The sequence below is a fragment of the Tursiops truncatus genome, chromosome 5 (genome assembly GCF_011762595.2).
Source record: "Tursiops truncatus isolate mTurTru1 chromosome 5, mTurTru1.mat.Y, whole genome shotgun sequence".
Taxonomy (NCBI): Eukaryota; Metazoa; Chordata; class Mammalia; order Artiodactyla; family Delphinidae; genus Tursiops; species Tursiops truncatus.
This window is the reverse complement of record NC_047038.1, coordinates 69,621,323-69,765,501: the sequence shown is the minus strand read 5'-3', so window position 1 is coordinate 69,765,501 and position 144,179 is coordinate 69,621,323. Positions and strand designations below refer to the sequence as shown.

General features: G+C 37.8%; 2 protein-coding genes across 2 annotated transcripts; one reads left to right on the top strand and one right to left on the bottom strand.

Annotated features, from left to right (window-relative positions):
• Positions 1-32,301: 32,301 nt before the first annotated feature.
• On the bottom strand, positions 32,302-36,308 carry GABRB1 (gamma-aminobutyric acid type A receptor subunit beta1). Its single transcript, XM_073805220.1, has 4 exons — positions 36,169-36,308; positions 35,914-36,005; positions 35,424-35,491; positions 32,302-34,926 (listed from the first exon to the last, which is right to left on the bottom strand). The coding sequence occupies exons 1-4, from the start codon at positions 36,246-36,248 to the stop codon at positions 34,891-34,893; spliced, it is 276 nt and encodes a 91-aa protein (XP_073661321.1). The 5' UTR covers positions 36,249-36,308; the 3' UTR covers positions 32,302-34,890.
• Positions 36,309-70,988: 34,680 nt separating this feature from the next.
• Positions 70,989-136,889, top strand: GABRA4 (gamma-aminobutyric acid type A receptor subunit alpha4). Its single transcript, XM_004319715.3, has 9 exons — positions 70,989-71,137; positions 71,551-71,669; positions 86,272-86,339; positions 87,305-87,525; positions 87,696-87,778; positions 90,442-90,585; positions 92,247-92,399; positions 99,809-100,068; positions 134,473-136,889. The coding sequence occupies exons 1-9, from the start codon at positions 71,052-71,054 to the stop codon at positions 135,004-135,006; spliced, it is 1,668 nt and encodes a 555-aa protein (XP_004319763.1). The 5' UTR covers positions 70,989-71,051; the 3' UTR covers positions 135,007-136,889.
• The last annotated feature ends 7,290 nt before the right edge of the window (positions 136,890-144,179 follow it).

Sequence of the window (144,179 nt, the reverse complement as noted above, 5' to 3'; positions counted from 1 at the left end):
GAAAATGATATTTGAGCAGAAACCTGAAGGAAAGGAGAGAGAAAATCATTCAGGAATCTGGGTACACACATTCCTGACAGAGAAAACTAGTACAAAGGCCTTGTGAAGGGAGTGCATGGAATGTCTGAGGAACAGGAAGGAAGCAGGTATGACTGGGGCCACAGGAGTACCGAGGAGAGTGGGAGAAGGTGAGATCAGAAAAGTAGCTAAGGCCAGAATGATTCTGTTGGCTAAATTAAAGTTTGGAATTTTATTTTGAGTGAAAAGGGAAACCATTGAAATGTGGAAACAAAAGAGGAACATGACCTGACTTGGGGTTTAAGAGGACCTCTCTGGCTGCTTTGTTGAGTATTAGGGATTGTGGAGGTTTGGTACAGAAGCAGAGAAATTAGTCCAAAAGTTTTTGCCATAATCCAGGACTCACAATAACAGTAGATGTGAGAAGTGTTCAGACTCTGAACATAGCAGGCAGGCAGAGCATTTAGGACTTGCTGAATGATCTGATATGGGGTATGGAAGAAAGGATGATCCCATGCAATGGATGATCTGAGCAACTAGAAGAATGGCATTGTTTCTTTCTGAGATTACATATATATATATATATATATATATATATATATATATATATATATGGGAGTAAAAGTCTAGGTCACAATGGGGGTTGGGAGTCTGGATTTGTTTTTGGACATGTTAAATTTGAGATGCACACAGACTTCTACATGGAGATATCAAGTGGTAGTTGGGTCATGAGTCTGGAATTCATGCTTGAGATCTCTGATTTTGAGAGTCCTTAGAGTGAAGTTGTTATTTAACGCCATTAGACTAGGTGAAGTCACTCAAGGAGTAGGTTGAAGGAGCAAAGATCTGAAAAGTGGCCCCTGAGATAATCCAAAGTTTAAAAGTTGGGAGATAATGAATAACAGCAAAGGGAACTGGGAAGGAGTGGTTGACAACGTAGGGAGAAACCTAGATTAATTGGTATCCTGGAAGGCAAATGGACAAAATATTTCAAGAAGAAAGGAAAATGCAATATTCTTGCTAAGATGACTGGGAATTGACCATTAGGTACAGAAACATGGAAGTTTTGTTGATCCAGATATGAATTGCCTTGGTGGAGTTAGTCATTTCAGTGGGTTCAAAAGGAAATATGTGGAGAGAAATTGAAGGTACTGGGTATAGACAATATATTTAAGAATTTTTGTTGTAAAGAGAGAGAGAGGTGGGACCATATTAAAGATAAAATTTACCATGGAAAATAGGAAAAGGGAAGTTTTGTTTTTTTTTTTCCTGAATGGGGAAATGGAAAATTCTAAAGAGGTGGCAATGTGAAGGATTATGATGGGCAGGCTTGGAAAGAAGACATTTCTAGTCAGAAGAGCATATTTAAAGCACAGAAGTATTTTAGGAACAGCACCGATAGACGCGGCTGGACAGTGTGGTTCCTGGGGGTATAAACTGGAGTGAAGAAAAAAATACAACCAGAAAAGTAGGTGAGGGTCAAGTTGTAGAAACGATTGCATATTGGCTGAGGAAGTTAAATTTAAGTGATGTAAAAAGAATCTGCAGAGGTTTTTCAACAGGTATGTGTTTTTAATGGTAACTCTGGAAGACTGTTTGGATTGGAGTGTACATTGGGGGATTGAATAGAATGGGTGAAATAATTAGAAAATAATTTCATTTTTGAAGAGGAGGAACGGAGGCCTCAATTAGGAGGTAGAAATAGGACAGATCTGAGAAACATTTTGAAAATAGATAATCAGGGATTAAGGGGAAAAGGAGTTGGATGACAACACCAAGGTTTCTGGAGGGTTTAGGAAGACTGATAATGCTTTTACCAAGAGGAAAATATGGGTTTGGGAAGAGTGGAGTTCTATTTCATGCCTGGTTTCCTGGTTCAAAGCTGATCTAAATTAATCCTACATAGGGAGATTCTATGCATAAAAATAGGGATGGGAGGAAAGAAGGCAAAACTTAGAGAACAGATTAGATTGGAACAAAAATCCAGAGTGATAAAAAGGCAAACTTGGAGAAATCTTCGTTTTTTGTAGAAAGCCAGGGCTCACCATCTCTCCCTGTTGTTCATTGTTTCACCTTCCCAAATTCAGGGCTTCTTTGTTCTGGGAACCTGAGCAATGGCTCTCAGAGCCTTGACAGCTGATCCATACATCTTAGAGCTGATTTATTAAATTGGGTGACTCAAAATAGAAGGCACTTTGTTGAGCTACAAGCCTCTAACACAGAGTAGAGATACACGACTAACAAATAATTGGGAACCTATTGTGTCTCCCTTTCCCACCAAAAACCTTTTTTAAGGTAACTACATGTTATTTAACGAATAACTTTTTCAATGTCGATTTTTACTAAGGTTAACCTGGTTTTTCAAAGCTTAAATAATTCTGAGATCCCAGATTAATCAATGGTTTCATTCTTTTGCATATTTCAGATGGGGCCATCCTCTCCTCGCTCATTTCTAGCCTAGAGATAACAAAGCAGAAGAACCATCTGTCTGCAGGAGTTACTCAGTGTTTGGCTAAGCAGAAGCCTGGCAAACTTTGATTGCACCCAACAATTTTGAGTTCTCATATCAAGAGGAATTTAAAACAAGGGAATCTCAAGACACTGCCATTCACCACACACTGGGATTCTATTCTGAAATATCCAAAGGGTTTATTTTTCTCTTGTCTTAAAGTTCTTTACACAATACTTTCTTTATCTTCCTTCATGTTTTTATGATGTCAGTTTGTGAATGGAACTATCATTGTGAGTGACGAGCTGCCCGGTTATCCTGGGAGAACTGAGAAATTGCATAGCTTCAACAAGGAGGCAGTTTTCCAAGTTTTGCTAAAGGGAAAAAAAAAAATCACACGTCTGCATGAAATAGTGCCCATTTGAGTGCAAGGGAAAAAAAAAAAAACCTTCATTATGCAAGAGATGAAACATTGTTTTTATTAAGAAGGGTTGTTATTGGTTTGAGGCAGCACTGCATGCTGGTGTGTGGGTTTTAATGTGCCATTTTTCTTTCTAACATCTACTGCCATTTAAAATGTCACCAGTTTTTCCCGGTGGTGAGGTAAAACCATGGGAACGGCATTCAAACCCCTTCACAGAGTACAGGCCAATTTTAACAAATTCATAATTAAAACCCAGCCAAATCTCCTCTTGCACTGCCAAAGTCCTTCCTGTGTATTTCCCAATTAAATATCCTTTCTGGGAGGAAGCAAGCTTCTGGAGATGCCAAAACTGAATCACTAACGTCTTTATAGAAATGAGACCTTTCTGTTCTCATACCATTTTCAAATACCCTAATCCCAGTGGCCTTCACAAACATTTTGAAAGATAAAGCACCCATTATTTCATTCAGTAGATATTTACTAAACACCTACTACATACCAAACACTGTTCTAGACTCTGGGGATGCATCTGTGAGCAAAAAAAGAAATGTCTTTGCAGTCACGGTGCTGCCATTCTAGCAGGGGAAGCAAACTATAAGTGAATAAGTAAGTAGGTACATACTCTAATAGTAGGTTGATAAATGCTATGAAGAAAAGTAAGGAAGAGGAAGAGAAGAGAGAGTGACAAGGCTTGCTGTTTTAGTTAGAAGACACAGAAAGGCTTCCTTGAACTAGGAACATTTAAATGGAGAACTAAATGAGGGCATAACATTCCAGGAAAGGAAAAAGCAAATGCAGAGGCCAGAGGCAGACCCACCTTCAAGCTAATGAGCTGAAGTTTTAAGATCCCTCATTTGATCAGATCCTGCCAAGGCCCTGGGAAGCACCCTAGCCTAGTGTTCCACAGGGTCATATATTCCTTATGAGATTTGCACAGTATGGAATGTTGACCACATTGGTTATGTTCACTGCCTCTTTTTATTTTTATTTTTATTTTTTGCGGTACGCGGGCCTCTCACCGCTGTTGCCTCTCCCGTTGCCGAGCACAGGCTCCGGACGCGCAGGCTCAGCGGCCATGGCTCACGGGCCCAGCCGCTCCGCGGCATGTGGGATCTTCCCGGACCGGGGCACGAACCCGTGTCCCCTGCATCGGCAGGCGGACTCTCAACCACTGCGCCACCAGGGAAGCCCTCACTGTCTCTTTTGCTTCCTACCCCTCCTTCCACCATTCTTCCCTCCTTTCCGTCAGGTAGTGTTGGAGTAGCTAGTAGCATTGTTGGGATCACGAGGAGACTAATTTAATTCGGTTTTAGTGAGTTCATGTGGTTTGCAGTCACTTTTGATTTAAGCTATTGCTAGCTTCCCACTGTAGGAATCCAAGTATACGTCTACATCCATTGTACTGAGGTGTAGCAGCCAGTTACTTAACAAAAATACTGTTAGGATGTTTGTCAGATTATCCAAATTTGTACATTGCAGTGATTTATTTTTCATTCTAAATATTCATTTTTATATCTGATTGTTGTATTTTCTTACCTGAAAAGCATCCCGCAAATTGTATGTGTCAGGCTCGCAGAACCTGTTAGACCCTGAATGGGAAGTGTGCTTGGCATGTTCAACACCCATATGGATGGAGGTCAACAGGGCTTGAGAAAAGTGAGTAATGGGGAAATAGATGAGAGACGAGACAGGTTGCCAGGGAAATTCCTTTTAGGGTCTTAGACACTAGTATAAAATCTCTGGGTTTTGGTTTAAGTAAGAGAGGGACCCATTAGAGGGTTTTAAATAGGGAAGTGATATTGTTTAGATTCCACATGTAAGTGATATCATACAGTATTTGTCTTTCTCTGTCTGACTTATTTCACCTAGCATAATGCCCACGAAGTGCATCCATGTTGCTGCAAAAGGCAAAATTTCTTTCTTTTTTATAATAAAACAAAAAAGAAGCAGACACAGATATAGAGAACAAGCGAGTGGTTACCAGTGGGGAGAGGGAAGGGGGGGTGCAATATAGGGGAAGGGGAAAAAAAGGGTTACCATGGAATTATATGAAATCATGTTGTGTGAAATTTTTGAAATTTGTAAAGCACTATAGGATTAAAAGAATGTTTCATTCAATTACAAAAAAGGTTTCCCAAAAAAATAGAGAAGGGATATAATATGAGTGGTGTTTTGGAAAGAGCCCTCTGATTCCGTATAGAGAATGGATTTGAGGATGGCAAGATTGGCAGCTGGGAGACCAGTTAGGAGGCTTTGCAATGATTCAGGAAAGAGATGATTTGACTTGGATGTGGGTGGTAGTCATGAATGTGGTGGGAGTGGTCAAATCTGGGACACATATGAGGGTATACCTGACAGAATTTGTTGACGGGTGGGATGTGAAGTGTGAGAGAGTCATAGATGACTCCAAGATTTTTGGCCTAGTTCACTGAGCCAATGGCGGCGCCATATTGTTGAAATCAAAAACACTGAGGGAAGAACAGGTTTGGAGTAAACTCAAGATTTTGTGTGTATAAAAATGGAAATGTTCTCCATACATCCAGTTGGAGATACTGATTTCATAAATTTCAGTCATCAGTGTACTACTGTTGGTATTTGAAGACATGGGCTGGATAAGACTACCAGTAGGTGAGGAAACCGAGACAGAAAGAGTTGAAGAGATATGGTCAAAGACTCATTGTTTTTCTTTTTTTTTTTTTTTTGCGGTATGCGGGCCTCTCACTGTTGTGGCCTCTCCCGTTGCGGAGCACAGGCTCCGGACGCGCAGGCTCAGCGGCCATGGCTCACGGGCCCAGCCACTCCGCGGCATGTGGGATCTTCCCGGACTGGGGCACGAACCCGTGTCCCCTGCATCGGCAAGCGGACTCTCAACCACTGCGCCACCAGGGAAGCCCAAGACTCATTGTTTACTACGAGAACACCAAGTCTCTTGACTTCACAGGGTTCCTTCCATACACAATTTCTATGAGAGTTAAAAAGATAATAAGGAAATCTCCTTAATGTTATGGAAACAGAAAATTCTGCTTTAGAGGAAGAAAAGTAAAATATTATAATCTTCCTAGGATATACTTAACTATTTAAATCAAGTCATGTCACATAACTAATTTAAAATAAATTGTCTCATCTGTTTCAATGAGTTTTCGCAAACTGGCATTTAAAATATACATACCATCAAAGAACATTCTAGGTAGGCCAAATTTCCAAAGAAAGTCATAGTATTTTTCTTGTGGAAACAGGTTTCCAATGTGCCAGCAAAAACACCAAGCAATAAATTAATCTCTGGCTTGTCAGAAAAAGACATTGCTTCAAGCTTGACCTGAAGGAGTCACTGGAAATCTGATGGGAATAGCTCAGAATTGGAAATATCCTTTTGAGAAAATGACCCTGTCTGGTTTGTGCTCTGTTCTTAGTGGAATTTGGTATAAATGGCTTACAAGTGCCTGTTAATGTGATGCAGTTCAAATGCTATCAGCTGTGTCACATCAGATTGGAGCAGACTCGCCAGGACTTCGAGACCCAATAAGGTGCAAATGGCATACATGAAAAAACCTCATAATTCTAAATAATGCAGTAAGGTCTCCAAGGAGAAGATAAATATGACTCTGATCTACCCTGGCAGCATCATATCTGTCACTATTACAGAACGCAGAATTCAACTTGCGAATGAAAAATAAGAATGGCTATTACCATTTGAGAGTTGAGAGGGGATACACTGAAACCAGTTGCATGTGACAAATTCTGCTGAGGGAAAACAGCACACATTACACAATGAATCAAAAGAAAGTATTCGCAACATAGCCACAGAGTGATGAGCATTTGGGGGAGACACCATGGGTTGATAAATTTGATTCTAAGAAGACCACCTCCCCAGAGGAATTACTCTGAAGATGAGACATTTTCCTGCACTGAGTTAAATGCTTTCTATGTAGCTCCTGCATGAGTAAAGAAAAGGCATTTTGGATTGGCCTTGCTCAAGACATGACTCATTTCTTTTAGTTCAGTTTATTCCTCAAAACTCTGTTTGAGCAACTGCAGATAATCCAACCGGCTAGTAACAGAAAAGCAAGTTATTTTCTTGGAAGGCTCTACTAAGAAAGCCTAACTGCTTCCAAATTCCAGCCTGTTCCCTTTTCCCTCACCGTTTGAGTCTAGCAAGCAAAACGTAACAATTTTAGTCAACTCTTTATCTTGCCTGCACGACTCCTCAAACCTTTGACTGAATTATTTTCATAGAAGAGACTGATAATCCAACAACAAAGCTCTATACACGTACTTCATTTGTGTTAGTTTCCTTAGAATGAATGGTATAGGGAAAAATAAGGAAAAAGTCATTTTTTTCAGAATCAAGTTTTACCCTGGGAAAGTTGACAATTCAATTACAGATATACAGATTTCCAACCCAAAGGGAAATTCAAATCACATGTCAAAGCCTTTGGAAAAATAGGCACCTATAAAGCATTATTACATTACTAGCAAAACATTTTTTAATAAATGGATTTGATAGCCATTTTTTAGTAATCCTGTGTTTCATAATGTTGGGATAGAAGATTAAATATGTTTATTGTAGATTCACCATGGGGCATTAATTCTTCAATTGAAACCATAAAATCCTGGAATTGGATATTTACTTTTAACAGTAAAATGAATACTTAAGGTGAATAATAGTACGATTTATCCAACCAACTATGAATAATGTAATGACGAACAAATGGGGCAACAGTGAGGGCCAACGCTGTACGTTCATTTTAAAGTGACATCTTTCTTGTGCAGCTTACAGGACTTACTCTAAGCCGTTTCCATATTGGAAATTAATTGAAGCTGCTGAATCCACTAACACCAGCCTGGCAGTCTGGCCCCTGTAGAGATGAGTGTCAAGGCGGGAAATTCTGAGGGGTCACAATCATGCCACTGGCTTCAGGAGACACGTAAAAGTTAAAAGAAGAAATGCTTTCTACCAAACTGCAAACTCACTTTATAATTCTTTACTTGTATTTACTATAACTGAAAATGACATATGGAAGTTAATTCCACTGAGAGAAAAACACACAATCCTCACCAATGTAAATGCAGAAAAGTTCAAAGGGTTGACTTCATTCTGTAGTTATAAGGCAAATCCCTGGAAGCTGAGATATTTCTGTGGGTTTTTTTCCTTTCACTCATGGATGACAAAACAACAGTTTACTTGCTCTGAGATTCAGCATGTGATGATGACATTACACTCAGAGCCTGGTGGGCCTGTATTTATATACAGCTCCCTTATTTTCTGTGTAATGTTGTATTTGGTTTACAGATTGTCACCTATGTAGAATATATGTTTACCATTGGAGGTCATATTTCTTTCTTTTTTTTTAACATCTTTATTGAGGTATAATTGCTTTACATTGTTGTGTTAGTTGCTGATTCCTATTTGGGGTAGTCCTAAACCTTCCATAATGTAGAGAACTTTTTCTAAGACCAAATTAGCTCATAGTACTCTTCCTCAATTTTGCTTAGCATAAATATTAAAGTGGTATTTGGGCCAACTGAACTGACACTTTTCTCCAAGATAAATTAAACTCAGCTTCAAAACTGAATATTGCAATCTTCTCATTGAATACAAGTTAATTAATTAATCAATTAATAAGATGGATCTCAGCATTGGTCTTTAGAAGACACCACCATTTTATTTATTTTCTAACTAGAAAATGTGCCATTTATTACTATGCTTTGTTTCCTGCTTTAAATACAGTTTTCTGTTTCAAAAAAATTATCCAAGTTCCTTAGTGAATAAAAATGTATATTCACTGGGGTAGATTAAAAATGACAATTACAGATTCTTCATAAAAGTAGAAGAGATTTCAAAGATAATCTAATAGAGTTGTTTTCAAGCCATTGGAATGAAAGCTTAGGAGAAATTGCAATATACAATAAGTATGGAACTGCCTGATTGAAGTAGCATCCACCATTAGCTTCCTTGGCCATGCATGGCCCTCACGGCATATCCGTGAAAATCCAAGGGACATAGTTTGAACATTCCTAGGTCATCTAACCTTCTACTGGACATGTGAATCATCTCCCAGCGCGGATGCATGAATATCTAACATTTTGAAAGTCCCTCTAGTGGCGTATCTCACAAGGTCTACCTTGTCAAAGGCTTTCTACATTTCAAATTACTTCTACCGGTGGTTCCTTGTCTACAAGGCATCTGTTTATTTTTTAAAAGATCTGTTTATATCTGAGAGAATTAGTTTAGTCAGGTGTGATTTCCACTGGTGGAAACCATATAGACTTTTCCCCAACCGATTATTTGCTTATTTGTTCAATGACCTGCTTCTATGTACAGGTCAGTGATTAATAAGAGCTTCCTGAGTGATGATGGACCTTTCTGCACGGAAATGAACATTTTGTTCTCTAAATGGAAACTCTAGGTCCTATCAGCAACTCACGTCTCATGAATCCTTGGCCTTCTTTAACCTCACAGGCTATGTAAAACTATGTCCTAAATGAGTTACCTGCCTGACCTGTGCAGCTTTTTCAGGTGGTAGTTTTCACTATAGCCTATTTTCACGGAACATCTGTGCTGTGCATTGTGTGGGTTCCAGACTCCTGTCTCTTGCTCAGATTTTTGCCCTTGATCATTATTTCATCACTTTCCCACCATAGCTAGTCATTCTCATCAGGAAGCTAATACTTCTGTCCTTGGTATTCTGTATATGATCTCCAGCAGGTGACACACTTGTATAGAAAAGCCGTGCATAGCAGTCATAGTGATTGTACTTGCTGGGTGAGACCATTGCCAAATTGCTGACCTTATTTGCACAAAGGGTACACACTCCTCTCAGGAGTGGTCTCAAACTCACAGCTTATCACAAGAGATGAGGAGAAAATGTGGATTGATTCTGGAAAGTGCATTATGATGTAGTTCGCCAGGCTGGGTGTGTGAGATGGTGACGGATTACCTAACTAAGGTTATTGTGTATTGGACTTCAGTTGTACTGGATGTGCACTGTATATGCTACATTCTCAGAAAAAAAATTCCAGTTGTGTTAATATGCAAAATATGCACATCTTTAGTCTAAGCATTAAATGTGCTAGAATCGTCCTATCCAGGCTCTTTCCTTATGGTTTCAAATTTATGTGAGATGTTCATATTTAATCCTCTGTTTTGCATCTAACCTCAACACTCTGGAGAAATTATTTTAAATGATAATAATCATCATCTTAATAATAATGCAATGGACCGCATGGTATTAAAAAAGCTCACAAATGTCTGCTTTTTAATAGAAAAATCTATGGGCTAGAATCATTAAGGAATCATATCTTTTCTTTCCAGATTGAACACTCATTAGAGACACACTGAGAGAGATCTAGGTTCCTCAGTTCATTTTGTCTCTCTCTTATTGTGACTGGCGATGTAAAAGTAGAACAAACGACTATATTTGCGACCACGCCTTATGGTCTTATGAACCATTTCTCAGTCTCTATCTCTCTCTCCCTTTTTCTCCTTTCCCTAGTTCATTTCAGCCAGTTCGGAGTTGGTAAAGACCCCATCAGGATACCAGTACAAATCCTTTTCTTTCCTTTCAGTCCTTCTATGAATTATTTTAAGCAGCAACCTTCCCTCTTATAAGTTTATACCCAGGCTTGAGTCATCTGGGCACCGATCCCAACTAGTTTGTCCATTTTGAATATGAGTTCCTCTGGGTTTCTTTCTCACCATGTTTGACTTGGCTGATCAAAGTGAAGGGAAAGGGATTGGCTGGCATGTCTATCTTCATATGTCACCAGAAACTCCACCCTTCTTCATCCAGTCCCCTGACATGTTAGGGTCTCAGGAGTCCTTGCACAAACCCAGATGTGAAAAGTTGGGAAATACAGTATCTATTAGTACAACCGAACTCAAGTGAAGAAAAAACACTGATTTTGAAGAAATGTTTTCTAAGCTGAGTTAGACAGGGTGACTTCCCAAAAGAACATAATGAAAATAATGGATTTTAAATTTTCTTCACCAAAGAAAAAGGAGGCAGATTTTAACCATTCTCAGAGAGAATGGCTCTTCCTATGTTTCTATGGCTTTGTTTACAATCAATTTAAGCTCTATTTTTCAATAACGGTAGGAAGTAGTGGAATAGAAAATGCCACCATTGTTTCCCAGACTGGGTCATATACAGAATAAGAATTGGGATCTAGATGTATCCACAGGGCATAATCAATGCCATCCGCCTGGAAGATACTTAATACGTGTTCATCCATGATTTGAATTCCTTGGCCTAGGATTCACCAGCATTAGAAATTCCACTATTAAAAACCCATTCTTGGACTTCAGCCCTTGCATTTGTCAGAGCCAAATGCCCTTAAGCAGACTCAGAGAATAAGCTTTCTCAGTGGATTGAATATGGTTATAAATGAGTTTCATAACCAATCTTGAAGGCAGGCTTTTTTTTTTTCTTTAATAGAGGGCTAGGTATAAAAACATAAAAACTCTGAGTGTCCACAGAAGGATGAGAAGGGCAAAGCTTAGATCAGAGAAAGTAGGAATAAAAAGAGAATTGTGCTCAAGGGTCTCTTGATCTCTAGCTGGTAATTTTTCTCACTTGTGACGAACGGTATCTGTTTGGGTGCTAACAATGATTCCAGCTCTGCCACCTTGAGAATCTCACCTTCCACCCCACATCTCTGCCTCTGTGTGGTGTGTGTGTTGGGGGGGGGGGTGCTATTTAACTTAAGATCAGCAAAAAAAATAAGTCATTCCATTTTGGGAATGTAATTAGCATTCCAAACAACATTTAGACAAAGCGCATGCCTATGTAAGTGGTGTCTGCTTGGTTATCACTTGAGCGCCTTCTACACCAAAACAGGTCATTAAAAGCCCACTACTGAACTCCTTCAATCTCAACTCAATAGATAACTGCATTACTGGAGAACATTTAATTCCAACCCATAATTAAGTTTGGCAGCCTGAAATTATTTGAGGTTAACCTTTCTTCCCTGAACATTTTGAAATTCTTCCAAAACGTCTCTGTTCCAGATTCTATGCTCCATATTCATCTATATTACCTTTCTTCCCACAAACAAATCACTTTGTTAAGCAGACACAGGAAGTATCAATGTCTCATTTCCCCTGGTTGATGGGTGGGAATGTTGGTTTGGAAGATGCACGTTTATGAAATTTAGAAACCAAACATATATGAGCTCATCTTACTTACCCCACCCTTCACTTCAGAAATGAGGAATCTAGAAGGTTGACCCTGTAACAATTCAGGGTCTACAATTATGAATAAAGTATATTTCTTCTATTATAGTTACTGATTAAAAAAAACTTAAATCACCTTTTTATTACTATATACAACATGTGATGTAAATTTTAGAAATTTCATCCATAAACTTAATGATACAAATGAAACTCCTCCTGAACTGCCTTTTAGACCTCAAACCTACCAGGCAGGCATTATCTATTGATTCTCATCAAGTCCTTCAGTCCAACACCCACTGCTATTCAAGAAGGTAAAGCAAACAACATTATGCCTAATCATTACATGAAAAAAGAAGTGCATCTGAGAGAGTTCAACTGATTTTCTCAAGATCACGTGGTAAGGCACAAGACAGCAAGAAACAGAAGCCAGTCTCCAGACCCTGATCAACTGCTCTTTCCTCTGAAGTACCTAGACTCTTACTTTCACACCTATGTTCCGCAGGTCTCCCCTGCCTTGTCTTTTGAGTTTTCAAGATGTAGGACTGCCTGTAACTGTTACAGAGTATCATAACCAGTTCACCCAAGAGACATTTATATGCATGTATGACAGGACAAAAAATTGGTAAGTGAAAGGTCAATTTTATTTTCTCCAAAATATGGAGGAAAGAATTTTTTATTATTTCAGTATCCTATTACCATAGGCCATGGGCTTGTTTTTCCATCAATCTTAGATTACTCTGCTAAAATAATTACTCAGGGATAGAAAAAGTATGTGAAATGTGATACTGGTAGTCAGAATGTTTGGAGTAAGAGAGAAGACCAACACACATGAAACAATCAGTGAAGGGTATGAGACTAAATTGCATAGAACCTCTGAGGGAAATTCACTTCAGGGCAGCCTTTTTGGTTGTGTTCTGACTCTAGGGCTGTGAGAGAGATACTGTGAGGCTCAGCCCAGATCTCACATCCCTTTCAGGACTGAAACACTCATTCCTCCAGCTGCCAGGAGTGGTGGCTGACGTCTCTCAGCTGAGCCTCTCTCCAGCAACATCCCAGCTGGAGACTGTCCCCACTCACGGTCAGTCACACCTCTTTTTCAGGGACAGCCCATATCATATGGCTGGTTGATGTTGGAGTGAGTGGATGGGGGTGCGGTATGAAGACCCAGACCACATACCTCAATTCTAGATCATTCTGAAGGGTCATTCTAGCTCCCAAGTTCTCCTTGGGGTTAGTTATGCACTTGTAGCATCCACATCGTAATTCAACTTCACTAAGGTTTCGCCTCTCCCTTTGATCAGTGAATGCTGCTGCCCTCACTCCCCAACAGGAGTTGTTCCTGACAGCATTCTCTAATACATCCCTTTAAACAGAAATTTCTATACCTTGTTTCAGAAGTACCCAACCTGCACCAGGGTCACATCCCACTCTTCCCTTTTCTCTCATTCCATATTCAAATTTCTTCTCTGATTTCCACTGGAGTTAACTGCACCCACTAAACTCACCCTGGTCCCAAATTTCTCTCTCCCCCTCCTCTTCTGCCTTCTCTGGACATCTCAGTTTAGTCCACATAGGAAAGTGTTCTGTCTAGCTTTCTCATTTACCTCCCTGGATTTATCTTAACATTATGAATCTTCCTGTCAACATGCCTATCCCCTAATGGATGACCCAAAATGTTTTATCCTAAACACTGCAAAATAGAGTCTGTCTTGCTAGGGGCCTCAATGCTCAGGAACAAAGGTGGCACAGGGCTGCTGCTTTCTGTTTCCACCAGGATAGCTGGTTTCAATCACATAGTATTTAAGTTCACTGAATGTTTTGGAAGCTAATCCACAAAGGATAGATACGTTGACAGGAAGATTCATAATGCTACAATAAAGTCAGGGAGGAAAATGAAAGAACTGAGCAGAAAGTTAGAAAGCATGGTATACACAGAAGGATCAGCAGAGCCAGAAAGAGGCCAGGAACAGGACATGTGTCTTTGATGAATTCAAAGCATTGGTTCAGAATTTGTAGGCTTCACCGTCTCTGGTACTTAAAAGGCCACAGCACAAACTGGGTCTTAAGGCACACTGTGGCAATAGAAGCTCTGAGCTTCTGAGACTGTATGCAAAACAGTTTTAAATTGATGGTCCATATGGTTTTAATTAATTGCACATATGCTACAGGGTTTGAATTGCTAGATGGCCCCTCTCCCCACCCCTTCAGCCCCATATCTGAATAGGCACATCCGTATCCACCCATGAGTTTGCAGCCTCCGTGGGAGGTCAGGTAGGAAATTGGGGAAGAAACAATGATCATGCCTGACTACCACACTCTTGTCTTTCTGTGCCCTCAGTTCCAGTCTTCCCATATTCCTTCCCCATAGTGGCATGGCCTCCATATTGTTTCTGTGAAAAGAAGGGGACTCAGGTTTATTCAGCACACACTAGATACCAGGTTTTCTTCTTCCTTTATGGTGGTTTTAATGACATTTTGTATACAGCTAGATGTCAGCTGGCATCCTTTGAGACTGGAATAAATTAACCCAAGCCCTTTATCCTTGTACTATTAAAAGTCCAATGTTTTCACTGGGATTTTTGTACACGTCCAGATACATCTTCACAGTCACCTCTGGCTCAGATTTCCAGTTTCTCTGAACTCTTATTATCATTCTGGTCTTAAGTATATGACTGTTTTCTTCCCTGTACTTCATGCTGACCCAGATATGGAACTCAGCACCCTCCAACAAAGTATTTCTACGAATAATAGACTTTTAAAAAAAGTGGAGAAACAATGACATTTTCTATCACAATAATAAAAAATAACATAATATTGAATAATAAAATCTCTGTTTTTGAGTCCCTCAGCCACTCAAAAAATCTCTTTTTGAGTCCCTCAGCCCTCTCAGAATTATTGGCTGAGAACTTCAGTTTTGTCTAGTTTTTCAACATTTTTGGTTCCAGTATTTCTCTTCATCCTGACCCTCCATTTTCTGTTCTGTCCTCAACTCCTCTTGTATTATTTATTACTCAGAGAATTTTAGCTCCTTTCCCCTTCTTAAATCTAGACATATATTATTTCCTAAAAGTCATTAACATTTCCCCTAAACAAAGAGCCAGTTATTCTGGGTCTCACCATTCAGCACCACAGAGTAATTGGTAGAGCCTTTGAAATCCCAGTCTCCTCTTTCTTCCCCTACTCCCCGCCATTCTCAGCAAGTGGAAAGGGCAGCCCAAAGACTTATTTCCTGCCAACATAAACTATGCCTCCCTACTTGAGAAAGAAGAAGTCTTGGTGAGTGTGAATGGCTTTTCTTTTTCTTACCGCAACATCAGAGACGAAGATATTAACAGAGAGAGCATTCACAAAGACAGAGCCAGAATCCAGGGCGGGCCAAGTAATGACCCATCCCTTTTCCACCATGCTGCTTTTCCAGAACAGATGGTGGCCAGAGGAGTCTCTATTAACTATTAAATTAAGGAAAAATAGGGGGAAAGAGGGTAGAAGGGAAGAAAAGATAGAAGCAGAAAGAGGAATTATTAATGATATTGAAATTGAGTTTGTCATGGAAGTGTTTATTTCTTTCCGTATTGTGAGAAGCAAAGAATGTGAAGAGTCAGGAAATAGAACGGCACATTGTTGTTAATTTGTTCCTGAAAGTAAAGGAGGCAATTTGGGGAAAAATGGTCTTTCTCGGGCTTCCCTGGGCCGCAGTGGTTAAGAATACACATGCCAATGCAGGGGACACAGGTTCGAGTCCTGGTCCGGGAAGATCCCACATGCCACGGAGCAACTAAGCCCGTGCGACACAACTACTGAGCCTGCGCTCTAGAGCCCACAAGCCACAACTACTGAAGCCCGTGCGCCTAGAGCCCGTGCTCCGCAACAAGAGAAGCCACCGCAATGAGAAGCCCGCACACCGCAACGAAGAGTAGCCCCCGCTCGCCGGAACTAGAGAAAAGCCCGTGTGGAGCAACGAAGACCCAACGCAGCCAAACATAAATAATTAAGTGATTTAAAAAAAAATTGTCTTTCTCCCAGTGCTGAATGTTTACCTATAGCAAGGCATTTCCAAAGCAACTGTCCAACAATGATGATAGGCACGTATCTCTAGACTCTTCTTGAATTTAAATTTCATCAAAATTATTCCTTGCTTCCCTGAACTGTTTGCATTGGCCTTTACTTTTCCCTTTGTATCTGGAATTTCCAAAATAAATAAACAAACAAACAAACACCTTCTTGGGGACTTCTAATCAGCGTCTCTTAAAACTACATGTGTTTACTGGCTGACATGAATCTCTCTTTTCTACTAACCCTCCAGTAAAATCAGAAGTTAAAGGTTACAAAATAATGTACTGGTCTTGTAATTTTGATTATGAAAGACATTCTGAAATTGTATATTTTCAGACCTCAGTAAAACCCCCAACACGTGATGCCTGAAACGGTAACTTTTCTTAAAGCCCACTTTGTGCTGCACCCATCCCCCTACATCAAGAACTTAGTATTATCCTCGAACTAAAAAGGGGAAAAGGGGGGGAGGGACAAATTAGGAGTTTGGGATTCATATATACACACTATTATATATAAAATACGTAACCAACAAGGACCTACTGTATAGCACAGGGAATTATACTCAATATCTTGTAATAAACTTAAAGAATCTGAAAAAAATAGATATATATGTATGTGTAACTGAATCACTTTGCTGTACCCCTGAAACTAACACAACATTGTAAATCAACTATACTTCAATTTAAAAAACAAAATAATTAAGTTTTAAATAAAGAAGATAGAAAATATTTACCTTGTTAAGCACTTAAAGAAAAAGGTAATTAAGTTCTGGCTTGACCTGACCTGTGTGTGCCTGAACCCGTGTGGGACCCAATCTTCAGTGACAGCACAGGCACAGTTAACTGTGTCCTTGCTAAACTCCCCACTTAGACATAAGAGCACAGGTTATTCTTTAGCTATGAGGGATGAACAAATACAGCAAGATCTACATTGGTGATAAGAGTACTATGCCTTATATAGTACAAAAAAAAAAAAAAGTAAACCTGAAAGCCTGTAATGGCTTTAGCAGAATTTAAACAGCCTAACTTTGCATTTTTGAAATACAGAAAAACAGTTTATTTCAAGCAAGTTGTTTCTCCCTAAACTATGTTCCATGAATGTCTTCTACTTTATAAATACACTGTCCTTCGGCAGTAAATCCTTTGCTTTTTATTTCTGTAGAAGCAAGCCAAGTGTTTGCTATATTGCCATCATTTCAACCAAGCCAGAAGAAACAGAGATTTAAAATTTTTCTAATACATGTCATTAATTTTTTAAATAAAAATATTTAAAATGTATATTTCTCCAGGAGACAGAAAAATGAAAAATCTCTCCTGTAAGCTATGCGGTAATAATAACTTGCTATTTTAACATCAAGATGCCAGCTGCATTTCATAATGTAATTTCCCAGTTCTGAAAGGACAGTGATGAAATGATCTGACCTTTACATATTCCTGTTTGATTTCTCTCTCAGTGTGCAGTCAGAAAAATAAGATGAGCTAAATATACCTGAGCCTTTTCTGTCTTTTCTACCCAGAAATGGGTTGTCTAATTAGCTTCCCTACTCTCCCCACCAAGAAACAACTGGCATGCTTCCCCCTTCTGTGGTTGATCCCTGCCCCCATTGGAGAGTCGTGAAGTGGAGGGCAATTCTTTCTTTCCACCGGCAGGAAAGCTTGTAAATTGAAAAATAACAGATTTTAGATTTTCTGAGTCTTCATCTTGGACTCAAACAAACAAATCACCCCTGCAAGCAAGCCTGACAGGAAAAATGCTGTGTTGCCTGTTTTATGGACAATAACAAGAATGGCAATAGAGAGAGAAACAAGAACCTGGGCTCCCACCAACCAACCCTCTCCTTTGGTGAGAGTCATTTTTTTTTAAGTCTTCCATCATGAGAAGATTAAGAGGTAAGGTTTTGTCCAGGGAAGTAATCCCGCTGAATTGGAGCAAGAATACCTACTAGCCAGCATGCTTATGCTTATTTTGAGGCCTGAAATTCAAAACTTGATTATTTTAGGTGGGATTCTGCCTGATCCTTCACTTAGAGAAGTACAATATCTGTTTATTAACGGCACAATTCATAATTCAGCATTTCAGAGTGAACTCTGAAATGGAAAGAAATGACTGTTGGATAAAATGATAAGAAGAGTGTGATTTTGTGATTTATAATAAGAAATCTATGTTTGGTCTTCTGCTCCCTACCCACCTGAGCTTTTGGTAAACATCTTGTAAAATTCCTTCAAATTACTAAGGGCTGAGAGCAAGAAAGGTATGTTTTGTTATGTTAATGAGGTGACGTTTGGAAAGCGCCAGATGAGGGAGGTTAATTCAAAACAGCCAACTGAGTGATTAGAGGATTGCAACTACTAGTCCCGTCCCCTGACCTCCAGGGATAGACAGGGGCTGGAGATTGAGTTCAATCTACAATGGCCAATGATTTAATCAATCATGCCTATGTAATGAAGCTTCCATAAAGACCCAAAAGGACAGGGGTTCAAAGCTTCCCAGTTGGTGAACACTTGGAAATTGAGGAGAGGAGTGGACCTGGAGAGGGCGTGGAAACTGTGCCCTTTCTCCATACCTTTGCCCCATGCATCTCTCCCATCTGGCTGTTCCTGAGTTATGTCATTTTATAATAAATGGTGCTCCCGTAAGTAAAATGTTTCTCTGAGTTCTGTGAGCTGCTCTAGCAAAAAATAATCAAACCCAACATGGAGATTGTGGGAATCTCTGATTTATAGCCAGTTGGTCATAAGTACAGGTAACAACCTGTTCCTGCAACTGCTGTCTGAAGTAGGGGAGGGGACAGTCTTGTAGGACTGAACCCTTAACCTGTGGAATCCGATACTATCCCTGGGTAGATAGTGCCAGAACTGAGTTGTTCTGTAGGACACCCAGCTGAAAGTGGGTGAAAATTGCTTGTTGTATGTGGGGAGCCTCTCAGCGCCCCCCTCCCCGACACACACACACAATGGAATTGGATCCCAGGACCCAAAAGAGGGGGTTAGATGTCTGGCTCTTAAGTCAAATAGGCTTGAGCTCTAAACACAACCCTATCACAAATCAGCTTTCCTGGTCTCTGTTCTTTATCTGTGAAATAGGGATAGTATATATTCCTATCTCAGGTGGCTCTTGTAAAAACTGATGTCAAGTATTTATTGTGGCACCCAATACATGGTACATTTCATTATATTTTAATAACGATTTCTATTCTTGACATTAAGGGTTGCCTTTTTTCCTGTACTAAGTACAGAGGTATACACAGACTTGAATTGAATGCATTATATTTATTTTTTAATTAATTAATTAATTAATTTTTGGCTGCATTGGGTCTTCGCTGTTACGCACGGGCTTTCTCTAGTTATGGCGAGCAGGGGCTACTCTTTGTTGCGGTGCGTGGGCTTCTCACTGCGGTGGCTTCTCTTGTCGCAGAGCACAGGCTCTAGGCACGCGGGCTTCAGTAGTTGTGGCACGGGCACTCAGTTTCTCTGTGGCATGTGGGATCTTCCCAGACCAGGGCTTGAACCTGTGTCCCCTGCATTGGCAGGCGGATTCTTAACCACCACGCCACAAGGGAAGTCCCTGAATGCATTATATTTAAATTCAATTCAACATGATTTTACTCCACCTGTCCTGTGCAAAAGGCACTTTTCAGGCACAGTCTTCAGGAAGTTCTTGAACACCCTTGGCATTTGAGGATTTAACGTCTTCTGAATCTCCTCTTCATTAACCACCATGAAGGTTAGTGACATGGCAACTTTTTCTGAGATATAAGTTTGAGTACTGTGCATTGTAAGGTCAATAAGTTATCTGCTCCAGAAAGAGCCACTGAATTAATGACAGCCCAGTCAAGTGCCCTGTCACTGCCTCTACGTGTGCGGTTGCAGTCTTCTTCTTGAGTTATACATACTCTAAAGGTGATCAAAATGTGAGGATTTTTGACGATCTTACAATAGATTGTTTGTAAACATCAAGTAAAAATCTTAGAAGTTCAAATTCCTCAACTGTGAAGGGTCTTAGAGAAGTGTTCTTTCTCTTGTCACCCTCTTGCCTTTGGATAGAAGAGCCATATAAGCCAACTAGGACAGATATAATTATCTTTTTTTATTCCGAAGCTTTCTAACGATGGACACTTCCCAGATACTCTTCGTAGCTGCTTCCCGCATCTTCTCACTCATTACAGTCAAGATGTTCTTCCTTATGTCCAATCTAAACTTTGCTTCTTTCCTCAAGTTAGTTCTCTCAGAGGGGCATAAAATCCATTCTCTCTTCCTATTTTCGATAAGTACCTAACACAGCGATTTAAGTAACATCTTGCATGCAAATAGGTCCAAGGTCATTTAAATAGGTGAATGGATCAAACATTTTTATAATCCTGAAAATATGACTCAAGCTACTCCTTAATCTTTACAAAGTTTAACTCTGGCCTAAATAATATTAATTGCTAATGCATTTCACCCTAGGACCTATTTTGCTAAGTATTGATAATGTTTCCTAATCTTTGAAACATATGTTTAAATGTTACCAGAAATAATGATGTTTTATGATCTAACTGATTTATGGCCTAACTACCACACGTAGACGCTAAAGCCAATCTACCTGGGTGCAAATCACAGCTCTGTCACTTATTAGTTGTGTAACTTTGGGCAAGTTTCTTAACTTTTCTATGCCTCAGTTTCCTTAGCTATAAAATAGAGATAATAATGATGCGTACTTCATATGGCTGCATTATGAATTAAGTGGGTTAATATTTTTAAAGTACTTAGAATTGTACCTGCTTTGTAGAAGTACACAATAAGTATTATTATTATTACTACAACTCCAAGATGATTTTCTAGGCCTTACGACTCATATCTGATTAGTCAGTAATCTTATCTCTACAAACTTTTTTTTTTTTTGCAGTACGCGGGCCTCTCACCGCTGTGGCCTCTCCCGCTGCGGAGCACAGGCTCTGGACGCGCAGGCTCAGCGGCCATGGCTCACGGGCCCAGCCACTCCACGGCATGTGGGATCTTCCTGGACCAGGGCACAAACCCGTGTCCCCTGCATCGGCAGGCGGACTCTCAACCACTGTGCCACCAGGGAAGCCCTCTACAAACTTCTTAGTCCTATTTTCTCTGCCTGGCATATCCATCACCTTCCTACCTAGATTACTCTCCTCTTGAACATCTCAGCTTGGTTGTACTTTCTCTGTCATGTTATGAGTTGAGATCTCATTTCTAGGGCCCTTTTTTTAGTGTTACTTGTGGTCAATTATGACCTCATGAAAATAGTTACCTTTTAATAACTTATCTTCTCAATGAGAGTCTTGGCTGTTCCTTGAAGGAATAAAGTAAATCCTACAATAGTTAATAATGCTTCCCAATTCCTAACAAGTCCCTTTGCTCTTATAAAACTATTGGTAAGTAAAGGTGAGCTGATACGTGATGTTTTTATTTGTTTGTTTATCTCAAACTTTAATATAAAAATTCTTACTAGGTTATCTCATCCACTCTACCTAATTCCACTGTTGATATTCATATAAAGCGCTCATAACAGTGCCTGGTACACAGTATGTGCTCAATAAAGAATAATAAGGAGAGGGTTTCCCTGGTGGCACAGTGGTTGAGAGTCCACCTGCCGATGCAGGGGACGCGGGTTCGTGCCCGGGTCCGGGAGGATCCCACATGTCGCGTAGCGGCTACGCTCGTGAGCCATGGCCCCTGAGCCTGCGCGACCGGAGCCTGTGAGAGGACGCAACAGGAGAGGCCACAACAGTGAGAGGCCTGCATACCAAAAAAAAAAAAAAAAAAAAAGAGGAGGAGGAAAAGAAGAAGAAGCAGGTTATAAATAACTTATATTTTCCCCAATCAGACAACACACTATCTCATTAAGCCTTCAATGACCTAAGAAGAAAATATAATTTATTCCCATTTTAAAGATGAAGAATTTCAGGCTTTAAGTGGCATAGGGTGATCATAAATCCTGACTTTCCCAGGACAGTGTTGGTTTACACTTCTTGACCCTGGTAATATTAATGGTGTTCCCTTTCATTCTCAAAATTCATGTTTGGACAGTAAATTATATGATTACTCTAAAGTTAACTAATGCCAAGGTAACAGAGCCTGTAAGTGGAGGGGTTATAATCAAAACTAGAAGTCATCTCCAGAGCCCTAATTCCTTGGCTAAGCCCATGGAAAACCACATATCCCATGTCTTTCACATACCAGGGAGTAGCACAAAATGTGAAATTTAAGAGAGGTATGGGGGACCATACACAGATTGAAACTTTAAAGTTTGAGATGTCTCAGAGTGACACCCAAGAGAAGATAATCGGGAGGAAAGGTGTGGGAAACTCTTTCCATTTTTTTCTATCAGATGTCACAGAAGAGTTTCACAATTAGAAGTAGTACTGTGAATTTCAACTGCCTGATGAAAATCCCAGTATTGAACAAAAATATTATCATATTTGATTATGCAAGATGTGAATTCATGTTATTCCTGATGTCCTGGCATTAAAGAGGGAGAAATTCATGACAAGCCTGGGAGATAATAGTAAAATAATTTTAAAAATAGCAGCATTTAACATTCATATAGTAATTTACAGTTTATACATCACATGTACAGACCGTATATTTGGTTATGATTTATCTCTTTTGATTCTCACCGCTCCTTGAAATAAGTAGAGCAGAAATTATTACTTCCATTTTACATGGAACTGAGAATCAAAGGCCTTAAGTAAGTCACGAGATTCATACTTGAGAGTATAAATTAGGATACAACATCATCCTGACATTTTAAAGTGATTTAAAATTATTCAAATATAACTCGACAGAAGAACATTCAAGGGGAATGTACTTAAGGAGAAAAACCAAAATTATATACAGCAGATGGGGAGTGTCTGGACTTAAAAAATTGCCAGTGTGCTTCCCACTAGACACTGATTTTATTTTATTTTTTATTTTTTTTAATTAATTTTTATTGGAGTATAGTTGCTTTACAATGTTGTGTTAGTTTCTACTGTACAGCAAAATGAATCCGCTGTGCATATACATCTATCCTCTCTTTTTTGGACTTCCTTCCCATTTAGGTCACCACAATGCATTAAGTAGAGTTCCCTGTGCTGTACAGTATGTTCTCATTAGTTATCTATTTCATACATAGTATCAATAGTGTATATGTGTCAATCCCAATCTCCCAATTCCTCCCACCCCACCCCCTTTCCCCCCTTGGTATCCATACATTTGTTCTCTACCAGACACTGATTTTAACTATAAGATTCATCAGGTTATTCAAACTACAAGATGTTATTGCCACCTGGCCCAGTCAGCATGGACACTATGCCTCCAGAGAATGGAGGTGAATTTGCTGATTTCACATTTTGGTCTACAAAGTATTGGGTATTGCTGTCAGATCAAGCAAAATGCTTTTCAAGTGCAAAGGATCGGTGTGGACAGAACAAATGCTGTCTCAGCACATCTCAGCCATTGTTTCGAGCTGTTTCATATTGGCTCCTGAAATCAGGAAAGTGCTGATTCTGGGGAAAGTATGAAATAAATCCTGTTTCCTCCCTTTCCTCCTTTCCTTTTCTAGTCTCTGTCTCTCTCTCTCTTTTTTTTTTTTAACTACACAAGATGTATTTATTATTATTTTTTTTGAGTCTCTGTCTCTTAAGCAAACCTGTTCTCTCATTCAACCATTCATTCACACACTGGTATTAATACAAGAAATAAAGACTAGCATTATTAGTGCCTCTCTCAGGTGTTATTTGCACTTCAGCAGGAAGAAAAGCAGAAGATATCAAAATCTGATGATTGCAGGACTTCCCTGGCGGTGCAGTGGTTAAGAAACCACCTGCCAATGCAGGGGAAACGGGTTCGGTCCCTGGTCCGGGAAGATCCCACATGCCGTGGATCAACTAAACCCGTGTGCCACAACTACGGAGCCTGAGCTCAAGACCCCTCGAGCTGCAACTATTGAGTCCACACGCTGCAACTACTGAAGCCCACACGCCTAGAGCCCATGCTCCACAAGAGAAGCCGCCATACCGCAACGGAGAGTAGCGCCCACTCGCTGCAACTAGAGAAAGCCCACGCAGCAACGAAGACCCAACGCAGCCAAAAAAAAAAAAAAAAAAATCTGATGATGGCATTTCAAGCAGGTAGCTTCTGAAATCACCTTCTGTAGGTGCTCCCTGCCTACAGTACTGAAAGGGTCCCACATTTCCACTCAAAAACAAACCTCCACTCAGTGAGACTGAATAGTATTGAAAAATAATAATGGCATTTGCTTTGTTTGAGTTTGGGCTCACATATCTCTGCCCATTTTGCAGAACCAAAAGTGCAAATCCTTTAAAATGTGTGAAAGCTGAATGGTAACTAGGCAAAAACATAATTCACCAAGATATGTTTATGTCCGTTGACTGTGATTTTGAACACAGTAGGGCATATGTCATCTGTAATCTGTCATGTGTCATGCTGAAAGTCATTCCCTTCCACAGTTGCAGAAAACCAGGTTATAAAGTCCCCTTCACACTTCATGACAACACAGCTTGCGGAGGTGTCTCCCAAAATGGGGTTGACATAGATATAGGAGATAGGCACCCATAACCCACCCAAAACGGGATACAATTTTTCAGTTATGTGAGTACCTTCTACTCCAAATTTTTCATCCTGTCCTCGTCCTCCCATTTCCAACTTCAAAACTTCTAAAAATCAGTTCCTGCCACATTTAGCCAAAAGGTTGCAACTGACTAACATTAACCTTCATACTGAATCTTCTTCGTCTCTTCTCATCAACCTCAACTCCGCAGTCGGTTTGAACCGGGATTTTCGTGCTCTAGGTTGTTCCTTTGGGATGTGCTGAATTGTGTGTGTGTGTGTGTGTGTGTGTGTGTGTGTGTGTGTGTTGGGAGGGGGGACAAACAGAGAGGTGGTGATGTCAGTGGAAAGAATCTCTTATCTCCGTTTAATGTGGTAGTTGATTTAACACATTTACTGGTTATGACAAATTACTGTGTGGGTGTGGAAGTTTCAGACAAAAGTTGATGTTTCAAAGCAAACATCCATGTTTAGGTAAGGATACAGTTACAGCAGAAATGACTAGATAGATAGATAGATGTAGATAGATATAATAGATATTATATACATATATAGTAAATATATATATTTCTGGATTAGATATATTATTTACTTTATATTTTCAAATTTGATAAACTTCCTTGGTTGTCTTTTAAAATCTAACTTACCTCATTCAAAATCACTCCAAATGGCTGAGGCCTTTTCATATGCTTCCCTTTATGTTTGATTTTCCTTCTTTTTAAATGTCATTCACTTTGTAGTCATCACTCCAGGTATTCTTTAGTAATTTCTTAAATGTTTCCAGAAATATTGAAAGTCCAGGTACCAGCATACAGATGACATTTTGAAAAATGAAAATAATTCACTAATTTTTAAAGATGATGAAAGTTATGCGTGTATACATATATATGCATGTATATATGTACGTTGATATTTGTCATGAAATGATTTTGTGTCTGTAAAACTGGCTGTGCCATGTGATAAAGTTGTTTCTATGGAAACGGCTCATGATTCATGATCAACATAAAAGAAAACTACATATGAAGGTATAAGGTAGATCTGACAGAGAAACTATTAATTTCTGAATTAGAAAATTTAAATGCCATTATTACTAACACTTTTTATGGCTAGAAAATTTCTTTTATAATCCTAATAAATGTTATTAAGTCCCTATAATATGCTAGGAGCTACATAGAGAGCATAAGGAATATAATCCTAAACTTCCTGTAGCTTTCATAGTGCTGGTGGTGAGGGGGTGGAAGACAAGGTTAATAAAAACCTTATACGAACTGAAAGAAGATCATTATGTTATATTGGGTCTTTTGTCTTTTCAGAGTCTTGATTTGTTTATATGCCCCACACATTCTTCCTCCAGCAGATTCCTCTTCCATGTGGTTACAGCAAATCTCTGTAGAAGAAAGATGACTTCGTGTGGGTGTTGAAGTAGATCTAGATGCATCTGGGTGGGAAAGAGATTGCAGGTGGGAGGAGGGAGAAATGATGGCCTCTGACATGAGAAAATGTTCTAGGCACAGGTAGGATTTCAAATAAATGTCATTGACCTGTCTCTATGGAAACCACAAAGCAGTTTCTCTTGACTAAAGAATTGTATATCATTGTCTTGAAAATAATAGATCAGAAGAAAAAAAACCTCCCGTGAGTCACAGAGGGCTAGAGTAGGCAGGGACCCTGAGCTTTCAACAAATCTATTCCTCCGCCTTCAGGAAGGATCCCAAATAAACTTTCTCATTCAAACAGGATTCACTCCTAGCAACTTCCCTGATTAATCCATTCAGCAACCAGAAAGAGACATCTGGCCTCTAACTTTCCTACTGCGTCCAGAGGACCTTAACCCACACTCTTTTTCTGCTGTGGTAGGGACTGCTAACAGCTACCTTCTGTTTGAACCCTCTTTTGTTTGAATCTACTTCTCTAGCTGCTTCTCTGCTTTCTTTCCCTAAACTTGATGACACACTCTATGAATATGCCTTTGCTAAAATAGGTATCCACTTTCCAGGAGACCATCTGTGGGGATAGGGCTCTGTTGAAATCTTGTTTAAAATCATCCCCACCAAGCCATTCAAATGTTTCAGCTCTTCTGCAAAGCTCCTGGGGGTCACTTTTGAATTTTCCTGGCAGTTAAGTTTCATTTCTGTTGGTCCCACCTGTGCTGTCTATTATACACCCCATCTCATTTCATTGCCAAATACACCTTCTACAAGAACACACACTGCTTTTAATGTGATTTCCCATGGAAACACGGTGTTCCAGAAGGACTCTGAACCATTTTAGGGATGTGATGGAGAAGAGAGCAGATGCTGTGTAAGTGGGTTCCACACACATCTTTTCTTCCCATCTATATGGTTTTATAAAAGCAACTGAAACAGTGTACAAAAGTCACTTCTCTGGGTGAATTTGAAAAGTAGGTTCTCAATCTTGTCAGGGTCTAGGTCCTCCTAGATAAAGAACAATGTTGCTACAGGTTAAAGTTGACTGCACTTCATTCTCTGTCTTTGGTCAGCACCCTTTCTCCATATCTCTAACTGGTTCATTTCAGCCACCACATTTATGCACCCAGGATTTCTCCCTGTAGAACCTGCTTTATATGTGAACAGAATTAGAAGGGTCACGAAGAAATTAATCTTTTTCAGGATAGGTCCAACCTCCAATATTCTACCACAATGTTCCCACAAGTACCTTGCAACAACATGCTCTGAATTTTTTTTTTTTTTAATTCTGAAAACATATCTACTTCAACGGTGAACAAGGTGGTTGGTGCTTCTTTTCCTGTTTCCCTCCCTGGGCAGATGGTGCCGTTATGTGCCCATCACTCAATATGGAACCCATAGGGCAACCTAGGCTCACTGCCTCTCTAACTTCCAACATCTAACCAGTCATGAAATCCTTCTGATTTGCCTCTGTTTGAATTTCTCTTTCTTCCCCTCTTCTTTTCTATTCTTAAGGGCACTGTTCTCCTTGAGGCATTTATCATCTCTCATCTGGACTCCGAAATACCCTGTAATGCTTCTTAACTAGGAAAGTTGGCCCCAGTTGTAGCCGTCTCTACTTCATCCTCCACGCAGCTATCAGAATGATCTATCTGAAATGCAAAACGTAGCACCTGTTAAAACCTGTAGCAGGTTTCCTGTATTTCAGGATTAGGATTCATTTCCTTAGCATACACATTCCAGCATCATTTCTTCTTTCTGTCTCTCTGTCTCTGTTTCTGTCTCTGTCTGTGTGTGTATGTGTGTGTGTGTGTGTGTGTGTGTGTGTGTGTCCTTTTAAAGTGAAAAATTTTAATGTTTAAGATTTTTAAAAAAATCAAACAATTCAAAAGGGCATATTAAGAACAGTAAGTATCCCTCTAAGTCTTACTCCTATAGTCCTGGTTCCACTTCCAAGAGACAACCACTGTTACTCATTTCTTGTATATTCTTCCAGAAGTGGTCTGTGCATATACAAAAAAATATGTATGTTTCTAGATAGGCTTCTTTTTAGACAAGTGAGAACATTCAATAACTCCGTCCTACATCTTGCTGTTAACATCCTGTCTTACTTCTTGACAATCTTCCCTGTGCCCTTTAAGTTCTCCCAATAGTGAATGACTTATAATTCCTAGAACACTCCATACTGTTTTCAGGCATACTTGCCAATGCTGATGCCTTTCCTTTTGCTTGGAAGTTTCTTCTTCTCATTTGCAGCCTACACATGGTGCTCACTACTATTCCTCTTTAGGAATTAACCTTTCACCGTGCCTTAGAAACTGCTCCTCTATGCTCCCATAGGACGCTGGGCATACATGTCTCTATCATAGCCACTACCACATTGTTTTAAATAACTTGGTCTCTGCATTCTCCTCTATGCTGTAAAATATTGGGCTGGCCAAAAAGTTCGCTCGGGTTCCCCCACAACATCTTACACCAAAAGCCAAACGAACTTTTTGGCCAACCCAATATCTGACAGTATGACACACGTCTTAGTCATTTTCCCATCCCTAGCACCCAGTTCAGGGCACGATAAAAGACTAAGTGTTCAGTAAGTACATGTTGAACCAAAACATCCCATGATCAAGGTAACTATGGATGTTTCAAAAATCTTCCAAAAGGGGGAAAAAAATCTTTACTTCAAGAATAGAGATTTTAAATACTTTTTTAAAAAAGACTATAAACCCCACAAGGACAGACACCCTATCTGCTTTATTCAGTAGAGTGGTTGAAAGCTCCTTGGAAAATGCCTTTAATCTTAAATATACAATACGATGACAGTTTTATTGGGGCTGTAAGAGGGAAAACACATTAGGCACTTAATGGAGTGGTAGAAGAAAAAAACTATTAGCGGAAAAACAATGAGGGCTATGAGGATTCTAAGAAGGGGATACTGGGCTCACTAAAGAAAACCCATTTATCTTTCATTCTTCTTATGACCAGCCTTTTTTTACTAAGTTATCACCACTAATGCGAATTAATTTTAAACCGTTTCTTGAGCATTTCTGTCAAGGGCTAAGTAATAGATTGTTATGTGCTACGACTATAACTTCCTTCAACAATCATCAGTCAAGAGATTTCATGAAATGCATGATCTTCTGAAAACAGAAGCATTCGAAAATGCAGAAGCTCAATCCTGGTATTACAAGAAATAGGATTCACTCTGCTGAAAAAGCTCATGGGGAAACTGTATTAACATTTAATCAACAGTAAGCATATACCATTCATCTTCCTATTATCCTCAAGTGTGATAATGTCATTTGAGTTATTGAAACTCAAATCATTTGGAAATACTTAATACCATTTTTTTCTTTTGGAATATTTTACCTTCCCTATAAGGCAAGATTTGATTCATGTGTGTTTTGAGGGGACCATCAAGACTTTGGGGGCCTGCCATGACAAAAAGCACCAAACATTTACAGAATTGATACTAAGTGACGGTCAGCGGAGATGAGCACTGTGCCTTCACCCCTTGCTCCCAGACCACCTGATGGAAAGATTTTAGGTGGGTTGGGCAAATCTTTGGGATACCCAGATCTTGAAAAATAAAGGTTTCCTTCTGTTTCACATTGTGTTGAAACATTTATTAGTTTGGCAATAGTTGAGCAATGTTCCCTGTTTGAATACAATGGACAGTACCAGATGGAAATACTTCAAATATGGTCCTGGCTCCAACGCTTAATACGATATAAACCAGGCATCATTCGTCTCATTTTAAAGACCATGGATTCAACATTTCTTGTTGCTGTCTTTGGGAATGTGTTTAGGAAAAAATGGATGATAATGCTATGACCAATTAAAATGGTAATCCAAGGGGCCCCAGACTGCACACAATCATTACTGCAACGTTCCCAGGAGATTACCAGAGTTTGCACTCAGCTGGAATTTAATAAATGCTTGTTGACTGACACACCTAAAAGGAGAACAAAATGGAATAAGATGGAATCTAACAGGAGAATATGATGAAGACGAAGAATCTTGATTTTAACAGAGTCTAAAATCTTTAATAGCCTAAGTTTATATGGTAGATATTTGAACTAGAAAGAGGTTTAGCAATTGCATCAATTACCTTCATTTTACAGAAGAGAACCCTGAGGCCTGGAGAAGTCAAGTGACTCACTTAAGGTCTCAAAGCTAAATGCCAGGAATATTTTTTTACTTGCCTCATAGATAGGAGTCAGACTCTTGCAGGCAGCCTGCCTGGGTTCAAATCCTTCTTCTGCTCTTTACTAGATCTATAACTTCTGAGCAAGTTATTTAACCTCTCTTAACATGTTTCTCCCTCTCTCCACCTCAGTTTCTCCATCTGTAATGGGGGATGATAATTCTATAGCCTTAAATGAGCTACTAATATAAAGCATTTGATAGCCATACCTTATACATAGGACATGTTCAATAAATGCTACTGTTTTCATTGTACTACACACTGTAATACCTAGTCTGGTCACGTAATCCTAAGAACACAGTCTTTCAAATGTGACTGCAAACTTTAAAAAACCTGGATAGGCTTGCTTTGATGTGGCTTGGAGTACAAAAAGATCTTTCTGTTATTTCCAAACAGAAAGGCAAAGGAGAAGCTCTCTTAGCTTCTCCAGATGGTACAATGTTGTAACCCAGCACCTAAAAGTGAGACCTGGTTGATTACTCATATAAGAGAAAAACGTATTTATATCTTTAACTGCTGATATCTGTTCATGCCTTTAAATGGTACTGACTTATTTGCTCTATTTGCAAAGGAATTCTGTTATAGCCTCAGGGAATTTACTGACAGCAGCAAGAGTATGTTTAGGATCTTTTACAAAGCTATTGCAAGCTCCTAGTGGGGTGAAAGCCAGTTTGCAATGTTCTTTATTCTGAAGAAGAAAAGTCATTGTAAAGCAGCAGGATAGTGTTGTCCGAATTACTGGGCTTGGCAACATTTTCATAGCCATCATTAAAGGCTGGTGGACTCATAAGTATTGGCACAGTTAGGAGGACTGCTTATTAGTTTAAGTCAAGCCCTATCAGCCTTGTCATCAACTGTTACACTCAATTTTCCCCTCTGAGCACAGCTACCTGTTTAACTACCTGGGAGTTAACTTGAAACTTAGTTTGAAAAATATCATCTTTAGAGAAATTTAAGAGGAAAAAAGGTTCATTTCTTAATAATGCTAGCCCTTAGAATAATGTACTACAATCTTGCTTCTCAAAGTGCTGTCCATATACCAGCAATCGGCATCACCTGGGAGTTGTTAAAAATGTAGGCTATCAGACCCCATCCCAAACCTCTGAATAAAAAACTGCATTTTAACATGTTGAGATCCCAGAGTGATTCAGATACACATTAAAGAATGGGAAACACTGGCTTAGAGAAAGTGGTGACAGGTAGTTATTGTTCGGTGTCACCAAGAGGATGATAATTAGACATAACTGAAGCATATACCAGAAACCTCTGGAATCAAATACTAAAATAACAGTGGGATTTAACAAGAGTGGACATTTCGTAAATAAAATTTCTTTTTCTTTTGCGTATTATTTAGAAAATTGGCTCATTTTAGTTTTTATTTTTTGGGGGGTGGGTGTTTTTATTGTTAATTTTAATGCCTATAAGAACATTCACTATGGCATCCATGTATGCATAAAGGAAGGAAACAATGAATACACAGTAGCTATCCATTCCTGGGAACAGCTTGGGTTGAGACCTACTTTGAGTTAGGACTCAATAGATTTCAAGTTTTCTGGGGGTGGCCACTCAGACCATCACGTCCTTAGATCAGAGGCAGAGAGCTCTGTGGCTGGAGCTCCTCCCTGATGACCAGGAGCTGCCTCTTTAATAAGACAGAAAGGCTAGTCATTGGACTCTGAAATACAAGGGTTCAACCTTTTGTTTTCAGGTAGTTAATATCTTGTTCCCCCAATCCACTACTCTGAGAGAAGACTTACTTACTATTATCTGTGTTTTATTGGGCTTATAGTAGCAGGTGTTAGTGGTTATTTTAAGGCAATTTCTGGGGGCTACTGTCTCCTTTTGTTCCAACTGCCTCTTATTCCTCTTCAGTCATCCGTGTGTGTGTGTGTGTGTGTGTGTGTGTGTGTGTGTGTGTGTGTGTAGGTATACAGCTTGGCAGAAATTGTTAAGAGAGAAGGTTTGAGGAATTTAATTTTAAATACATGGAAATCACAGTCATTTTTTTAAGATGATAGAAGATAATAGTATGTAGTCACTATCATAGGCACAATACATCCCATGATGCCAAAAGAAAAATCCTTCCTAATTTAATGAACAATATTATTGCCTGAAAAGAAAACTCTTGCTCTCAAGTATGGTTTTTTTCCCTGTGTCAGAATTATTCTTCAGCAGTTTTCCATTCAATGCTCAAAACCAACAATTATTGATTATAGAGATTCTATAAAAACTCTCTCTCTCTCTTTCAAATTTGGGAAAAATATTTTAAATCCTGAAGGACATGAATCAGAAAATACTCTTGATGTGACATTAGTCTTTAATAAAACAGACAATGTTAGAAACCAATCTGGAATTATATTTCACTTAGCGTAGCATAGGAAAAGAACAAAAATTAACAGTCTAGTTTTCAAACCCATTAATGTAATGTACAATTATGTGATTTTCCCACATGTGGAAATGAGTGGATAATAATGGTAATGAATAAAAATATAAAAATGAGCATTGTTTTAGCAATGGATTTTAATCTGAATTTTCTTTAAAACTATTTTATTATATTTGATGTTCATTTTTATTTGTTGTTAATTTTGTTGAAAATTTCCTATTAAATAATCTCAGAAGTTACTGCCTATCAGGGTTCTGAAACATGCTTAATATAAAAGCAATAAGTCTTATTTCTCATTGACATTTCAACTCTACTTTATGATCTAAAAATCAAAGCATACCATAGACAGTGCTCTTAACCAGGGCTTACTATCCAGATTTTGCTTATATAGAACCCTCAATCCTAAAATTCCTCTTTGTTTCCAATTTTTTTGGAGTTATTTCCAATCTATGTATTCCCATGCTTTGTTATAGATGATAGAAGAAAAAATAAACCTTGGGTCTTGTTGGTAGATTTCATTAAAAAGAGAAGCAAGGAAGAATAAGTAAATCAAGGTTTATTATTTTCCTATGTTCAGTGGTTTCTATTTTCCCATCATGTCTCTAACACTATTGTGGAAAGGTAATGGGTAATTTAGTAGAATATATTTTTTAAAGGTTTATCTGTTGGCTGAATATTTTAAAAACTCAAGTACATATACACACGGTACAGTGAGTAAATAGGTTATATTATTCCATCATCAAGAGCTATTTCCAGTGGTACAGCAATTAAATTAATAATTTTTTTTTCTGAGCTTCTGTATGAATTCAGTTGAACAACTGATTATACAGAGCTTTTTTGTTATGGTGGTTGTTTTAGTTAAACAGCAACTTCCCTATTCGATTCAGTTTTGGTTTTGTCTTTGGTTTTAAACTGAAAAGTTGTTTGTAAATATAGTCAACAGAATTATACATTTTAAAAATTCTGAAAAGCGTAGTACTCTAAAAGCAGACCACTGGCAAAGGCACTGTTTGCCTTTTGAGTCTTCTGAATCTTCTCCTATTTTATAAATTATCTGTGTGGGTACTTACAAGGTGCCAAAATAAATGACTGAAAAGGAAATTATTATCATCATTTATCTACATGATACAAACAACTTAAACTAATTCATTGCCTAATTTATCCAGTCGCAATGGCGTGGATTGGGTATGATTTGTATATGTGCCCATGTTATTACATTCCCCAGTGTTTGTCAATAGTTCATCTTGGGTGCTTTGTGGTAGTGACATGTATGTGACAGAATATTATAAATGAGTCTATTAAAAATCTTTTCCAAGTCAGAGAATATTCATTGTGCATTGATATTTCAAAATTGTTTTTCTAATACAGCCATCAGAGATATTAATTTAAAATAATATTTAAAATAAGCTATTTAAAGCAGGGGAAAGTGCAACTTTAAAATACAGAAATGTAATAGTCACACTTTTTATTCTAATCCCACTCAATATATTTTAAATATACGTATTTTTCCCTGACATACCTTAAAAAAAAAAAGAAAAATTCTTAAGCCTTAGCGTGTTAAAATAAAATGACTCACTAATAATGAAATGAAATGACAATTCAATAGCCTTTACAAATATAGAGTGATAAAACCCCCAGAGGCTTTAGTCTTTAAATTATTCAGCATGTCTAAATTTCTGCTGCCACAATATTTTTTTTCGCAAGTGGAATAAAAATGGCATTTTGCTCAGGTAGATCTAGCTGTTCCCTGGGTGGTTGGTTCTAGAAAAGCGACAGGCTTTTCCCCCTGCCTTACAAGAAGCAACAGTTGGAAACTCTAACTAGAAAACTGCTACCCCACAGTGGTTGGAAAGCGCCAACAGAGATAGTGACAGCTATGATTTCAATCCATTTTGCAACAGCTTCAGAAAGGCAGGAGGAAAAATGAAATAAAAGAATGTTAACTCTTAGCAATGAAAAGATTGCGCTCTGCTCCCTATGTTGCTATCGCCCTCTCCTCCCCCCTCCCTTTTCTAGTCTCTTTGATCATCAGGCTTTTTCGGCATGCTTGGGTTTATAAGGCAAAGCAAAGCAATAACTCCATCCATTCGGTTTGAACTTAAACTCGCAAGATGCAGCAAGACAAATTCATCAACCCTCACGTGGGAACAATACAAGCCTCTCCCCAGAATCTGGCTTGAGCACTTTGACACCGTTGTCTCAGCCTGTTGCTCCTGCCACTCGGTGTGCTAGAGCCTGGAAAGAGGGAGGGAACACTATGAAACCTCATCTGTGTGCTTGGGTGCTTTGTGGCGGGCCGTGGGTGGGTCCGCTTCACCGGCTGCCGGGACCGTGCCTGCGGAGTAGGCGGCCGCGGACCACCGTGCGGGGACCCTCTCGTGCAGGCTGCCCGGCCACCGGCAGGTGGTGCCCTACGCCTCTCAACACCGAAGGAAACCCAGCGAAAGTACCGCTGACTCCGCCCCACCGGCTCTGCCGGCGCCACAGTCACCGTCCTTCCCCAAATAGTGCGGAGCACGTTTCCTCCGGAACACCGCAGTAGCCCGTGTGTGTGTGTCGAAAATACAAACCAGGGCCAGCAGGGTGTGTGTGTGCCAGAGTGGGGAGCGGGCGCGGAGCGGGATCCATGGGCCGGGGCGAGGTGACCGCCAACGAAACGCAGAGGGCACGGGGACCGGTCCGTTTCGCATCTGCGTAAGCCCGGCTGCCGGGCCAGTAGCGAGGCCACTCACCATGTTCACTTCGGAGACCATGTCTATGCTGGCGACATCGATCCTCATCCCGACGTCCACGGGGGGCCCTACCGGGGAGGTGGGACACATTACGGGCATAATCTCAGAGTGGCCACAGGCTGGGGAGGGTCGGGGGGCTTCCCTGCGCTATCTACATTCTGAATGGGCTCCGCTACCCCCAGCCCTCCACCCCCTTGCCGGGGACAGCCTGGGAAAACAGGTGTGGGCACACGAATGATGCAGTGACTATGCAGAGGGTGTGTCGGGCCGGGGGAAGGTCGGCTCTGCCTGGGGTTCATCCACCTGCGACTGGGGCTCCGGCGTGGTGTGTGTGTGTGTGTGTGTGTGTGTGTGTGGCCAGAGCGTAGGGCGTAAGGCACGCTTACCAAAATGACATGTTTCTTCTTCTTCTTTTTTTTTGACATTTGTCTTTGACAAGAAAGGAGAACTAGATATGGGTTACAGGTTGAAAAAAAAGATGAAACATTACCTCCAAAGTCCGGCCGCAAGCGAATGTCATAACCTTTGAGCAATCTATCCACTGTCTCTTTCACGTATGACATGTTGCTGGGCTCATTGGCGCTGAAGGGAAGAAGTAGGGACCGGATTCAGAATGAGCACAAACTGCGAGCAGACATAAAAATAGACAGGCACACCTACCCCCCAAATAACGAGCTACATGATCCAGCAAGCATGTAAAAAGAAAAACACCAAGAAAAAAAGACATTCAACAACAGCAGCTCACCTGTGTGCACAACAGACCATGGCAATCATCACAGGGAAAGAGAGAAGCCCCAAACTCTCTCGGTTTTGTACTGTCCACATTACTAACTCTGATTAAAGAATTGTCTTTTCTGCGAAGATTCAAGGAATGCAACTTAGTCGGCGGCCGGGCAGTAATTCCCGAATGGACCTGCGCATGCGCAGAGGGTGCTCACTACCAAAAGACACCTTGTGCCTTGCAAACAATATTCCTAGTGGAACAGGCAACAGATTTCAATCCCTTTAAAGTTCCTGTTTGTGGTGCTCCGCGTCCTCCGTGTAGTAAAAGATACCCTGCTGTTTCCTTGCTCGTGCTTGTGTATACGGATCTTTCTTTGTGCACTGGAGGTTTCTACGTTCATTTCCTTTCTGCCTTCCACCTAATTTTTTTACTCAGTTTCCAGGGATATGGCTTAGGCTGCCTGTGATTGGCATATTTCGTTGACAGTCACGGTGGTCTTAGAACCGGGAGTCTAGAGGCGAGGCGGTTCTCTCTGGTTGCCTGTGTGTGTGTGTGTGTGTGTGTGTGAGAGAGAGAGAGAGAGAGAGAGAGAGAGATGGGTGAGGGGCAAAGTGAGTGGAGAGGGAGAGCCACAGAAGAAGGAAACTCAGGATGTATTTGAAGAGTCCAGGAATCAGGTCCGCTTGAGAGGAGTCTTAGCACGTCTGGCTTACTGCCGTCCTTCTCTATGGGAGGAGGAAGAGAAGAGGGTCGACTTTTGTGCTCGCTCCCCCGCTCTCCCACTTTTCTTCCCTCCGCCTTTCTTGTCTCACCAAGCGAGAGAGGTGGGGTGAAAGCAAGCCAGAGGCAGCATCTCGGGCAGGCAATCCTTTTCCTAGAGCCATTCGCCTCAAGTCCCACTTTTCTTCTAGGTTCTAGTGAGGAAAACCTCTTTTTTAATTGCCAGCGTGTTAGCATGTATTAATAACCCAAAACAGGACCCTGAAACACCCAAGCCTCTGTTTGCTCTTAGATTGGGGTTCTGTAGGAGAAAGAGTTGTTTGAATTAAATTAAATTCAGTCAATGCAATTCGATAGAAGCCATTGAGCACATGTGAGGTGGGAGGCCCTTTGCCAGGGGGTTGTTCATCTCTTTAATAGTATATATTAACTCTTGTCTATGTTCTGGGTATTTTGGGACTCAGGGATGACTTAAAAAGGGTTCCTGACCTAGAGAAATTCACAGACTGATAGGGGGGATGGACATAAACATAAGTAAATTCAATATTTCTCTATATAGTTTATATAGTGGCAGGTTGTTACTTCTACCGGAGAGAGGCAGATATGGTTTCTGGAGGAGAAAGGTTTTTGCCAGAGCAGGGAGGGAGGGGAACTCCAGAAGGAGGGAACAGCATGTGCCAAATGACTTGAAAGAGACTGACAAACTATGAGACTTCAAAGCCTATGGTCTGCTTAGATAGCTGAACCCTGAAATACTTGAGCAGAATATAAAAGGAGGGAGGTAGTGACGGAGGGTGGTGAGTGTGCAAAGGGAAGCTGAGGCCAGACTACAAGGAAAGTTACATACTCCACTATGCAAATTTAAGCTTCTGGGAATCACTGACAGTTTTAAGTAGGGTCAGGGTCAGATTTAGGTTTTAAAATGCTCTGATAGAATAATCATGATAAAAAGGATTAACATTCATCAGCTGTGGACTATTTGCTGGTTATCATGCACATTACATAGATGATCTCATTTAAACCTTGTAGCAATCCAAATATGGTAGATATTATTATGATTATTTATTATTATTATTTTATAGATGATGATACTGAGAACAAATCAAGGTAATGTAATTCATTTAATACCAAACAGCTAATAAATGGTGGAATCAACATTTCAACCCAGAATCTATCAACCTATCTGCTCTATGCTATTAAGCATAGACCCCAAGAGGAGGAACCAGAGAGAGTGAAAAGAACAAGGAAGAAGAAGGGATATCACAATACCCTAAGCAAAAGGAACTAAAGTCAGATAATGTATAGCATAGAGAGGAGGTGATAGACTAGTGCAAGATTTCAGAAATGTAATGGAGACATAAAATAGTTGGAAATATCAGGACTTGGAGACTTTTGAAAGGTGCCTAAAGAATTGTACATATGTTTACACATGTGTAGACCTTGACATTCTACATATACATCAATTTCATTTTCTCATTTGAGCCTCATGACAACCTTAAACACTATGGCCATGTCTTCTGGGACCGATGTTAATCATGTTTCTTAATTTTTTTTTATGTTTTCTAGGTGGTCATAAACCCCAATAATTCATTTTTAATAACTACCAGGATTTTATTTAGCAGTGTTTGCCAAAGGGTCAAGATTTTATTCTAGAATTAAGGAAGACTATTGGTGACTTTGCATACTTGAATTCTAATGTTTAGCATGCCCCAGTTGGGATCAGTTTCACTGAATTTCGCATTTAAATTATGCCTTCCACTTATATAGAAGGATACTACAAGAAGTCATAAAATACTCATGATCACATCTGTTATTGGGATACTATTGAGGATGGAGCCCACTGTACCACTCAGTATCATATGTGTGAAGACCTCTGGGAGAAAATTTTTCCCAGACCCTAGTACTCTGAAAAGTGTTTTGTTTCCTGAATCCTAAAATTCACTCACTTCCCTGTTTGCTTTGGTCACTGGGAATCTTAGAATTATTGGTACAATTCAGCTTTAATCATTATGTAAGATCTTAATGACCTGCATATTGATATATTATATTTCTCCCTGATGCCTTAGAATTCTAAATTTAATTTTCCTTTGTCACTAATTGAAAAACAGATATGTTGCACAAATATATATAGTGTGTAAGCTGCCTTGAATAATTTTCAGGACCAAATGGGAAAGAATAAATTCAAAATAATACCGAGAAATAACTAAAAAAATTTTTTAAATTTTAAACATCACAGATCCAGAAATAGTGCAGGATTTGCTATGGCTTGAAAAAGCCAGCACTTATTTCCTCTTATGAAGTTCCACTTATGAAGTTGCTTGTTTTATCCCCAAACCAATCCTCTTAAATAAGACCTTCACCCCTTCAAGAATCAATTCAATTTCCTTTTTTTTTTTTTCTGTGAAAGCTGCTCCTGAGAGCCATTGGTCATCCTATTATCCTCTCCTGCTAACTCTTACTGAAACAAAAAATTATCATCCAGCTAGGATGGAAGTGTCTCAAGATCAAGAAACATTACACATGTTACGAATATTCTTAGTGAATATGCTTACTGATAAGAATTTAGAGTAAGCAGCTTGGAATTGCTACTTTGAATTGGGATCAAACTTGAAAATGCTGGTTTCACTTAGTCTCGCTTGTTTATTTATTCTCGTAAATACTGAGTCCAGACAAATTATGTACAGGCTAAAGCTGGTTTTGATAAGCTGTATCAGAAATACTGTGTAGCTTTAATGTAGATGGCACACTTTAAGGGGAGGATTAATAGAAATTTTGTTAAAAATGATATAATAAACATTTTTATTTATTGTTTAAGAATATAACTAAAGTTTACCTTCATTCAGTCTTGCTTCAATCAAATTTATTGAGCATCTATTTTGTGCTCAACAAGTATGAGACTCTGCAGTCATAATTAATCTATTATTACCTGTCCTACAGTTGGCTTAAAATCTTATGTAAATGGATATATCAGGCTGGATATATGTGGAATGAAGGTGATAGTAATTGTTTGGAAATACTACAAAGCAGCTTCCTTCCCATGAGTGAGGATGAAATAAATGCCCACCCTAGCTATCTTCCATTCCCCAGAAATTGACTTCGGTATACAAAAATTAAGTATGTAATAAAATTAATGTTTCAAATTAGTGGATAAATGATAGTCTTTCCAATAAATATTAGCAAAATTATATCTTTGGAAAATAATAAATAGAAGAACTTTCTAACACTTTTGAGTTAAAGACTTAAAGGTACAAAATTAAACCATAGTCTTCCCTGGGTGGCGCAGTGGTTGAGAGTCCGCCTGCCGATGCAGGGGACGCGGGTTCATGCCCCGGTCTGGGAAGATCCCACATGCCGCGGAGCGGCTGGGCCCGTGAGCCATGGCCGCTGGGCCTGCGCGTCCGGAGCCTGTGCTCCGCGACGGGAGAGGCCACAGCAGTGAGAGGCCCGCGTACAGCAAAAAAAAAAAAAAAAAAAAAAAATTAAACCATAAAAATAAAAGATAGGTACCTATAATCTAACCATTCAGCATTTAATAAATGATTATTGAACATCTTTTCTCTTGGATGTATGCTTACAAAAGGAGAAAAATTAAGAGAAAATGTTGATAGAGGTGAATATATAATTTTAAAGTTATTTTTAAAACATATACTTGAAAAGTAAAGTAATTAATCATAATACTTGAGGTACTTCCATTAAAGTAGGAATAATTAACACTATAATAGAGGTATGATATTGCAATGAGACAATAAACTTTTTTAAAAAAATAGAAAAGGAAAAAGTTAAACTTTCCTTATTTCCACATGGTGAGTTTGTCTAGAGAGAAAATCCGATAAAGTCTCCAAATGTATAAGAATATAGTAAGAGAGTTAAACTAACCTTCTGACATCAAAATCAAATAACGTTTAAATACACGTTAGTAGTATTTTCATACACAGCAGTTACCAAAAAAAAAAAAAAACCCATAATAGGAAAACGTATTCTATTACAGTAATAAAAAAAATTCTAATGTATCTAGGAATAACTGAAAAAAGTGTAAGAGCTTTATAGAGAATCTGTATAACATTATTGAAGGACATAAAATAAGACTTAGATAAGTGAAAAATGTGTGGCTGGGAAGATTCAATATGATAAAGCCATCCAAAAAAAAAAAAGACAATAAAATCTGCAAGAAAAAAAGAGGGAGTATACGGGGGCACTTGTCTTTGAGATATCAAGACTTATTGAGCTATTGAAATTGAAAGAGTTTGTGTTTAGTTTGGGATTCATGTAGAGATAGTAAAAAACAAAATAGCACAACCAAATAAAGAGCATAAAAATATTCCTCTATTTTAGGAAAACTGGGAAAGAATGAGCTATTCAATAAATGCTATGGTGACAATTTATTGTCTATAAAAGGGAAAAAAGTAGGTTTTTACCTAATTTCATGCATGAAAATGTATTACAGGTGGATACATAATTCAAACATAAATCAAAACTTCAAAACTTTAGGAAACCTGTATAGGAAATATATTTATGATTTTGGTGTAGAGAAAGATTTAAAGATAAACGAAAGTATAAACTATGAAGGGAAAAGTTAATAGCGATAATCACATAAAAATGTAACCTTTAAATCAAAGACCCTATTAATATAGTGAAAAGTCAAGTCACACACTGAAAGAAGGTGTTTTCAGCAAATTTAACTGCCTAAAGATTAGTATGAAGAATTTATCAAAAAGGAAAAATCTCCCACAAGTAAATAAAAGAGAAAGAAAATAAAGACAAATAGCCACTCTAAATGAGGAATTGCAAATTGAAACAATGATATGCCATTTCAAAAGTATCAGATATGAACAATTTAAGAATGTCAAATATTGGTTAAAGATGCTCATATACTTTCAGGAGGCATATAAATGGATCTGAATACTTTGTAAAGCAATCTGTGCATATCTGATAAAGTCAAAGACGCACATGCCATTTGACCCAGAATTTCTACCACTAGGAACACACCATAAAGATATGCTCATGCAGTCTAAGAATGCTGATCGCAGCGTTGCTTTTAATAGTGTAAAACTGGCAACGACCTAAATATTTATTTATCGGTTGGGAATAAATAAATAAGCTATAGTTAACATAATGGAATGCAACACTCAAAATATATAAATATCTATATGCTTTTACACAGATAAATCTCAATATAAAACATTATGCAAAAACAAAACAATAAAAAGAGCTAGTATGGAATGAAATGAGTGTGATAACATTAAGTAAAGTTTAAAATATTTAAGTGCAAAAATCAGCATATATATTATTTTATGTGTATAGATACAGATTTGAGATAGGTAGATAATAGATAGATAGAAAAATAGACAGAGTTCTATTGTAAAAATAGACAACAATGATAGGAAGGGTACTAGGTTTTAGGATATAAAACATACTTCAACTGAATCTATAATACTTTATCCAAGAAAAAAAACATGGTATGTTTTGATTAATGGGTGTTATTATTCTACTCTCTCTACATTTCTAGGTATTTGAAATATTTTATAAAAGCTAATTAAAACTAATAAGTGACAAACTTGGAAGATATATTTATAATTTATATTTTTTAAAATATTGATACACATCAATAAGAGAAAGAAATAAACCTAATAAGTAAATGTGCAAATGATTGTAACAGGCATCTCACAAAAGAAAGTTTCCAAAAGTTATATTAAAAATTTTCAACCTCAGTAGTAATCAAATTAATACAATATTTTAAAAAATATGAAGTACCAGTTTTATTCACTAGTTTGTTATTTTAAAAGGATTTAAACTCAAGCATCATGAATGCTGTAGAGAAATATAATTTCATACACTTTGGAGGCAGGATAAATTACCACAATCTATCTTAAGGATAGTTTGTAATACTAACAGTCATACAATATGCAATTTTCTGAATCTGTGGAATTTGTATTCTGTTTAATTGATCAGGGTTTCTGATTTAACCTAATATTATATATATATATATATATAGTATCTTATATGAATGATATATGTATCATATATAATATATAAACTTAGTTATATATATATCACATTCAATTATATATAATAATTAATAATATATGTATACACTGTGAAATGCTTACCACAACCAAATTAACATATCCATCACCTCACATAGTTACTTTTGTGTGTATGTGTGTAAATTCCTCTAAATGAGGAATTGCAAATTAAAACAATGATATGCCATTTCAAACGTATCAGATATGAACAACTTAAGAATGTCAACTATTGGTTAGAGATGCTCATATACTTTCAGGAGGCATATAAATGGATCTGAATACTTTGTAAAGCACTGAAGATCACTTAAGAACACTTAAGATCTACTCTCTTAGCAGATTTCAAATATACAATACAATAATTATTAACTATAATCACCATGATATACATTAGATTCCCAGATCTTGCTCATCTTACAACTGGTGAAAGGGTACAAACTTTCATTCACTATATATTTTTATTACAATCACTATTAGTAAGGTTTGAATTTTGGTAAGGTAGCCACACTATTTTTGAAATACATATCCTTTGTTATGCTTTCACACTTTATTTTGTAGATTAAGTACTGTATTAATTTATTAAGAGTATAAAACCTGTGTAACTTTGTTATTACAGTAACTCTACTAATTAACTTTAGTATTTTTATCTGTGCTAATGGAAATAGTTTCATTTCATTTTTTTTTGCATATGTATTTATTCTCTAAAAGTTTATTATTTTCTTATAAAAAGGTCTTCTGTTTCAGGCTATATTAATAGCCAGTTATTTAACAGACCTTTAGCTGATAATATGAAAAATGTCTTTTTTTTTACTTTGTATTTTTCACCCTTCTTATTCATACATATATCATAATGTGGACTTCTGAGATTAAAATTGATATCATGTAATACAGCCAGGTACATTTTTATCTCTTTTTCATTTTACTTTTAATCATCATGCTATAACAATTTTAAAATTATTTTATCGAAAATAAATTCATATTTTATTCTTTTCTTATATTTATACTTCTTTTTAATTTCTTCTCAAATTACTATTTTCAATATTTCTACTATTTCCAATATTTCTTCTATTTCCAGTATTTTGAGTGACTACAAGGGTATTCTCTTCTTGTTTTAAACAGAATTCCTCCCAAATAAATATTAGATTTCTTGTTTAAAAATATACAATCTGGGGCTTCCCTGGTGGCGCAGTGGTTGAGAGTCCGCCTGCCGATGCAGGGGATGCGGGTTTGTGCCCCGGTCCGGGAAGATCCCACATGCCTCGGAGCGGCTGGGCCCGTGAGCCATGGCCGCTGAGCCTGCGCGTCCGGAGCCTGTGCTCCGCAACGGGAGAGGCCACAACAGTGAGAGGCCCGCGTACCGCAAAACAAAACAAAACAAAACAAAAAAAAGAATCTGTGCTTCCCTGGTGGCGCAGTGGTTGAGAGTCCGCCTGCCTATGCAGGGGACACGGGTTCGTGCCCCGGTTCGGGAGGATCCCACGTGCCGCGGAGCGGCTGGGCCCGTGAGTCATGGCTGCTGAGCCTGCACGTCCGGAGCCTGTGCTCCGCAACGGGAGAGACCGCGGCAGTGAGAGGCCCCCGTACCGCAAAAAAAGAAAAAAAAGAAAGAAAAAATATACAATCTTACTAATAAAGTTGTTCCAAGTTATTGCTTTTATTAAAAATACTAATTTTATATGTTTTAGTAAGAAGAGTTAACATTTCTATAGGCTTATTACTTACCAATCCTATTTTAAACACGACATTTTTAGTGTTTATAATACCTTATAAGGTAGTGATACTATAATTAGTTCTGTTTTACAGATGAAGTCACTGAGACACAGAAAGTTCATTAATACATCCAAGATCAAACAATGAAATGTTAAAGACAGAATTCAAATTTATGTAGTCTAAAGACAATCTATACTCTTTACCAGTACACTATTAATTATAAAAAATATTACCACTATAAAATACTTTTTTAACCTCTATTGATATAATTACATGATTTTTGCAAATTCTCGTATGTAATTAAGTGCATTTAGGGTTTATCCTATGACATGAGTGATTTACATTTTTAGAACAAGCCAGAATTAGGGATATTTTTTTCTTTAAGCACAACAGACCTATGCTCCCCAAGTGGAATGTTGTAAAGAGTCACTCTAAAAACTGGAAGTGCTTGGCATGTTGTGACATCTGGCTGACCAATGTGGACCTCTGGGTAGAAGAAAATCAAACAGAATGACTATTCAGGTTGCTACCAAGGAGATACTGCTTTAGACAGTCATTTAAAATGTTGCCATTCATAACTCTGTTAATATGTAGAGATTCTGTCGTTTTTTTTTAGTAGGAACTATTTATACTTTTCATCTTACTTATTTCATAGACTAAATTTTTAGTACCTGGAATTAACTGAAGGACAAAAGCCAGGCTATTACCCAGGTGAACAGTTTTCTATCTAAACATATAGCCTTAGGGCTCATTCATTTACTCAAAAATATTTTTAGAATTATAAAACAAGGGCTTCCCTGGTGGCGCAGTGGTTAAGAATCCGCCTGCCAATGCAGGGGACATGGGTTCGATTCCTGGTCCAGGAAGATCCCACATGCTGCAGATCAACTAAGCCCGTGCGCCACAACTACTGAACCTGCACTCTAGAGCCCGCGAGCCACAACTACTGAGCCCGTACGCCACAGCTACTGAAGCCCCCATGCCTACAGCCGGTGATCCACAACAAGAGAAGCCACCACAATGAGAAGCTTTTGCACCGTAATGAAGAGCAACCCCTGCTCACTGCAACTAGAGAAAGCCCATGTGCAGCAACGAAGACCCAACATAGCCAAAAATAAATAAGATTAAAAAAAATTATAAAACAATAAAAGATAAAAACTAACAAGGTAAACAAGGCTTCCCATGTGAATTACTATAAATGAGAAAAGAGCATTCCATACTACCCTGTAGTGTTAGAGAATTGAAACTTTCTGCTAGACCTTGAATTCACTGAGTTAAGCGCTTGGGAGAAGTTGGGGCAGGTGGAAAACACAAGCAAAGGCTTCAGGTTACACAGTTTATGGCAAGAAAGGAACTGGTGGTATTTCGGGGAAAACTGAACATTGTGGTGAGATGAGTGGAGTAACGGGAGGAAGAATGAAGGGAGGAAGGGGAGGAAGAACAGGAATGAGACCAGAAAAGGAAAGGAGATATAGTTGGGAAATAAAACTGTATTTTTCTGATCCGTATTAAATACACTCACCATTACTAAATGGAGATCAAAACATTACTAACATATTTTTATTTTGTTGTTATCAAAATTCTTCCAATTATTTTAAGAGGAATTTGAAGGAAAATTGGGAAAACCTAGACATTTGGACTGATCTTAGAATGATACAGAGACAGTGTAATTTGTTAATTAAAGAATTAATCATTTTCTGAGTGAAGAAGCCAAATTTACAAAACCACTCTCCCTCTTGGAGATAAAATCTAAATCATCCAACATTTTAAGCAACAAAATGTTTTCTTCAGTCAAAAGTCACTTGTACTCTCTGCTAAAGCTGAATAAATATGGGGTGGAATATCTGGAAGTTGCAGGGCTCCTTCACTTCCTATAATCAGAAATGTATTAACCATAGACATGGAATGGTTCTAATGTGGGTTTAAGAAATGAAATACTATTTAATATGGACCCTCACATATAACTGTGGCTAGATAATCAAAGGTCAGCCGATCTTTAAGGAAAGCAACATCATGAAGTAAAAGGAATAAATTCCACAAGCAGAAAACTAAATCCTAATGGAAAGTAAAACTACTTTAAAGTAAATATAATAGCTTGAAAAAGATTTAAGTATAGACAGAATACCCAATAAAATGAATAAACTGTTAGGCAAAAACAAAGGTCCATAATAACAACAAAAATAAAAAACTGGGGCTCTAGGCATTTGAAATGTAATTGCAAATTTTAAAAGAAAATTTGATAGACGAATGACACAACTGAAGATTTTATTAGTGAGTCAGATAATAGAATCAAGTAATTATCAAGATTGCATTGCAAAAAGACAAAGAGTCATTGAAAAGAGATTCAGAAGTTACATAAGGAAAGAACAGAGGGAAAGAAGAACAAATAGTAAAAGAAATAACAATGTCCCAGAAGTGACAAAAGTTACTAGTTTTATAATTGAACAAGCTCATTAAATGTTAAACAGCATTAATCAGTATATTCTGGTATATTTTCAGAGCATCTTGGATAAATTCAAGATTGTCTTAAGAAAAACCATATTATTTTCATGGAAAAGAAAATAATTTGTCATTCTTATCAGCATATTTAGTACCAGAAATTCTTTATTTAACAAGAGAAAAACAAAGTTTATTAACCTGTACATCTGAAATTATTATCAACAAATTTAGTACCAGAAATCAATGAAGCAATGTTTTTAAAATTCTGAGTGAAAATGATTTTCAAGTGCTAATTCTGTACTCTCACAAACTAGCATTCAGTTGTGTTGACAATATAAAGCCATTTTTAGACATAAAAGGACTGAGAAAAGTTTGCCCCCTACAGATCCTTTTGGCAAGCATTACCTAAGGAATACTACAGCAAAACAAAACATCAATACAAAAAAGAGGAAATTAAGACAAAATTAAGTGATATGCAAATAAACCAATAAACTAAGTTATTCCTTAATTTTTCAGTTAAATGCAGTGAAATTGAAAGCAATTGTTAAGCAATTATTCTGAAGCTATAGGCAAAAAGTACAGAAATTAAACATTTATGAGTTAGAGGAGGTGCCATGACGTTGACTGGTTGTGATGAAATAAGAAGGAACAGATATTTTGAATAAGCCATACTTCTTTTAAAAATTATGAATTGGGCTTCCCGTGTGGTGCAGTGGTTGGGAGTCTGCCTGCCGGTGCAGGGGACACGGGTTTGTGCCACGGTCGGGGGGGATCCCGCATGCCGCGGAGCGGCTGGGCCCGTGAGCCATGGCCGCTGGGCCTGCGCGTCCGGAGCCTGTGCTGCACGGCGGGAGAGGCTGCGGCAGTGGGAGGCCCGCATACCGCAAAAAAAAAAAAAAAAAAAAATTATGAATTAAAACAAGCTACAATTTATTTAACGCTTACTACATGTTTATCACTGCTGTAAGTCTTTTATTAAGTCATTTATACCTAACATCTTTAAACTCTAGCAACATTGTCTTCATTTCAGATTTCTTTAAAGGAAGAACAGATGCGAAAAGCAACTTGCTGTTCGTCACACAGCTTAGGTATGACAGAGCCAGGGTTCAAGCTCACAAAGTCAAAATCTAAAGCCAGTATTATCAACTACTATGCTACAGTGCTTCTGATGGAGAAAAGGTGGAGCATAGACAGTGAAATATCCAAAAGTTGGTGAACAGATAATGAAGAATTTCCCCAGAAGACAAGCAGTAACTAAGGTAGTAGTTGAGTAATAATGAGGGTAGGACATCTGAGATAAGACCGCATATGACTGAATATCTACGCACCTGCAGAGAAGCTAAAAATACAACCATACTGTGGGCTGCCATGAATGCCTTCCACTTCCAAGTTCATCATGATATCTGCTATCACTAGTGGTTTCAGCATTTCCTGTGTGTCCACATGACCCAGTATTGTGGCTGGGATTTCTGTGTTCATCACTATGATATCCATTCTTACAATAAAGCCACTCAATCAAAGCTCTATGAGGAAAAGAAGCTTTTTCTTTAATTCACCAATGCATATCCCTTATCTAGAATTTTGTCTGACACAAAGTATGTATACAATAAATATTTGCTGAATGAATGGATAAATAAATTCAACAATATTTATCTAATGTCTAATATGATCCAAGTACTATTCTAGATACTGAGTATACAGCTCTGAACAAAACAGATAAAAATACACCCTTGCCATCATGGAGTTTATATTCTGGTGAGGGAAATGGACCATAAGCAAATATGTAAAGTACACTGTATATTTAGACAGTTACAGGAGAAAAAAGTTGTAAACCAGGGAATGAAAACCTGAGAAGGGATGTGTTTGCTGAAATGTTAGAAATGGTCGGCAGGCAGACCGCATTGAAAAGATGACATTTGAGTAAAGAGCTACAGATAGAGACAGAGCGAGCCATGTAGATCTAGTGAGGACAACCCTTTCCAACAGAGAACAGAAAGTGTAAAGATCCTGAAGTGGAAGTGTGTCTGGTGTGTTTCAGGAGGCCAGTGTTGCTAGAGCACAGTGAGAGGCAGGAAAAGCAACCGGAGGTGGGTTAGTTACAGGATATATTCTGAGTAAGATGGAAAGCCTGTGGAAGAATATGATGTGGGGAATAACACAGTCCGACTTGCTTTTTAACAAAATCACTCTAGCTACTCTGGAATACAGGCTTCTGGAGAGTAGAGGGGGAAGGAGTTATATCACTAATCCAGGTGAAAAAATTATGATAGGGGTGGTGGTGATGAGAAGTGGTTATATTCTAGATACATTTTGAAGCTAGTGTTAACAGAACTTGCTGACTGGATATGGTGTGTGAGGGAAAGAGAGGAATTAAGGATGACTCCAAAGTCTCTGAGCTGAGCGGATAGAAGAGTTCTCATTGTCCGAGACAGGGACTGTGTTGAAGGACAGTTTGGGAATGGGGGTTTGTGTCCTAAGTCAGTTTGGGACAGGCTAACTTTCATCTATTTGGATGACTTCATGTCAAGGAAGAAGTCTTGGCTGGATGTGTAAAGTTGAAAGCCATCAACATGTAGACAATATTTGTTATGGACTTAATTGTGTGCTCCCCCAACATTTTTATGTTGTGGCCCTACCCTCAATGGGACTGTATTTGGAGATAGGCCCAGTACTTTAAGGAGTAAATCAACGTTAAATGAGTTTATAAAAGTGGGGCCCTAACCTTATAGGACTGGTGTCCTTATAAGAAGAGGAAGAGACACCAGGAGTTCACACACAAAGGCCAGGTGAGGACACAGTAAGGAGTCAGCCATCTGGAAGCCAAGGAGAGGGGCTTCAGGAGAAACTAAACTTGCAAACACCTTGATCTGGAACTTCCAGGTCCATAACCATGAAAAAATAAATTTCTGTTGTTTAAGTCACCCAGTCTGTGATATTTTGTTACGGCAATCTTAGCAAACTAAGATGACATTTAATGCCGTGGATTGCATAATTTCACCAACATTGTGAGTATAGTAGAAAAGGAAGAAATTCAAGGTCCCCTGGGGCTTTTCAATCTTTTGAGTTTGAGGTAGATGGAAAGGAACTAGAAAAAGAGACTAAGAAGGAACAGCAGGTAGGAAGAAAACCAGAAGAATTTGGTGTCCTGAGAGCCAAGGTAGGAAAGTATGTCAAGGAAAAAGAAATGATTAACAGTATCAGTTACTGCTAACCAACATGAGGCCACAACCAATCTTTCATTAGTCAGATGAGAAATGCATTTTTTTCCCAAAATTAGTGAATTTTGAGGTCTGTTTCAAATTATTTTGATTCAATCTAATTAATATTTTAAAGCTAAACCAATATCAGAATGGAAAGTCTTAAAATTTTCTTTTCAGAGAAAATAAATTTTCCTTTTTAAAAGTTAGTGATGTGTATAAATTTTATAAATTGACAGTAAAGAGCCAAAAGATGAAGAAAATTCATATTCTAAAATTGTAAATATCCAGTATTAGCACATTATCTTGTTGTGGCATTTGTTTCATTGCTAAAAGCTAGAAACAATAAAAATTCAATAATTGGGCTTCCCTGGTGGCACAGTGGTTGAGAGTCCGCCTGCCGATGCAGGAGACACGGGTTCGTGCCCCGGTCTGGGAGGATCCCACATACCGCAGAGCGGCTGGGCCCGTGAGCCGTGGCCGCTGGGCCTGCGCGTCCGGAGCCTGTGCTCCGCAACGGGAGAGGCCACAACAGTGAGAGGCCCGCGTACGGCAAAAAAAAAAAAAAAAAAAAATTCAATAATTGATTACATGAAAAGTGGTTCTTTGTTAAAGAGGAAAAGCCAACTTATATTTATAACAGGAAAAATAAAGGTATGGGTAAAAAATAGGGAAAGTGGTAAGAGATTCCATTTTGAAAAAGTCAATAATTAAAATCTGAACTTAACAACAAATTAATTACTTCAGTTCTGAGAGAGAATAAGTAGTTATTCCAACCTTATTTTAGCCTCTCATTAGCAATCTATGATGAATATACACAGGGCCCTAAAGCAGTGTTAATATAGCAGTGTGCAAACGTTTGATTTAGAGTTTAGTCAGGTGCTATGCATGAAATAATCACAAAGGTATTAAGTCATCAAGACGTTAAGTATCTTGCCAATATTCCACAGAGTTAATAGCCAAACAGAAGTCAGTGTGTATGTGTGTGCACGTGTGTGTGTCTGTGTAAGGAATACATTATTAGATTTTAAAGTTTTTTATTTTTGCTATTTATAGATACTCTTTCCTATTTTATTTATTCATATTCCTTTTTGCTTCCAGTTGTCTCTTATTTATTTCTTTGTATTTAGCCCTTATGTGGTTTCCTACAGTGGTTTTCAAAGTACAATTCTCCTAAAAGGCTATCTCATATCTCCTCAATATTTCCCTGAAGTAATACTGTATGCAGTATTCACTTAAGAAAATGTTCATTTTTTATTTTCCCAAGAGTTTGAGTAAATGCATGAATAATGCAACCATCAGCAAAGCATCATACTTATGAAAGTATTATGGAAGGTGTGCATAATATTAAGTAGTTGCCAGAGTCATGAAACTTTTCTCTGACAGTTATGTCATATTTAGAGCATGATGTCAAACACTCCTTTAGACTCGTTGGATGCTAACACCAGCAGGGAGTTTAACAATCCGACCCAAAACTCTGTTTTTAAGGTGAGAAATAGTAAGATATATAGCAACTATATGATATGCAGAAGGCATCTAGTAACTTACAGACCTAGAATTCCATTCCAGGTCATTTAACTCCAATCATCACTCTTTCCAAACATCTCATTATCCTTTCTTCAGTTAAAAAATAGTACTAATTTTGGTGCTACTCAAACTGCTTTTAAAACAGTCTATGCTGTTTACTAAGAATTAAATTTTCTAATAATAGCAAGTTGGATATTTTAGCACCTAGTTTAAAAACTGATTCTACTCTCACATCATATCGACCAAGGAACATCATTTTGTTCATTAAATTGTCTGCATAATAGAAATTTTGTCACCTAGGGGATGGTAAAGAACATTTCTGGATTTGATTTTCCTTTTTTTAAGAAAATTGTTAAGCAATTTTATAATTCACTATGTGTCATTATGTCATTTTAACGATCAATTCAAATGATCGTGGTTTTCCAAAAATTGCTATTAAGTCATTATTAAAAGAGCTTGAACATTTGTAATGATGTAGAAAAAATAATAGAGATAATAGGCTTGGCTTTTCACTCAATACCCAATAATATGAATTTTTATAGGGCAAAATATGAAGCATTTTAAAAGAATCTTGGCTTTTTCAGCCTGGTTCATATTTTATGGAAGGCAACATGCTACATTTGGGGACATAGGGAATCACAACCCTATCTTTTGCCTATATTATTTATATTGTTTTTTCCTTCATTGAACTCCTCCTCCATTACCATGTACTTGATATTTAATTAATGATGAACAGTTCCCATTTTCTGTATAAACAGCAGCAAGACTTTTACATGCTGGATTCTATCACTGCAGTGCTTTTCTGCCCATCTCATCCTGGAGAATAGCAAGATGTAATTCTCCCTAGTACTCCTCCAGCTGCTGTAGTATTTGGTTAAAACCTCTATTTGAATATTTTTGCCATAGCTCTATAGTTAGCTGGATATATTTTTTCCCTGCTAGGTTGTGTCCTCTAGGAAAAATATTGTGATAGTATATAGCAAGAAATCCTGGTATTGATACATTGTAGGAGATCAAAAATATGTCAAATAAATGAAGAATGGAATGAATGAAAAAGATAAGGGCCATATGAATGAATAGAAAAATCTTAATGAATTGTCTTGTTAATCAGAGAGAGTAAACATATTGCAAAACTAACCGATGCCTATTCCTGGCTTGTATAGTACACTGATAAACAGCAGACAAATCTCCACAAATTAAAGCAGACAATTAATGGCAGCACTTTCTAACTAATGCTCTGAAACCGTTTGTTGTTGTTTTTCGTAACTCAGGAGTGACTGTGACATGTCCCAAGCAATACAATGTCATGAAGAATGTTATGGGTTACTTTTTGGCCAAGATGATTAAATATCTAGTGTGCTTTCCTTTCTTTTCCTCTTCCTCCCGCTTCAAAGAAGCTAGAAAAACAGAAGTCTAAGATAGAGGAGCCACAGGATGGAAGAGGCTCAGATCCCTGAGTCAGTACCTGGAGGAAATCTACTCAGAATTTAAATGAGTAAACAACATTGGACCTTACATGAGGGAGAAGTAAACTTTTAGCTTATTATGCTGTGTATTGTTTGTTATAGAAGCTAGGGTTAATTACCATGACAATGTATAAAAATGAGTAATCTCAAAAACATAATGTTAGTATAAAAAGCGAATTGCAGGGGCTTCCCTGGTGGCGCAGTGGTTGAGAGTCTGCCTGCCGATGCAGGGGACACGGGTTTGTGCTCCCGTCTGGGAAGATCCCACATGCCGCGGAGCGGCTGGGCCCGTGAGCCATGGCTGCTGGGCCTGTGTGTCCGAAGCCTGTGCTCTGCCACAGGAGAGGCCGCAACAGTGAGAGGTCCGCGTACCGCAAAAAAAAAAAAAAAAAAAGCAAATTGCATACTATATATATAAAAATATTAAAAGCATGATAAATAATGTTATTTTGTATACATATGCAATAGTAATACACAAGTATGCATGGAAAGAGAACTACATTTAAGATGGAAGAACAGTTGTAGTGGCGTACTCAGGAAGTTTCAACTGTTTCTGTAATGTTTTGATTTTATCAAACAAGATCTGAATCAATTTTGACAAAATGTTAGAATTTAATAGAGCTGAGTGTGAAGCGGTGGATGTTTGTTATATGATTTTTTGATGATTTTTTTCCTGTATTTTGAAATATCCAAAAATCAACTTTTAATGATTGGGAGGAGTTCAGAGAGAAGTCTATAAATCATGAAGAGTTGGGGAGAAAATTTGTACATATTCATCAAGCATATAAAATTAGATGTAAGCACAAATCATAAAACTTGAAAAAAAGGATGTCTTTTCTCTTAATGGAGAAATATATTTTACTTAGAAAGTATAAACGTATGAGCTGTCCCAGAGTTGGAACAGTTTAAAGATACAAAGTGAAGCAGGGATTAATCCAATTCAGAAATCCCAGCACAAGTTGGAACATACTCACCACAGAGAAGAGGTATGCATGCCCCAAACAGATCTCCCTGGGAACAGCCTGGCCCTGGCGTCTGGGACATCTCTGCTTTCCAGTCAAGCATGATCATTTGGCCCCATCTACGACCTACTCTCACCATTCCTGCACCTAGTTTTTAGCCCCAGGCAAGCTGCACACAATGCAGATGTCCTTGGCTCAGCCCCACATCCGTCTTGCTGCCAGTTTTCTTAGTATTTGCTGCCCAGGCAGTTCACAGCTGGGCTGAGTGCCTATTGCAGCCCCCTCAGTCCAGGGCAGGACCACAGTTGCAGGCTTGGTGTGTGTCTGCACAAACAAGCAAGAAAAGAGGACCTCGATCACATCTCTGGGTTTATTCCTGCAGCAGCAATGGATAAAGCTGTGTTGGTTCACAAACTGGCCCCCTTACAAGGAGGGCAAGGAGAGGCTCAAGAAAAAGGCAGAGTGCTCCAGATTGGTAGGTGGCAGTGCTAATAAGCGAGGGAACTTACATGCGAGGCTCGTCTTGGGTGCTGCAAGATGAGTAGATCTCTGCACATGACCCCCAGAATCTTAAAACTTTATACAGAGGTCTTAACAGGGTTCAGTCACGTATTCCATCCAAATGGTCTCAACAACCCCTTACTCTCTCAAGCCTATGTCACTGAAACAGCTCCCAGTGTGTCCACAGTGGGCAGAATGTACATTTCAAGGACAGGGAAGGGGGGAGAAGCCCGGGTCAACTAGCAGTCCTGTCCTCTCCATGACCTCCTCCAACAAACTGGAAAGTCTTTGAAGTTTGCCCAAGCCTCCTGCATCTTCTTTTGGAAGCTTTCCCCACTCTTACATTTCCTTTCATTTTTTTAGGTGCCTCAGCCACCTTTGAACTCCATTCACCACTGAAACTGCAATTTGTCTAAAGCCCTCATTTTCACTTTGACTAAAACTTATTCACACCAATATGTTAACTTCCTAATGTTTTACCACTTTTAAACTTTTGACCTCTAGCTGTAGAAAGACTTTCTCTCCATCAGTGGCAATGAGTTAAAAAAAAAAAGTGTCAGTTTCAAAAATTGAATATGTTAGTTATTAATATAAAAATTGAATATGTTAGTTATTAATTAGCTGACACTTTGTTAGTGCTCACTGTTCCAGGCACTCTTTGAAATGTTTTAACATGTATTAACACATATTTAATCCTTGTTAGCAATTCTATAAAATGGCACTGTCGTTATCCTTATCTTGCAAATGATGAGTACAGAAGCCCAGAGTAGTGAAGCAACGTTCCCAAGGTCAAACAGTTAAGCAATGGAGGAGCCAGGATTAGAAAAGATCAGATATTAATATTCCAGCTTTGGGGAAGAAGAAACAGGAACTTTGCTACATAAAAATATAACATGGTGATGCATGATAATTTCACCACAATAAATGGTGTGAGGGAAATAAGCCAATATTTCAATTGATTAGTTAACTTATACTAACAAAATAATTTCTTCATTGCTTATCACATTTCCTTCGTTAGTATGCAAAACAATGATTGCTGTGTAATCATTAAAGGAACACTGGAGCAGGAGACAGGGAATTGATCTAGATAATTTTAGAAGTTCTTTCTGCTCTAATAGTCTGTGAAAGGGTCCTGTTAGTTTTTTGGCTATGTTTTATTATAGTTTGTTGCTCTGGTAACATAATCAGCTGATCACATGTTACACATTTTAAAAAAAAGAAAGCCTTTGCCCCTAATGTCTACTGTTCAGTGTCTTAGTTTTGAGCCCTATTATTCAGCTGATTGTGAGCTGACTCATGAGTCTAGATACCTGTTGAACAGTCATTCCACTTCAGACAGGGACTCCAGTGCTGATTCAGCTCTGGAAATGTTAGTGTGTATTCAGATGAGAGGCATCTGGGGTCCAGTGGAAAGGGCTAAGAATAGCCCACTTGGCAGCAGTGAGGTGGCAAAGCTTAGAAGACACTGGGAAGTGGAAACAGGCTTGGGACAGAGATGGAAAGAAAAACCCAGATAGCAGGAGGAGGACATGGACATCAGGAAGTGTAAACAACAAATTGGTCTCAGTGAAGACTAATAACAAGCATCGTAGTGAAACCTAACATCAAGAAGAGTGTGTTCACACAAACGATCAGGGCACGTCCTTGTGAGGCTGAAAGAGAAGCAGCATCAAATGTCCAAGTTGACATGCTGAGAGTTGTACCAGGGAAATCTATAAATAGGGGAACTCCAGCCCAGGAATCTGGAAATTATGCATGGGGGGATTCTACTCCCTGGACAAGCAGAATAAGAACAGGACTCAGGTTCAAGTCTATGCTACTAGTGAGAGATTGAGGCTCAGAGAATAAGGCAGAACTTGGGAGTAAGTTCAGAATCATATAAACTGCGTGGTAAGTTGAAGCCTGGTCCCAGAGTGTTCTGATGGAGCTCCTTACATGAACCTTGCCTCAGATATTCTTTCAAAGGAGAGATTTTCAACCTCATCAGTACTTTCAGACCTAAGCACTCCTTTTTCTTCTAGTTCCTCATGTGAGAGCCCAGCAAGAGTTTATTTTTGTTGCAGCCATTATGTCAGAGGAAGGAATGTGAACCTGATGCTTGCAAGGTTTATGGAAGAGAAATGCCAATGCACTTCCTGCTATATTGCCTTGCTACTTATGAAAGGGAGGTTGAGACAGAGTGTACCACTCATTGAGAAAGCTTCCTTGAGTATGCACCAAATCTCAGACTAAAAATTTGGAACCGAACAGCCACATTTATCCAGAGGTAAGCAGAAGCCTGGTTAAAGTGTCAGCAGTAGCAGCCACATAATTCTTGGTTTACCTGCAAGGGCTTGGGCAGCCCATCCAAATGTCTTGTTTTGAGAGCTACTAGGCAAATTATTTTTTAAAGAAGGTTTTAAAGGACACACATCTATTTTTTTAAAAATATACTGAATTTGGATTAAACCTACAGTATCTTAACAACTTCGGTTTTACTTTCTTTCTGGTCCATCCTGGAGACCACCCATCTTCTCTTATATCAACCTGTCTCTGTCAATACATGATGTTTTTAATTCACTTGTTCTTATCCAGCGGACCAACCCTGAAACCCTCTAACTTAAATCACCTCAACTAATTAACTTCCATTTCTACAGTCAAATTACAGAGCACAATTAGTGACAAGCCATAATTATGTGGATTGGTATGCTTACTGACATATGACCTCTGACATAATCTGGACCATCAGGGCCACTCATCTTATATGTCTCTTGTTAATCTTAGTAGATGGTGTTGATTAATAGTGTTGAGTACATTAGCTTTAGGTGTTATTCCTTAAAATTATATAAATAAACCATAGAGTAAGTACATTATATTAATGGTATTTTTTAAATTCCAGCTGTAAGGAAAAATATTTTATTTTTTCCCAAATGATAGTCCATATCAGAAGTTTAAAAGTTTCCATTCTTTTCGTTCTAACATAAGCTTTCTACTCACCTCTTTGTACAATCTCATCTACTCACATGGCTACAATCTCATCTACTCACATGGCTTTATTTACCACTTAAAATCTCCAACGTATATTTTAGGCTCAGAACACTGTTTTGAACTTAAGTGACGATTGGATCCCCTTGGATGTCTTGTAGTTGTTATCTCCAGTTTCCTGCCCTCCCACCTCCCGTGTTCTGTATTAAGCAGCACACCCCAGCATTAACCAAGACAAGAATCTGGGAGTCATTTCTTGTCACCAACAAATGCTAACTGTGCCTATCCTGCCACCTAATATTTCTCTAATCTTTCCACTTATTTCCAGCCTCAATTCCCATTCCACTGTTCTAGTTCAGAAAACAAGCCTCATCTATAATATTGCAAGCACCCCCTAATTGGCCTCCTTGCCTCTAGAGCTTCCTTGCTCCACACCATTCTTCACCCAGGCTAACTCTCCTCACCTCCCATCACCATAGTCACAACCAGAATGACCTTTTCAAAACGCAAATTTGATTATATCAATCCCGAGATAAATTCCTTTAATGCTTTCCCAATGCTGTTAGGATATGAATACCTTAGGACAGCTTAAGTCTTTCCATGACCTGGATCCTGCCCATCTCTCTGGCTTCTTGTTCCATCTCCCTCAATTTTTCTCCTTTCTCTAGAAGGAGTTTCTTGTTATCTATTCGTTATTAACTTCTAGCGTAACTTCACAACGGTCAAAGAGTACAGTTGGTATGATTTCGGTCCCTTGACATTTGTTTTGATTTGCTTTAAACCCCAGCATGTGGTCACTTGGGGCAATGTCCCATGTCATTTGAAAAGAATACATACTTTGCAGTTGTTAGGTGGAGCAGTTTATAAGGTCCAGTTTGTTAACTGTGCTGTTAAAATCATCTATATGTTTACTACGTATGTTGTCTGTTTGTTCCATTATTTTTCAAGAGAAGTATGTTAAAAACTCCCACTATAATTGGATCTTAGTTTTGTCAATCCTATAGTGTTTTTTAAGGCTATAAATTGAAGTGCAAACAAATTCAGAATTATTATATCATTCTGGTGTATATATGTCTTTTTCAATATGAAGCATCCACCTTTTTCTCTAATGATCCTTGGAGATTGTTTCCTTTATCTGATACTATGACATGTGAAAATATGGGGGTATACTTTACCTAAAAATTATTTGTGTTCTTTTTAAAAAAATTTTTTTTAATTAATTAATTTTATTTATTTATTTTTGGCTGTGTTGGGTCTTCATTGCCGTGCACAGGCCTTCTCTAGCTGCGGTGAGCAGGGGCTACTCTTCATTGTGGTGCACGGGCTTCTCATTGCACTGTCTCCTCTTGTTGCAGAGCACAGGCTATAGGCATGCGGACTTCAGTAGTTGTGGCGTGTGGGCTCAGTAGTTGTGGCTTGCGGGCTCTAGAGCGCAGGCTCAGTAGTTGTGGCACACGGGCTTAGTTGCTCCACGGCATGTGGGATCTTCCTGGACCAGGGCTCAAACCCACGTCCCCTGCACTGGCAGGTGGATTCTTAACCACTGCGCCACCAGGGGAGCCCTGTGTTCTTACTTTTAAAGTTAGTCTTTTTTAAGTGACATACACTTAAGCTTTATTTTTGCTATTCAGTCTGGCAACCTTTGTCTTTTAATTGCAATATTTACTTTTAAATTTAATGTAAATATTGGAATATTGGGTTTAAATCCATCATCTTACTATCTTTTCTATTTGTCCCGCTTATTCTATGTTTCTGCTTGGATTCACATATTGCAATATTTTGTGTTACAAGCAAAGTCAAATATGTTGAAAACAGCATGTTAATTATAGAACCTTATGCAAAACACAGATATAATACTTTTCAATGCTTAGCCTTTACAATGCCTTATTTTAGAAGCAGTTTGCCTACAGGACACATTCTTTATCATAATTAAAGTCATTGTAATCAAAACCAAGTGAAGCAATTTGATTTTGGAGTGATTTTGTATTCACGATGTAAGACAAAGTATAGAGGTGGTAGATGTACCAGACCCATAAAAGTACAGAGTTCTATCTTTATGATTATTACAAGGTAATTTTTATACATTTTTACTGCAACCTTTGTGGGGTTATACACTCTGGAATAATGAAATAAATTATACTATGTTAAATATCTTTTCCAAGAGCCAGACTCTTTCAGTATAATATAATGAGGGGGCTGTTTGTGAGGGTTAGCAAGCCTTATGAAATTTCTGGAAGCCAATCCTAACCCAAAATCAAAATGTATTGTCATTATTTGATATGGAAGGGAATAGCAATAACACACCTTTTATTATAATTTTGTTGTAAACAACTCAGCTGAAATGATTCCATTTCAAAGAAAAATAGTTTGATTGTAGCAAGCAAGGAGAAAACAAAAAGAAATCATTGCTTCTTCATTAGATGACTTGAAAAAACGTATCAACATTTCCCCAAATCAGATACTTAAAAGTTTCAAACAAATTTTTTAAAAAAGAGCAAGAAGAAAGGAAAGAAGAGAATCTTTATACTCTTAGAAAGGGCTAAAATGCTGAGAGTTGGCTGTAAATAAGTTGAGTAGAGGGCAAATTAAATGAAGACATTGCTTAACTGAGCTCCATATGCTGCAGCTCGCCTACCTTAAGATTTAGGTAAGGAGATTTGATAGGCATCTCAGAGTCATTGGTTCCTAATTTTAGAGAATTTGCAGAGGGAGAAGCAATGTTCTCTGTGACAGAAAAAAAAAAGGCATTTTTAGTCCTTGTATCTTCAGAAAGCCTTTTAAAAAGCTGACTGTAAGTTAAGATAGATCACTGATAGTCTCTACTTTATGAGTACTGAATGTTTGCACTGCTTCACTGCTTTCACTTGAATTCCTCTTTCTTTTAGTATCAAAGGGTTCCTTTCCAGAGACTGTGCTCAAATCACATTGGCTATGTTTTCAGCATTCACCAGATTCAAAATTTTACTGGATGGTTATTCTTCACCAAGAACCACTTTTTTTTTTTTCTTTTAATCAGTTGGGGAGAGTTTCTGGCTGTGGGACATTAACCTCTGGAACCAAGAAGCCAGGTGGTGTTTGGCCTCAGCCCAGGACTGCCCTTGGCTTGGACTAGCCAAGGGACTGGCTCTACCTGCTTCCTGGCCTCTCAGCATCCACTATTTATATTTATGCCTTAGCAGAAATTACAAATAACTACATGCCAGACTCCGTGGGAAATGCAAAATTATGGAAACTATAAATGTTAAGCCTGAAAATGCCAAAACCTTTTTTTCCCTGGAAGTATAATTTCTAAAGCTGAAAAAAACTGGATGATATGGCATCAAATACATATTCACAGAAGAAAACTAGTTCTGGATTTTAAGCAGCATATCTTATTAAACACACATTCCAGGGCTTCCCTGGTGGCGCAGTGGTTGAGAGTTCGCCTGCCGATGCAGGGGACGCGGGTTCGTGCCCCGGTCCGGGAAGATCCCACATGCCGCGGAGCGGCTGCGCCCGTGAGCCATGGCTGCTGAGCCTGCGCGTCCGGAGCCTGTGCTCCGCAACGGGAGAGGCCACAACAGTGAGAGGCAAAAAACAAAAACAAAAACAAACACATTCCAAGAGACTGTGTCATCTATTTTTATAGTGGTATCACATGGTTTTGATTAAAAAACAAGGTATGCTTGGAGCATCTCAAAAACCTCCTACTCAGCCCTAAATTATATACCCCTAAATAGTCAAAGATGCCAGAAATTATGAGCTCATTGTGCTCATAATCTTGACATGCATACCTTACTATTTTCTTAGGGTAAATTCCCAGAACTATTGGCACAAAATCAAGCACTTTAAAAAATTTAAATATACAGTTGACCCTTGAACAACGGGATTGGGTGGAGAGGTTTAGGGGCATGGACTCCCCCCACGCAGTGGAAAATTTATTTATCACTTTATAGTCAGCCCTCGTATATGACAGTTCCATAACTGCAGGTTCAACCAAAGGCGGATCTTGTAGTACTACAGAACGTATTTACTGAAAAAAACCCTGCATATAAGTGGATCTGTTCAGTTCACACTATGTTGTTCAAGGTTCAACTGAATTATCATATTGTCCTATAACATAATTAATGTTTTCCTAAATTGCCTATAAATATGTGTAGTCTAGGTCATGGGCCAAGTACAGAATTCAGATCCCTAAAGGGGCATTTAATTTTTAAAGTCCAGTTCTCTAGAACTAAGAATTCTCCTAACAGAAGTCAGGGATTAAACCAGTAGAATAAAAAACTCACTGATGAGTGTCAGATGATAGGGGTTCAAATACTTATTCTAGTAGTTATTAGTTGTAGAAACTTGGGAAAGTCAAATATTCTCTCTGAGCCTCAGTCTCATACTTAAAATTTTGTGGCACAACTAGGTGATTTTCTGGTTCTAGTTTGGCTTTGTGATTCCGTGATGAAAGTGGGAAATTTAAAATGTCAACGTGGGCATTTACAGTCTCCAAAATCTCCCTCTGTCCTTGTTGCAACTGTATGGTAAGCCTGAAATGTGAGAGGTTTCCATTGGTTTAAATTTGCTAAAGAACAATGAACTTCTTGGACTCATTCCTTACATAAATACATATTAAATGCTCAGAACTTGGGTCTTACAATGATAAGTAGGGTACCATACCCTCTCTTGAGAAACTCAAGCAGTCATGAATAAAAACCATTATGCAAATGATTAGCAGATGAGCAACAGTCTGTAGGGATGGATAAGTGAATCTTCAGCTAGGATGGCACAGGTAGACTTCGCAAGTTAGGTGGCATTTAAGTTAAAATTTTAAAGATATATAAGTATTTACCAGGCAGATAAAATGGAAAAGGGTATTTCTTTGGCAAATGGCATGTGAAGATACATGGATGACCAAAATATTTAGTAAATCTGGAAAAATAATTCCATCTAATTTATCACTAAAAGAAAAAAAATTGTATTGTCTTTTTCTGTTGCAAAACAAATATGTGATTTGGAGATCTTATGCTACTCATAAATCATATTTGTCAAACGTTCAACTTTTGTCCATTGTAGATTGTTTCCAATAAATAACTTTTTATGGTATATTTTTTTTATTGTAAGGAAAGTTCCAAATCCTTCTTTGGCCTTTATCCTCGTGGATTTTTAATACTTATCAATAACACTGAGGTTCTCCCTATTCTTAAGTACTATATTCAGTTCCTCTAACTTTCTTTTAAAATTATGGTTAATGCCACTCCATGCAGTAGCCACCAGATGGTAATGAAGAGCAGTGTAGCTTCGTAGTCTTCTGAGGACCAAATATATTACCACTGTGTCATGTTACGTGTTCCTGTGCTTGTTTGGAAAATTTAGTTCCAAATGCTGTGTTGGTTTGATGGTCAGCCAGTATATACCTGTGATACTTCGATTATTTACTTTGTGTGAACCTGATTTGTGTGTTAGATTCCGTATTGAGGATTTAAAAAAATACTGAAAAAGACATACAACTACCTGACATTATGTTTTTCTTCAAAAGTTTTTGTTATTTAAACAATTTGAAAGGGCAAAATATTTGTGTCTATAATGATTAGTGAAAATAAATACATCTTTAGGCTAATTTAATTTTTCTTCTGGTTAGGAATATATTTGAAGTAGGAGTCTCTTCATATCACAAGTAAAAAAATGATAAAAATAATGCGAATAGATACAATAAAATTGCATAAAATACACAATGTATTCCACACCTTTACTACCTGGGCTTATTTAATTGCCAAATATTTTCACTACATACTGTTTTTCTTAAAGTTTGCAAAGCAAATAGAGATATTTCTTCAAAGGCTTAAGCCCTTTTCTCCTTAAAGAAAGTTAAAAAGCGTTTTATTTGAATAATTGTACTGTACATATCTTTTTTTGCTAGTGTTATATATTCTCCGAAATTTCTATAATGAACATATATTATTTGGCTGATTAAAAAATCAAAACACAACATTGTAAATCAACTATACTCCAATAAAAATTTTTTAAAAATCAAAGAGACAAAATTAAAATATAGTGATCCATTTAGAACCTCAATTATGGCTCATGTATGTTTAACATTTATACATGCTCACATATCATAAGTGAGTCCTTACCTGTGTCACAAAAAGCTGCCTATCCTAAGAACAACAATGGCAATAAGTTATTACAAGATAACATTCAGGATTCTATAATAATTTCATACCACTTATTTGGGGAAGGATTTAATTGCATTTGAAAGGTAAGAAAATAATTGCTTGTTGAATGGACACAGCATTAATTTTTTCTCATACCCAAAAGATTGAATAAACATTTAGTCTTATATCCCCATACCACTTGTGTCATATTAGGACTCTGCAGATAAACAGAACCAATAGGGATTGAGAGAGAGAGAGAGAGAGAGAGAGAGAGGGAGATTTTAAGAAATTGGCTCACACAATAATGGAGGCTGGCAAATTCAAAATCTATAGAATAGGTTGGCAAGCTGGCAACCCAGAGAAGAGTTACAGGTTAAATCTGAAGTTCTGCTGGTAGAATTCCCTCTTCCTCTGGGTAGGTCAGTCTTTTTCCTTAAGGCCTTCAACTGATTGGATGAGGCCCACCCACATTAGGGAAAGTAATCTTTACTTAAAGACTTCTGATTTAAATGTTAACTTCATCTAACAAGTACTTTAACAGAAACATATAGAATAATTTTTGACCACATATCTAGACACCATAGCCAAGCCAAGTTAACACATGAAATTAACATTCACACCACTCCTATAAAATGCTATTCAATTTTTCTATGAAATATTTCAGGCACAGAGAAAAGTATATGTGATAACTAGCCTTCAAAGATAGCCACCCAATGAACCATGCCTCCCATGTGTATCCTCTTTTTATGGATGTGGTTTGGTCCTATAATTTGATTTGACCAATAGAATGCAATAGTGGTGACACTCTAACTTCTAAGGCTTGTTCTTAAGAAGTTTTGCAGCTAAGTCTGACTATCCTGAGACCAACCTGTTGTGAGGAAATCCAAGCTAACTAAGTAAGGAGGCAAAAGACAGAGATTGAGAGAGATCTAGTCAACCCTCCAACTGTTCCAGATATCCTAGCTGTTGTGTCAGTCACGTGAAGCATTAAGCTATCTTCATAGACAGCGTTGTCAAACCTTCAGAGGACCACAGTCCCAGTTGCCATCTAACTGCAACAGGGTGAGGCATCTCCATGGAGAACCACCAGATGATCCTGGTCAAACCATGAACACTGAGAGATCATCATAAATTGTTGTTTCAAGCCAGCGAGTTTTGTAATGGTTTATTATACAGCAATAGATGGTCAGAACAATACCAAAAAGTAATATAATGAAGACTCAAGTCCTTACAACCAGATTTATCAATATTTAACATTTTGCCGAATTTGCCTCATTAGATAAATAATTGAAGTAGCCAATGTTCCTCTTCCTATTCTATTCCTTTCTTCAGATAGCCATTATCTCTAATTTGGTGTTTATTTTTTCATGCAGGTTTATCACTACGTGTATACCCACAAATAATGTAAAACATTATTTTTCATGTTTTAAATGTTGTATAAATGATAATTTATTGAAGGTATTATTCTGCCACTTGTTTATTTTGCTTACATTATATTCTTGGCATATATCTATATTGATATATACCTGATTTCCTTAATTTTAATTGCTTTATAGTGCTTCATTTACACCACAGTATAATGTATCCATTTCCCTGTTAAAGGATATTTAATCTGTGGCTATTTCCCCACTATTACAAACAATATACTATTGTGTAGGTCCCTTGTTGTGAATATGTATGAGAGCTTCTATGGGCTATAAAAGAGGCGTGGGATGGCCTCATCATAGGTTATGATCATGTTCAACTTATGTACACGTATTGTCAAACAGCTTTCCAAATTGGTTGTAATCCCGTATTACTCTTGAAACAAGACAATGCAGACAGAGAAAGACAGATACTGTATGATCTCATTTATATGTAGAATTTAAAAATTGAACTCATAGAAACAGAGTAGATTGGTGGTTGTCAGGGGCTGGGGGTGAGGGAAATGGGGAGGTGTTGATCAAAGGGATTTCAAACTTTCCATTAAAAGAAGAATAATTTTTAAGGATCTAAAGTATAGCATGAAGACTATAATTAACAGTACCATACTGTACACATGAAATTTGCTGAGAGTAGTTCTTAAATGCTCTCACCACACACACACACACACACACACACACACACGCAAGGTAACTCTGTGAGGTGATGGATGTGTTAACTAACATTATTGTGGTAATCATTTTACAATATACACATATATCAAAATAAAACAACGAAAATAAATTTTATCAAGTGGTTCTTCAAGGAAATGGAATAAAATCTTGACCCTTCCATTTTCTGGTCATGTAACCACGAGAAAATTATTTAACATTTTTAAGTCTCAGTTTCCTTATCTATAAAATGAGCGAAATAATACCTAACTGTAAACATATTTTTCTGAAGATTTAAATGAGATTAACTATTAATAAAGGATAATTGCTATTATTATAATAAAGATTATTATTATCATCATTATCACTATTGACATAAAAAATCACATATGTCTCTGTGGCTTAATGAATTAAAAAAAATCATTACATGCACATTACTTTCATTTCGTTTACTATATATAGTTGAAGGCAGATCACCACTGTTATGTGCTGAATTGTGTTCCCGCCAAATTCATACATTGAAGTCTTAGTCCCAATGCCTCAGAATGTGACTCTACTTGGAAATAGACATTTTAAAAAGGTAATTCAGTTAGAATGAGGTCTTTAGGGTGGACCTGAAAGGTAATTCAGTTAAAATGAGGTCTTTAGGGTGGACCTTGTAAGGTCTGGTGTCCTTACAAGAAGAGGAAATTTGGACTCAGATGCACACACATACAGAGAAAAGTCCATGTGACACAGTGAGAAGACGACCACCAATAAGCTGCAGAGAGAGGCCTCAGAAGAAATAACCAAGCTGACATCTAGATCTCAGACTTCTAGCCTCCAGAATCGAGAGAAAGTTAACTTCTGTTAATTTAGTTTAAAAAAAAAAAAGAAAAGAAAAATAATCAAGACAATATACTTATCATACGATAGGCACTTGGCAGCAAGTGTAACGATATGTTTAATTTTGAGCCCTATTGGTTATGCATAAATTGACCTTGCTAATCATTACTATTAGATGCTGAAAAAAAAACTGTCACTCAGTATTTTTTTTCAGAAACTTTGAAAATACACACATGTACATGAATGCAATAAAGGGAATCTTCCTTCTAATACTTAGTACTTTGTATAAAGTTTATAGAATATTCACACACAAAAAACAATCTTGGCTTTTTGGAGTCTGGTATAAAATAGTACCTCTGTAATTACTCTGAGAACTCGCTCCAGAATTCAAGGTCTAACAAATAAAAGAATGCTTCATGCATCATTAGTTATTTGCAAATAAGCCTAAAAGTATTTATTAAATTCATTACTTGGATTCCAAGCCCTTAAAATATATTCTTTCTGCTTATTATAAACTATTGGACTTTGAAATGATGCAAAAGCTGATATTGGAGAGCTAGTATTTCGTATTATAGTTTAAATTAATGTGGGATCTTGGAGACTCTTAAGTGGGGATCTACTTTCTTCAATGTCCAACTTGGTCATGGACAATCACAAAAATATTCAATTAATAATTTAAAATATTTACTATAATAGCTGACTTTCCAATTTCATGTATAGAAATTATTTGGATAAGATACACATATTGCTTAAATGTTATTTTCTTTCAAGTAATCACATTGGAACAACTAAATCTGTATTCACTATATGGCCAAGAAAAATAAACACTTATTCTGAAAGTAGTAATCAATTATGAAATATTTATTCAAATAGATTCTGTTAAGGTACCCCAGCTTATGTCATTTTTAATGTAGTAACCATTAAAATAATAGACACAGTATTGGGATGTCTTAATAATAGAGATAAAAATCTACAACTAGACAATAATAACGATTAGCAAACAGGTAAATTTTCGTAGAAGTGTTGTTTTAATACAAATGAGGAAAGGCATGATTAGAGAGCATCAAATCAATTCTTCTCACCTATCCTAAATATATAGGACAGACAAATGCATTAATGCAAAGATAATCAATAGCTTCTATAGTCTCAGAATTGAACTATTTCAACTAGATATATATCCACAAGTCTTCAGAATTTAAAGCAGTAATTCACATCATTACCCTCTTCCAATAGTTCAAATTGGTTCAATCTTTTACCAAAAATAATTATAGAAAGAGAAACAGGTTGAAATCTTACAAATTATTCATTTTATTACCACCCCAAATTTTTGTGTACCAATCTAGTTGCCATTTAATAAATTGATAAAAATCAGGCTGAGTACTTTCAAAGGAGACTCAAGATCTACATAATAGTCTATAGAAACTGGCAATGGATAACTTTATCAAATGGGATAGAGATGTTTGCCACATATTAGTTACAAATGTTTGTTTGCCTGTTTGGTTGACTGTTCTATTATATATGTCATCTTTTACATTAAAACATTAGTCCATACTATGGGTGTTCATAGCCTCTGAGAATCTGATAACAGTTTTGAAGAGTCACACAGAAAAAATGCACATGCTTACATGAATACAAAGTTTTGTATTAATTTTCAGGACATTTCATAGGCATTGTGGACGAAGTGTCCATCCTAAGACTTTAGCAGTAAGGTGATCTGTATTACTTGCATCCCACCATATCAAATGTAGACCTTCATGATACATTTATAATATGTTGCTGACTTAACATAATAATGTTTAGGGGTAGTGCACTTGAATATAGCAATCAAAGACTTATGTCAACTTTAAAGAAGGAAGTTATAGGTACAATTTTAATACCTTCATACTTCTACACAGCTATATAGAGGAAAAGTTCACTCACAATCTAGGCCATAATGGATAGGAGTTTATATGGAAAATAATAGAATATTTAATGATATTTGTAGGTGAAAGTAAATTGTAATTTTTTTGAATACTGTATCTATTTTAAAACTCATAGAGACAAGACATATATATATATGTATATATATATATATTTTAAAGGTTTTAGACAGTAAAACCCAACATACAACTTTAATAATACAAAGGTAGCATAAATGAAAGGCTATGTTATAAAATAAAATGAGATCTAAATGTCTCTACTGTTATCTTCAGCTGATCTTAAGTACTATATACCAGTTAAAAAATATATAATTGGAAATAGGTATATAAAAGGAGGAACCTTCTTTTTATCCCTTTGAAGGTTTTAGTTTCACATACTTAAAATTGGAATTTTAAAGATAATTTGTCTTTAACTATGTGGAACTTTTTTTCCTAAGGCCATTGTTTTCTATTCTATATATATATATATATATATATATATATATATATATATATTTAAGTGGAATTGTAAGGAAAAGTAGAAAATAGTGAATTAGGTTTTAGAAAGTATAGGAAAGCACTAAGATTGGAGAAATAATATAGTATGATATAATAATACTATAATGTATTAGCAGCTTTTATGTGGATAATCTGAGGAGACAAATGCTTTCACGGCATATTTGGGGAATACACTAGTATTTCCATTTTTCCTCCAAGAGAGTGAGCTTGAATTTCATCTAAATTAATTAAGATGGATCTGGAAACAAGCAATTCATTAATTCGTTTAATTGTTCATTCAATAAATATTTATTGTCCTTGTACTAGGTGCCATGCACTGTAATAAGAGAAGAAATAAACTCAGATAAACAAAAATCACCCAGCCCAGGCCCTCAAGGAGATTAGTCTTTAAGAGAAGAATGATACAGATAGAATTAGGATGAAGTATAATAAATGCCATGAAGGAAGCAATATACAATATCATGAAAGTACATACCTCTGGGTATTATGCACTTCTGGCAATCAGAAAAGGCTTCGTCTTTGCAAGAAAAACTTTAACCAGGAGATTGAAACAAACAAAGAAAAATAAACAAACAAAACCCCCATACTCCCTTCGTTTGATTGTTTCCATATCAAATCAGTCCACCAGTCATCAAACTTTGAACAAACCGTCCAAGTCCTAAACAGAACATAATTATTGGTAATGACTGGTTCCAGGGACCTAACTTTACAGAAATTACTTAGGTCGTTGATCCATCATATAAACATTTCCATATGCAACACTATTAAGGTGAAAGACACCTTTTCCCCTTGGAACCAATAATTAACATTTCTGAAAGTTCTATTGGAAGTGCTTATCTGTGTTCAATAAAACACTAAAGTTACGGTGCTTAGTGTTCCTTTGCAAGTCATTAGTGAACTGTGAGGCTTCCCTTCTATTTTAATCTCTCTCTCTCTCCCTCCCCGCAGCCATCCTTTCCCCCTCCCTGAAGCATTCTGGAAGTCGAGTCAGCTCTGTTGTGAAAGAAAAAGAGCGTCAGCTGTCTCAAGAAGTGAAAGTGATTTTGACCAGATGTCCCTTTTCTCCACCTCTTTTCTGCCCTCCAGAAAAAGGATGGAGCAACAAAAAAGAGGGCCTGTGCGTGCCAGGCCGCTACGGGTATCATAAAGGAGTTTGGTATCTTTGCAGCACCAGCTTGGCAAAGGAGTTGACTACAGAATGAGGCTCAAGTCCACTTCCTAACAGTTTGGCGAGAGTCTGCCCAGTGAGTTGCAACCCCTTTTACCAGGAAGAATCTTTTTTCCTTCGGCGCCCCCCAACACCTGAAGGGGAGAGTCCCAGAGGTTGTGTCCGTCCAGATTTGATCCCCTCTCCCTACCCTGGTCTCCCACTCCCCAGGCCCAGCAAGCCCTGCCATGTCGCCCTTTCCCCACCTCCAGCCTTGAAAATGGGTACAAACAGGTCCTCAAACAACCTAAAGAGAGAGGAGCTTCAGGGGTTCAATCCACATCCCAGCGGGAGGGAGAAGTGGAGGCTAAGCTTTGCTGTGGGCGGGGACACACCCGTGGTGGGGCGTTGCGAGCGCGAGGAGGGGCGGAAGCCCCTGGTTCTGCTCCCCGGGGTTAAAGGTCGGAAAGAACTTGGCTCAGCCCTTCCGTGCCAGCGCCCCAGGGTTAACCCCAGCAGGTTCGGGGTGCGGGCACGAAAGGGTGTGAAGGAGATACACAGCTCTCCATACACTGGAGAGCTCGGCAAGGAAAGGAGGGGGCGAGGCAAGGCAGGAACCGCCTCCCCGGCCCGCGTGCACACACGCGCCCACCGCGGCTGGGGCTGGCTGAGCGCAGGCGAGTGTGAGCGCGGGCGAGTGTGAGCGCGAGTGTGCGCACAACCGCGGAGAGCCTCTGCCCTCGCCTCGCACCCTGCTCAGGGCATCTGGAGAGCCTGGAAACCTGAACAGGCTTAAAGTATGGCATGTTGCAAAGATGGTTTCTGCCAAGAAGGTACCCGCGATCGCGACGTCCTTCGGGGCCAGTTTCACCCTCCTGCACTTCCTGTGCCTGGCGGCTTGGTGAGTTCCCCGAGGTACTGAGGGCCTGGGGAAGGTGGAGAAGGAGCCAGCTCTGGGTCCCCTCTGGCTGCCAGCCTCCCCCCCCACCCCCCGCAAGGGCGAATTAGACCCTCTGGTCTCCGCTGTAAGGTCAGCGGCCCGGAGCCGGGCTTTGCTCTGACCACGTAGACGCCGAGAGCAGAAGGGGCGCGGGGTGCAAGAAGAGTGTGGATATTGGGGTCCGTGTGCGCGGGGTGCGCCTTTCCTGACCATTTCTTTCTGTCCCCCATCCCTCCGCCCTGCCTCCTTTAGTTTGGGGCAAGAGACTCTTTTCCTAGAAGATAAATCTGTTTCCACCTGTTCGCTGATCAATTCTTAAAATAACCCCATCCGCCCCTGTTTTTTTTTGTGTGTGTGTGTGTGTGCGTTTGCAGTTTAAACGAATCCCCAGGACAGAACCAAAAGGAGGAGAAATTATGCCCGGAAAATTTTACCCGCATCCTGGACAGTTTACTCGATGGTTATGACAACAGGCTGCGTCCTGGATTTGGGGGTATGAACGATTTCAAACGCGCAAGTGTGTCCTGTGTGTCTCTCTCTGCGTCTGTCTGTCTGTCTGTGAGAATATCATGAGGTATGCGTCGCGTGCAAAAATGAAAAATCTCTCAATCTCTCTCAATCTCTCCCTCCCTCCCTCTTTCCCTTTCCCTCTCCCAATGTCTCTTTTGTCTCTCTCTCCCCTCTTTTGATGAGACCTCTGACCAGAAACCCGCCCCCACCCGTACTTTCCCATCTCCCTGCCCCCTCAGAAGCTTGGCCTCTCCGGAACACCAATTACCTTCCGGGACCTGACTGCCGGGTGGGCGAGGTTGAAGGGGAAGTGTCCAAAATGGGAACTGGAGGCTCAGCTGCGCTGGTGCGCTGTGCCCCGAGAATGTACGCCCCCCTAACCTGGTCACTGCTCAGAGCAGGTTGCACTTGACACAGCTGATACGAAGTTCCCTGTCCTCCCACGTGGAATCAGTCCCTCTGCCAAAACCTCGACCCTGTTCTGCCTAGGACAGGAATCAGGGGCACAAGATGCCTGCTCTCCTAGAGAACCCAGTCCTTTCCTATTCTTTTCTACCTTGGGATGAAAGTTTACTTTATTTGCAGAGGTGGCATTTACTACCCTCCTAAGACTTTGGAGTCGGGTATTTCTGCTTTATTTCTTCCTTCAGTAAATGTGTATAAAGGGTCTAATAGAGGCACATCCATTAACAGCACTGTTGTTCTTTTCCATATTCATAGTCCCTTTGCTTATGTAATGAGAATCTATGTGGCAAGCATTGTGCTAGGCACCAGGTTCACAGAAATCTCAAGATATTATTCTTAACCTCAAACACGTCTCAGTCCAGTTCAGAGAGAGAACATGTGTCTTCACCCAAAGTGTTGGCCCATGGCTTCTGACCACCAAGTTCCTGTTCTTTCCAGTACTCTGAGCTAGTTACCCTCTTGGGAAATGAGTTGAATAAGACATAGGCTCTATCTTAAAGGATATAGATACTTTACTGTTTAACACTCACAGCAGCCCCAAGAGAAAGCTATTACTATTCCTATTTTACAGAGGAAGAAATTGAGGCGTGGAAAGATAAGCGACTGGTCCGAGTTCACAGTTAATAAGTGGCGTGGGCAGGATGTGAACCCAGATCAGGTTGTGTATTTAAAAGACAAACCCATGAAGACTGGGATGCTATCAGATATTCTGTGATGAGTATCATAATATTAGAAGCACTGAAGCATTTCATTTAAGCTTCCTATGGAGGGTGTTTAAGAGATAAGAAGATGGGGAGTGTAGAAGGTAAAAGGAAGCAGCATGTTCCTGGGAAAGAGGACAGAATTAGACATTATTTCCAAGTTGTTTGGTCCCAGCCTAGAAAGAATTGTTGGAAATAAAAGAGAAGTGGATAGATTAGAGCTGGATGAGTCTTTAGAGTCTGTCTAGTCTTGTTCTCCTCGTTTAACAAAGGAGAACACTGAAGATTCAAACGAGAAAGTGATTTATACAGGAAACATAGCATATTAATGATAGGCTGGAATCCGGTCTTCTGGAATCAGGAGCCATTTTTTTCCTGGATTTTATTGAGAAGGTTACAGAGAGCCATTGAAGGTTTTACTTCAGGTTTTGCATGTTGACAGTGATAAAGATGGATGAGAAGGATGAAAGATTCTCTTGGTTCTTTTCACGTTGCCTCTCCAGGGGTAGGCTGCTCAGCACCGCATTTGGCTTCATGCAAATCTGAAAAGAGGCTTCCTTACACAAGTGAATCATTTGTCAATGCACGATCTTTCATAAGTGACTAGGAAATTATCACTTTAGATTAAAAATAATTTTGTAGAGAAGGTTTCAGATGATGTGATGCCATTTAAGGCTATACTATATCAATAAAAGACGATTTATCTGCCCATAAAGTTTAAGCTTGACATTTCAAGTAAAGAAAAAAATGATGGAAGTATGCAATCACATGTAGTTTAAATATTCATTAGTGGATTGATGTCCCTGAACCTAAATTAAAGTGAAAAGTTATTGGAATCATATGGCTTTATTATTTAATGTTGAAAATTAAAATCATATCTATGCCGTTGGTTATAATGCAAGTTATAATTCAAAAAGAAGAAGGGATCCGTTGGAGTTGCATCTTTTTTACAAACTACCCTCTCCCATGATAATATATAGACAATAAAATGAATGAAATCAACCTATATAAGACATTGCTGGATTTTGGTTAGCTGCAGTACTGCTAAAATGTTTCAAGGGCAATATTAGTCATTTTATTTGTCTCTGCCAAGTGATCTTCATTGCCCACCTGGAGATCCTTTTATAGCTTTATGGGAAGGGGTTGAATTCACGTTACTTTAAGTGTTAGCAGTTGATTAATTATTAATAGCTTACCATGTAGCACAATTTTGGGGGTTGTTGCTCATAAATATTTGTGGTAAATGTAATTCATTTTTTAGAAGTGGGTCATTCTCTGTAAATACGTAGTATGCCAAATGTGACAGAGGAATAGTAATTCTCACCTGCAGAAAATGTGTAATCTGTTTACAAGATGTTATAAATGAGCACCACTGAAAATAATAAGAAAAATCATTGCTAGCAGAGACTCTTGGATGCCACAGGTATGATCCCTTCTTTGACATTTTATACTTTGTGGAAAGTTTGGCATTTTATAAATGAAAAGAAAACAATTCAGATTTTGACCAGTGTGCTATAAATACAGATTTATTCCCTGGTTCCTTTAATCCTACTTCTGCTCTCTGTAAAGCATTTACTTTATATCTGTTTATACAACTTAGCAGTGTTCCATATAAAATAAAGCTAAAAGCAAAGATCTGAATTGAAATTGGAAGGTTTGTGATTGCTCAGTAGGCCAGGCAAGGGTTGAAATAGATTTGGAAATGAAATTATGTATTTTTAACTCAGCAGCACAGATTGCAATGGGGAAGTAAAAGGAACTGAAATGGTTCTTGCTTTTCATCCCTCCAAGATCTCCTTTCCCTTGTCTCCCACATTCTCCATTAAAGAAGGAAAGGGGAAAGGTGAGAAGGGAAGGAAGGAGGCAGAGTGAGAGAAACTAGATTGGGACATCTGAAGGGGTAGAGTTCTTCCAGCCGTTGACAAATCAGTCTGCTACCATCCAGAAGTAGCTTGCACCTGCTTAGAAGCAGCACACAGTAAACCATTCCACAAAGGAGCTAGAAAATCATCCCCTTGGCTGGTATCCACTTTCAACACTGTTACACACCCTCTTAAAAATGCATAGCTAAGGTACTAACCACCAGGAAATAGCTTAGGAAGCCAGCCCTTACCCACTTCCATTTATTGAAGGATTATACAACCTTTTGTGCATGTCAGTCTTTTGAGGCAAATGATCTGGAATAATAAATGCTTCCAGATACATATAAACAGAGATGATTGCCTTAGATCGTCTTCTACAATCTCTCTGAAATGGCAATGGAGCACTAGGGTCAGTTTTGCAACGTTGTTCTCCAACACAGTAGGACTTCAGATGAGTAGGGTTTTCTACAATTTTGAAAACATTTTCACATACAGTGTCTAATAAGATTATCACAACGAGGCAAAAAGATAAGCAGGGCAGGCATCATCCTTCTGTCACAGAGGAGGCTGAGAAAAGTTGCAATGAATTACCCAATAACCCTGTAATTGACAAGTAATTGACAAGCAATTGACAAGGCCAGAACTCACTTCTCACTCTTTAAACCCTTAGGCAGCTGGTCTTCTGCTACAATCACAGGCAGCTGGTCTTCTGCTACAACCACTTGTAAGAGTTTTTTGCACCCTTCTGTTGAAAAACAGTCAAATTTTCATTAACAGACCTTCTTGTTACTAAGTAGGTCATTAAAATAAGCAAAACTACATTTCCCCCAGAGGAGTGAAATGAGAACTTTTATTTTAAAGCTCTAATAACATTTTAAAATGGAAAAGCAAACACTGGCGGAGTGTATACACTTAGGTAAATTTGGAAGAATTTTCCCACAGAAATAGAAACTTCCTTGCAGTGTTTTCAAATGATCTATATCTCAACCTAAAAATTAAGTTGATGTGCCATGTGCTAGCTTTATTAATTGAACATTGACAGAGAATATATTTTTTAAAGTATATAGATGAAATGAACACTTGAAATGCCCAGGGCAACAGAAAAATAAAGCTTCATTCTCTTCTGACTTGTCACATTCATTCATTCATTCATTCATTTGTTGAACTAATAGATAGTGAGAGATTGTTATGTGCCACGAACAATGTTAAGTTGTGAAGATATAATTCTGAATCAGATACAGGCTAAGCAGTGTAGAGAGATAAAAATAACAAGGACACGAATAATAAAGTAAATAAAGACAATGCTATGGAACAATCCAATAGTATGCTAGAATAAATCGGGTGAGAGATTTATTTCAGATACAGTGGACAAGGAAGTCTTTTAAGCTAAGACCTAAAGGTGACAGACATGGAAAGAGTAAGCAAAAGTTGTTCTCAGGCAGCAAAAAAAACAAGTGCCAAGATCCTAAGGTAGATAATAAATTAGTGAGATTTAGACAGTGAAGGGTGTCCAGTGTGCCTGGAATCGAAAAGCAAGAGGAAGAATCTCACGGGACTAGCTTGGAGTTGTTAGCAGAGGCCAGATCAAACCTTTGGTAAAGGAGTTTCCTTTTATGAACCTGGACATCACTGGAGATTTTTAGGTGGAGGGAATGACATGGTATGACTTAGATTGTAACATGATCCCTCTGGCTGCCACATAAGAAAAAGAAAGGCTTAGATATAAAAGTTGGAACAATATTAGAAGCAAGGAGACCAATGAAAAAACTTTTTTCCTTGATTCTTTCCATTAAGTTAATGGTAGCTTGGAATCAGACGGTAGATGTAGCAAAGATGAATATAAACGGATAAAAGTGAGATATATTTTGAAGGTATAATTCAGCAAAGAATTGGTGATAGATTCCATATAGGTGGTAAAGGAAAGGGAGAAATCAAAAATGACTCGTGGATTTTTTTAAGAAAATGGACAGAGAATAGTGTTATTTGAATTGGAGAGGATTGGAGGAGGAACAGTAATGGGAGGGAGGGTGAAATCAAGACATCCCTGGATATGTTAATCTTAGGATACATGTGTGGCATCCTAGTGATTGTACTTGTCTGGATATCAGAGGAGAGTTTTGTCTGGGATCATCAGTATGTAATGCTGTGAGAATAGATGTCTAGAGAAGAGTATAGAAAGAGCAGAGAAAAGAGCCCACAGCCAAGCCTCAAGGAACATTGACAACTGAAATAAGGGCAGAAAACGTAGAGTTGTCAAAGGAGAATGAAAAGGAGTAGGCTGTGACATATGTGGGCACTAGGAGAGTGTGAGTTACAGTCAAGAGAATGGAATATCTTAGGAAGGAGGTATGAGACACCTCTCAAAGTTCTTCTAAGATATTAAGTAAGATAAGAACTGGCCACACGGAGATATTTCATTTTATTCACTTTCATCAAAAATTTATTGATCATATAATATACGCCAGGCACTGTTCTAGGATGGCACTGGGGATACACTGGTGGACAAAGGAGACGCTGTTTTCTGCCCTCCTGAGCTGATACTCTAGTGAAAGAGACAGAAAAGGAGAACAGAAATAAGCCAAATATAGAGTATGTCAGATGTTGATAACTCCTATCGAGTAATACAAAGCTGGGGAGGAGGTTGCAATTTTAACTAGAGTAGTTAGGAGGGAGAGACTTGAATGAAGTGATATTTGTTTTTTTTTTTAATTAATTTATTTATTTTTGGCTGCTTTGGGTTTTCGTTGGGGGTGTGCAGGGTTTCTCTAGTTGCAGCGAGCAGGGGCTACTCTGTTGTGGTGCGTGGGCTTCTCATTGCAGTGGCTTCTCTTGTTGTGGAGCACAGGCTCTAGATGCGTGGGCTTCAGTAGTTGTGGCACGCGGGCTTAGTGGTTGTGGCTTGTGGGCTCTAGAGTGCAGGCTCAGCAGTTGTGGCGCACGGGCCTAGTTGCTCCGTGGCATGTGGGCTCTTCCTGGACCAGGGCTCAAACCCGTGTCCCCTTCATTGGCAGGCGGATTCTTAACCAGGGAAGTCCCTGAAGTGATATTTGAACTATGATTCAAAGTAGGTAAGAGCATAAGCTGCATTTGGGTGGGGTCTTCTGGTTAGAAGTAACTCTACGTGCAGACATGGTAAGCATGGAATTGTCACTGCAGTGAAGGTAACAGGGCTGAGGAGTAAGAAGGGGTCAGTGTGATATAAGGATGAGGTAGTATAAAGCTTTGCAGGCTGGTGAGAACTTTGCTTTTACTCTGAATCGTATCAGAAGTGAATGGAGGGATTCCATTAGGGGTGAGACCTGAACTGGTTAATTTTCAAAGGCTCACCCTTGGTTGCTGGATTGGGAACAGTGAGTCAGGGTCAAGGGCAACTGCAGAAAGGATTTTAGGATCAACCAGGCAAAAGATGATGGACATTTTGACCAAGTTGGTGGCAGAGAAGTTTGTAAAATTGTAAGAAATGGTTGGCTTCTGTCTATTTTTCAAAGTTCTAGTCTACTGGTGACAGCTAGAATATGGGATGTGAGAAAAAGGGAGGTGTCAGGTGTCACTCCAGAGTTTGGGACTTGAACATCTAGAAAAATGGAGCTGCCAAGACTGTGGCAGAAGCAGCTTAGGGATGTGGCTGAACAATTTGTATGTGAATATGTTACGTTTGAGCTGCTCATTAGATGTAAAGTGAAGATAGGCTTGGAATTCAGGGATACTGGGTATGTCAATAATGTATGGTATTTCAAGCCATAAAACTAAAGAGATCACCAAGGAATTAATGGTGATAGGGAAAAGGTACAAATACTGAGCTCCGAAGTCCCCAGTGTTAAGAGGTGGGGAAAGAGGTGGAGGAATCTCTGTCCCAGGAAGACTGAAAGTAGTGACCTTTGAGGTAGGAGGAAAACCTCAAAGAGAATGTACATACCAGATGTTAAATAAAGAAAGAAAACAGTATTTCAGTGTGGAGCAGGACTGGTCGATTATGTCTAATGCTCCTGGCAGACAAAGAAAGATAAGAACATAAAATGGACCACCAGATTTAGCAATATCTACATTTTCAGTGAGTTTGACAAGGGTAGCTTTGGTGGCATGATGAAGGTGAAAGTCTGATTGTGTGGGTTCCAGAAAGAATGGGAGGAGTTTCTTTCTAGACATTCGTACAGTGGAGCAGAGAAATGGGCTGGTAAATGGAAGGAGAAAGTAGCATCAAGAGAGCTTTTTTAAAAATGAGAGAAATAAGATTTTTTTAAAAGTTTGTGGGAAAAGTGCTGTAGATAGGGAAAAACTGGTGATATTGACAAAAGGGATTTTAGTGGATCCTGAGCATGAAAGCTAGATTATAATAGATGATGGAGTGAATAGAAAGGGGAGAATTTCAGGCACTAGGCATAGGTATTTTTCTCCCCCAGAAGTTTAAATACGAAAGAGAAGAGAAAGAGGGAAGGTTGCCTTTTTTAAAGCTGTTTGTGTACCACTGGAAATAGGCAAGTAGAGAATAATATTAGAGTGGAGGGGAGGGGATAACTGAAGGAAAGATGCCTGTGTGACAAGAAGAGACTGTAGAATCCAGAACACAAATTTACTTTCTTATGCTCTTAGTTTAAGAAAAAAAAGATGTACTGGTGCTAATATATATTTACAGGTTCTTTAGGGCAAGAATATGCAAAATGTATTTGTTGTTTCCTAAAATAAGCACTAAAAATCTAGATATAGGTTATCCATAACTTAGTGAACATTTAGATGATATTTCACTGGGATGTTAGCTTTCTTTTAGATGAAAAAAATACATCAACTTGCATTTCGTATATCATTAAACAAATGGCTGCTTTATTGTCTAGACCTTTTTTATGTATTTATTTTAAAAAAGCTTCTGCTGCACAGAACTGGATTCTGAATTAATAATCCATGGTTCATGACACACTCCCATGATTGGTTCCCATATCTGTGGACCTTCTTTTTATCTATCCATCTATTCATTTATTTACTCTAATAAAATAGAACCCACTTAAATAATTAAACCTTGACAACTTATTCTGCTATATGGTCTCCCTCATCCTATTTGCCTGTCTTCCCCACTCAAAGTAACCACCATTCTGAGTCCTTTTTAAATTATTGCATAGCATGGGACTTCCCTGGAGGTCCAGTGGTTAAGACTTCGCCGTCCAATGCAGGGGGTGCGGGTTCGATCCCTGGTTGGGGAGCTAAGATCCCACATGCCTCATGGCCAAAAAACTAAAACATAAAACAGAAGCAATATTGTAACAAATTCAATGAAGACTTTAAAAATGGTCCACATCAAAAAAAAAACTTAAAAAAAAATAAATTATTGCATAGCTTTATTTGAATATCATTTTAGCTCAACTTTACTCTTTAATAAATTGAAATTTTAAAAATTTAATTGTTTTGAACATGCTATTTACAATCTTTGGATGCTTTTCTCACTTAATTGTGTATTCCTAAGACTCCTTCTTATTCTTGCGTATTGCTATAGATCATTCATTTTGACTGCTGTGTGATACACTCATTGCACAGGAACCAGCTGATTCATCTGCTCTGTTGGCAATAGGCATTTTGCTTGTTTCCAGGATTGTGTTGCTGTGAATATTCTGGCCCAAATTTCCTGCTGTAAATGTGCAAGAGTTTCTTTTGCATATATATCCAAGAATGGATTTTTCTGGATCTTAGTGTAAGTGGGAGTTCAACTTGATGAGATAATGCCAAACTGTTTTCTGTGGTAGTTTTACAAATTCAAACTCCCATTTACAGTGAATATGAGATTCAGGATCCACAAACCCTTGAACACTTTGGAAAAGAATATATATATGTGTATACATACATATATATATGTGTGTGTATATATATAATATATATGTATATATATACACACATATATATGTATATATATATATACTTGAAATGGTATTTTAATGTGAAATGATTTGTATTTTTCTGATTTCTAATGTGGTTGAACATCTTTTCAAATCTTTGTTGCCTACAAGAATTTTCCTTCTGTGAATTGCATTTTCATCTTTTGCTCACATTTTATTGTCGTTTTTAGTACTTTATTTATTCATTTATTTGATGCCTTTAATATTTAAAAAGTAGAGCTGGATTGATGGGATCATACCATAAAGGAAGCACTAATCTTTAAGGTCATCTAAATAAAGCTCTGTAGTTATTTGCTTTCTCAACAATATCAATAGACATCTGTTCCTTGTTTAATATGCAGGAACGCTAGTTTTTCTATATTTTGTAAGTGACAAAGAGCATTAGAGCCTTATTTAAATATTTCACTAAGATTCCTTGCTGTTGTTGTACCTTTTAAGTACTTTAAGTCTCTTGATTTGGGAAGACACATTAATAGTGTTTTGTAAGACGTAGCTGGATGCATGGATTTAGGTGGCTGAAAACCCAGAAATCTTTCCTCAAGCGCGTGGCTGGGGAGGCAATGTGGAGAGCAGGGAATGAGTCGTTTCAGCATCTGCAGAACTGTTTTAAGTCTCTTTCCTGGGTGTGATAGCAAATTGGATCCTATTACTGGAGAAGAAATTAAAAAGTGATATTTTTGCCCAGGTCTCTACAGCTGAAGTAAACAGTGGGAAATTTTCTGAAATGTTAATTGCCTTCCCACTTTTCAAGCAAATAATAAAGTTATTAGATTCATTAATAAGATGGGAATATTCCTCTGAATTTGATCCTGGTGGTGTTGGCTCCTTCTTTCAAAGACTGTTGAAGATCACTTTGCCTTAGGAACTGTCCACTATATTTGGGGGATTAAAAACTATTTCCCTATTAGCAAAGTAGTAAGGCTTTAAAATAAATGATGTCTTTTATGTTACACAAATGCATAGAAAATTATGAGAAGTCCTTCCAAGCTGAAAATTATCTGGTTTCTATGTAATTATGCTCTTAGGAGGGTTGATTTGAACATCCTAAACAACAGTGTTAGAGGAAGCGTCTCTAAGAATTATTCTTAATTGCATAGCGACCGTGATTCATTGAAAACTGATTTATTGGAAACCTATTACATGTAAGGCCTGGGATTTGTTCAGGGAAAGGATATAAATATAAATAAAACACGAATTCTACTTTAATCAGGAAATATTTTTAGCTTAACTGATGTAACAAATGAATTCCAGTACTTTTTCCTTTGGGGAGATTTTAAAATCACTGCTGGAATGATATTAGGAACACAATCAAATACATAGTTTTCACTACCTAGTATGTGTAAAGCACTATACTCATTTGGGATTTCCAAGAGGATTAAGATTGGTCTTTGCTGTTAAGGAGAGAAAGGCTCAAGCAGGCCATAATAATAAGAGCAATGCATAGGAAGAGCTGCAGTAGTAACGTAGTTCAGAAACTACTCATGAAACAAAATGGGAGAGGTAGGTATGGCATGGTATGTACTAGATAGAAAATTATATGTAAGTAATTAATGGTTGATTTATTATTTAATGATATAATTAGCATCGTTAAATCTAGAACATACTTTGTAGATCAATCCAGGGGCTTATAATTCTGGCTCTGGAATATAATATTTAACCTCTGTGAGCTCAGTTTCCATGTCCATAAAATTCTCATGAAATATCATCCCAGGAGGGTGTTGTGAGGATTGAATGAAATAGCATATAGGAAGAGCCTAGTATCCTGCTTGGCACATAGTAGGCCTTAAATAAATAGTAATAGTATCTCTGCTTATTCTTCTTTGGGAAGAACCCCATTTCTTGAGAGCAGGGCCACACATACATGCCCCTTGATCTGTCCACTCTCCATCCCTACTGCCACATCCTTAGTCCAGGACACCGTCATCTCTCACCTGGCCTGGTACAGCAGCCTCTTAGAAAAGCCTTCTTCTACTCTTGCCTCCCTATAATTCGCTGTCCATACAACTGCCAGAGTGATTCAGATCATATATTTAGATCATATATTTTCCTTACATCACACCTTTGAGGGTCTCCCAATGATGACGGGATACAAGTCAAACTTCTTACCACAGCTTATAAACAGAGGCAGAGCTGGACTGCATATCAGAGGGAGAGCACTTGGGGAAAGAACACAGGACAGATGATTAACCTCTGGGTTCATTTGCTTCAGCTGCCGTAACAAAGCACCACAGACTGGGTGGCTTAAATAACAGCAAGTTTATTTTTTCGCAATTCCGGAGGCTAGAAGTCCAAGATCAAGATGTCAGCAGGGTTGGTTTCTTCTAAGCTCTCTCTTCTCGGCTTGTAGATGGCCATCTTCCCTCTGTGTCTTCACATGGTTTTTCTTCTGTATGTTTCTGTGTCCTAATCTCCTCTTCATATAAGGGCACCAGTCTTATTACATTAGGGCCCATCCTAGTGACCTCATTTTAAGTTTATTCCCCTTGTAAGGACCCTATCTCAAAATATGATCTCATTCTGATGTACTAGGTGCTACTTCAACATATGAGTTTAGGAGGAACATAATTCAGCCCTTAACAACCTCTCTCATGAAGATTTATACAAGTTTAAAACAGTGACAATAACATATATGATAAATATGTTGCTTAAAACATAGCACTTTCAGAATATGGCCAGAGAAGTAGGTCCGAGCCTTTCGCCTTGAAGTTCTCCTCACCAGAAATGCGTTCTCTCAGCTCTTCCAAAGTCTCGTGATCATCATCCAGATCTCAGTTTAAAAGTCACTGCTTGGAAGATTGGCTAAATAATCTAGAGTGGCTTTCCCAGACTCTCACTCTGTTACTGGCCTCGTTTGTTTCTCTTATGAATGACAGCATTCTTCCATTTACTTCATTTCTTTATTATTTATACTTTCACTCCCCCAGTAGCATGTTAACTCCCTGAGGCAGGGAACTTGAGAGTCTGGTTTACCATTGTATCACCAGGGCCTAGCATGGAACCTGGCATACAGCAGGTGGTCACTCAATAAATGTTGACTGAATGGGTGTCCGAATGAAATTTCTCTACCAATTATACGTTTTTAGGATCTCATTCAATCTCAAAGACCTTTGTGATCTTATAAAGCAAATACTAAATAATGTCACAAATACCAAGCAGTTTTCAAGAATCATTGAAAAAGTAGTATGTTATGTAAGAGTTTGAAAAGATTCATTATTATCATGGAATCATTATAACCTTAAGGATTAGCATAAACCCACACACCTTAAAATAAATGTATAAGGAAAAATATGATTGGCCTAAATCCTCCCTCTCCTACCCTTCCCCCACTTCAATAGAACACCTATGGTATTAATATTTTACAGGACATGGTTTGGTAAATAAATACTGTTCTAGAAAACAGATAAATGCTTTCTGTGAACTGAAGTGAACAGCATCACCTAGGAACTTGTTAGAAATGCGAATTGTCAGGCCCCACCTTAGACCTCATCTAACAGCAAGTCTGGGGTGGAGTCCAGCAATCTGTACTTTAACAAACCTACCAGGTGATTCTGATCCAGTTAAAGTTTAAGAACCAGTATCCTAAATTGATCTTCAAAGTAACTGGATTTCTCAAGATTCTCATCAAACAGTCCTGTTGTCAGGACCTACTCAACCTTATTTGTTCTGAGTAACTTCTCTCTCCTTGTCCTGACTTGCACTGAAGTAGTGTTTTTAACACTTTAGCAGTTGTCCTTAAGAAACAAGCAGAGTGATTTTTCCCACTTTTGAATCTTTTTGAATGAAATCTCCATCTACTAGGGTTCAACACACATTACTTGCTTCCTGGATTACCTAGCTCTTCCTGAAACACTTTGGCTTTACTATCATATTTTTGTTGTTGTTTTCAATTTCTCATTCAAATAAAAATTCACTTAACTTCTCACACTTATTCTCTCTGTTTTCCAAAGGTGTTATTTTTTAAAAATGAAAACTCATGGCAGATCAGCCTGATCTCTACTTTTTCTCTCACTATACTTCCAAAGGATATATTTTTCGTAGGATACTTATTCAAAAAACGAATTTTCTCTCTCCTTCAAACGATTTTTCTTTCTGTGGTTCAATCTTCACCATATACAGGGAGAGATATTCTCATTTGTTTTATGAGGGTAACTTTAGACCTAGGGCATTAAGCTATCCCAATTGCTCTTTGTCTTTTTTGGCGTTAAGTCCGATTGCCCAACCATTATTCAAGGGAAATAGTCCATCTTGATAGCAGATGTTATTCTTTCCAGTATGGAATAGGTAGCCCCTGGACATACAGTGTTGTAAACCATCATTTAAGAAATCAGGGCTTCCCTGGTGGTGCAGTGCTTGAGAGTCCGCCTGCCGATGCAGGGGACATAGGTTCCTGCCCCGGTCCGGGAGGATCCCACATGCCGCGGAGTGGCTGGGCCCGTGAGCCATGGCCGCTGAGCCTGCACGTCCGGAGCCTGTGCTCCGCAACGAGAGAGGCCACAACAGTGAGAGGCCCGCGTACCGCAAAAAAAAAAAAAAAAAAAAAAAGAAATGATGTTCAAGATTGCAACAATTTTAAATTTTTATTAGTAATTAAAATTGATACGTATAATAACAATTGCTATCATTATTGAGCACATTATGTTCTGGAGACTGGGACAGGTGATTTACATGTATTATTTCAGTTAATAGTCATTAAAACCTTTACCTCTGATGATATGTGACTTGACCAAGATCATACAATTAGAAAGTGTTAGAGCCAAAATTGAACTCCAGAATTTCTGATTTTAAGCATCGTGCTAAACCCAGATTGCAGCAACTTGCCTTTGTCTAAAATCTGTGTCAGCCCATTGTCATGATGCTCCCACATTTCCCTTCTGCCAGACACACCCATATACTTGTTCCTGAACCAGTTTTATTTAGACGTAGGAAAGAATCTCAGTAGTGGCCATTATTGGAAGAAAAGAGAAACTAATACCTGTTAAGTACTTTCATGAGAGAGTAACTGTGTTCAGGGTCTCATAGGAGCAGTTTCATTTGATCTCCGTCAACAGTCTTGCCTGATAGTTATGGTTGCTGCTGTTGAGGAGTTAAGTAACTTGCCCCAAATCACACAACAAGTAGGTGGTAGAGCATAAATAGGTCTAACTTTTAGGAGAGCTTGACTTTGGTCCTAATTACCAGTGGATGGTTTACCTATCAAAGGTGACATGACTCATTTTTGTGTTTAAGTTTTTACCAATATCCTTAACTTGCCAAAGATGCATTCCTTACAGCCATTATGGTTTTTCTCCTCCTCAATCTTGTGGTTAAGTTCCCTCTTTTTAACAGCTCACTTCTTTACTAAAGGCCAATCAGATGATGGACTAAAAAAAAATCACAAAGGCTAAAAGCTTTTGTTCCCTGCACTGCCTGTTGTAGCAGTGCCCAGGGGTGATGTATCTTGAAGAAATAAGGTTCCTGGTAAGTAATTGGGGTTTCTTTTTGACCGTAAGTAAACATTGCTTTCTGGTTTTGTTGTTCTTTTGTCTTCATTTTTTGTAGAGCTGCATTGTCTCATTGAAAATTTAAGATGCTCATGAAAACATGATATATAACCTGTCTTTACTTTTTAATTATCAAACCCACCTTGCCTATAAGATTGGTAATTATTTTTTCACACTTATTTACTTCATACTTACTAGGTCCTGTTACAGAAGTGAAAACTGACATATATGTCACTAGCTTTGGACCTGTTTCTGATGTTGAAATGGTAGGTATTTGGGAAATTAAATGTACTTTTTGAGGTTTGAAAAAAACATGCAGAAAAGAGGGCAATTAGCATTTATTTTGTAATCGATCACACAGAGCTAGAAAGTCAAAGAACAGCCTAAAAAGTTTACAAAAGTAAGACGTGGAACTTGCATTTCAGCTCTAACATTTGAGTATTTTTTGGTTTGGAATCACTCTCAACACAGAAAAGAACGTTCTATTACTAGTCCTCATAGTACAACATGTATGTAATATTTTTTTCCCTTAGAAAATTATTGAAGAGGAGAAAATTAGAGAGTGTAATTAGTTTTGGTATGAAACTATATTGTAATCCTAACTGCATTTAGAATTCCTTGTTGGCCCAATTGCTCACTACCCCTCCCCCCCACTTCCATCTCTCAGGCATAAAGAGCTTAGACTATCAAGCACTGGTCAAGATAAATTTGTCCATTCAGCTCTGTTCTCTAATATTAAAGATTTTCAGTTTCCAGGTCGAAGAAACTACTTTACTTTTCTCCTTGACTCTAGGCAAATGTTAATAAATTCTGTGGTCATAAAATTTCTCTTACATATTTTACTTTGCCTTAAAGAGGTCCCTACAATTTTATGATGAATTATGCAGTGATATTTGTTACACATTAATTTTGCCACTTGATTTAAAACAAAGTACAACCGTAATTACCTGGTGCTGGTGGTTTTATTAAATTATAGTAATTATTCTTGAATGATTAATATGTATGATTATCTAACAAATGTAGAAGATTAAGGTATAAAGATGGACATAACATGCTTTAATTGCTGACACTCTTTTTTACTCCACTGATTTTTAAAAAAAATGTTGCTCCTATTTGTTTTTATTTGGGGTAGTCTTTTTGGAGTGGGAAAGAGGCTAGAGTTTAATACATTTTTCTGCATATTTATGTGTAGTCATCTGTGATTGAATATGTCACAAACTAATTTCCCTAGGAATACACAATGGATGTGTTCTTCAGACAGACATGGATTGACAAAAGACTAAAATATGATGGCCCCATTGAAATTCTGAGATTGAACAATATGATGGTAACAAAAGTATGGACTCCTGATACTTTCTTCAGGAATGGAAAGAAATCTGTCTCACATAATATGACAGCTCCAAATAAGCTTTTTAGAATTATGAGAAATGGCACTATTTTATACACAATGAGGTAGTCATTTTTCTTTTTTGCTTTTTATCGTTTTAACTCTCTTTTTTCCTTTCTTCCCTTCCTTCCTTCCTGTCTTTCTTTTTCCTTCCTTCCTGCTTCCTCATTGAGGGATCTTTAAATTACTTTTAAAGAAAGTGTTGATTTTGTTTAATTGCCTTTTTCCATCATAGACTCACCATAAGTGCAGAGTGTCCCATGAGATTGGTGGATTTCCCCATGGATGGTCATGCATGCCCTTTGAAATTTGGGAGTTGTAAGTTACAATAAAAATGTTGTTAGAATTTATGATTATCTCACGCAAGCTGATATTTTTATATGTGCATGATTTTCCATAGTCCAACATTTAAATCACTGTCCCTGACAACAACTGTCCAAGGTTTGACTTACAGGAGACTGCTTATTATCTAATATATTTAAATAAAGAAGTAAAAACAACCCCTTTTCCCCCAAAAAGCAAAAACATATTTCTACTTACCTAGCCTACCTAGATAGCCTAGGTAGATTGACTCATAATTAATAGGTTGGTGATCCGTGGTGAAATTTAGGGGCCTCTGAACTCCATGTGATGGTGGTGTAACATAGAAAGTATAAATGATCTTTTTGTTTTTGTAATTTAATAGTTTCTGTTACAAGCAGAATCCTTTATGGCAGACTTGAAAAAAGCAGAAGAAGGTTCGGGGCTTCCTGACATGACATAGGTTAGAATAGCATAAGCAGCACTGTTAGTATAAAAGCGGCCGAAGCATGACCAAAACAGAGTAGGAGGTGTGGTCTGATATGTAGACAGAGCAAGACAGTATAGTGACTTACAGACCACATTAAGGAGTGTGGATATTATTCTAAGTGCTTTAGAACACCTTTGGAAGAATATACTAAGGGGTGTGGCACTCTTTGATTGACATTTCACAATTTCATTTCAGCTTTTCTACCTAGAAAGGATTGTAGAGTTGCTAGAGAGAAGCAGAGAAGAGTTGGAGGCTGTATGTGTTAATATTGATACAAAGATGGTGGTGGCTTAGACTAGGATGGTACCAGAGGAGATGTGAGACAGATGGATTTGGGATATTTTGTGGACATGAAGGCAAGAGGATAAAATGAATGGGTAGGACAGAATATGGAATTCCTTTCCCCCAAGCTGCCTTCTCAGAGATGGCAGCAAAATGTGATCGTCTCTCCTAACGTCTGCCTCAAATATTTGACTCAATCAGAATCTACCAAAAATAGATGCTGACTTTTACTATTGCTTCACATTCTTAGTCTCACTGATTGTGAAACTGTTGCCTGCTGTTATCATTGCTCATTGCTTAACTTAATGAGACTCGGCAGTCACCATTCTTTTTATACCCCCAGTAATCACAATATTCCGTTGGCCTAACTTGAATCTAGAGAGGGTCCTTTGCTCCCTGACCAGTGATTTAATGAGAGAAGATAAAAACAGAAAAAAATACGTGGACAGAAAGGTCGATCTTACTGGGGCCAGAATTTAAAACTATTTGTGCTATAATTTAAATTTCACCCAAGATAGCTCTAATCTAGGGAAAGTCCTTTCCCACCCACCCACCCGCCCCCCGCCCCCCGCCCCCAGATCTCATGGAACACTCTTCAGAGTGACTTAAACATAGTTGGTCCTCCATCAGGGTTTGTATAAAATAAAGAAATTATTCCTTGGAAGCTGATGATTTGGGGTTGAGAACTGAAAAGAGAGGCCCATCATACTTATCAAATAAAGATACTTAATTACTTTGGAAGGAGAAAAATAACATTTAACTATGTTTACAATTCATAGGCATGAGGAAAAACAGGGGGAAAAATGGTTATAAGATAGCCAAGAGTAGGATACCTGATTTAAAATATCATGCAGGATCATAGCATTCTGGGACTTTAACTGTATGATTAGGCATAAATATACTTCAGAAGATAAACCTTGACACACAGTTGTGTAGTGCTAAATGACAACACAAGCCTTATAGTTTGTTTAGCAAAGTCGCTTATAAAGATAGTCTCCCTAGGTATCAATTCCTTTTGTAGAATTAAACACTTTCACTGAGGACCTACTGTGCTCTAGGGCTTTTAGGAAGGTTTGCAGAGGGTAGCATACAATTCATCTTTGTTCTTCTGAACTCATTTGTGTGTGAGCCAAGCTATCTGTTCTGGGTAGACTGGTAAGCAAGCAGCTGGTCTCCATTTGTACTGAACACCAAATAATAGAAAATGGGCTTGAATTGCCGCTGGGAGGGATTTGTTGAAGATAGAAGGGAAAATGTTCTGATTGTGAGAGTTTAAAGGTAGTGCAACTGGTTGTGTAAGTACATTCCCTGGAGAGCTTTATAAACAGCATAGCCAGTTGTTACCACAGAGTGGTTCCCAAAAAGCATGGGTATTGCCCAGAGGCAGAGTCTGGAATAGGTGACCCCTGGAGAGCTCTCCCAACAGTAGGATTTGCTCTTTTTGTTTTTGTTGTTGTATTATTATACGCAGCATCTGGTACATTTCTAATTGACAGAGCTGCATTAGGATGGAAGAAGTCGATATTGGTCAAATACTGGCAGTGAGTTAGAAAGGGAGCAGCAGTTGGACAGTACTTTTGGGGGGTTTATTATTTCTGCTTTTCAACTGTTTATCCTATTAGTATGGAAACATACCAAGTGCACTGATGCATACATAGCATTTTAGTTGCCTTAGTTGTAGTCTCCCCTCCAAACCTTTGGCATAAAAATAAGAAATATGCCCAGTTGCAAGGCTGTTTATTTAATCTCTACAGTCTTCTCAATCTTAAACGTGTTTGAATAAATCATAATGATTCTTCTTTTCGTTTATTACATCTTTCCTGAACATGTGTAATATTCTTAATCGTTGACCATCAATGCTGATGGAAAAGGAGCTCTGAATCTAACCACATTCTGTGCTCTCATCCAGATGCCTATCCGAAGAGTGAGATGATTTATACGTGGACAAAAGGTCCTGAGAAATCAGTAGAAGTTCCAAAGGAATCTTCCAGCTTAGTTCAGTATGACTTGATTGGGCAAACTGTATCAAGTGAAACTATCAAATCCATCACGGGTGAGATATTTAACAATTTGAGTCAATATGCTACCTAGCATTGGCAATGGAGTTTTGTCCTAGCTTCTTCATTGAAATATCTCGTGTTTTCAGGGGACAACTAAAAGTTTCCAGAAATAGAGTTGATGCATAAATCACAGTTCAGACTTTATTTGTATTTAAATCTTGTTTTAGTTTAAAATAAATTCTGAGTTGGTGACATGTGAGAAGTGAGCTGGTTTTCTTATTCAGAAACAAAAGCCAATAATCAAATATATCAAAACTGTTTTCAACAGAATTCTGAGGCGGAAATCTGACCATTGATTTTTTTTTTTTTTTTTTTTTTGCGGTACGCGGGCCTCTCACTGTTGTGGCCTCTCCTATTGCGGAGCACAGGCTCCGGACGCGCAGGCTCGGCGGCCATGGCTCACGGGCCTAGCCGCTCCGCGGCATGTGGGATCTTCCCAGACCGGGGCACGAACCCGCGTCCCCTGCATCGGCAGGCGGACTCTCAACCACTGCGCCACCAGGGAAGCCCTGACCAGTGATTTTTGAGCACTGGATTTCCCTGTTTTTGGTGATTTCCCCAAATCTTTTTTTTAAAAATCTCGCCCAATTTTTGTGGTGCTATGCTACCCTCTTTTCAAAAGTAAAAGCAAAATATAAAGCTTAATTATAAAATATATTAAGGGTGTATATTAAAGCTGTCACATGAGTAGATGGATGATTATTATTGATGATTCTTGGTCTGTACTTGCTTTGGGGATGTGAATGGTAAGAAACATAGGATTTAGTTTTTGTCATATTCAATGGGGAAAAGCTAATTATTGCTTGTTCTAAAACTATTCCTTACATACACATATCACCAGGAAAAACTATTTTTTTTAAGACATTTCTTTTCCAGCCTGTAAGTGAGATTAAAAATACATTTTGGGAGGATTTGAGGCTTCTGAATCTTGGGCTTCACAGTCTGAGAATAAAGCTACTGCTTCCTAAGTAACTTTCTCAATACGTTACTTTCAGATGTAACATTAAAAATATTATCAAGAGCTACCAGAAATCTTATGGTATATTTACTTATTAGCTTTTTTAGGTTTTTGTCTAAATGCCAATAAAACATGCCTGAACTCAGGGATGTTACGTATGGCTGTATGTTATATGTGTTTCTTTGTATTTTTCTTCACATATGCCACATTTAGAAATAAAGCCCTTTCCTAAAACTAAGACAGTAAGGTAACCTTTCCCTAAGCATATATGTATATATAATGTATGCCTTTGTATTCCAATTCTTTCTAAAATTAAGCTTTATATTTTCATGTGTATTTCATTTTTTTCTAGTGATTTTCCATAAAGGTTAGGTCTAAATTCTGCTCTAGAAAATGCTGAAAATGAAGGCTAATCGCTTTAAAATAGAAAGCACTGCAAGAATTTTTATAAAGTTATAGCCCAACTTATTAAATTGCTTAATTACTACATGCAACAGAAATATTTTTCTGTGTAATGACGTGCAGTATCATTCCCGCCCTAGTTGGGAGCTACATATTTCTCAGTGCTTGTGTTGTTACACAATCCGATACTTTCTTTGCCTAGAATACTGTTTGTTAGTCTGAAATATGATTATAAAGCCATTGAATGATTGCCCGCAGAGCCTATAACGTATTTTCCTTATGTTTCATTCGCAGGTGAATATATCGTTATGACGGTTTACTTTCACCTCAGACGGAAGATGGGTTATTTTATGATTCAGACGTACATTCCATGTATTATGACAGTAATTCTTTCTCAAGTTTCATTCTGGATAAATAAGGAATCAGTTCCAGCTAGGACTGTATTCGGTAATTATAATCATTTCTTGGGTATTTTTGTCCACCTTACATTTTGATCATGGGAATAACCTTTAGATATCATCTCTAACAAAATATTAAACAGTAATATATCTGGCTGTGCTAAGTAAAGAATCACATAAGGTTTCTATTTTTTTTTTTTTTTTTTGCGGTACTTGGGCCTCTCACTGCTGTGGCCTCTCCTGCTGCGGAGCACAGGCTCCAGACGTGCAGGCTCCAGACACTCAGGCTCAGCGGCCATGGCTCACGGGCCCAGCCGCTCCACGGCATGTGGGATCCTCCCGGAACGGGGCACGAACCCTTGTCCCCTGCATCGGCAGGCGGACTCCCAACCACTGCGCCACCAGGGAAGCCCCTAAGGTTTCATTTTTATCAGCCAATACAAAGTAATAAAGCTTGAGAGGATATGGGCAGTCCATCCCTTCCTTTGGGGCTCCACCAGATTTCCTTTATTGAGAACTGGCAGGTGAAGACCAAGTGTGAATCTGAATATAATTTCACTTTGGGTGATGTTCTTGGGTTCCTAGCTTAATGCTGTGTAATTGAATTAAAAACCATATCTATGTGTTGAAATGAAATGCATTGGGAGCTTAAAATAAAACAAAAGTCATGGATGAATGAATATGAAAACCTTAGAATAATTTGCCTTTTAATGAAGAGGAACAAAAGGCAAATGGTTTAAATGCATGGAATTGGAAGTATTATATGCTTAGTTTATTAGCTTATTGTTATATTCTACCTACATCTTTTTTTTTCAGAATACTACACATTTTATTCTCTTTGTTTTTACAGTGGCTTCCTATATATCATATTCTTTTTCTTTTTTTTTTTTGCGGTACGCGGGCCTCTCACGGTTGTGGCCTCTCCCGTTGCGGAGCACAGGCTCCGGACGCACAGGCTCAGCGGCCATGGCTCACGGGCCCTGCCGCTCCGCGGCATGTGGGATCTTCCCAGACCGGGGCACGAACCCGTGTCCCCTGCATCAGCAGGCGGACTCTCAACCACTGCGCCACCAGGGAAGCCCATATTCTTAACCATATGAGGTCCAGAACACCTGAGTTTTCAATTTTTGTAGCTGAAAATAAGCCTTTTGCATATCAGGCTTGCTTTTAAATATTAAAATTAGTTATAATGATATTTATTTAATTTAACATATCTCTCTATTCTTTTTCTATTGATTGTGAGTGGCAAAAGCATTCAGTTATGGGATGAAAATGATCAGAATTGCTCTGGAATGGAGGTATAATCCTCACAAGAGATGCCAATTTCCCTTTGCTTTTTCTACTTGGTAGAAAGCCAAATAGAAGCCATGGTATAATATCCCTCATCACACAAGAGCTGAAGGGATGCTGGTGAGAAGGAACTGGAGAGAATGGGAACTTCTCATCCCACCCCTGATCCATTTAGAGAACTTCTGATATAAGGGCATCTTAGTGTTCTCAGTGGACCTGAATGTGGGGTGTTTGCCATGGACACCCTCCCCCACCCCTTTAGGTTCACTCAAGAAGGTTTTGGAATCCTACCAGGGATACTCTTAGAGGAGGGTCAGTGCTGAGGGTAGGGTGTGACCTCACGAAGGCAGTGAACAGGTGTTATGGCACTACCTACTTCGTAGAGTTGCGAGGGTTCATTGCAAGTGTTGAGTAAATTTTAGCTATTAAAAATAGGTGTGAAAATGAAAGAGAAAAAAACACATCTAAGCTTTGGACTCCAATAGGTCAGGTTTTAAAACCCACATCTGCCACTTATTTTCTCCATCCATAAAACTGTGATAACACATGTCTCCTTCACAGACTAGTAAAGATTTAGAATTATGTGCAGTACTCATTACAGGGTATGTGGAGCACTTAGCACATATTAGTTACTCTTTACCATATGCTCTATTGCGTAGGGGAGATTTATTTTGTTATGACCTGGTTTCCTTGATTATTAACTGTTTTTAAAAGAAAATATGCATTATTATGTAATGCCAGACACTCTGCTAAATTCTTTTTTTTTAAATGAAATACAGTTTATTTGCAGTGTTAGTTTCAGGTGTACAGCAAAGTGACTCAGTCATATATATATATATATATATATATATATATATACACACACACACACATATATGTATATTCTTTTTCATATTCTTTTCCCTCCGAGGTTATTACAAAATATTGAGTATTGTTCCCTGTGCTATAAGTAGGACCTTGTTGTTTATTTTATATATAGTAGCGTGTATATATTAATCCCAAACTCCTAATTTATTCCTGCCCCCACTTTCCTCTTTGGTAACCATAAGTTTCTTTTCTATATCTGTGAATCTGTTTCTGTTTTGTAAGTAAGTTCATTTGTGTCATTGCTTACATTCCACATGTAACTGATATCCAATGATATTTTTCTTTCTCTGTCTGGCTTACTTCACTTAGTATGATAATCTCTAGGTCCATCCTTGTTGCCGACAAGGGATTAATCTGCTAAATGCTTGATGTCCATTCTCTCATTGAATGCAGTGAGAGAGTGATTAACCTTGGGTCTACACATCATGTCCAGAGGCAGCCTGACTGGGCAGGAGGTATCTGCTGAGGCTGAGAACCAGATCAAAGTCCCTTAACTTTTCCTCGTACAAAAAATATTAATATTTCAGGAACTGTCATCATTGAAAATAAAAATAAAATTACTTTTACACATATACCATCTTTTTTCTATGTTCCTAAATAATTTCTAGAACAGATAATATTGACCCATTAATGATGCCTTTGATTAAGAGGTAGTCATGTCAAAAGTGCAGACTCTGGAGCGAGACAAAAGTTGTAACCCCAAAGTCTACCACTTATTAGCTGTGAACCTTCAGTGAGTTATTTCTGCCTGTTTCCTCCTGTGTTACAACAGGATACATTGTTGCTACTACATAGGGTTGCTAGGAGGATTCAATTAATTAATTTGTTTTTGGTTTTTTGTTTATTTTGGGATTTTTGCTTTTTTTAAAATTTTTATTTATTTTTGGCTGTGTTGGGTCTTTGTTGCTGCGCACGGGCTTTCTCTAGTTGTGGTGAGCTGGGGCTACTCTTCGTTGTGGTGCTCACGCTTCTCAATGTGTTGGCTTCTCTTGTTGTGGAGCACGAGCTCTAGGCGCCCGGGCTTCAGTAGTTGCGGTGCATGGGCTCAGTAGTTGTGGCGTGTGGGCTCTAATGCATGCGGACTTCAGTAGCTGTGGCTCGCAGGCTCTAGAGCACAGGCTCAGTAGTTGTGGCACACGGGCTTAGTTGCTCCGTGGCATGTGGGATCTTCCCGGACCAGGGATTGAATCCGTGTCCCCCGCATTGGCAGGCGGATTCTTAACCACTGTGCCACCAGGGAAGCCCTCAATGAGTAAATTTGGATAAAGCCCTTGGAACAATGCCTACCACACAGTAAATACTATTTTTAGTGTCATTGATTACTATGACAGCTCACGCTGCCATCTCCCTCATTTGAGAATCACTACTTGATACTATAATGTGAATGTTCTCAATATTTTCTAGTTATTGTGATTGGTTGATAAGCTTTGAATGCTCTCTTGGTTCATTATAAACTCATAGCCATTGTTTTGTCCCATTTGTCCGCAAATAATAGAAATTTCCAGTGGTATGGGGAGAGATAGCATTGATTATATATTATATTGCCCACCCAACATTTCCTATCCAGATGAGATACTGTAAGGAAATTAAGTAGCATGTGGTAAGGATACCGGTAACACTAATAATAATGATGATAAGATTTGCCATGTACTGATAGGGGTCATCTTATTTAATCTTCACGATAACTCAGCAAGGTAGGCATTATTAATTTCATATGGCTAAGGATATAGACTCGAAGAGATTAAGAAACTTGTATAAAGTCATATGTTTAAGCAATAGACCCAAGACAATTTCTGCCTAACTTTGAGAACTCTCCCATTTCTACTCTGCCTTTCTTTCTTTACAGGGGGTCTGGGGACATGGGGGCTTGTGGAGAATTCCAGAGCAGCTGAGTGAAATTGTATGGCTGTGTGCTGAGGATACTTTGTGGGTAGCTTTTTCCATTGGTTTCTTTCTGATTGTGCTCATGTACCAAGATACTGGTTTTGATTGACCAGGGAAATTATGCCCAAAAATTAAGTCTTCTAAGACCTAAGATGTGTCCGAATGGTAATTATTAAATTGTTTATTGATGCTTTTGATGGTATTTTTTAAGGAAGTTAAGTTTTAAGTATTTGCGGGCACGTAAGCACTCTTTCATTTGAGATTCAGGTAAAAAAATTAATTCTGGTCTAGTATTTATCTTTCCAAATTCTCATTTTCCTCTTCACTCAAGGAGAGAATTTTCTGGATCAGGGGTGTCTTTCAAGATCATGCAAAAACAAAACCAAAAAAAAATCAGTGTAAATATGAGAAGTAGAGTGTGCTGAATTCTCTGGCAAGGGCTTCTCTCTCTAAAGTTGTGTGCCTCTAAGTTTTCTAATTATTCTAGTATAGTAAAACATGAAATCTGAGTAAATGCCAGCTGGCATATGTACATCATTACTAGTTCATTTTCTAGGAGTGGCTAGCCAAAAATTCACTCTTGTGTACAGTCTTAGCCTACTCGTACATGTCCTCTTCCAGCTTCTGGGCCAACCAATATGGTGCATGTTCAGCACTCTAAAAACAGGAACTGGCGTCAATACTTGAACGTGTCAAAAAAATTCCATGGTTATTAAGGTGCTTTCACGGTAGATGTGGTAACGGATGTACTATCTTCCTCGATGCAGAGGAAGCATGGCTTCTTATCTGAAAAGTTGGCCTCTGTTTGCTATTGTGTTGGTGTTTATTTAACCAAATGTTCCACCTAAAAACAGGTGTAATAAGCCCATTCCTGTTGTGCTAGTGCTTTCTTAAATTTGAACTCCAGGCAGAGAAACTTTTTAATGTCTAAAGGGATGGCAACTTCAAACACTCAGCCAATTGTTTATGCCAGTTACTTTCCTAATTTTGCCAACAGTCATAGAATAGGAGCCATAATATCTGAAGGGTCTTTCTACAAACTTTAGAATCAAGTTTACCCTAGACAATGAAAGAGAGATGGAAAGCGGCCACATAGCCAATGTTTTTGCGTAGATGTCCATACGTTATTTAACATATTCATAAACCTGGTGATCCACCCTCCTTAACATTCAGAAAGTAATTTTTGGATTCATGGCTCAATAATTGAACTAATACTCTGCTTACCTGGCATTAATAATGGAATTTCTTCTCATACTGCAGGAGAAGACGAAGACCACTACTTCTGGTCCTCAGGAGAAATCGTTCTATTACCAAAAAATGTTCACAGCAACATGGAGAATCTTAAGTTGCTTATATTTGAGTTTCAGTTTCCTTTTGGATTATCACAGTATGGTCACTGTGAAATTTTCTGATTTCTGAGCAGTATTCTTATTTACACTGCACTGTTCATTTTTTATTTTCAAGTGCTCTCAGCACAATTTCTATGCTGTTAGAGGAAACATGCTTATTAATAAAGTTGTAGAACATTTTTGAATTCTTAATAGGCCATTAAACTTAAGTTGTTATGAATAAGAAGAAAAACCTTGATATATCTTTAAGTTTTGTAGCTAAAATTTTTCAGAATTAATTTAGGGTTTATTCACATATCTCACAATGAGCATGAGAATGGTGCCATTTTCCTGAGATTTAAGGTAGAGACCCTAAAAGTCCTGAGGTCTCTTTTCGAAACAAAGTCTACTAAATTCACAAGATTGCATTTTCATAGGCATTTAGGTATTTATATATTTGACTGAAAAACCACATTTTAAAATCTGTCTTTGACTAATGAAATGCTAAAAATAGCATGAAACTTTTTTTTAAAGGAATACAACCAAATTCTCAACTTTCTTCCTCTGTATAGTTTATGGAATGTTTTTGAAAGATCCATAGCTCAGAAGCTACACAGTTGCTCTAGTTTTTCCTGTTCTAAACATTGACAATTCAGAAGGGACTAGAAAGAAAATAGATTGATGAAGAGCTGAAAAATGTGTTTTTATTTACAGTGCATTTATCATGTGCTCGGCACTACGTGAAATAAGGTAAATCCTGAAGCAGTGTTAGACATTCTGCCCTTAAGAAGTCTGTGCTCAATCAAGTAGTGGAAACAAAGCTCACTCAGATGGAACAATTAGGGAACAATACAAGGCAGAACATAATTAAGTGCTGAGTTGAGAGGACAGTATTATTTCTCCCTACATCAAAATATTATTATTCTTTTATTATTGCATGGGACTCACTATTTTTTCAGTTTAACATGTGTTATTTGGCTTTCAGCTGTGGATTGGCATGGACTGGATATAGTTTATGCCTTCATCATTGTTATTGTTGTCATCCTCACCATCCCCAAACACCTGGGTGTGTCAATTCAAGAGATTTCCTAGGCATTACATAGAATGAGTTTAAATGGATATGGTAAATCTCCATGTACATTTCCAAGCTTAACTACATAACATGGATTAGATACACAGAGAGGCAAAGATTCAGAAAGGGACAATTGTGCACATATTAGCATCCCTACGTAATGCATTTCTCTACAGTTTCAGTGGCAAGTGGAATTCTTCCATCGAGAATGGGGACTGACTTTTTTCCCAGGCTGAGGAGAAGCCTTTTCTGGAGATGATATGCTTCAGAAGCCTATTGATGTGTGAGAAGTACCTCTATTCTTGTTGCCAATATTTTCCTGCCAACCACAAACTGATGGGCAGTAGATGCCCAATATTTTTAAAGCCAAATTATTCTAGAAGTCTATTTCTCAGAAGTATACCTATGTTGTTTTATATAAATTAAGCTATTTTACAACTAGTAAATTTATTATTTTAATTCAATAAGTAATATTCAGGTAAAGACTATAAATACATATAACTTGTGCTTTTTCTGATAGAGATTCTCAACAGCAGTGGGCCATGCCTACCCCAGGAATTCTGATGCTTCAATTTTCATTGCTACCATCTTCCCACTCCTGGTTGAGAGTCAGTGCTTCACACTTTCTGTTAGGTGTGTGTTGAGTTTCTCAGGTACATTGGCCCAGGTACTAACATGAACCCAATATATGTTAGGTGCCTTACATACTTTTAATCTTCATTGTAAACCCAATAAGTGGGTATCAAATGAAACCAGTGAGTTTTCCTAACTTAATCCAACTCACACTGAGCCAGTGATTAGAAGAGCCAGGATTTGAACCATCTCTGTCTCTCACTCCAAAGCCTGTGCTAATTTCACTGAACCACTATGACTGGAATCTTACATCAAAGATGGTTTGGTTTGAGTTACTGTAAACTTTGTTACCCTCACCCCACCAAATTTCCAGGTCTTTTTGTTTGTTTGTATGCATTGAAGTAACCATAAAGTATTTTGTCTCTTTGCTCTTTTGCTTTGAAGGAATAACCACAGTGCTCACCATGACCACACTGAGCATCAGTGCACGGCATTCTTTGCCCAAAGTGTCCTATGCGACTGCCATGGATTGGTTCATAGCTGTCTGCTTTGCTTTTGTGTTTTCGGCCCTTATTGAGTTTGCTGCTGTCAACTACTTTACCAATGTTCAAATGGCAAAAGCCAAAAGGAAGACATCAAAAGCCCCCCAGGAAATTCCAGCTGCTCCAGTGCTGAGGGAAAAGCATCCTGAAGCACCTCTGCAGGTATTTGACTTAATATCCTTTAAGATTTCAGCATCTTGGTCAAATTTGCATTGCCGGGGAAAAGCTAAGAAGTTGAAGATCCCAATGACAATCTGTAAGTCATTTAAAAATCCAGAAAAATATTAAAGGATAATCATGCATTTATACTTTAAAATTGTGATTAGTGGCTTAAAAGTTAAACAGCTCTGCGGAGTGGCTGGGCCCGTGAGCCATGGCCACTGGGCCTGCGCGTCCGGAGCCTGTGCTCCGCAACGGGTGAGGCCGCAACAGTGAGAGGCCCGCGTACCGAAAAAAAAAAGTTAAACAGCTCTGGATGAGCTTGAGGTACACAGCTAGTTGTTTGAAAGTTCTTTTCAGGATTAAAAAATTTTTATAGAGAGGGGCAAAATCTTATGTATGTGCTTAAAAGAAACCTGTGGATACCCTTAAGTGGGTTGGAAAGGCATCTCGGTAGAGTTAATTGAACAAAGTAAAGCAGCAGTTCTTAACATAGCTCCACGTGAGAATGATCCCATGGGGCTGTGCCCTTGTATGGAAGAAGAAAACAAAACCAATAAATAAAAAGACCCGGGCTTCCCTGGTGGCGCCGTGGTTGAGAGTCCGCCTGCCGATGCAGGGGACACGGGGTTCGTGCCCCAGTCTGGGAAGATCCCACGTGCCGTGGAGCGGCTGGGCCCGTGAGCCATGGCCGCTGAGCCTGCGCATCCGGAGCCTGTGCTCCGCAACGGGAGAGGCCACAACAGTGAGAGGCCCGCGTACCGCAAAAAAAAAAAAAAAAAAAAGACCCATAGTTGTAGGTTATGCACATCCAGGACTGAGAATTCTTGTCCTAAAGAGACATATCTAAAAGGATATGAAAGCCTAATAAGAGCTACTGTAATTTACATTGGGCACATAAGTGATTCTGTGATTTAAAAAATTAAAGTGACTTTTTCCTCATGGAAGCCAGTTGTACAAAACTAGCAAGATCCTCATGAAAATGAGAAAGCTAACAGCCATCCCCTCCTCCCTCTCCTCCTCTTCCTCTGATACTCTGCTCTCTCTCTGTCTCTTTTTCTCACTCTACTTGGCTTCCTCCTTGAATCAACAAAATGTCAGTGGTCACATGCACAACCTTATTGCGGTTACCAGAAATGGTAGTCTAAAACTCCTTTTGTCTACATGTGCCCAAATCAAAATATATATAAATCATCAACTTTATTCTCTATAGGTGATAACTCATTCCCTTAATTATTCATACACGCATTCATTCTTTTTCTTCACTCATTTAACAACATACATTTAGTACCAACTATGAGCCAGACACTGTTTCTGGTCTGAAAAGCAAGGGTATACAAAGCCCCCTGACAAATATCTTACTCTGTATAACTTATCTTTCAGTGTGTAGGGAGACAGACAATTTAAAAACATATATAGTAAAACACTTAGGTGTGTTAGATGGTGATAGTGCTATGACAGTGCTGAAGCACCAAAGTGGGAAGGAAGTGCTGGAGCCTTGTGACAGGGGTGGGATTCAGTTCAGAGACCAGGCAGGCAGGGAAATCCTGCCATAGAAGATGACAGTACAACAATTAGGTTAGGGATTTAACCTGGCAAGGATTAACTGTTAAGGCTCCTACAGTTTATAGCTCTCCTCCCACAGGGCTCTGGACACTGGTTCTCTAAGAATGGCATGTGAGCAGATGGGAAGATTATTGTCCTTCCATTAAGTAAGTTTGGATAGCTTACATTTTCCTCTAAAGGAATCAGTTTCAACAAGATTTTCAAAATTATTACAATGAATTTTGTATGGTATTTTCAGTCAAAAAAAAACCCCTGATTATCTACAGTTTTATTCCCTTTCCAATTCCCCATCGGTAATTTTATGCCCTTTCTGCCTTTTACTGTTGTTTCATTTGCTTTGCTTTGTTGAGTTGAGGGCTTGGTAGAATAATTCTATTTACTCTCCCTTTAAAAAAAATATCTTGTATTTACTTGTTTACTTTACTTTTTTTTCTAATTACTGACAAGATTTATTTTAATTTCGTCTTTCTGCAAGTTAATGTTGTTACTCGTTTTTAGCTTCTTGAGTTTAGTTCTTATTCATTTATTTTCACTGTTTCTTATTTAATAATAAAATTTCCTTTATTGCAATGAGATTTGCTTTGCATATAGATTTAGCCAATTCATAACTTTTGATACGTTATATTATTGTAATTATTTGCTAAGTATTCTGCAGTTATGCTGCTATTTTTCTCTACAAGCTCAGAATTATTTGGAAGATAATGTTAAAGTTTCCAAATGGGATTTTGTTTATTTGTCTCCATTGTATTTTTCGTTGTATCACTTTATGTTCAGAAACGTTACTTGTACAGATTTGAATGTTGTTGATATTTTCATTGTGCCCTGAGTTATGCTAAAAGCTTATAAATGTTTGATGGAAATTTAAAGGAGTTGACTGTTAGTTATTAAATTAATTTTACCTAAAACATTTTTATTTCACCCTCTTAATAAGTCACTTCTTGATCTTTCAAATACCAAGAAAGTTATGAAAAATTCTCCCACAAATATTATGAGATTGTGTTAGTGCGTTTTGCATTTTAACTATTTTTGGTTTATGTGTTTTGATGCTTCGATATTCAACATGTAAAGATTTATAACAGCTCTATTTTGATATCACTCTATTAATTTAATCATAAAATAACCTTTTTGGGGAGGTTCCATATAATGCCCCTTGAATTCTATTTGATCTGATTTTATTATTATTTTTTATTCTTTCTTAATATTAACTTTTGTAGTATATTTTTATTGCTAAATTTTCCTATTTTTTTTTCTCATGTACTTTGGAAGCTATATATCATATTATTATATAACCAGTGGTTATCTTTAAGCTTTAAAATGACATATTGTAACTTATGATTTTCTAATAGTGTTGAAATTATAACATATACTGACTCTTCCATGTAGCTGTTAACTCCCCCCAACTCCAGGATTGCTCAAGTCTAAAGAGTCTGCATTTGGAAATACTTTATATATAAATTTTTTTTCTGTTTATAATGAGTTGATGTAGTTCCCTTTTCATTTTTGCAAGGTGATGAGGCTCCTTGCACTAGTGTTATAATAGTATAAATACTTGAAAGTACCCCTTAATCAGCGAAAGACCATTCTGCAGAATTTCCAAAGGTGGGACGAGAACTAATAGTTCTTTGAAACATATCTCTTGACTATTACAGCATCACTGGTGAGTGGTAGGTTGAGTACATCCAGTTGGCTAAGTCCACTCTTGGCAGCATGGGCCACATGCTGGGTGCAAATGGCATAATCAAGATTAAGAAGATGAAATTTGTTTGTGAAGGGCATAGAGTCATAGTATTTAAGGGTTGAGAAGTTTATAATAAATCTCATCAAAATATTTATCATATGTTTCATGTCCTATATGGTATGTAACCATATATGTATCATAACTTAGATTGCCACAGCAGCTTCCTGAAGAATATCTATGTTCTAAGGACAGTGATTAATGGGTTGGCCCACACATCCTCCAGAGTACATATTGCTGCCAGAGCACAGCTGGCTTTGGAGCGTCAGTTGTCATTGAATAGTTCAACTTTGAAGGTTGAGAACACATTAAAATTGAGGAAGGGAGAGAGAAAGAGAGGAAAAAAATATATATATAGATAAATAGGGAGAAGGAAATCAAGATGGGGAAAAAGTGTGTTAAGAGCAAAATTTTAAAACATGTTACTGGAAGGAAATACTCTAGTAATCTTATGAAGTTTGGAGTTTCAGTAGAGATTCTAATCAAACAGCTGAAATGTGCTTATTCTAATGTGTTCCAACTTGTATGGCTATTTGCTGATTTGAATGATGCTGCTTTGTTTAAACTGTGTTTAAACTCCTCATTTGAAATTGCCTTCAGTCTGCACAATACTTGATAATTCAATAGTCCTTTGGGTTAGCTCGCTAGTGGTTTGATTCATTGTCACCATATGTGACCTATGGACTGTTAATGGCCTGGCAGAGGTTCATGGTGACCATTTTTATTTCTTGGGAATTGGAAAGCTTATGGTTTATGGAATATTCATGAAGCAAGGAGAAATAGGCCAACTGGAAGACTCTTAAGAGCAGCTGTGGGCAGCTTGGGTATGTCTTTAGGCATCTCAGGAGGCAAAGCAGCTGTTTTGCTTCTGCTCAACATCACCATAATTCTGCCTTTGACTCTGTCCTTCCAATATTGAAGTTGAGCTCTATTCCCGTGGTTCTATCCTTCCAAACCCTTACTACTTCTTAGAGTACCCACTCGCTCACTGACTCAGGTGATTTGGATTAATAGGATGATTTGGAAAATAAATAACTATAAAATAAAACATGGAGATTTCTTAATAAAATCATACTTAAAACTTACTTGAAAATATATTCTGTAGCCCTTGTTCAGTCAGAAAGTGTACATTAATGTATGTATGTTGTACGTTGTGAAAAAATCCAATGATATAATGACTAAAATTACTTGGACTTTTAAATTGCGTCAGGTACTATGTGATATGCTTTACATGTGCTACTTAATTTCAAACTCACAATAACTATTTTATAGATGAAGAAACTGAGTCTTTTCTTTAATATCTTTATTGGAGTATAATTGCTTTACTATGGTGTGTTAGTTTCTGCTTTATAACAAAGTGAATCAGCTATACATATACATATATCTCCATATCTCCTCCCTCTTGCGTCTCCCTCCCACCCTTCCTATCCCACCCCTCTAAGTCTTGAAGTTGTTGAGTGATGTAATCAAGGTAACACAACTAGAAATGGTAGACCAAATAGAATAGAGAAGAGCAGTGAAGCACGTTTAATGAAGAAGCTAATTAGTTCGCGTTTAGACACGTGGAAATTTCCAGAGTGGGACATTTTCTTCTATCCCATGATAACGATGACTTACTTTTTTCGAACTACAAGTGCGTATTTCTCCACTGTGCACCTTTCCTTTCCCATCTACCTAATTCCTTTGTCTATTTCCATTTTACTGTAACTATTCTTCATAGACTTCTCAATATTAAAGCGTTCATAGATTCTTACAAGGGTATTTGTAAAATTAAAGAGCTGTTTGCTCTGCTTAGAGTCTTTAAGAAAAAGATGATACAAAAAAGAATATATAAATAATTCAAGATACACCTTGGATTCAATAATTCAACTGTACTCATGAGAATATCCTTCTTTACTATCCATTCTTCAAAGTCAAACTCTAGCCCTATTTCCCAGATGAGGATCATTTTGATAGAACTTAAGGATGCCGAGGATATGGTGTCAAGTATCCACATCTACAAAATAATAATAGAATCTGCCAGAAAGACTGATAATGAAGACTAAATTACATCCTGCATGTAAGGTACATGGTACAGTGCTTAGTACCCAGTAAATAATAGCTGTGATTATTATTTTATCAAAGTACAGTTGATTTACTATATTATATTAGTTTCATTTGTACAAACATAGTGATTGAATATTTTTATAGATTATACTCCATTTAAAGTTATTATAATATAATGGCTATATTCCCTGTTTTGTACAATATATCCTTGTAGCTTACTTATTTTATACATAGTAGTTTGTATCTCTTAATCCCCTACCCTCATCTTGCCCCTCCCTGCTTCCCTCTCCCTACTGGTAGCCACTAGTTTGTTCTCTATACCTGTGAGTCTGTTTCTATTTTGTTCTATTCATTCATTTGTTTTTATTTTTAATATTTATTTATTTTCCTTATTTTTTTTGGCTGCATTGGGTCTTAGTTGTGGCACATGGGATCTTTGTTGAGGCATGCAGGATCTTTTCATTAAGGCGCACAGTCTGCTCGGGTTTCTCTCTAGCTGTGGCGCACACGCTCCAGGGCGCATGGGTTCTGTAGTTTGAGGCATGCCGGCTCTCTTATTGAGGCGTGTGAGCTCAATAGTTTTGGCGCACACGGGCTCAGTTGCCCCGTAGCATGTGGGATCTTAGTTCCCTGACCAGTGATCAAATCTGCGTCCTCTGCATTGGAAGGTGGATTCTTTACCACTGGACCACCAGGGAAGTCCCTCATTCATTTTTTTTATATTTTAGATTCCACATATAAGTGATAACAAAGTTTTGTCTTTCTCTGTATGACTGACTTCACTAAGCATAATACCCTCCAGATCCATCCGTGTTGATGCAAATGGCAACATTCTTTCTATGGGTAAGTAGTATTTCATTGTATATGTATGCCACATCTTTTTAATCCATTCATCTATTGATGGACACATAGGTTGCTTCCCTATTGTGGCAACTGTAAATAGAGCTGCTATGAACATTGGGGTGCGTGTATCTTTTCAAATTAGTGTTTTTGTTTTCTTTGGAAGTATACTCAGGAGCGGAATTGCTGGATCATATGGTAATTCTATTTTTAGTTTTTTGAGGAACCTCCATACTGGCTGCACCAATTTATATTCCCACCAACAGTGTACAGGGTTCCCTTTTCTCCACACCCTCTTCAGCATTTGTTATTTGTGGTCTTTTTTTTTTTTTTTTTTTGCGGTATGCAGGCCTCTCACTGTTGTGGCCTCTCCCGTTGCGGAGCGCAGGCTCCAGATGTGCAGGCCCAGCGGCCATGGCTCACGGGCACAGCCGCTCCGCTGCATGTGGGATCCTCCCAGACTGGGGCACGAACCCGTGTCCCCCGCATTGGCAGGCGGACTCTCAACCACTGCGCCACCAGGGAAGCCCTTTGTGGTCTTTTTGATGATAGCCATCTGACAAGTGTGAGGTGATATCTCATTGTGGTTTTGATTTGCATTTCCCTGATGATTACTGTAGCTGTGATTATTATTATCCTTTGTTTCCTTAAGCATCTTCAACATTTAAAGTCTGTATCACATAATTTACCACTTATAATATCCTGAAGTATTTTGCATAAATTGTTTCATATGTGATTGCTCTATTTACCTACCTAGATGGTGAGCTTCTTAATAAAACTGGTTATGGCTTCATTCTGTCTTCCCATACAGCCCATAGCACAGTGTTTAATAGTCACAGTTGTTTATTATAATGAGCCGACTATAGGAATCGAACAATAGGAAATGTGGGGCCTCTAAAAACCAGTATATTTATCAACAATTTCCGAAAACGTTTGTATTTTATGTAAAATTCTTCTGTAAATGTGAACATTAGGTGGATGTTAAGTAGTGAGCTAGAGCTGGGTCACTGTGAGGATTGTGAACAGCAGCTACTCATTCTGAGACACACTTGTCAGCGGTTGGACTTTGCTAGTGGACAACAACAGGGAACTGAGGACGACACTTTGAAAAACAAAAGAAAGCAAAACAAAAAGCCTCTGTAAATCTACAAGTGCAGCTATGCATTATGAGAAAAGCATAGTTTGTTGTCCTTGGGTCATTTTAGTCACCTCACTTACACAGGTATCAGTGCCTTTGACACCAGTGTTAAATACAGTGATATCCCAGTAAATGGTAATACACAAGCTTCATTCCATTCTAACAGGCTCTACAAACTAGGTCAGTTTCAGATTTTCATTTCAATCATTCTCAAAACTCCTCTTAGAAATGCTGTGCTTTAAATAGTTTAAGCTAACATGCAAAAAACTTTCATTTTTCCATTTATCCTTATTTCTCTCATTTCTTAACTTAGTTTAAAATCTCTTTCCTTGGCAGTTTGAATAAGGACATGATGAAGTATTGTCAGTTCACTTGACATTTCGGTGTGCTGGTGACAGAAGTTTAATGACGTTCTTTGAACCATATAAATTGTACCTCCCGGAAGCCATACCTTTTTCAGTACAGAATGTTCTGTAGTTAGTAATGCTCTTTAGGCAGTGAGTAATTGTTTAATTGCACAATTATTAAACTGGGTGATTTAAGTGTCAAGAATATCAGAATTATGTTCCATTTCCAACCATATTTTTCATATGGTAGTTTTGTTATGTGTCACATGCTGATTCGTCAGAAATCGTCATTTTGCTAAGGCAAGAGAGCAAATCTCAGGTAGTTAATTTAAGAAGTGTTTACTGAGCAACTACTATGTACTAGTCACCATGCAAGGCACTGAGGATTCAAAGAAGACAAAACCTGGGCACTTAGTCTAGTGAAGGAGACAGGTTATTAATCTTGCAAGTGACTATATGTAGTATATGGAAGTATGGTCTGAATCTTGGTTTTAGAATACTTCAGGCATGCTTATAGCAGTATAATCTTACTCTCAAATATTCACTGCTACCTTAGACCTATGTGCTGAAATACAAATCTATATATCCAGTTACATACTGGGAACCTATTTTATTTATGGCTACTTTTATGGAATACCTATCAAGTGACAGTAGGCTGGGAATACTCTGAGGGTAGTGGGGAAGTTGACATTCAACAATTAACTTCAAATAGTTAAATAATGATAAATGTGAAAAATGCTATGAAGGAGAGGTAGAGAGGGTCATGATAAATTATATCAGAGAGTTAATTTGAGACTTCAAATTAGCCTTTGAAATGCAAAAAGTGACAAGGTAAGGGATGTCATTCAAAATGACAAAGGGAGGAGAAACGATCAATTTTAGTAGCTTATTGAAGCAATATTGTGCATATCTTGGTAATTGTTGGTAATAACATCACACGGGAAGAAAAATGCCAACATTAGCATCATAATTGAATGGCTATTTTCTCCTCCAGAAGGGGGAATGCCATAATTTCAGTGCTGCATCAGGAAGGCTTGATATATTGCTAGTGTTCAAGGAAGTAGTAAGGCATCTTGTAAACCTAGTATAAGACAGTTTAAGAGTGTGTGGGTGTGTGGGTGTGTGATATAGATATAGATTAATAGTAAACGTGTCCATTTATTTTCATGTATTCTGTGTTTACAAATATGACAAAGGAAGAAGCTGTGAAGTGTATTTACATAGTACATAGATTGGGGGACGTAGCTTGTCACCATCATTGTCATCACCATCATTGTTATTTATTTATTGTCTTCTACGTGCCATATATATATATATATATATGGTGCTAGTTGCTTTACATGTGTTATCTCTAATCTCCACAATACACCCTGAGATGAGTTGTTGTGTTGTTATACACATAGTTTTATGGTTGAGAACACTGAGCCTTGGTGAAGTGTTTTGGACACTTTCAGATGCACTGTGCTGTCTCTCACCTAGAGAAAACAGGCAGGCATCGAGGGATTTTGTCTCTACTCTCAGTTTTCCAGTGTAGCTTTGATCACACAACCCAATATTTGAGTTTGAATTTCTCTGTTAGATGACAAAGTTAAGCAAGATTATATCCAAATTCCCTTCTAATTTAAAAACCTGTTACTACAAGCTCATCCACTATCTATAACTAATGCCATCTTGCTTTATACTCTTTAACATATGCTTACTTTCATAAGAATGGATTCTAGTGAGGATGGTTCTTTTGGGGTTCACGGAGACAGGTCAAATTAAATATTCAGATTATTTTATGCTCACTTACACAGCAAAAATCCATACTGTTCCAACAGCAATAAGAGCATCAACTGATCCTGTGTTTAGTATGCACCAGAGAGTATTTTAAATATTTTACATATATTCACTTATATAATTGGCATAGCAATCCTATCCCATTTTCATCCTGTTTTATAGATGACTAATTGAGGCACAGAGTGGCCTAAGTGATTTGTCCAATCACACACCTCCTAAGTAACTGAACCAAGATTTAAACCCAGATGGTCTGGCTCCAAAGTCTAGGTTTACAGCCCCTAGAAATTGCCACCCCTCCATTGTAACCTCATCCCACACTGCTGAGCCTCTGCTGTGCCTACCCTCACACACTCACTCCCCAGCCCATTCATCATTTTTCTGGAGGTTGTCTTAATGTTCACATTGTTGAAAGTGTAAGCCGTACTATAAAACTCTACCCCATTCATAAACAAGCCCTATCCCTTAGCTGGTGGTTCAGCTTACATAGAAGCCAAAATCTCAAAAAATTAGCCACACTCTCCAAATTTCTAGTTTTGCATAAAATATATGTGGATTTTCTCAAGGCTAGAAATCACCAATTGATTGAGGTCATTTTGACTATAGACCAATCCATAGTTTTCCCAATTCTTTGACATTTTAAACATCTAAAAATGTTAAAAAGAATTTCTCTTAGTTTTGTCTTGAAATAACCGATCTGACATGCATTAATTTATTCAATCAACAATATTTATTTACAACATATGTTCAAAAGAATTCTGTTGTCAAGGTGGTGAGAAAAATTTTAAAGAATTTCAAAAGATAGTTTTTGCCCTAAATGAATTTATACTGTGTCAGGTGACAGTATATTGATGTAAATAATCAGAGGAATAGGTATTCTGTAGGGACCAAGAGATGTAAAAAATGTGCTGAACTTTGGGAGGAGCTGGTAGGAGAACTCAGTCTGGCAGTGAGGTGTATTTTACTGATGGTCAGCAGACAAAGGAGAGTAGCAAGGAAATAAGCCAACTCATTACTATAAATATCATTAGTTTGGTTTGTGATTTTTATGGGCTAGCTTGAGGATCACTCTAGAATTGCTATACAATTAATAAACTTTTACCGCATTGTTGGAATTTTTATTACTTCTCCATTTACTCTGTTCCTTCTCCAGCACACCTGGCACAAATTTGCTAAGAATCTAGCAGTTGCTCAAGAAACACCTACTGATTGGTTTCATTCTTCCTATAACTGAGATAGATGCTCAGTTGTCAGGGATAGCAATATATGAAGGAACTGTACGTTTCCCCAGGTGAAATTTTTGTTATGAAAATTTTTTCTTAATGGTGTTTCGAATTATTATTAATTTGGTGATCTTTTTCTGTGTTAGCAATGTGAGTGGGCCAGCACTTCTTTTTAGAGGGGAAAAAAATTCAGTCAGCTTCAAAAATATACAGACACTTGAAACAAATTCCCTCAATGTTTAGCTATATTTTCCAGCAAGTTCTCTTCCCTAAGCTACTGAGTAAGATTATTCATTCCTTCTGGTTTATTTGGCTAAGCTGCCAATTTCCCTTTTGCTATTTTGAGGGGCTAATTTTCCCACAACATAATATACATCGCTAAATCTCCAGCTTTTCTCTCAGCCTCAGATAATTTAGAAGTTTCAAGATGCATCAGTTCGGGTATTACTTATTTCATTTCATTTAAATAAAATCAGAGGATATTATGCATAAAAATGTCTTTGGCAGAAGGAGATTATTATGTATTTTGGTCAATTTAAGGAGAGGGCATTTTCTACTCAGATTGTATGGCATGGTGTGTTTTTCTTAATATTTTCTAGTATCTCACCTTCCAGGAGTTTCTTACCCTGCTTAACTTTGAATAATACATCATATTCTTTCACAATGTCTCTTTTGCGGCTTTTATTTGTGAGCCTGAATTTTCACATTCCTCTTGCTTAGCTATACTGTAGGATTCTATTCTTTCTCCTTCATTAGCTCTTTCTTGAACTTTGACTTTAGTTTTTAAAATCTACTGTCTTCATATAGACAACTAGCATGGGCATTTCTTTAGTCCCTCCAGCGTCATGACTCCCTAATGATGTAGTCCAGTGAATTTAGCTTCTCTCTCAAACTCTCTCTCTTTTGGGAGTAGTTTGGCTAAAGCAGACTTTTTTACTTACTTTTTGTTTGGCTAATTGAAAACAATTGTAGGTTCCATAGTCAGAGAAAAGTCTGTCTTTAGGGAATGCAAAGAGGACAATGGGGGTGTGAAGATGAGGTTGGGGGTTAGTTTCCTTGTGAATGCTTTCTATTTTTTGCTTCCCTAAAAAGTTTTTACTAAGTCCAATCAGTTTAATGTAGATATCGAGGAGTCACTTGAAAGTAAAAAATTGTACCATGAAAATTTTAGATAAAGGGAGGGAGGTAGGGAATAAGAAGGACGCCCGCCATTTAGCACATCTGCACTTTTTTTTTGGCCAGGTTGTTGGCATTTGAGGATTAACATTTCCAACATTTCTTGGCAAAAGGTGGTGAGAACTCTGTATTCAAAGAGCAGAAAGTCAACTCTTCATATACAAAATGAGTATATTATTGTCTCCAGCTTATCCAACTGTGAACACTTGTGTATATCTGGGATTATTAGTCTGTTGAACAGATTTTTATTTTAAAAGAAAGCAATTTGAAGGATACAAACTATAAGACCAATGCTTAACACAGAGCCTGGCACCCAATAAATGCCCTTCCAATATTTGTTGACTGAGTCAATGAATAAAAGAATGAATGCAATGTGGTCTCTGTGAAATGTTACTACTACTACTAATGACCGGAAAGAGAAGTCCTAGATGACAACAGTAACAGAGAAAACTCCCATAAACCCATTCCAGCACTGCGTTTTTATTTTTGAGGCCCACACAGAGCTTTGGGATTACTGAAGGAAATCTAGATAACTCTTTTATTACCCTGAACCTACGTGATTTCTTTGGAACTCTTCCCTAGGAAGGAACTGCTTATCTCTGCCTCTTCATTGTCTGTGCATTTGACTCTTAGTTTTGTTGTTTGGGTTATCTCTGTGTCTTAATATAGATGAGCTACTAGATGGGAGATGAGAGTCATGCTCAACTCTGCTGTTGAGGCTATATCTAGAAAACAAGAAAACGTTCTCTGGTTGCATGTGGAAAAAGGATCTAATCGATAGTCTTCTGAGAACTGGTTTGAATGGAGAAGCTCTGGGAAGGGCATCCTGCTTGGAAGGTGAAAAAAAAGAAGCCTCTGTGGAGCTTGAAAGGTGCTTCCCTGGAAAGTGAGAGAGCTGGATAACCATTTAGTAACTTGCTAGTTAGACTCTCAGAGCAGATCCTTAACTGAAGAAATGTTGACAGCAGCCATGAGTGGACAGCTGGGCACTTGACCTTCCCTGGCTACCTCTTCCATGAAGCAATGAGCCTGTGATTTGTTTTGAGAAAAGCCAGGTTTTATTTGGTTGAACCATGTAAAAACACCATTTTTGCTGGTTAAAAACAATTTTTAGAAAGTCAAAACTGGTCTTTTGAAATGAAGATGAGGCCAAGATCTGACTTTTAATTTCCTTTATCAGCTGCCTCTTTTTGACAGCAAAACAGGTAATTAGTAAGAAATTGTGCTAGTGATTATAGTGATTAGCATTTTAAAATTTATTAGTTAGTTTATTTGTTTTCAAGACAAAGATTGATTTTGGAGCTGAGAATGTCAAAACTTTGGAGCTGTACTCCTGGTGCCTGGTGGGGGCACGTCCTCTGTGGGCATCTTAATGCTCTCAGTAGGATTGTTTTGTTGGTTTGTTTATTTAATTTTGACTTGAAGCCAGAGGAGCTTCAACAGGCACTTTCTCCTGTGCTGAGCTCATTCTTGCTGCTTCTGCAAGCAAGAAACCCGCTTTGCTAAAGCCTTAGCTGATCCTGAAAAATGTTAACATGCTTTCTGCTTAATGTTTGCCATCGGGCTGATCTAAAAATGGCACCAAGGAGGTTACCTATTATCCACAGAACAAGAATACATTTCAGGACAGAAATAGATTATGGTCAATGGAGGCTTGATCTGCTGACAGAAAGTTATATTAGTATCCCTAAGCAATTCATAAAAAGAGGAGATTTTATGTGGTGAATCCTGTTTTTTTTTATTAAAAAAAACTCTCTCCTTTAGTAGCTTTCAATATTTAAGCTCTTTTTCTCTTATTTTTCCAGTGTTTATTTGTTGAATTGCATTCATCTTTCAAAACTCCATAAATCACTCATTTTTGCACATTTGCAACGGGTTTGTAGCCGTAGCCAAATTTATTTTATCAAACTCATTACTGCATATACTTTAAAGACATGTATGGAAGCATCAAATGAGGTAGAATTTGGGATGATTTAAAAATAATTTTTTAAATGGAACATGCAGTTATTTTCTATGTGATCTTCAAGTTCCTAGCAAATTGGAAATTTTTGTTATTTTTTTCAATTAATGTATGATGGATAGGTTGACGCTCTCTTTGCCTGTAAATACACAAGTTTCTGCCTGTTGACCTACCAGTAAACATTTGTTCTGGACAAAATATCCTGGCTTGACCAATGGAGTGTATGGTTACCCTAATGATGGAGCAGAAGTCTTCCTCTAGCACTGAAAATTTGCTAAAGTATTTCAGTTAAATGTTTTCCAGATAACAATCTGAATGTATATGACTGTAATATGCATGCTAAAATGGAGTCAAAGGTTAAAATTACAATCCATAGGGAATTTCAGAACCTCCTGAGGCAATCTAATTATTTGCTACAATTAACTTCCTTGTTACTATCTAGTCATTCTGTAGCCATTAAGTGGAACTAGCCACTCACAGTATTAGAAATTAGAGCATCTAAGTTATGTAAAATCTTAGTGTCTAACTTCCAAGACTCATAAACTTGAAGAAAACAGAGAAGTAAAAAGGATCTCAAATCTTCATTGTTTGTGCAAAGTAGGGGCGCATTGTTCTATAATGTAAAACAATTAGATATTGTTGTTTTATTCTCAGAGATTTTATTATTGGAGTGTCTTCCTCATTTTGGAAAAAAAAAGATACAGAAAGATGTAAAATTTGGGGCAGAAATATGTAGGGTGAAATCAGAAGTATCAAAGTTAGAAGAGAAATACTGAATAAGATATCTCTTCTGTGTTACTTGCTGGGCTCTGTTTTGTGTATTACCTAAGCACTTCAATTTTTAGGGTTTTTTTTCTGTGAAGCACTAATCGAGGAAATCCTAAAGTTTCAGCATATATGTTGGCCTGAATGAGAATACATGCTGGACTTGTACTGGGAAGAGAGGGTACAAATCCAATTGTCACCTTCTGGATAGAACACTGCTGTTATTTGGGATTCTGGGATTCTGCTGGATCGACCTGATTTTGCACTGAGTAGTAGAACCTGACTCGTTATAGAGCTGTTCATCTCAGCAATAGCTACATTAAATATGAACATTGTATATGTTTATTCCAGGCCAATCTGCCAGCACAGTAGAGCTAGCACAATCATACACTCTCAGCAAGGCAAGCAGTGAGACAGAATTTGTTGTTGTTTTCTCACTAGCTCGCCATAATGTGCTTCCCCAGTTTGAATGCTTTCTGCAGCCTGATTATCGTGTTTACTCCGTGGTGTTCTTTCTTCATGTCATTAATATCCTATTTTCTGGCTGAGGTTCTCTTCATTTATGATAATAGTTTGATAGGTTTCCAAAGGATAAACAAGTGTGATTCTTTTAATGGTTCAAGTACAATTTGGAAGTGGAGTGGCAGTCTTATGGCTGTTTCAGATCAGCCAGCTGTGTTCATGGCCTAGGCCCCAGCTAGGTTCACTACTAGAACAATTTTAAAGGGTGCTGAGATGATAAAGACATTAGCCAGAAGCCTCCTGATATACTGATGGTAGATGATAGATTAAGATAACAAGAACATATGTCTAAGTGGACTGTGTTACCCCTTGTAACAATTCGGTGCTACCATTTCCATAGATGCACTCCCCGTGCTGAGCAGATATACCTGTAATTCAGGTCGGAAAATCCCAGTTATCCAGGTACCAAAAAGAACCAAAAAGCTAAATTAGGTAAAAGCACTTTTTGGTATACTGTATTGTGCCAACCTATATGAATATGCCACAATATATTTAGTTTCAGTGCAAAGCTAGTTTTTATGATACCCGAATGCTTCGAAAGCTGACAATGCATGAGTAAAAAGGGACTCTCTGTTAAGGACAAAAATTTAATCAGAAACTCATTCCAAAGTTTAATTTCAGTGTTCAGTTTTGGGGTTTTTTTTCAGTAATTCAGCAAGCTGACATTAAAAGTTGCTCCAGTCCTCTTTTTAGACTGATCATTTTAACTGTTCCCTCCCTAATTACTCCACCAAGCAGAGAGAAAGAGCCTGTGAAGCCTGGCTCCCAGGCTTTTTAAGAAATTAATGAATATTGCAAAAATTGTGTTGTGCCAGAAATCATTTTTCAAGACGGCTGCAATGAGAAACCCCACCCCCACCCCACCCCGCCACAGGCTATCCATCCCACATGCATTTCTTACAATGTATGGCGGACTCTTTGTTCCCTCACCCTAGAACCTGGGTGGACCTATGACCACAGTAGAAGTAGTGCTTTATGACTGTGAGGCTGGCGACTCAGGACTGCTGTCTTGGATCCAGTCACCATGCTATAAGGAAGCCCAGGCCACATACAGAGACCACAGGTAGGATATTCCGGCTGACAGTCCCAGCATCAATGGCCAGGCATATGAGGGAGGTGACTCCAGTACCAGCTGCTTTGAATGAAACCACATGAGAGACACGGAATGAATGAGAACTGCCTAGCTGAGTCCAGCCAACCTCCAAACCCACGAAAGATGGTGTTAAAATGATTGCCGTTGTTTAAGGCCATGATCACTTGGGGTGATTTGTTATGCATCACTAGATGGCTGGAAAACACATCTTTTAAGTCAGACATACTCAAGTCAAATACTGACTCTTCCTGCTGCTAATGAGATGATGTCAGCCAAGATCTCAAATTTCTCTAATTCTCTTTGTTCATCTTACAGATGTTTAATCTGGTATACTGCAGGTGCTCAATCAACATGAGTTTCCCCAATCTCCTCCCTCCCTCCCTCCCTGCTTCCTTCCTTCCTTCCTTCCCTCTTTTCCTTTTTTGCTTGCTTACTCCTTTCCTCCCCTTCCTTCCCATGTAAATTCAATGGAGTGCAGCTGCTTTTGTGGTAGGCCATTTTAAACCGGAATATGTTAGTACCAGGTGTGGATTTAATTGGACCTTTACTTAGAATGCAAGCAGACAGAATTCAGGGGGCATTTTTTTTTTTTTTTTTTTTTTTTGGTGAAAACTGCTGAATCACTTGTCCCAAAATCGCCATAAAATATGCTCAGACCTTCCACAGACAGTGTGTGTGGTGTGATCAAGTGCCTTGGGGGCGTGGGGTAAATACATTTTTAAAAAAGGAAATGTTTCCATCAGTTCACAGTGAACATTATCTGAATTCAGTTCAGGCGAAGAATATCTTAAAGAGCTAGATAAAGGGAATGAAGGCATGAGCAACATGTTATTTGTAGGAATGACATACATTATCTCCTTGGCAACTGCAGGGTGGCATGCAATTTGGCAATCTATGTTGTGTCATCTTGGATGCCTGGAAGTCACTGTTTCCTATGGAAACAAAGGAAAGAACAACATGAGAAAAAGAGTTCTGATTTTAGTATGCTGAGAAAGTATTTTAAAACCGAGGGGCCAGCAGCCTTTCACAACAGAACCAGAACTCAAAATGGCATTAAATTTTCATTTATTAATTCCACAGTGCTTTAGAATATGGATGAGATCCAGATTTGCTTTGGCCCTGCTGAGCTTTTTATTCATGCTTTGTGGTCAAATGATGACTCCAGACATTTTGTGTGGAACTTTCAATGCCCTGGGGTGTAGTAGGTCTTTCAGAAACATTAGGACGTCAGCTTACGCACGTTCATTTGTTTACTCATTCAACAAATATTTGTCTAGTGTCTAATTTGTGCCAGGCATTGTGCTGGGTTATTGAGGCTACATAGACCCTTTGCCTTATGTCTTATCATCATCTTGTCACATCCGTGGGATATTGTGGTAGTTCTTTATTTGAAGTGAATCAATAATTTAGAAAACATTCATTTAGCCCCGGCCTGGAGAGCCTATTATATTGGAGCCAAGGGATAGCAGAAATGAACCACATGGCTGCGTGATATTTGATGGGGCACAGAACAGTTCTCATCATGGCTTTTCTTTGGTCAGTGATTTTGTTGAATTTTCCTAGGTACAGTCAGCTTGTTTTCATCGCCAGCTTCCAAGTGAATGGCTCCCAAACATTTATGATAACGACTCATGCTCAATATAATTTCATTTGGTAGGTAATTTGATGAAAATGAATGTCTTAAATGAAGGAAATTCAGACTGCAATATAGCTGGCTAGAGTCTAAAAGTTTCCACCTTGATGAAATTCAAAGAAGTATCAACATTATCGGATGCTGCAAAGGCAGCCCACATGGTTGCAGTGGGACCGCTTGATCACAGTAGGAGAATGAAACAGCTGGTGAGGTGAGATTAAAGCATGACCTCGGTGTTGCCAGTGTTACCAATGGGCTCCTGGGAATTCTTCCACAGTAGTGCTGGAGATAAGGACTTGAGATTCACTGTGGAATGGAAGCCTGGATTCAAGAGTCAGTTCTTTCCAAGGATGATCTTGCCTTTCATTAATCTGTTTAGTGTCTCCAATGCATGGCCTTTCTTGCTTATTCTACATCCACTCCCAACCTCATCACAGCAGAAGCTGAGGCATTTATCCACGTTTCTGAGACCTGCAAAAGAATGACTGAAATAGACAGTTAATGTCCACCAAAGAGCCTCACAAAAAAGCCTTCTAGACTGACTATTCTAAATAGTGATTTCAGGTGTTCTAGCTCTGAAGAGTCGAAGCCATATGGCTGATTTTATCATTTCAGTATTAAAATTAACGATCAGATTTCATTTCCTGGATTTTTCCTCCCTAGGGTCTTATTTTACTATGTCCTCTCTAAGAGCAATATTTTAGCTTAGAATTTTCTTGGGTTTGTGGATATATTCATGGAAGATTTAAATAGCATTGCAGCTGTACAGAAAAGCTGTTCTAGTGTGTGCTTTGAAAATCAGCTTTTCAATAACTGATAGCTTTAGAACTGTGATTGAGAGGAAAAATCCAGTCCTTGTTAAACAAGCTATTTCAGCCACTGGCTCCGTGTTTCAAGCAGTTTGAAGGAAGAGTGGCTTACCACCTCATCACTTTGCTCCCAGAGAGGCAGGTTGGTGCCCATGGGCCTCATGCATTTCCTGTGTGGCAGCAGAGGGCACGAAGAAGGTGGGGCTAGATCCGGGAGGTGACTCTCTTTTGCTCCATAACGATCACTCAGCCATACTTTTAAACAGGCAAATGCATGAAATGGGAGAGGAAAGACATTTAATTCTGGTTATCAGTTAATATTCCAGGATTGACTCATTAAACAGTCCATTAGCTACTGTAGTGGCCCAGGAAGTATAATCTGGATAGAATAAATGACTGTCATCTGGTTTTCAAGTGGATTTAAATGGACTGCTTTTAGCTATATAGCTTTGCCAACTACTTATCTCTAGGGACACATTGTGTGAGACTCATTTTTGCTGTTTTGAGTGTATAGGAGTGAATGATTTTGTTGTTGATTTATTTCAATACAGTTTACTCATCACTTATTTAAATATTATTTAGTCATTGGACTTATTTTGATTGTATGCTGCTTAGTTTGTGGTACTGTGCTGGTCAGTGGGGAGAGGAAACTGGTAAGGCAGTGTTGCAGCCCTAAAGAAACTCACAGTTGGGAGGGGCACTCACGCAGCGTGCTGGATGTTAGGCTAGGAAGAAGCAAAGGATACTGTGTGAAGATGTCACAGTCCAGATTAGCGTCTCTGTGGTGGGAGATTCTGATGAGGGTGGAGGGGCTGTCAGGTTAAACTTCTCAGAGGAAGCGATGGCTAAGTACTATTTCAGAAAACGCAAAAGGGAGGCAAAGGTGATAGAGGAAAGGGAGTGAGTGAGAAAAGGATGTGACAAGACCCTGAAGCAAGACAATACAGCTCATCCTTGTAGAGCTAAATGAAGACATCCTGGCTCGAACCCAGGTGTTTTAATTGGGTTTCCCCCAAAGCAGACTTTGTTGCAAGGATTTGTGTGCAAGCAATTTATATTTGAACTGATCCCAAGATCACTGTGAGGAAGGTGAGATGGCAAGGAAGACAATCCAATAAAGTGTTACTAATGAGCAGATTTACCACTGTGTGCTCATCGCGCCAGAGGCTCTCTCAGAATACGTGTGGAACCCACCTCAGAATCGTCCCGTTGGGTGGCAGAGAAGTTGAGGTACTTATTTATCAGCTCTTATCTCTTGTTGATTATGTTTATTCAGGAGATGTTAACTTTCTTCTACTTCTGGTCAAACCCTCTCTCCCATTCCAGTCAAGCTCCTGTAGACAGAGCTCCCCTTAGGGGAGAAAAAGCTGGTAAGACACAGCCTGTCTGGAGTGATGTCTGTCTGGGTAAACCAAATGAATACAGACCAGGCACTCATAGCATATGCTACACTAGGGTACCCAGAGTGGTTAAGAGGAGGGTTCGGGAGTAAAGGGGAGATGTAGCTGGACTGGAAGGCAGGATCCAAGTCATGTAGAATGTTACGTCATGTAGGTGTGTGTATGTTTAGAAAAACAATAGCATGCCAGCTGAAAGACTTTAAACAAGGAAGTGGCATTATTGATGTTACATTGTATAAATATTATTTTACACATAATAGAAGAGAGAGTAGAGAGAAGGAATGTTCATAAGGATATGAGGTCTGAGAACTTTAATAGCCTCTGAGTAGCTAAGTGAGATTATGTTGAATGCCTTTCCATGGCTTTGAAGAAAAATAGGAAGATTGGAAAAATACTGAGGAACCTGGATGGAAAAGAATAAGGCAGAAGGAGGCAAGAATCATTGAAGTTTTGTGGCTTGCAAAGCTAACTGGAGCATGTGCTAGCCTCTAAGATCTAGCATGTTTGTTTGGCTAAATGTACTGGGTTCATTGGATATGAATAAATTTGTACGTAGATTTGACTTTGGTCAAAAGGGTTCCTTAAGGTTAAGAATTTGGGGCTTTCCCTCCACCTTTTTTTAAAATTAATCTATTTATTTATTTATTTTTGGCTGCGTTGGGTCTTTGTTGCTGCACGCGGGCCTTCTCTAGCTGTGGCGAGCAGGGGCTACTCTGCCTTGCGGTGTGCAGGCTTCTCATTGCGGTGGCTTCTCTTGTTGCGGAGCATGGGCTCTAGGCGCATGGGGTTAAGTGGTGGTGGCTCACGGGCTTAGTTGCTCTGCAGCATGTGGGATCGTCCCGGACCAGGGATCAAACCCGTGTCCCCTCCAATGGCAGGTGGATTCTTAAGCACTGCGCCACCAGGGAAGCCTTCCCCTACTTTTGTATCACCAGAGCCAAGAACAGTGCCTGACATACAAATAGGCACTCAATAAATATTTGTTGACTAATCGAATGAATGAATGAATGAATGAATTAAAAGTTTGTTATGCCCCTAGTACATGTCCTGCTGGAGAGATGGGTCTTCAGGTTGGAGAAAAATTTGGGAAGCAGACATTGATTTTATGATATTGATATAAAGATGGTAATCTAAGCCACTGGACAGGTTTATTTATTTACCTGAAGACTGAAAAAACTGAGATGTCTGAGAGTTGAACCCTGTGGAAAGGTGACAATTTAGGATTGGGTAGAGGAAGAGCATTCCATACTGGAGACTGAGAAGGGTAAGGGGAACATACCTAGATTATGGAATTTATAGGACCAATTTAAAGAAGGCAGAAGTGATAAGCAGTGTTAGATGCTGCCAGGACAGTATATAAGACGCAGGTTTTAAAAAGTGTCTACTGGATTAATCCACAAAGAGTTCCAAGGGAAAGATGGGAAGGGAAATAAAATAACAATGGGTTGAAAAGTAAACGACAGGTGAAGAAGTGGAAACATTAAGCGTAGACAATTTTTCCCTAAACTGGCAGTGATAGAAAGAGTGGTAGCTGGAAGGGGTCAAAGGTTAAGGAGTTGTGGGACTTGATATTTTCATTTCCTTCTTTGTAATATGAGAAAAGTTTTGGTATGTTATATGTTGAGAAAGTGCAAATATTTTTTAAATTGCTAATATGATTAAGTAGAACAATATCCACAGGATTATTGATTTTATGCTCTCTTCAAATATCTACCAGCCTAGAAGGAAACCTCTTAAATGGGAATCCTCAATTATCTCTTCCTACAGTTGGCAGATTTGGGCAAGTTGGGTTTTAGCTAGTTCTTAGCATTGCTGCAAGGAGTGGAGCTAATTATTTTCACCTAGGAATAGAAAGTAAGATGAATTTTGAAGAGAGCACAAAATGTAACGTTCCCACACATTCCCAGCATTTTCTGAGGTGGATAGTTACAGTATTAATTTAACACTTAGTTCTGTTGAAAAAATACAATGAATAGCTGAGTATAGAAATAATGGAAACTTCTATTCTAATATTTTATTTCACAGGGACTATCTACATTTTTGTCTTAGACTATGGATAACAATATCAAAATAATATTGAACAAGTATCGATCACTTACTGTGCTTCAGGTAGGGTGTTAAGCACTTTATGAATACTAATTCATCAATAACTCAGTAGTTATCATTATTATCCTCATTTTACCCAGGAGAAATACGTAGCACAGAGAGGCTAAATAACTTTCCCAAGACCACACAGCTAGGATTTAGCAGAGGCCAAGGCTTGAATCTACCTGATTTTAGAACCTATGGTTCTGACATTGGTTTTTAACTATCAGTATACTGCCAATAAGGATGAAAATGGAGACAGATATTTGGTAGCTTTTGGTTTTAGGATTCATTTTATTGGTGTCTACAGAGGGCACATTTCTCTTCCTGCCTACCAGATACTTGTGTCTTAGTTTCTGGCCTGCTTGGCTGAAGTGGTTACATTGGTGATATACATTAATGTGCTGATGAGCCATTTGCCATAAATTGCAACTCAGCTACTGGTTTAATTCCTGCTAAATTTGCAATCTGCCTTTACTGAAGTGCAAAATTTCCTTTCTTGTTATAAAGTGGTAGAACATGCAAAAGAGTCTAATACCTTATTTTCTAGCTCAAGTAAAATTATCTAGGCTCAGAGAGAGTTTCAAAATTTTCACTTTGGAGGAACAGCTGTTTCAGCATGAGAGCCTTATTAAATGTCGAATGGTTTTGCTAATGCCTCGTTGGAAACTACAGCTGACAGCATGACACTTACTCCTCAGGACAAGTCAAATGATTTCCTGGAGAAAATCAAAATGGCTTCAGCTGTTTAGGGGGTTGTCTGTTTGACAACTGGTGTGGTAGAATATCAATTTCTTCTGCTGACTTAATATGTTGTTTTACTACGGATGGAGATTTGTAATGAATTGTGTTAACAGGATAATTCAACATAGGCTTTATGACCAATTGACTGTGCTTCCACTTGTAAAGACTAGGGAACAGGATTGATTTTTAAAATATAAGAGCATGCACAAAAGGTGCTTAATGAGTACTTTTCTGCTACATACACATGTGTACACACATTAACTTTATACATAATTGGGCACATGCATTGCTGAACTTCATTAACTTCAATTATTTGTAGATACTTACATGTTTGAAGAATCATTTTCAAGTCAGAAACTAGAGCTAGTGCTTATGTTGATATCTTCCCTGGGTTACAATTAAAGTTGAAATTGCAGTTTCCTATGCATGGTGGGGGAGTGTTTTAGTTTTTCCATATATTTGAGTAGTAATTTTGTAAACATCTTTTGAAAATTCTATATTCAAAATTAAGGGGAAGTCTGCGGAAGGAAGTTGGGGCACAGCTTCCCTCTTGTAAAAAACTTCATAAATATGTGTTTATCGTATAGAAGATGAATTTTTTTTTTTTTTTTTTTTTTTTTCGGTACGCGGGCCTCTCACTGTTGTGGCCTCTCCCGTTGCGGAGCACAGGCTCCGGACGCGTGGGCTCAGTGGCCATGGCTCACGGGCCCAGCCGCTCTGCGGCATGTGGGATCTTCCCGGACTCGGGGCACGAACCCGTGTCCCCTGCATCGGCAGGCGGACTCTCAACCAGTGCGCCAGGGAAGCCCAAGATGCATATTTTGAGTGGTGATGCTGGTTCATTTTTCAAACAACCTGAAGAGAAGTTTTCTCCAATTAAAACTTTGCACAGCTAGATTGCATTTGTGGTTAAGATAAAATTTTCTGTAAAATAAATCATCTAAATGTGGACCTATTTATAAATATTTATTTAGGCCTGAATGTAGAAGTTATATGGGATACAAAGTTATATCCATAAGCACATTATGATAACTAAGCACCAAAGAAATTGAACGAATATCAAGAAAAACAGGCGCAAGAACAGTTCATAAAAACTCTACAATTTTTACAGATACTGGAAAGGAAGGATTAATCAGAGGAAGATTTTTCATGGGATAACATGGATCAAACAGTAGTACAGTATTTACCTTATAATAGAAACTAAATAAATGTAACTAAAATCCAAATCTGAAAAACCAAGCTGTTCATAAATGTCACTTAATCTGGTTTGGGTTGTGTGGACATTTTTCAGGTAAATTCTTTTTTGCTTTCTTTGAATCCCATTAGTGTAGCTTTTTAGCATAGCAAATTAACATATTTGCTGTCGTAAGGAGCTTCCTGAGTGGCTAAAATTGTTAGTTTGGGATGCAAATCATGACTCGAACCCATTTTAACTGTCTGACCTTAGGAGAAGTACCCAACTTTCTTAGGCTTCAGTGTCCTCATTGGAAAAATGAGAATATTAATACTATTTCCTGGGTGGTTGTAGATGGTGTGTGAGGTTATTTGTGAAAACCATGTAGTGTAGTGCTTGGTCCATAGTGAGTGCTCAATGCATTGTAGAGATATCGATAAAGATTAAAGATTTCTGTCTGGCAAGTGCTAATATCAGATGTTAATTATTTAGAGTAGCCCCTGCATGGGAAGCATTGCCTTAACAGTCTATTTCAAAAAAATGTAAAAGAAAAGGAAGATTTTAGAACATCCTCAAGGTATCTCAAATTTTAATTGACAAGGAAAGTTATTGGTCTTCTTTATCCTTGTACCACTGAGGGAAATCTTTGAAAATTGTTCCCCTACCACGAGGCACTTTGTTCCCTTTCCCCACAGTCCCTCTTCCCCCTTACTTAACCCTGAAGTTCAGCTTATGTGTCACTTTCACAAAGAGGCTCTCCCAGCAATCAGGCTATGCCATGTACTCCCTAATTTAAAAAAAGTTTCCTTGATAGCGTTTATCGCTTGTTATAACTTTTTAATAATTCCTGGAAGAAATTGCAAGGCCTATACTTTTTCACCTCTGTAATTCCCAGTTTCAACAAAGTAATTTGAAAAATTGGACACTCAATACATATTGTTGAATGAATGAAAGAATTGGGTAAATCATTACCTTTCATAAGTCCTTCATTGCTTTTGAGCTTAAACGTGGATCTTCTGTTACTCACTTCCAGCAAGAGATGAAGCATGGGACTTGAGCCTTTTTTCCTAAAAATAAATCTATTAAAGCTATCATGAATGTTTAGATCCAGTAGGTAAACATTATCTAATATTTCAAAGACATTCAGCCCCCTTTAGGTAAGATGCATAGTTCATCAGAGACTTCCTTACACAGCACAGCTATGATTTTACAAAATGACTTGGATGATAATTCTTGAGCTTTGGAATTTTCCCCCCAAGCAGAAGTATAACGAAGATCTGGCCTTGATAAATTATTCCTTTTTAGACATTGCCCCTGTTGCCTTTGCTGATGCAGATAAAATTATGACTCAGACTCCTTGCTACGCCAGCCTCCTATAGGGTTGGCAGGGATCTGAATTTTTCTGGTTGGCTATTTATTATAGCACAGTTTCATTATGATCAAGTCATATCAAGTCTATATTAAGAAAAAAAACATTGTCCAAATGTTTTCTAAGTTCAACTATAATTTTCTGAATATTTTAAGGCTGAAACAAATCATTTCCAAAGGATGATTGCTTTAAAAAATGAATTTATTTGGACACCCAAGTTAGGAATTCAGAAACGTCGTAAGATTTCTTTTGCAATATTTTATCAGATATCTACTTATATTACCCCTACTTTTAAGGATTTAAAAAATATTCTTAATCTAAAATGTGAACAGAAGTTATAAATTGTTATTAATGACATTTTTCCAATATTTAAACAAACGCATGCTCTGAAATCCACAACACATGTACACACACTGTGACATAAGAGTCATAATCTGCAAGGGAGGCAAAAATATTTAGGGAAAAAATACTGGGTAGTTAAAGAAGGATCTGGAGCTAAGTCCAAATTAGAAGGTTAAATGAAAATCCCAGTTAACTGAAGTCCTCTGATTTGGGTGAAGAAAAGCTGAAAGGAACTCAAGAGGTATCCTGGGAGAACTTATATGCAGGCAACTTGGACAGTTTAGAAAGATGATGTAGATGCCCCCTGGTGGATATATGGAAGTGTTTTCATTTACCAAGGACAAGTAAAAATATTACAAAGAAATCAATGCTTAATTCCTGTCAAAAGCATCTCAGTTTCTCTACGTGTCTAGTATCTTAACTCTGCCTAGGATTTGGGGTTATCAGTAAAGGATACTGGAGAAGAGAGAACAGACTAGAAACAAAGAAAATATCTGAGAAGAGAAAGCTGCAAGTTTGTTTAGGTTTTATTTTTTTCCTATGAGAGGGTTAACATCCACTATTTAAAAATCTTAAGATAATTGTCTCTTAAGTTTAAATTTATTAAAGTTAGATGATTGTCTTAGTCTCCTCAGGCTGCCGTAGTCAAATTACATAGATTGGATGGCTTAAATAACAGAAATGTATTTTCTCATAATTCTAAGGGCTAGAAAATCCAAGATCAGGGTTCTGGCAAGTTTGGTTTCTGGTGAGAGCTCTCTTTCTGGCTTGCAGACTGCTGCCTTCTTGCTGTGTCCTCATATGACACAGAGAAAAAACTCTCTGGCGTCTCTTCCTCTGTTATAAGGACACTAGTTCTATCTAATCAGAGCTCCGTTCTTATGACCTCATTTAATCATACTTCCTTAAAGATCTTATCTCCAGTATAGTACCCTCCCTCAAAAGGGGACACAATTCAGTCCATAGCAATAATGAAAACCTCTTAATGTTTTTTTAACCTTCTTTGACATTTGCTGCCTTGTACTATCCCCAGTCTGGTGTCCTTCATTGTCCCATTTCCTACTTCCAATTTAAATGCGGAAGAAAGTCCTTTTGGCTGCTGTAATTGAACTAAGAGATAAAGTAAAAAGAGTGCCAGACCAATAATGCCAGACCAATATATCCACAGATACAATTCTTTTTAACATTCCATTACATTTAGAAAGTGGGCCAGCCAAACTGAGTTGCTGAAGTTCTAATTGTGAACCAGTGTTCTGTGTATGTCTTTTCATAGCATCTTGAGGTGTGAACATCATCCTGTAGGTTGGATTACAACAGTTCCTCCGGTCTTTGCTGTTTCCCTGATGCCAGTTTCTAGACTTCACTGATAGGTGGAAAGTTCCGGAAAGAGATCAGTGATGTGTTACGTTAATACAATGAGATGCCTTTTTTAGACAACCCACATCTCTTCTGGACATTGAAATACCTGTGGCTGTAGGTTATTTCCTCCGTGTAGCTTTGACATATGGTTGTGGCAGCTGGGTAGTTAAAAGCATGTGAGCTGGGTGCCGAGTGCAGAAGAACCGCTCACTAAAAATTAACCATTGTTGTTGCTGTTGCTTTTTTCCTAGATGAGCTTTTTATGTTTGTCTCACGCCACCAGTTATAGGATTTACTCTAGTGTTAATCCTTACCTTTACAATGTCTAAAATGTATTTTAATTTTGTTAATTGAATTTTATATTTCCTTGTGTTTATTCTTATTTTAGCCAGCAACGTTCTTTTCATGGCTGACTTCACCACAGACTGTCCTTTGCTTCAGTGGTCCTCTACCTTTCTGAGTATTCAAAACGGTGGCCTTATTTTTATAGAAGGATAGAAAAAATATTCTAAAATCTTGTCTATAATGATTTGTTCATGAGTGACATACTTTTTTATTTTGGAGGAAGGATCTTGTTATCTGCCTTCTGGTTATTTCTATATAATGTTCTTTTGATGCGTATTATGTACTAAGCACCTTACAGGAGTTATCTTATTTATTCCTTATGAGGAGCTACTGTTATTACTCCTGTTTTAACAAGGACTTTGAGGTTTCAAGAGGTCAACCAACGTGTCAGATATCCCACAGCTAGTAAATGGCAAATTCAGTATTCGAGTCCAAGTCTGTCTGATTTGACGGTCCACAATCCTAACTATTTAGCCAATGTTTCCCAACTTCTGATTCCTGATGACTGACAATAGCATAACTAATAATTAAGACTTCCTCCAAAAAGGCCCTGAGGCTGATCCCAGGTTATTCTTATAAACACTTGGTGTGACTGTAATGCTACTTGAGAGAGAGAAGATTCATCCAGCTCAGTGTTTGCATTTGGAGAAAGTGAGTGGAGTGTGCTTTGCCCTCTACCCTCTCCAGTGTTAATGTTGGTAGCGTTTGGTGAACATAGCTCCCGGAGCATTTCCAGGTAGCATTCTGGTCAAGTCCAAGTCTGCTTGATCAGGCTGAGAACTTCTGCTCTGACTGGTGAAGTCTCCGATAAAAAAATTTCCTCTCCTAGAGCCATGTATTTATACAAAGCCTTGGCAAATAAAAAGAAGCCCTAGGAATCACTATGAAGCAAAACTAACTACAGAATCGCATATCTTCAAGAAACCCTACTATTTTAAACTTTCAACTTCTAAATATGTGAAGACAAAATGAATGCATTCTGTAAGACATTGTTCTCTGGTAATTCCAAATTGAAGACATAAATTTCTTATCCCAGTGCCAGATATTGAAAGTAATATTTCTATAGCTTATGGAAATCCAAATGTTGAATTAAAAGCTAACATTGGGAGGAAATGAAATACAGTAGAGAACTCGACGTTTTCATTTCTACACTTTGTTGTTCAGTGTGTAACAATTGATGAAATATTTAGCATGTTTATTTGTAGGGGATGTTTTTCATTTCTATGTGGTAGCATCTTTTAAAAACACTACTGATGGTCCTCTGTAAATCATTACCTTGGGGTTTAGTTCCAGCTGCTCTACCATAGTTGTTTATTTCCTTATTAAATAAGATGTGTGGCTAACCCCTGAAGCCCTGTCAGAACAGCCTTGAATAAATGTCTTTGCATTATTGGATTTTTTTTTTGGTATGTAAATCATTGATATTCTAGAAGATAAACCTGTTCATTATTAGCCTTGTTTGTTTTTAATTTAGAAGGGTGAAATTACATTTTATTAAATTTCATTAGCTTCTCAAGCAAGCAATATGAACGTAGCTTGCGTTCTGCAAACCTCGTCATAGTCACTTTATCTCACTGCTGCTAGAGTAATTAGTTGAGTTTTCTCTTTGCAGTTGATAAGACTTCTTTAGAAATCGTGTCAGATCACAGTCATGACTGACGAATTACTTGGATTTGCTCCTGTTTGCCTGTTGCTGCTTTAATTTGTTGTTAATGTTTGAATCTATCACCTCGCATCTCTATCCCACCAGTTTCCCTTGCATCTGACTAACGTGACTAATGACAAAATGATTTCAAACTAAATCATCTTTTAAAATTCAAATTAAGCTTAGGTGCTTTTCTTGTTTGGAACCACTGTGTGTCTGCTGAATACTGATGGAGCCACTGTACACTCTGTGAAACATAACATCACTCTGACTGTCGCATTGGTTGTTCCAAAACTTGAAGGCTGTGTGAATATTATTCCCAGTGAGTCCCGTGCCAGGTAGCTCAGCAGATTTTTCAATCCTTTCACAGTTTGTCATCATGGAAAATGACAACTACTTTTTACATAGTAGACCTTGAGACATCAGTGTAAAATAACTTGAGTATCATTGGGCTGCCGGGCAGAGAACAAGGATTTAAGCCTCAAATCAGTCTAATTCTCTTTTCCATATAGAGGTTATGATATTTAGAGTGTTGAGACTTCTTAGGCATTCTTAGTCAGCCTTGGGATTGAGTCAGGATAACTTATATAGTTTAGGTACTACCTGCAATATTCTAGAAATATGCCCATAAACAAAGGAATAGTAATCTGAAGGTCGGATAGAAAGTTTCTGACACTTTCTCTTTAATTTGAAAAAAGAATCTTGACTCTGTATTATATCCATTTCAGTGAAATTTATTAAAAAAATGAAGTAGGTGCCTGCTGTGTGCATTAGCCTGCGATGATTAATAAGATAGTTTTACGCTCTAGAATTTCACTAATACTTTAAAACTGGGAATAAAAAGATTTGACCTTTGTTTTCAGATGTTAATCCTAGTGGCACACTTCATACTGCTCCCTCCATTTTCATAAAGTCTGGTGCTTCATGGATTCTTTTTTCTGGCCACCTTAGACTGATCCTCTCTCTTTGACTTGGGATCACTGTTTTCTCCAGACATATTCTTCAAGTCTATGCGTACATTTCTTTGATACTTGTAACTTGCGTAGCAGTGGATGTTGTCAGAATATAATTCTCAAACCATCAAAAACGTGAGTCATGTAAATATGGAATGAACCTGTATCAAAGTTTTATCTAACTCATTAATTAAGGAGTAATTAAATAGTAAAACGGTTCAAAATCTTTTTTGAGAAATGCCTATAAGTAGCCATTAAATTTTTTTCAAAAAAGGATACTAGAATGCGATTACCAGATTAGATACAGAAGTAGTTAATATCCTTCAGGGCATCAAAACCATAACCTTTGGGGCTCTTTTCTACTGAACAGGAATCTATAAGTTAATATGCAACTTCACAGTGTTTGGGGTCAAATCCAATATTAAACAGCAAACTCAAACTCAAGTATCTTCCCCTAGAGACTTAATAATCCTTGGGTGGACTTTTTAAACGATAGTCCATACTGACATTGCAGGGACACGCTGTACTCCTGATTTCCAAGTCTTGCATAATTTTTTAACATATACTTGACTATTACAAATACTTGACTGACTCAACTATATAGGTGTAGTTTATCAAGTTCCTTAATGCCTCGTCCACACTTGTGCATCCAAAGGCTGTGCAACATGGCAGAGCACTCAGTAGGTCACTCACTCTATGACTTTCATCTACCATAACACTTCTGCTGTTATTCTCCTCTACCGTAAAATGAGAAACTGGAATAATGTGATCGCTAGAATCTCTCCTAGCTTTACAGTATGGTTATTCTTTAAGAATGGAATTATAAAGGGCAGAATATCTTGGTCCTTTAAAATAACATGGAATACACAATAGGGTCCCCTAATGGTCTTTGATGAATTCTGGGCAGACTAGCTCTCTAATTATCCTGGAATGTCTGAGAAACTTCCCCTGACAAGAGGTGTGGCAATAGCTCCTGTTAGGCCCTTGATTTAATTGGTCTATATACGTTGTCTAGTGCCACACTAATGCTGCATAACAAAACAACTACAAAAAAAAATTTGTTTTCAAGTCTGAGTCAACTGGAAAGTTCTGTTGATCTTGATTAGGCTTGGCTCAGCAGTTCATCATTTCTGAGCTGGGACAAACACAGGTGTCTAGTGGTCAGCTATCTATTGGGCGATGTAGGATAGCCTCACTAGGATGACTGGCTCTGCTCCAAAGGATCTCTCCAGCAGGCTAGCCCAAGCTTGTTCTTGTGGTGTTGGTGGCAGTGTTTTGAGAAAGAGTGGAAGCAAGCAAGGACTCGTAAAGCTAAGACTCAGAAATAACTCACCCCCACTTCCACCACATCCAGTTGGCCAAAGAAAGTCATAGGAAGTCTGTGGGGAAATAGAGTCCATTTCTTGATGGGAGGAGAAGGGGAAATTCATTTTACAAGGGGCATTAATATGGAGCGGGAGGACAGATTGGTGCCATGTTTGTATTCAATCAGCCATATTAGAACATCATTCACAGTTGGGATTTCAGGATGTTCCAGGAGGATTCTGATCTGGAGGGAAGGAAGACAGGGTCCTATAAGTGTTCTTGTGCTTCCTTCTGGGGTGCAGTTAAGTCACTTAGAGTTAGTTTCATCTGTTAAGGTCTTACTTTTAAAATTCAGTAGGCAGGATTAGAGCAGTCTTAGGGGGTAATTATTCCATATTACTGAGGCAGGGCCCTTCTGAGGACTTTACCAAATGCTACATGAATGTTGAGATTTTCCATTATGTCTGGTGGGAAAATGCACTATTCCTGGCTTGGTATGTGCTAGGTACCGTTTCTTCTAATCCTTTCAGGTGGTTCTTTTTGCCTTGGGTAGTTACACTCAAAAATGGATCTGTGCTTAGCAAAATTCTCAGTGGGGACTCTTCAGATTTTTTGGACTTTTCTTTTTGGCATCACCTTCTCTGGTACCTTTTCCTGTGAACTCTAGCCACCTTGATTTCCTCACCTTCTCAGCTTCATCTCCTCAATTTAGGTAGTCTGTCAGATTGTTCCTGGATTCTCCTTTCCCGCTCTACAGCATGCAAGCTCAAGTTCTTTTCTTCTCTCTCAATGATTGTGTCCTATGTTGTCTAATGTCCAATGTCTTCAAAAACAGTTGTTTTACAAATGTTTTTAGTTTTTTTGTTACTTCGTGCAGGAGAGTAAATTCAGTCCCTGTTACTCCATTTTGGCCAGAAGTAGAAATCTCCACTTCTTAGAATTTAGTCTGAGGGAAAATATGAGTTTCTAAAGATTATGGGCAACCCAACTTTTGGTGGAAGAGGGCAATATGCAAATATCAGACTATATTTGAAAATATATATTTCTCTCCTGCTTATCCAGTTGGTCCTTTATTACTCCCTTCCCTTCTCTTCTTGGTATATTTAGCATTTTGCCACGGTTGACCCATCATTCTGTTTTACTTTTTGTATATTTTTGATTGTGTCGTGTGTGGGTGTGCATTTTATCTTCCTAGTGATATTGTAAACTCTTTAAATGTTGTGGATATTATCCTTCTTTATATTTTTCACCATGTGTATAACATTTTAGAATTAATTCTAATTAATTGATTATCCCTTTCTGTAAAGAGGGACTCAAAATCTGAGGATTAATTAGGTGGTGTTTACAATGTGCTTTGTAGAGGAAAAGTACAGGGTAAATAACGGTACCTTGAACTTTTAGGTGGATGTCAATTTTGGTTTCACTTGTCTCCACCTAAATTGGCTGCCGTATTTTAGACTACAATTGCTCATGAGTTCAGCTGCAAACTGTTTAGATGAATACTTCAGGCTGACATGAAGAATACGTTCTAAACCTCTCAGAACCTGCTTTGGCTCTGCATGTTGTGAGGCTTTTTCTTCTTTCTCTACTCAGGGAACTTGAAGCCATAGTTCACGAGTATGTAAGATATGGATTGAACACTTCCAACCTGCTTGATAAGTGTAGTATTGAAAAGAGATTCTACTTGTAGAATAAACACTTCTCTGCAAGGGAGTTTACAGTTAATTGTATATAATATTATCCATAAAATTCCTTGCAGACTGGCTCCTTTTAATCACCCACTTGTGAGCTGTTCTTCCTCTCTCTCTCCTCTACTTCTCCATCTCCTCACCCACCATTTATTTCATAAAATGGTGGGGGAAGAGGGTAGAAAAAGCAATTACAGTATATCCTTAATATAACTCAGAATAAACACAATTAAGGCGGAAAAATGGTTGCAAAAAATCATAGTGTCTTCTAAAGACAGACATGATTATTTGGGGAATCATTTGAGCAATTACTTTCCTTTATTAGTATGGACAGTCTATACGGTTGGCTATATGGTTATTTGTCATGCCTGTCAAAATATAAGAATTAATTTTAATACTGACCATCTGTATTCAAATGCAGTCTTGTTCTACAGATAAAATAATTTTATGGAAAATAGTGAATTCCATTTTGATTTAAATACTCTTTATTGGTAAATAGTTTGAACTCAGATATTTATGCAATGATATGGTGATGCTGTTTATATGTATGATACAACATTTTATTTAAAAATGATTTTCCTTTTTTTCGGCTGCGCCACGTGGCATGTGGGATCTTAGTTCCTGACCAGGGATTGAACCCACGCCCCCTGCATTGGAAGCATGGGGTCTTAACCACTGGACCGCCAGGGAAGTCCCCAAAATGATTTTCCTTTGTATTTGCATTACTAATTGTGGTGAAAAACTAAAATGCATGAGGATTTCTAGACTTTATATAATAATGTCTATGGAAGATTATGAAAATAATTCCCAGGGATTTGGAAATTAAAGCTTTTGGAGCTTCTGTCATTTTTAAAGGAATGTTATACACATGGGGATGGTTATTATTGTTTTTATTCTGTGCCCAAAGTAGATATAGTTCTTCCTGTTTATAAAGCAAACATGTACAAAACTCACTGAAATGTATACAGCATATCAGAGAATATTATTTACAATAAAACTCAACAAAGAAGTTGTACAGCTATCATCATGAATTCTTAAAGTCAAATCAAGTATAACTCTAGCTTATAGTCCTAAAAGCCTAACCTTTCTATAGATTTAAATTCTAATAGTTTATAAGAATGGATAATATTTTGAAATAGCAGATGTTTGATTCAGAGTTTCACATATATATATATATATATATATATATATATATGTCCTTTTTTAGTTAGGTATTTTTAAGCTTTTACATCAAGTTGAGTGACTATAGCATATTAATAAAGGTTTATTTTATGAAAACAGCTAATTTGTAACTCTTTGACCCATTTAAAGTTTGTATAACTCTACATAAAATTACATAGCCAATATAATTTTTAATATACCTTTTCAGAACTCAAATGCCAATCTGAACATGAGAAAAAGAGCCAATGCCTTGGTTCACTCTGAATCTGATGTTGGCAACAGAACTGAGGTGGGAAACCATTCGAGCAAGTCTTCCACGGTTGTTCAAGGATCTTCTGAAGCCACACCACAGTCTTACTTAGCTTCCAGTCCAAACCCATTCAGCCATGCAAATGCAGCTGAAACTATATCCGCCGCAAGAGCAATTCCACCTGCTTCTCCTCCTCCACCTAGTAGAACTGGGTACGTGCCCCGAAAAGTTCCAGTTGGATCTGCTTCTACCCAGCATGTGTTTGGATCAAGACTGGAGCGAATTAAGACCACAGTTAATAGCATAGGGGCTTCTGGGAAGTTGTCAGCCACTACTGCTCCCTCGGCTCCACCACCTTCTGGATCTGGCACAAGTAAAATAGACAAATATGCCCGCATTCTCTTTCCAGTAACATTTGGGGCTTTTAATATGGTCTATTGGGTTGTTTACTTATCTAAGGACACTATGGAGAAATCAGAAAGTCTAATGTAATTTTGTTGCTATAATAATTTCCTAAAAGATGATGAACTTCATGCAGAATGTCTTTTTAAATGTTTTTAAAGATAAACAGTTGTTCTTCACTAAAATAAAAATTCCATGTAAGTTTTCCATTTAAAAAATTCAAGCCAGTCATTGGGAGAGTTAATTAATTCCTCAGTGAAGGGAAAGTGAGCCATCTTTCATTTCAGAAAGATGATTTAAATAGAATCAATTCAACATTCAAATTAGACAGGATACAGACCATCCTGGAAAGTTGGGACAAGAAAAATAGGGCTATTAGAGATCCATGGTGCATATTTATGCATTGAAATTTGAAAACAGACTATGACATTTTCTAATACACACTATGAATATCAACCAGCCACCCTAAATTTCCCAGTGGCACTGCCCTTAAGCAGAATTATCGGATATGATATGCGGTGACCTTTGGAGATCCTCTTAGTATCTTCAAGAAAAGGACTTTCCCTGTTAAATGAAACATTTTTAAAAGGAAAATGGAACACAACAAATACTGACCAATAGAGTGAAACCTCTGCTGCAACAAAGACAGAGACCAGGGAAAATGTGTTCCCTGCATGTTGGCCAAACAGGACTTAACAGTTGACTTGAAAATTTGTGCTTTGAGCCAAAGTTTAACTTATTGTATGAATTCCTTTTGATAATAGTTCATTCAGTTATGTATTCTTTCAACATAGAGTTATTCAGAGCCTACCACGTTCCAGGCACTATGCTAGACACTGTCTCTCTAGATAAGCTTATTCACCTTTACCTGCAATGTTACTCAAATAGTAGAACAGTCAATGCATGCTAATGAACCATCAACTAGCAGCAGACACTGCATTCTTTAATGGAGGAAATTTATTTAGAGTCTGATGACATATTCAAAATATTTGTTTCTCCTATATTGATAGGGGATAACAAGTGTATTCTTCATAGAGCCACTTTTGAGATTAGTACACATTAGCACAACTTCAGCAATTGACTTCAGAGTATAACGAAAATGTGGTGCAGATCGTTCTCTAAGTGAAAAGCACTGTGTACCTCAAAGTAGAAATCTGGGCACCGTAAGACCTTATAGATTACCTGTCTCAAATTCGATCAGAATCACAGAATATAATTTGATCAGAATCACAGAATCATCAGAATTAGGAATCCAGTACAAGGCTTTTTAGATGCTTTTCCCAACATGGATCTATATCAACTGGTGAAATGCTAAGCTTCTAGGGAGTTTTTGTGTCCATAGTTCTGTATTTCTGGGCAGTTCTGTGTTTATTTTGGAGGGGGGAGTTTTTGTATAGTTTCATAATGAAGGTGAGTATTTTAAAAGAACAGCAAAGGCCTGGAGTAAAGAAAAAAAATTATAGCCAGGGCGTAGAATACTGCTGACTCTGTTATGCAATTTATCAGGATTTTCATGAGCTGATTTTTCTTTTTCATTAGGTAGGCTTAACAACTTAATTGAATTTCTTGCAGCAGTCCTAGGCCACTAAATCTGGGTCTAGTTTTTTACTGTGTTACTTCCAAGATTTTTCTTCTGTACTTCTCTCTTCCTGATCTGGGGTAGGTGAATGAATGTGTTCTGGGTGTTTGGGGAACATTTTGGTAGAAATGGCCACCTTGCAAACAGGATCTCTTATTTTTTAGAAAAGAAATGATATTAATTAATTGGCATTAGTTTTTTAGTTGTTGCATTGCCTTGGAATGGTTGTATATGAGACCTGTAAAATGTGCAGACGCCAAATATTAATTGTGGGTCATATCTGAGAATTCCTTCTTGGCTATGTCTCTAGGTATTTCTTAGAATCATCAATAATTTTAAGGCTGAAGAATACTTTAGAAATCATCCAATCCAAACCCCTCATTTACAAATTGATGCCAGTAATATGAAGCCCAGTAAAATTTGTATATATGTATATATTTAATAAAAAGTACTTATACAAAAAAGCTGATAATAAATTATTTCATGAATGTGAGTAGATTTCTAGCCTTGAGGACAATGTTTGAAATTGTGGTTGGAAGCTATGACTGGTCTTTATTCCAAAAAAATGACCTTATTTCTTTGGTAAGGAATATACTCCTTGCTTGTCTGTTAGCCTATTCTTAAGAAATATTTCATTGGCTTCCTTTTTTAAAAAGAAATTCTTCTTTAAATGTTTACAGATTTTTAAAGGGATAAAAATAAATGATTTTAGATTTGTAGATCAGTGATACAGGTGGATTCACAGTTTTTTCCTTACCTTTGTATTAGAAAAAGATTTTAAAATAAATCAGGTGGCCAAACAAAGAGAAAGGACAAAACTTAACCAGGGATTCTTAATTGGAAGAATAAATTGACCAGTATGTTTACTCATTCGTATGAAAAGAAATTATTTCAATTGCACACAGCGTTAGTAATAAAAACGCATAGTTTGCTTTCCTTAACTCAATTCCATCAAATGAATTCAAAACTAAATTTTTTATTTTGGGCACCATTTCTATCTTTTCAATAACTCAGAGCTGTGTTAAATGGAACACTTTTGTGAAGAAACAGTCACTTTTCACTATGAGAAAATGTCACAAGAGTCATTATTAGAGCCTAAATCCTGGCAATTTGTGAAGAAGAATGGCTGAGAATGATACCTTTGTATGTCTCTATCTTTTTTTTTTTTTTTTTTTTTTTTTTGCGGTATGCGGTCCTCTCACTGTTGTGGCCTCTCCCGTTGAGGAGCACAGGCTCCGGACGCGCAGGCTCAGCGGCCATGGCTCACGGGCCCGGCCGCTTCGCGGCATGTGGGATCTTCCCAGACCAGGACACGAACCCATGTCCCCTGCATCACCAGGCGGACTCTCAACCACTGCGCCACCAGGGAAGCCCATGTATGTCTCTATCTTTTAAAGATGAAATTCAGAATTGTTTTCTTTAGTACCAGGATCTATATTCTAGCTTTCAATTCCAAGTTGGCCACTAACTGCTACATAATAACTTCTAGTTTCCTCCAGGCATGACTAGGGATGATAATATATTTACATGATTAATCCACAGTTGAAAATGACTTGCATTTGTGTATATACAGAGCATTTGAATAATGTGTACTTTAAATTGGACCTCACAAATCTTGAATTCAAGTCGGCAGAGAGTAGAGTCACCCTTTTTCACAGATGGACATGAATCATAGAGAAGTTAGTGACAAGGATAAAAGCACCGAGCTGGAATGAACTTTGAAAGGTCATTTTTCAGTCATTTAAAAAAATCAAAATTTATGCAAAAATTGATGAGGAACAAAATACCCAAATTTTAAAAAATATGGGATCAGTATTAATAATTTTTCCTTTTGCATCAGGCTCTAATATTACTTAGCATGGCATTGGTATAGATGGTGGAAAAAAAGGATGCATGTAATTTTATGACTGTTGATGTGGAGCAAAAAGAGTGATGGCAGGGAAGGCTCCACAGAGATATTAACTGAATTTTGTAGAATGACTGGGAGTTCTTGCCCCTCTGCCTACTCCCACAAGCAACAAAAGCACATTTGTACCACCATCTGAAGCTTGAAAAGAGTTACATATTTGGAACTTCAAGGGGAACTCTTACTACAAATAGTTCAAGGTATTGGGAGGGAAGGTGAAAGTGGGAAGTGAGAGTTGCTGATGTTGGAAAGACCTGCTGGGGTGGATTAGAGAGAGTTTTGTGTAAATTACCTAAGAGATTAGACGTGATCCTGGATTAGTGGCAATTTATTAAAAATCTTGCAGGATAATAAGATGAAAATGAACATGCTATGCTTCTGTTTTAGAGAAATCATTTGATTGCTGTATGAGCTATGGAATGGAGGGCCATGAATCTTGAGGTAGTACAAAAATTGGGATGTCTAACTTTTCTTTTCCCTCTCAATTAATCTTTGCCTTCTAATTCTTTTTTTAATCCCAGTGACTTCATTGTCATTTGTAAAAATGCTATGAGATTGTTAAAAATAAAGATAGGTATTGCAGAAAATTAAAAAGAGTCTCAAAATCCCACCATGGAGAAATTGTTAATATTTCATGAGTATCGTGCCAGATACTTTTGTATAGATGTTTGTTTTGAAAAGCAGACTGATTGATTAAAAGACAGAATTTTATAAATTTAGGAGCCAAATATGCCATATATGAATGCTGTTAAATAATTTTAAAGCATTAAATTTACCTTTGTCTAAATTTAAGATAAAAATATAAGGGTAAAACTTAAGAAATTATTGAAATTTTTATAGTGTTTAATCAAAGCAGAAGATTTGATGGACACCATGTCTTTATATCCCAGATTTCAGTCTTTATTTCAGGAATTATTTTTTTCCTATTATGTGTCTAAATGATTTTTTTCAGAATGTTCTTTTGTTTCCATATCTCCTTATAGTATTCTCTACAATCACTTTTATGTTTTTAAACTTGTTGTCAACTTTTGTCAGCCATAACCCAAGTGAGTTTTCAGTTGTGTTTACTCTGTTTTGTAACCTCTAAAATAATTTTCATCTTCATAATGGGCTTCTTCTTTTCCCTTGCTTTCTTGGTCTGTGCCACTTCATTTTTTCATTTCTTTCTGCTTGTTTTTATAATCTCTTCATTCAGATATCTCTTCTTTGAGCTTCTCACTCTCTTAATGAGATCATGTCTATAATTTATTTGAGACTACAGAGAAATATTTATAAAAATTTTTCCTCTGTTTCGTGAAAAAAATTTTTTCCCTGGTTTGAACTTCATCTGCTTTTCCATTGTGTTTTTGTCCTTTGCCTATGTTCCAGGCTGGTTTCTTTCTATTAATCACTGAATGAAGCCAGCTATTTACTGAACTATAGTGTGGGAAGTGATGGGAGAGTGAATCAGATCAGCCCACAGCAGCTATTTAAATTTCAGGTTTCAAGCCCACCTCCCCAAATCTGTTTTATCTTCTGCCCAGGGACCATGTTATTTCTCTGTTGTTGACATCTGGGTGGTCTATGTGGCTCACGGTGTAGAACTCTCGGTTTTACTTTCTCTGCGTTGTTAGTGCTTTAATGGTTATTGCCACTTCTTCCAACTTTCCCACTGTAAAGCCAGTAATCCGTATCATCCAGCAGGCTGTTTCACAGCTATCAAGTAGAGTCCACTGGCAATTTTTTCTTTACCCCCATATTCTACCATTTGGGAATAAATAACTGGAAACCTATGCTTTTCTCTTGCCTTTTCATACTCCATGTCATGGTGGCTTCAGTCTTTGGAGGACATCTCAGGACCCTAACACTCAGTAAGATCTATATCCTATCAGGATATGTATGCCAGTCAATATTCTTTCTCCTGTTAGTGCAGATGTCTTTTCATTTGAAAGCTATTTATTATAGTTTATGGTCAATTACTTGTAATTACAGATATGGTTTTCATTTTTCTTCCCAATTTTTCATTATTATGCTATTTTTGGAGGGATTTCATAGCAGAGGAGTGAATTATAAATGCTTTTATTTCACCCTTCTAAATTGAATTCATCTGTCATTTTTATTTCCATTAGATCGAGGTTGACCAGATTATCTTTTGCTGATATCTTTTACTAACAACAAGAGCTATGTGGTTTTTCCCTTCTGCTTATCAGGTGTCATTGGAATCAGGTATTAAAACTGGATTATATCTGTGATAATACAATTGATAGAAAGGACTCCCCGTTGGGGAAGGAAAAGAAACTATAATAATAGAAAATAAAGATTTAATATTATTGCAGTTAACCTTTGGCTGACATATTCTCAGCCATTTGTATCTGTGAATGGTAGTCTGCATTCCATCTTTGCAGGTGTTTGCTGATATAATGGAGCATATTTGTTGTCATTTTACTATTATGTATACTGTTTCCTAGTTCAAACATACAGTAAATCCGGGCTTTCATTTTTCAAGATACATACAAATTATTGTTGGTTGATGAGGTAAGGCTTTATGATTTTACCAAGTTTCACTGTAAATTGAATCAAAATCCAAAGTTTTCATGCAAAGCCATGCTCTATGTTACAAGACATTGAATGGCCATAGTAAATAAGAGGTTAAATTTTCCCCTGGTTTATCCTTAATGATGAAAACTTAACAATTTTCTGCTAAAAATGTTGAAAACTGAAGAGGGAATATAGTATTCTGTTCGGATTTTCAAGTGGAATATTTCACAAACCAAGGAATAAAATCTTATCTGCTTGACCTCTGAATAATTTTAAGTTGTTTGCTTCATTGTACAATTGAAAATATTCCTTATCATGAAAGTAAAGAATAATAATTATACATATTTTATTATATCATAAAACCTAATTTTGTCATCCTTTGAGCTTCATTATTCTTGCTCAATCAGAAAGCAGATAATAAAGTATGATATTTAAACAGTTCAAAATTTGGTAAGAGATACAGGTGTTTTGATTTCATGGGGATACAGTTTTCTTACAAATTACACATTTCTGGGGCTTATAGCAATCACGTTTGCCTCCCTGAAATTGATGATTTTATTCTATGTAAGAGTATTATAAATTATAATGAGGTAAATTATAATGAGGAGCACATAGTCATTATGATTTTGTTTTGGCAGATTTATTTTGAAAATAGGGATATTATCAAATGTTGGTTTAGTATTTTTAAATAATTCATCAGAAAGTGATTTTTTTAATTCTATCTCTTTAAGCAAACTTCCCTTCTCAAAGTTAAACTTATGGTGGTAATGAACTTCCTTTGCTTCTTAGAAACAAAATTTATACCTGAGCATAGCATGGGAAATAATTCAGGTTTCAACTTCTGCTGGAGAAGGAGTATTTAAGGTAATAAGGATTAAAATTTCCATAAAATTTGATCACAGATACTTATATTTTAAGGTACATATATTGGAGCTAAACTCTGGAATCACTAAAATACAAACATTGTATCCATCTAATGCAATTTTTCAATTTCAATTTGAAACAATAAACATAAATATCTTTGGAATATTTGGGGAGCTTAAGAACTTCTTTTTCTGCATATAAATATCCTTCCTTTAGATTGGTTGCAGTATTGTTTCTGACATAATATTTCACGTTTGAAGCTCTGTTTTTACTTACCTTTAATTCCCTGCATGACCAATACCATCATCTAGGTTGTAGTTTTGCAAAATTCTCATGGTTGGGAAATTTCTTTGTGGGTGACGTGGATGAAGAAAATTTCTAAGGCCCATGAGATCTAATGTGACACAATAAAAGCCTTTATGTGGTTTTGATTAACTAAAAGGGTATCAATTGTGTGTGTACCATATATATATATACGAAATTTCTTTTCTGATGAGTCAAAATGAATAAAGTATAGATATCTACGACTTAATCCTAACTTGTGAAACCAAAGTTCTGAGAAACTGAAGAATGCTAACTTATAAAAATCTGTGAGCTTATGTTTTAAAATATCTAGCTCAGAATATTAGTGTAATTATTTTGATGAGATGAAGCACTTTGAACACTTCTGATGGTCTTTAATGAAAATTTTGTGTTTTTTAAAAAATATTTTATAATGTACCATGAAACATTTTTAATGTAACCTTTCTTGTTCTAAAACAATGGTTTTCTGAAGAAAAATTCAGCTTTTTGATTTATATCTTTAAAAAAGAGAACATACCTGAGAGAAAAAAAGTTGACCACAGATTTTCCACAACATACACACATGTTTGTGTATGATGCACACCAATAAATTCCATAGTGTAAGTAGTTTCCTTTTTTGTTGTTCACTTTTATGATATATTAATTAAGTCCCCTTCATACTTAATTGTATTTGTTCAGTTCAACATGATTCTTGTTATGGACTGAATGTTAGTGTCCCTCCAACATGCATATGTTGAAACCCCACCCCGCCATGTGATGGTATTAGGACATGGGGCTTTGAGGAGATAATTAGGATTAGATGAGGTCATAAGGGTGGAGCCCTCAAGAATGTGATTAGTACCCTTATTAGAGTCAGGAGAGCTTGCTTCTTCTCTGTGCTCTCTGATACATGAAGATACACTAAAAAGCTGGCAGTCAGTCTGCAACCTGAAAGAACCCAACCATGCTGGCACCCTGATCATGCACTTCCAGCCTACACACTGTGAGAAATACATTTCTGTCCTTTAAGGCACCCAGTCTATGGTATTCTGTTATGGCAGCCTGAACTGACTAAGGTAATTCCCTACTCTTTTTTTTAAAAAATTATTTTATTTTATTTTATTATTTATACAGCAGGTTCTTATCAGTCTTCTATTTTATACATATTAGTGTGTATATGTCAATCCCAATCTCCCAATTCATCCCACCACCACCACCACCCCTGCCACTTTCCCCCCGTGGTGTCCATATGTTTGTTTTCTACATCTGTGTCTCTATTTCTGCCCTGCCAACCGGTTCATCTGTACCATTTTTCTAGGTTTCACATATATGTGTTAATATATGATATTTGTTCTCTTTCTGACTTACTTCACTCTGTATGACAGTCTCTAGGTCCATCCACATCTCACAAATGACCCAATTTCGTTCCTTTTTATGGCTGAGTAATATTCTATTGTATATATGTGGCACATTTTCTTTATCCATTGATCTGTCGATGGGCATTTAGGTTGCATCCATGACCTGGCTATTGAAAATAGTGCTGCATTGAACATTGGAGTGCATGTGTCTTTTTGAATTATGGTTTTCTCTGGGTATATGCCCAGTAGTGTGATTGCTGGGTCATATGGTAATTCTATTTTTAGTTTTGTAAGGAACCTCCATACTGTTCTCCATAGTGGCTGTATCAATTTACATTCACACCAACAGTGCAAGAGGGCTCCCTTTTCTCCACACCCTCTGCAGCATTTGTTGTTTGTAGATTTTCTGATGATGCCCATTCTAACTGGTGTGAGGTGATACCTCATTGTAGTTTTGATTTGCATTTCTCTAATGACTAGTGATGCTGAGCAGCTTTTCATGTGCTTCTTGGCCATCTGTATGTGTTCTTCGGTGAAATGTCTGTTTAGGTCTTCTGCCCATTTTTGGATTAGGTTGTTTGTTTTTTAAATATTGAGCTGCATGAGCTGTTTATATATTTTGGAGATTAATTCTTTGTCCATTGATTCGTTTGCAAATATTTTCTACCATTCTGAGATCTCTCTTTTCGTCTTGTTTGTAGTTTCCTTTGCTTTGCAAAAGCTTTTAAGTTTCATTAGGTCCCATTTGTTTAGTTTT

What these genes read in the sequence shown, in the direction of transcription:
- GABRB1 (XM_073805220.1), bottom strand. Translation starts at nt 36,248, where the DNA reads ATGTGGACAGTACAAAACCGAGAGAGTTTGGGGCTTCTCTCTTTCCCT. An exon ending in ATGGTCTGTTGTGCACACAG is followed by an intron (nt 36,006 to 36,168) that starts GTGAGCTGCTGT and finishes TCTTCCCTTCAG; the next exon opens with CGCCAATGAGCCCAGCAACA. An exon ending in TGGTCTCCGAAGTGAACATG is followed by an intron (nt 34,927 to 35,423) that starts GTGAGTGGCCTC and finishes CCCTCTTTCCAG; the next exon opens with GCTCTAGCACACCGAGTGGC.
- GABRA4 (XM_004319715.3), top strand. Translation starts at nt 71,052, where the DNA reads ATGGTTTCTGCCAAGAAGGTACCCGCGATCGCGACGTCCTTCGGGGCC. An exon ending in TTCCTGTGCCTGGCGGCTTG is followed by an intron (nt 71,138 to 71,550) that starts GTGAGTTCCCCG and finishes GTGCGTTTGCAG; the next exon opens with TTTAAACGAATCCCCAGGAC. An exon ending in CCCTTTGAAATTTGGGAGTT is followed by an intron (nt 87,779 to 90,441) that starts GTAAGTTACAAT and finishes GCTCTCATCCAG; the next exon opens with ATGCCTATCCGAAGAGTGAG.